Here is a 142,183-nt window from a genome sequence, read left to right as displayed (position 1 = left end):
TCCACAGACATGCTAGTGTTTACATAGCAACTAACAGGAAGTGGAAGAAGGAGCTGGCGTTGTGGCTCAGTGGTAGAGCGCTTGCCTAGCATGCATGGCGCACTGGGTTTGATTCTCAGCACCACTTAGAGTTGCACCTTCCCAAGACTGTAGGGGGAGGAGGGAAGAGGAGGTGGAGGAGGGAGGAGGGTTAGAGGGGGAGGACAGGAGAGGGAGAGCGGTCTACCAACAACTAAAAAAAATATTTTAAAGAAAGGAAGTGGAAGAAATGAGATCATCAACCTTGAGCTTTGTTGGAAAAAGTTACTATATTTTCTCTTTTTTTATTTTTTAGTTGTAGATGGACACAATGCCTATATTTTATTTATTTATTTTTATGTGGTGCTCAGGATATAACCCAGTGCCTCACACATGCTAGGCAAGCACTCTACCACTGAGCTTCAATCCCAGCCCACTACATTTTCTATTATATAAGAAAGCAATAAAGAGCAATGTGTAAAATATTAGATATTGATATTGCATAAAAACTTCTAGAGTCTTTTTTTTTTCAGGGTTAGAAATCTGAGCTCAGGGCCTTGAGCATGCTCAATGAACATTCCTGAGCAAACCCCCAGGACCCCATCTTTTCCATGATTTAAATGAGACCTTGCTTTCTATTAATTTTACTTTTAATTTTGTGGTTTATAGGACTTGATTTTTTAGTATCAGGCTTTATGCTTGAAATACAGTTGATTCTTGTTATTCAAGTTGTTATTTATAAGTCCCTATAAACACTGAATTAGTGAATATTAGCCTATTGCTTACAGAGGAAATACAGAGTAAGGTTCCTACAAGCCTCTGATCACATTTATGTCAACTGAAATGCCACTTGCTACAAAGGTTCATTTGCCAATGTCCTCGTGAAACAAGCCATTTCATTACCATTGAAAACCTGTTCTTCCACACCCTGTATAATTCTAAGCAGGTGTTTTTAAAAATCATTCCAGTTTGCTGATTTGCAGAATCTGCCTGGCCTGCAAGTTCACAGTTTTCATGCCTGACCACCTTCCTGAAACAAGGTGGCTGGCCGCACCAGCCCAGGAGGCTTTAACACGCTTCTGATTCTTTGGTTTTCAGCCTCACAACGATGCCTTTAACTGATGTTTTTTAAATCGGTCATCGTCTCGTGAATCTACACATTTCACTGCTTTCCAGAGCTTCGCCACATGCAGTGATGTTATTTCAGCATTTTCCAGAGCAGCCTCCTAGACAGATGGGTGAATTCCCTCCTCCTTCCCTGTGGCCCCCAGGGTTGCGGGGGCACGGCTCTGACTCCCTCTGTGGCTTACCCACCCTGACCTCCTAGGCCACACTGCAGGCTCCTAGAGTTTCCCAGAGCTGGACAGCACCTCGGCTCTATCTGTGCCTCAGGCCACTGTATCTGCAAAATCACAAACAAAAAAATTTTAGTGAATTCACAACCAAGGAATTCACAGATATTGAGGATCAACTGTAAGCAGTACCTGATCAGGCTGACTAAAAGATGACTTTCTTCAATTTTTTTAGCATTACCACTGATGAGAAAATTTGTTTGCATAAGTAAGTAAAAGCTATTTATCCTTATTTTCCCAACACATTTTTGTTCTTGTCATTAACCAGATTTTAGATAATTCATTCTCTTTTTTCTTTTAAATGTTTACTTTTCAATTGTAGTTGGACACAATACCTTTATTTTATTTTATTACTTTTATATGGTACTGAGGATCAAACCCAGGGCCTTGCATGTACTAGGCAAGTGCTCTACCACTGAGCCACAACCCCAGCCCATAGATAATTAATCTCTTGAGGAACTAATCTCTTTAACTCTAGCAACTTTGCCTTAAACTCACAATATTTTTTTGTGATGCTGTAAATGGATTTTAAATCCAATCAAACTCTTCTACTTCAAATAAACATTATCCAAAAGAGGAGAATTTGAATCACAAATGTAAGCATAATTTCAAATTTTGCATTTTAAAGAAAAACAGGTGAGGGGCTGTGGCTGTGGCTCAGTTGTAGAGTACTTGCCTGGCATGTGTGAGGCACTGGGTTGGATTCTCAGTACCGCATATAAATAAATAAAATGAAGGTTTATCAACAACTAAAAAAAATTTTAAAAAGAAAAACAGGTGAAACTAATTTTAATATATTTTTAACCTGACAACCAAAATATGGTCACTGCAAAACATAATCAAAATGAAAGCTATTGTGAGGTGACTTATAATTTTTTTGTACTAAGTCCTTGAGAACTTATGTGTGTGGCACATCTCATTCAGACTGTTGTAGGGAACAGATGAGGTAGGGCACCGAAGATAACAGGAAATAGTCTTATTTGGCTGTAGCCAGTTTCAGAGGGCACAGCTTTCGCTGAAGCCAGATTTACAGATAGGTAGTTAGTGTAGTTAGGTAAATCGGGTCTAATATTGAGTAAAATCGAAAATGAAGGCCATGTTGTGAATGGAGCCCAGGAAAGCAGAGCAGCACTTGGGGAAATTGAAATGTTAATGTTCCCAAGGCCCAGGGCCCATTCTAAAGAAATGTTAATGAAGCAGCTCCCAGCAAACAGGGAGGTGCTAATCAAAGGCCCCTTCTGCCCAGATTACTTCTCTGGCCCATCTGCCCCTCATCTTTTGGGTCTTCTCACCTATATTCTATCACTGCAAGATAACAGAACAAAGGACAGGAACACGGACAGAAATGTGGGAAAGCTGGATGAAGACCTTAGCTATTAAAAGGGGAAGACATCGCCCTTCCACAGATTCCACCTCTTGGGTCCCCTTCTTCCTCCAGGGAGAAGTCTTTTCTGCTGTCCTTAATAAAGCTTCTACTTTCCACTCTAACCTTGCCTCAGCGTGCTTCTCTGGTGTTATACTACTATATATGCTGGGGAAGCAAGGACTCGTCACTGGTAAACAGCGGTAACAGATTGGAGGTCCCACCGAGATCTACACCGAGGTAAGCGCCTTTCCACGCACCCCATGTCTGTCTGAGGTACATCTTTGTCTTTCTTTCTGGAGGGTGATGTGGGCACCCGACAGCTACTTAAACGCAATACGTGCACCTGCCACTCTTCAAGACTCGGGTGAGAGGTTTCCCGGCCTAGGCAGCTCTCAATCACCTGTTCCATATAGAGCAGGCATGTTGGGTTCTTCCAAAGCTGCTTCCAACTTTTCTGTCTGGGCCCGGAGAGCAATTGGCGTGAGTACACAGTGTCCCTAATCCTGATCTGCCTTGGATGCGTGGAGGTGGAGGAAGGAGTTTGGAATTCCAGTCCGGGCTACACTCAGACGTATTCCTAAGGTTCCTTTCTCTTGAGCCCCCTCGCAACAGCCCTAAGGGGTATCTAGGGTGATCGGTAGATGAATGGCACTGAGGGAAAGCCCCAATCACATTTGCCTCCGTGTGGGCTATGCAACACTCCCAACCCCACATCCATTCCCTCCTGGATGCTCCCCTTCCTTCACAGGTCAGAAATGTTAGCAATTCAAGTTGTAGGACTGAGAGAAAGGCATGGGATAATTAGTAAAAGCTGCCCAGGTTCCCTCATGTGCATAGGTAACTTTCACTAGTCTGTTTTAAAATTTCCCATTATTGCTCCAATGTTTAGAATGTGCTGTGTTCTCTTTAAGCTGCTAGAGGGAGGCATTTTTAGAATTGAATCTTCCAATAGTCTCTCCAATGGAAAGGGCTACCTTACAACCAGTAGATATCCCTTACCCTCAGGAGGTTCCTTTAATCTATGGAGCAAAAGGCAACAAGAAGAGTGCGCGATTGATTCTCTTTTGCTCTGGGTTTTTAGTGGCAGGGAGGAAAGCAGTAAGGCCCTTAAGTCTGAATCCTCCCAGGGTCTCTGGCACAGGGCAAACTGAGACCCTAGCACTTTGCCAAAGGGGACCAGAAACACCCTTGGCAAAGCAAGGTGAGAGACAGGTTTTCTAGACCGTTCAGGAAGCTCAAACTTAGGGAGACGTCCCTAATGAGAACAGTTTTCTCCAGCGCAGGTGCCCGAGTCCTGTTTTTTCCTCTTCTCACTCAGATGGGAGCTTCTCTCTCCAATATGCCAGGTGCACCATTAACCTGCATATTGAAAAATTGGGATAGATTTGACCCACAAATGCTCAAGAAAAAGTGCCTCATTTTCTTCTGCCACCAGGCCTGGCCTCAATACAAACTCCCTGACGGAGAAACCTGGCCACCAGAGGGAAATATCGATTTTAATACAATTTTACAGCTTGATAAATTTTGCAAAAAGGAAGGGAAATGGTGTGAAGTGCCGTATGTCCAGGTTTTCTTTGCCCTAAGGGAAAACCCCAAATTATGCCAACAATGTAAAGTAGACTTAGCTATGATATCTGCCATGAAGAGAGAAAATCTTGGGGACTCACCTACTGAGGAGAAAGAATCAGGAGGACCCACAAAATCTCCATCTGCTGTTGGTGCACAACAGCAGCCCTCCTGTCCTCCATACCCTGGCCTCTCTGCATCTGCCCCAATAGACAGACTAAATATATTACCTCTCCAGGAGATGCCAGGAGGAGAATTTGGACCAATCAAAGTACATACCCCATTCTCCCTTCAATACTTAAGGCAGATAAAAACAGACTTGGAGAGATTTTGGGAGGACCCAGATAAATATACTGAGGTATTTCAAAACATATGCCAGATGTTTGACCTCATCTGGAAAGATATTATGCTATTACTCAACCAGACCTTGACTTTCAATGAGAAGGAAGCAGCCCTAAGAGCAGCTGAAGAATTTAGGGATGACCTACACCTTGCTCTTGCCCCAGCAGAACAGACTAGGATCAACCCCAATTATCCACCCAGAGCACAGGCAGTTCCCAGAAATGATCCTGAGTGGGACCCAAATGATGAGCAAGAGGCTTGGAAAATTAGCCATTTCCAAATGCTGGTCCTTGAGGCCCTCAGGAGAATCAAGCAAAAGCCCTTTCAGAAATTATTCAGGGACCCCAGGAAAGCCCTGCTATTTTCATGGAGAAACTCAGAGAGGCAATGAGAAAACACCACCACTGTGAATCCTGAATCCACAGAGGGCCACCTACTTTTAAAGGATGAATTTATCACTCAGTTAGCCCCAGACATTCGGAGGAAGTTATAAAAATTGGCACATGGCCCTGATCAATCTTTAGATAACATCCTTTGACGTGCTACTTCCGTTTTTTATAATAGAGATCAAGAGGAAAAGAAGGAAAAAAAAAGTTCAGAGACAGAAAAAAAAAAAAAACTGAAGCGCTGGTATTTGCTCTTAGAGGAGTAAGCTCCCAGGGTGAAAAAGGAGGAAGACAAAATGCTCCTCGATCCACAAAAGGGACTTGTTTCCATTGTGGAGAGAAAGGACATTTCAAAGAGGATTGCCCGATAGCCAAGTGACCACTTCAAAAGCCCTGCCCAAAATGTCAAGGCAATCACTGGAGGAATGACTGTCCTCAGGGGCATAGATCCTTGAAGCCAGACTCCTCCACACAGGCCTGATGGGGCCAAGCTCAACTCTGGCTCCTGTAATTCCTATCACCCCACGTGGGCCCCGGGTATGCTTCTCCCTAGGGAGCCGAGAGGTCAACTTCCTCTTAGACACTGGTGCCAGTTGTTCGGTGCTCACCTCTTACCCGGACCTCTCTCCCTTAATATTACAACAGTGCAAGGAGTGTCTGGACGGCCAATCACCAGAGAGTTTACTCCCCCACTGAGTTGTGAGTGGGACGGGGTGATGTTTTCTCATGCATTTCTGATAGTCCCAGAATGTCCTGCCCCTTTATTGGGAAGGGATTTACTTTCAAAACTTCAGAAGTCCATTATAATGAATTTAGGACCGAGAGGGCCATTATGTTTGCCTTTATTAGAATGTAATATAAACCATGAAGTGTGGGCTACTGAAGGCAAAATTGGACGGGCAAAAAGTGCAATTCCAATCAAAATAGTCTTTCCACATCAGAGACAATACCCCTTATGCCCAAAGGCAAAAAAGGGCTTATTAAAGATCATTCAGAACCTCAAAAGATAGAAACTTTTAGTGTCCTGCAACAGCCCATGTAACACACCCATTTTAGGATGCATTCATTTTAATGAAGCAGTTGTTCCTCTCCACCCTATATTTCCAAATCCATACACCCTGTTATCTGAGATTCCAGCAGCCACTGCTTGGTTTACTGTGTTGGATTTGAAGAATGCCTTTTTCTGTATACCCTTAGACTCCCAATCACTTTATCTGTTTGTCTTTGAGGAACCAGAAAACAGATCTCAACTAACTTGGACAGTATTGCCCCAAGGGTTTAGAGTTAACCCTCATTTGTTTGCCTAAACCTAGCTAAAGATTTAACAAAGTTCAGAGATAAAACATCTCTGACTGTCCTACAATATGTAGATGGCATACTTTTGTGTGCCTCTACTCAGAAGAAATGTCAGGAAGCTACCAAAGAACTTTTAAACTTCTTAGCTGATAAGGGTTATAAAGTCTCAAAGAAAAAAGCTCAATTGTGCCAAAAACAAGTTCAATATTTAGCATTACAGCTGTCTCAAGGAACTCACAAGCTAGTACCAGAAAGAATAACCCCTATAGGACAGTATCCTCTACCTCAAACCATAAAACAACTTAGAGGCTTCCTAGGGATAACTGGATACTGTAGGCTTTGGATCCCTGGATATGAGGAAATAGCTAAGCCTCTCTATAGCCTCCTCAAAGAGACACTACACCAAGGAACAACTTCTCTGATATGGGAACCAGAACAGATTAAAGCCTTTAAGGCATCGAAAGGGACCTTACTCCAAGTCTCTGCCCTCAGCTTACCTACTGAGCAAAAATTCAACCTATTTGTCACAGAGAGAAGAGGAATAGCCCTGGAAGTGGTCACACAAAAGAAGGGACCAGCTCAGCAGCCAGTAGCTTATCTCAGTAAGGAGCTTGATCTAGAGTCCAGAGGATGGCCTCATTGTTTGAGGGTAATAGTAGCAGTGGCCTTGCTAGTCCCTGAGGCAATTAAAATCACCCTGGGAAGAGACCTTATTGCCCACACCTCCCATGATCTCTCAGGAATTTTAAATAAAAAAGGAGAACTATGGCTCTCAGACAATCGCCTTCTAAAATATCAAGCCCTACTTTTAGAAGGACCTATAACTCAAGGACTTGCTCTAATTTAAACCCAGCTACTTTCCTCCCAGAGAAATTAGAGGGAAATCCTGAACATGACTGCCAACAAGTCCTAGCCATAAATTACTCAGCCCAGAAAGACCTTCAAAATGTTCCCCCCATGGTCACTGATGGGAGTTCCTTTATGGAACAAGGAGAACGCAAAGCGGGATATGCTGTGGTGACTTTACATGACACCATAGAGGCACAATCTTTGCCCCCAGGCTGGATAGGAAGATGTACTATCAGGGACCCCTGGATGCAGGGGAGATGGACCCCAAATATAAAACATCCAGCAAACCTCCCCAATCTCTAATATAGATGGGGACGATCTGTGTTTCATTGGTATGATCATCTAGCTTCACTGTTTATCCCACAAATTGGCTTAGAAGATGTAATGTGGCATGTAGAAACTTCAAACAATTATACTCAAACTGCCCTCCATGATATCGAGAAAAGTATCTCTCTCCTTAACACTGAAATAACACTTATGAGGAAGGCCATCTTGCAAAACCGGATGGCTTTTGATGTCCTCACTGCAGCTCAAGGTGGTACTTGTGCCATTATTAAAACTGAATGTTGTGTTTACATCCCTGACAATTCTGGCAATGTGACAAATATCCTTAAAGATTTACATGCTCAGATAGAAGTCATGTCCTCACCAATCTTGTCATGAGAACAATATCTTAGCTCCTGGTTCTCTGGTACTTCCTGGTGGAAAACATTGTTAGTCTCTGTCGTTGTCATCATACTCACTGGCATATTCCTATGCTGTGGCATTTATTGCTGCATTAATCTATTTCCAGTACTAATAATTTCCTGTTTCTTTTATAGACCACCCATCACTCAAATGGCCCTCCAGCCTGTTACTTCTTTTTTTTTCTTTTTTTTTTTTTGTTTTAATTAGTTACACATGACAGTACAATGATCTTGACATATCATACATTTGAATCACAGCCTGTTACTTCTCAATCGGACTTCTATCTTGGACCATTCAATAGACCTGATTTTTAAAAAGGGGGACTCCAAAACTGCTTGCTCAACATCGCCCCCTTTCAGCTTGAAGAAGCCAGAATGGTCATCAACCCCTTTCCTTACAGCAGTAAGGAGTTCCCAAAATTAGAGGGGGGAATGAAGCCAGATTTACAGATAGGTAGTTAGTGTAGTTAGGTAAATCGGATCTAATATTGAGTAAAATCGAAAATGAAGGCCATTTTGAGAATGGAGCCCAGGAAAGCAGAGCAGCACTTGGGGAAATTGAAATGTTAATGTTCCCAAGGCCCAGGGCCCATTCTAAAGAAATGTTAATGAAGCAGCTCCCAGCAAACAGGGAGGTGCTAATCAAAAGGCCCTTCCTGCCCAGATTACTCCTCTGGCCCATCTGCCCCTCATCTTTTGGGTCTTCCCACCTACATTCTATCACTGCAAGATAACAGAACAAAGGACAGGAACACGGACAGAAATGTGGGAAAGCTGAAAGAAGACCTTAGCTATTAAAAGGGGAAGACATTGCCCTTCCAAGGATTCCACCTCTTGGGTCCCCTTCTTCCTCCAGAGAGAAGTCTTTTCTGCTGTCCTTAATAAAGCTTCTACTTTCTACTCTAACCTTGCCTCAGCGTGCTTCTCTGGTGTTATACTACCATATATGCTGGGGAAGCAAGGACTCGCCACTGGTAAACAGTGGTAACAGATTGGAGGAGGCCATGATCAATCAATCAACCCCCTGAACCCCGAATTCAGGTAGTTCCAGAACTTTGTACCACCATGTAAGGGAAGGTGCTCAGAAGTTCACAGTCTGCAGAATTTCACACAAAAGCAGCTTTTTCTTTCACTGTTCTGGGCAAGTTAATCCCTCAAGGACAGCTCCTGAGAAGGAGACAGCTTCTTCTTTCTTTCCTCCCCCTGCCAGCTGGTACCCTGGAGTCCAATGGGTAACTTTTCTTATCTTAGAAATATAGACATCTCTGTGAAGCCCAGCTCAAGGCAAGAGGCCCTGTTAAGGGATTTGTCTTTTTTTTTTTTTGAATCACATTTTGCATTTGCAAACATGCTTCTCAAACTACTATACTGCATAAATGTTTGTGAAAAACTAGTAAAGGAGCATTGAGCACCTGGAGTGCCGATTTCTTCCAGGCCTGTGGCCAAGTAAATAGGAAGTTTAACTTCATTGAACTCTTTTGTAGAGACTCTTTTGTTGATAGTTCTAACATCAATTATGGTGAAGATTTCTGGAGAAGTTCAGTTAAGATTCTCTGTGGAGGAGGGGGTGCCACTACAAGACTAGCTATATTTCAATCATTCAACAGGCAGTTGGACAGCACCGTTTTATTTAAAAATAACACTGAAGCTTCTTGGCATGGTGGCACATGCCTGTAATCCTAGCAGCTCAGGAGGCTGAGGCAGGAGGATCAGAGTTCCAAGCCAGCCTCAGCAACTTAGTGAGTCCTTGAGCAACTTAGGAAGACCCCGACTCTAAATAAAATATAAAAAAGCTGGGGATGTGGCTCGGTGGTTAAGTGCCCATGGGTTCACTCTCTGGTACCAAAAATCAGTCAATCAATAAACAACACCAAAGCCTTTCCTTCAAACATGTGTAGATGTTAGTCTACACACTTTTTAATTCTTTAGGACTCAATTTATAATACTGACCAGTAATTGCTGGTGAACGATTCTGAAATTCATCTTTGCAAGGTTGAACTTTTGCTTTAAATGCAAGTCTTTGGCTTTAAATGCAGGGCTTGTCCCCTAGAGGTTCATAGACTGGCAGCTTGAGCCTGGGGTAGTATGTTCTCTGAGGTCTCACAGGGTGGGTTCTCGCTCTCCGGGACAAAGATTCGTCATTGCTAGAGCAGGCTGTCATAAAGCGAGTTTGCCTCCTCAGGTCACTGGTCCCCCTCTCGTCACAAGACTCCTTCTGCCTCTGACGCACTGCTCTCATGCTCCTGCCATCAGATGCCATCTGCCACCTCCAGGCCCAACTACGACATTTGTTATCCCAAAAATACGTCTTACATAAGTCATTGCTTAAGAACACTCTAAACCAAATCAATTTTTAGAATAAGTTTAGATGGGCAAAAAGAATATTGAAATGTTAGTTTTAGTTAACTAAAATTTTGAAAAACTGGCAATATTTATATTCATGCATAATGAGTTCAGATAAAAATTGATTTCTAAAGACATCAAGTCTTTACTGCCTTTTTGGTATCAGCTTTATGTTCAATTAGTATTTTTAAGAACAAATATATCTGTGATGGTTCAGACCTGCAATGTCCCCCAAGGTGCAGGTGCGGGGGTTTGGTCCCCAGCGCAGCAGTGTTCAGGGTGGGGCTTCTGGGCAGTGATTGGGAACCCAAGGCTCTGACCTCATCGTGGACTACTCCATGAATACACTGGTGATCTGGTGGCATCGTGGGAGGTGGTGGGAGATCTAGGAGGTAGAGCCGGTTGGGGTGAGAGGTCACTGGGAGTGGGCCATGGAAGGGAAGGTTTTCCACAGCCCCTTCTTTGCTGGCTCTCTGTTTCCCAGCTGCCCATGAGCTGATGACTGTGCTCCACCGGGTCCCTCTGCCATGATGCTCTTCCTCAGCTCAGGCCAAAGCAATGGAGCCAGCTCACCATGGACTGAAAACCTCTGAAACCATGAGCCGAGATATATCTATATATCTATATATCTTTCCTCCTTTGGTTGTCTTTCTTGGGCATTTGTCCCAGCAATGAAAAATCAACAGAACAATTATCAAATAAAAATTCATTACAAACCCAACCAACAATCAGACTTGCTTACTAACTTCAAAAGCTTGTAAGATGCTCCAACATAATTGAACATTATGCAAAACGTAAGTCATTCACAAAGGACCTCATATAATTCCATGTATATGAAGTGTCTAGGACAGGCAGATGGGTAGAGGTGGAAAGTCTGTCCTGGTGTCTAGAGCTGGGGCACAGAAGTAAATAAACAATCTCTACCAGTCAGTACAGGGTTTCTTTTAAGGATAACAAAAATGTGGTGGTGGTTGGATGGTTCTGCAAACACACTCTACCTTAAATGTACAGTACATCAGTTCCATCTCAATGAAGCTTTTAAGAAGAAAGGTTCAAAGAACCATGGTTACTGCTGTGGTTTCAATGTGAGCAGACTCTTCTATTAATGCAGGAATGTTCAAAGGAATTTTGAGAGCTGTAACCTCATCAGTCCATCCTAGTTTGAATGGACTGACTGGGTGGTAACTGTAGGCAGCGGGGGCAAGACTGGATGAGGTGGTCACCAGGGGTGTGCCCTGGAAGAATGCATCTTCCCTGGCCCCTTCCACCTTCTTCCCCTCTTGCTCTGCTTCCTGGCCACAACTGGTATGGATGGAGGAGCTTTCTTCCACCGTGATGTTCTCCTCACCTTGGGCCCAGAGCAATGAGTCCAGTACCTGTGAGCTGAGACTTGGAACCATGAGCCAAAATAAACTCTTCCTTCTCTAAATTGCTCTTGTTGGGTCTTATGGTCACAGAGACAGAAAGCTGGCTAATACAACTACTAATGACAGAGGATAACTAGTGTTTCTGATAGCTGCACAGAGATTCTTTCCTATAGACTGTAACTGGAAAATGAGAGCTACAGAATCTAAACCCTGATCACTGATAACTGGGTGTGCAGATCTCTGGTTGAAATGAAAGATGAATGGAAAGCAAAAATACAGGTATGAAAGGGAAAAAAAACAGTGTGGCTATGCAGACACTTTAGCATCTGCTGGCAAAGGGGCTCCCTGAGAGTTGGCCCACAGCATGGTGAGCCTCCAGTCACAGTGGAACAAGGCAATCAGAGGCAGCACCAGGCTTCAGCAAGAACTAAGCAGCTCTCAGTTCTTAAAAAGCCACTAAGAAGGGAAGTTATAATTCAGCTATATTTTATTTAGAGACCCCTCAGACATACCCAACAACAAAAACAGTAGAGATGCATATGACTTCTGTATTGATAGAAAAAATTATGAGCCCAGTGGCGCACGCCTGTTATTTCAGGGAGGCTGAGGCAGGAGGATCACGAGTTCAAAGCCAGTGTCAGCCACTTAGCAAGACCCGAAGCAACTCAGCAAAACTCAGTCTCTAAATGAAACATAAAAAGGGCTGGGGATAGTGGCTCAGTGGTTAAATGCCCCTGGGTTCAATCCCTGATCCAAAACAAAACAAAACAAAACTTGATATGTGTTGCTATAGGTTGAATGGATGTGTTCCTGCAAAATTCATATGTTGAAATCTGATCACCCAGGTGATGGTATTAGCAGGTGGGGCTCCCAGGGAGGTGATTCATTCTACCATGCGGCCAGCGCAATGGTTTCATTAATGAGGTTCTTGGCATAAAAGTTAGCTAGTGAGATCGAAAATAAACACACAGACTCAGTTACCTTTTTCTATGACCAGGTCCGAGACGGCTCCCCTCTCTGGTTCCTTCCTCTAACCGCCCGGTAGGGCAGCAAGGGTTACTCAGGGCTAGCAGGAGAGAGAGAGAGAGCGAGCACGCCAGGGAGTAGCCTTTTATTGGGGAGCAAGAAACTCAGGGAAGAATTCCATCCAATGAAGGTTGAAGGGGGGCCGCACTCCAAGGTCAGGGTCAGTGATTGGGCCTCCGGGGTCAGTGGTCAGTTACACCCCCACACGGACAGGTTCTCTCAACAGGAGAGGGCCGGGAAAGCTCCGACACAGCCAGAGCGCCTCAGACCCTAAACGGGAGTCACCCAGTCACATGTGAGAATGGCTCCCGACAATTCATGATCTCATACAGGAGGTATAAGGGACCTGCCTCCCTCCTTTCTGCCTCCTGCCATGTGTGGACACAGAGTTCACCCTGCTGGAGGGCACAGTAATAAGGGGCCATCTGGGAAGCAGAGACGGGGTCTTCAGCAGACACCATCCAGCTCGCACCTTGACCTTAGACTTTCCAGTCTCTAGAACTGAGAGAAATAAACTTCTATTGTTTGTAAATTACCTAGTTGCAGGTGTTTTTTATTATAGCAGCACAAATGGACTGTGACATATATAGATAAGAATTCATCCCTGGAGAATTCACCCTCAGCTTGGAGGCTGAGGCAGGAGGATTGAAAATTCAAAACCAGACTCAGCAACTTAGCAAGGCCCTAAGCAACTCAGCAAGACCCTGTCTCTAAATAAAATACAAAAAAAGGCTGAGGTTGTGGCTCAGTGGTTAAGTGCCCCTGGGTTTAATCCCCAGTACCAAAATAATAATAATAATAATTAATGATTAACAAGGGACTGGGATGAGCTCAGCAGTAGAGCATGTGTGTTTAATATGCGGAAGGCCCTGGGTTCCATTTTCAGCACAACAACAACAAATCATGATAAGCATATCAAAATTAAGTAACTTAATACACTAATTAGAATGAATTTTTAAAATCTTAAAGAAAGATTCTGTGGTGGGTTGAATAGTGCCCCCCTGAAAATAAAAATTCATGCCTACCAGCAACCTCAGGATGACCTCTTGCTAATAGGGTCTTTGCAAACGTGATTACCTAGGTGAGGGCTAGCCATAAAGCCAATGACTAGTATCCTTATAAGAAGAGTCAAGAGGGACAAAGAAACGGTGACATAAATACACAATGGAGTCCTAGTCAGTCATAAAGATGAAGGGAATTCTGCCATTTGTAGGATAATGTAGGGAACTTGGGAGCATTATTATTTTCTCTCAATGTGGAAGCTAGAGAGGAAAAACCAAGTGAGGTGGTGGAAACTTATGAAAATGGAAGACCAGTAGAGGAAGGAGACCAAAGAGAGGAAGGAGGGAGGGAAAGGAGAGATACTGGGGAGAGAGAGAGAGCGACCCAATCACATTGCTCTATCATGGGCATATACAAATAGGTAACAACGAATCCGACTATTATCTACAATAATCATGCACCAATAAAATATGGGAGAAAGAGGACAAGGAAAGGAGATACAGCAGGCACACCGCAGCAAGGGTGGCCATGGGAAGACGGAGGCTGAAGCTGGGGAGATGCTGCTACAGGCCAAGAGCAGCAAGGATTGCTGGCAGCCACCAGCAGCAGCCAGGAGAGGCAAGAAGGATTCTTTGCCAGAATTTTCAGAGAGCCAGGGACAGTTGACACCTTGGTCTGGGCTTCTGGCATAGAACTAGGAGAGAATACATTTCTGTCCTTTTAAGCCACCCATGTGGGGCCCCCTTGTAAGAAATCCATGAAGTTTCGTCACTAGACCACTAGAGGGCAGCAAGTCCCACTTAGACAAATGGGCCCCCAAAGTTACTCTTGTTTACAGAGAAAGCCATCTTTTGAATGTTAAAGTTATTATTTTATCACTTCAATTATTACAACCATTACTATTTTTCTGAATAACTGTTGACTTTTGCAATAACCAGCGGGGAGCTTCTTTTAAAGAACATTCTTGTCCTTTTGTCATTTCACATGTAGGAGGGTCACTATAGGATAAATTCCCCAGTGATTCACCTTCTGGCAAAAGATACACCTTTTAAATTTTCAAAAGATAGGCCCTCATTGCTCTCCAAGGAAGTAGTAGCACATTACACTCACCAGAAATGTATGGAATGACATTTAGATTTAGGTGTGACAGTACTTTTCCAAGCTAAGGGTTAAAAAAGCAGGCTTCGCAAAGATCAGTGGCTTGTGTCCTAGGGACAGATAAAGGAACTTGGACCATGTTTTCTGGCTCAGGGGCTTCCGCAGCCTGATGCCTCCTGGGGTCCCCTCTCCAGGCTGCCATAGACTTGACCGATTTTCCTTTGGGCACGGAGCCCAGGCATGCAGACAGCACACTGAAACTGGTTGTGTCACATTGGCAGAGAGAACATCTTCCTCCAAGACAGCAGTAATTATAACCAGAAGCTCCCTCTTCCCTGAGTCACTCTGAACCTAAAGGCCAGAAACCAACCCAGGACACCAAAGGGATAGTCACCAGAGTGTCCTCAAGAATAGTCACACGTCTGCTTGTCCTGCCTGCTCAGTCCTGCTGAGGCCAGGGGTGGCCTCACTGAAGCACTCAGGCGTACGGGAGACAGCTCAGTGAGGTGGCACCAGGACTCGCTTCTCCCTGTCCCCTCCATGGTACTCAGCACCTTTGTCCTGAATCTAACTCACCTAATGGTCCAGCCCTAAGAAGGACAGGCAGGGAAGGACAGGGGATGGAGAAGGGAAGTGGGGAGTTACCAAGGTGTCTGTCCATCTTTCCTTCTGACTCAGGAACCTGACCTTCATCTTGCTTCCAGAAGAACAGTGGGGCCCATTCCTGCCCAGACCTGCCTGCAGCAACCCGGCTGTCTTATGACAACCCAATAGTGCTTCCTGTAAGGTGAGGCTGGACCAGCTTCTCCTCCCTCCCCTGCCTGTTATCTACCTCTAGCAAATTAAAACTGGCCCACATGACTTCCTAGCACAGCTCCTATAAACTGGGAAGACATCAATAAGTAGCTGTAAACAAACAAACATATTGGTTTTAGGTGGTTGTCTGTCTTCCTTTGCAAAGAATATAAGTGGGTGATTAACTGGGAGTTACCATGAGACAACACTGCTCTAAGCACTTTTATAATATGAACTCACTTAATCCTTGCAGCAGTCATAAGAGTTAGCACTGTAATTATTCCCATTTTACAGATGAGTAACCGGAGGCACCGAGAGACCAGGAAGGTCATACAGTGAGTAAGTGGCAAAGCTGGGAGCAGCAGATGTCAGACAGCTTCTCCCCTTTATTTCATTCTTCTTCATCCCTCAGAAACACCCGGGAGTTTCTCCCTTTCTGAAATATGAGCTAATAATCCCAACCATCTGTCCAGCCTGCACTGGTACAAGGGAATGGTTTCCCCAGCCCTGGGTGTGACACAGGAATCCTCCCTGATAACTGAGCTCATTCCTGATGCTGCCCCAATACATTAACCCCAAATCAGTGGCTTACAGCAAATGCAGTTGTTGATGTTGGAAGTCCCAAAGTGCAGGGTCAAGGCAGCTTCACTCCCTCCGGAGGCTGTGGGAAAGGAACCCTTCCACAGGCCACCTGCATCCTCTAGACCAAAACCCCTCCCTGCAGCATCGAGGCCAGCAGCGCAGGTCTTGCCTCCCTGGTCGCGTCTCTGTCTGACCCTCGTGTCTTCTACTCTTTGAGACTTGTGACTACACTGGACCCACCTGGATAGCCTGGGGCTTCCCCATGTCAGGGATCCTCAGTCACATCTGCAAAGTGAAGCCACTTTCACCACCCTGGGGACAGGTGTTTTGCAGGAGGGCACTCTCCTATCTGCCACAGTAACCTGTGACATTTCCAAACCCTTTCTCTTCTCTTCTTTCAAAGACCCCAGCTCTTTTGAAGAATATGTCATTTTCATCCAGTAACCTGTCCCTTTAACCCAGTGCTCTCAAACTCTGCTGCATGTTGAATTCACCAGTCCTTCTGTCAAACCCCTGACCAACCACATCACAATACCTGGGATGTGTGCCAGGTATCAGCGCTGACTTTTTTTTTGGTACCAGAGATTGAACCTAGGCGCTTAAATACTGAGCCACATCCCCATCCCTTTTTATTTTTTGTTTTGAGACAGGGTCTCACTTAGTTGCTTAGGGCCTCACTAAGTTCCTGAGGCTGGCTTTGAACTCGTGATCCTCCCGCCTCAGCCTCCTGAGCCGCTGGGATTACAGGTGTGAGCCACTGCATCTGGTTCAACACTTAATATTTTTAAAAAAATCTCCAGGGATTGCAATATGCAAAATTTTTGGAACCATTGTTAAGATCAACAGAATTCCCACACTACTCCCCACAACCCTTCAACAATGAATATGAGTAGGGCTGGCCACACCCTACATCATCTCAAACTACCTGCTGTGGCTTGAGTATCCCTGTCCGAACTCATGTTGAAATGTAGTGGTGTTGAGAGGTGGTGGGCCCTTTAAGAGGTGATTAGGTCACGGGGCTCTACCTCTTCAGGGATTAATGTAGCTCTCACAAGAATGAGGCCGGCATCATCAGACCAGGCTGTTTTATGGAAACCAGAATCTCCCCTCACTATCCTGTACACACAAGCTCCTCCCAGTAGCGCCTGCTTCCCCTTTCCAATTCTCTGTCATGATACACAGAACAAGGCCCTCATCAGAAGCTGAATGGATACCAGTACCACAGTCTTGGACTGCCAGAACTGTGAATGAAATCAACCTTTTTTCTTTATACATTTCCCAACTCAGATTTTGTTATAGCAACAGAAAATGGACCAAGATAGTTGGCTTAGCTCTGGTCTCAGTGCTGTCCCCCAGGATCCCTTCCTTTGGAGACCTCCATTCCTTTAGGCTTCCTGCCTCCCTTCCTTACCAAGCTCCAGCGCCATCACATCATTCCTTCTGCCCCCAGTGGCCATGATTCTGCACTCCAGTTCTTTCCTTGCAGACACCTCCCCTGTTATGATTTAACCACTGCACCCCGCTGCACTAGCAGCTGGACATTTGAGAGTGGGAGGATCAGGAGGCTGACCCAGCTTTCTTGATCTTAGGACCACAGATACCATGGGTCCTGGATTCAGAGTCTGGACGCTGCCTAATAAATCACTTTACTACTCTGCAAAATGACTGTTCTGTTCCTAAATCTCCCAAACTAATCTTTCTCAATGATGACTCAACTTTCTCAATCTTCCAAGAACTAACAGATGCCCTCAGGGCACATCTGTAACCACCCCACTCACTCTGCTGCAAGAGGAAAGCTGCCCAGGTGCCCTGCCGCCCCAGCCTCACCCGCGTGGTCCTGGTCCCTCCACTTGATCTTCCCACAAAGTTTATTGTTGCAATTACTCCCTTTCCTTCACCAACATCACCTTTCTCTGAGATTATTGCCTTTACATAAAACATGCTTTAATATGTCTATGAGAAGAAAAAAATATGTCTATCAGTTCTTGAAACTCCTTTCTTTTTTAAGAGATGGGGGTCTCACTGCCCGCACTGGCCCCAAACTTCTAGGCTGACGTGAGTCTCCTGCCTCAGCCTCAGCCTCAGCCTTCCATCCTAAGAGACTGAAGCTCAAATAAAACCCAACTGAGCACATAAAAAGAAAGATCAGAACAGAAATCAAAATAGTCAGAAAAAAAATGGAGAAAAAAAGATCAATAAAACCAAAAGGTGATTCCTTGAAGGTGAGAAAAAGTTAAACTTTAAGCCAGAGAGATCAGAGACAAAAAGAAAGGCCAGGTATGGTCGAGTGCACCTGTCTGCTACTCCGGAGGATCATCTGGGCCTCAGAGTGTGAGGCCAGTGTAGTAGGCAACAGAGCGAGACCCCTTTCACAGCAGCCAACTAGCCAAACAAAAAATCAAACTGGTAGAAAACCTTAAACTTTCTTAATCTTCAAGAGGAAAAAAAAATGATATACTGGGTTGAGGCAGTTAGACCAGCAGGTGCCCACCTTCCTGACCTCGGTATTGGCTTTATAGAGAGGGTGGAGTCAGGGTAACAGCGGCACCAGGCAGTTTGGCTGGCTGGGCTTGGGAAAAGTTGAGTCACGATGAGATCACAGCCATCCCCTCATCTGGAAGTCACCAATCAAACAGGCTGTGATTACACAGAAGATGGGTGGAGCTCTAATTGCACGCACACCTTGACATGCCTTTGATTTTGTTGCTGGATGCACAGATCTGACTGGGAGGGGAAACGCAGATGGATCTAGATCTCTTTGGAGATGACTCTATAGAGATATATCCTCCTTGAACAAAGCTAAAGGCAGACACTTTACACCACAGAGGTACGTTAGGATTAAATAAAACATTCCTATAAAGGATCTGGCACTCAGTAAACATCCTCTCCCACTTGGGGGCGCACAGGGGCTCACAGAGCGGTGTAGCCCGACACACCTGTCTACTTACGGAACTTCTCTTCGCTAATTCTCTCCGGAGCGAGCCAGAGGACCGTTGTGTGCAGAAGAAGTTACTATGTCTAAGTATTTTCTTTGCGCGTTAGGCAAAAGCGAACATTTGCATTTTGCAATGGATAATGGGCTCACGCCCAAGAAAATTACTCAGCACTTGTTTTTCTGTCTTTGGAGTACTCCCGAAATAGTTGCTTCGGTCCAGCTGCTAAGAACCCGTAGCTCGCTACTGACCCATCGCCGACCGGTGTGGCTTAGAGGAGGGCAGTCTCGCAGATCGCCTCTCATTTCAGAGCCTGGATCAAAACCCCAGCGACGGGAGGAGGCGGACCCGCAAGCTGGGGCGTTACGAAACCTTCGGGATCAGACAGCCCCTCCTCAGAGGGGAGGGACCGGCTCCGGGGGCCTTGTTCTCTAGGAGTCGCAGCACTGGACCCCAGGTCTTAGATCTGCGCCTCTGCTCCGACCCTGGCCCGGCTCCGCAGCGCGCACCCGGGGTGTTCCGCTGTCAGGTCCGCTCTCCACACAGGTGTCCCGCGCTGCCCACCCGGCCATGTCGTCCTGCAGCCGCGTGGCCCTGGTCACCGGAGCCAACAAGGGCATAGGCTTCGCCATCGCCCGTGAACTGTGCCGGCAATTCTCGGGGGACGTGGTGCTCACCGCACGCGACGAAGCGCGGGGCCGGGCAGCGGTGCAGCAGCTGCAGGCCGAGGGCCTGAGCCCGCGCTTCCACCAGCTGGACATCGACGACCTACAGAGCATCCGCGCCTTGCGCGACTTCCTGCGCAAGGAGTACGGGGGTCTCAACGTTCTGGTCAACAACGCGGGCATCGCCTTCAAGAGTAGGTGCGGGGCTTGGGGGGAGAACTCCCCGCTGCGCTCCGAGGGTACCGGCGGCAAGCCGCAGGCGCCCCCACTGTCCACTACTGTGATCTGGGAGGGCGGTGCCAGCCCCTGGGGATGCGCTCAGCTCCCGCCTTGTCGGGCGGTTATTCGCGTTCCTGGATTGGGGAGCTGTGACACCGCGCGCCCTGCCTGCCCAGCCGGCTCGCCGGCCTGTGCAAGCCCGTGCGCCGCCCAGGGGCCGCCCAGAACTTTCAGCTATGGCTGTTTGTAGGAAAACCGGCCTCCGGGGAGGGAGCCACGCCTTGCTAAGCTCATCAGCTTTCCGTCCACTCCAAGAACCATTTTCTCTGCTAAGGGTCTCCAAAATCATTTGACTTTCGCTTTCCCCGTGAAACAAGGGCGCATTCATAGATGCCAGGAGACATCTGCCCAGGACAGGAAATGAGTCGCTAAGACACAATTAGCGCGCACTTGCACATTAGTGGATTTCATAGTTTGTTTAATGGAGAGCTTTGATAGGCTCTGGCCAAAGGGAAGCGAGCCTGGTTCCCGCCCCCAGGGAGCTAATGTTTGTTATAAAAAATGCAAATGTGGCTTTTAAGAAGCATCTTCCTTTAGGGGAAGAAATCAAAGAAATTATTTATTCCAGCAATTTGTCAATGAAGAAAGTTACTGAGTTGCCATGATCCAGGAGTATAAAGAAACAGGTCAGCTTCACTTACAACCGAGGGGGGAAGAGAAGCCTGAGACAGGAAGAGGGAAAGAACAGATTGTGCAGAAGTAGCTCTGCCTTTGGCCCTGGGCACGCACTCTTGCTCTGCCACGGACCCAAGTCTTCCTCTCACCAGCACCTCCAACTCAGCCTCTAGGCTTTGGGGAGCTGCGAACCGGGAATTGACAGCCTCGGAAGTAGACTGCCGCGGTTGGCTGAGGGATTGGTGAATAAAAACCTTGCTTCCTAGACAAGAGGTCTAGACATAGCCCTTATGGGCGGTACCCGCAAACCTGGGCGCAAACTGGGTGCCCAGGCTCCACACCTGCTGAATCAAAATCTGCATTTTAACACAAATCCCAGATATCTCCAGTGCCTATCAAGTTTGAGAAGCAGCAGCAAAGCCAGGGGTCTGGAAGTGGGGTGGGAAGCCCAGAAGCTGCAGCATTACCAATGAGAGACTCCCTGGGTGTGGCCCCAAAAGCTGTTTTCACAGGCCCTGCAGGGGATTCCCATGCACACTGAAGTTTGAGAACCAACCACGAGAGATTTAAAAAATTAGCTTCTCTTTTAATTGGTTGTTAGGCAATAGAATCCATGTTCTCAGGAGTGTGTATGGGGGAGGTGACTTTTTCTTTGTTTCTTTGTCTTTTTGAAAGTGGATGATCCAACACCCTTTGACATTCAAGCTGAGATGACCCTGAGGACAAACTTTTTTGCTACTAGAAATGTCTGCATTGAATTACTGCCCATAATGAAGCCTCATGGTAAGTCCAGGGGATGGACTGTCAGGTTGTGTTCCTTAGGAGGGAGTAAGCCATGGGCCCTCTGGACTGGCCCCCCAGCAATTACCCAGGGCTGCTGTTTCTTTTCTTTTCTTTTCTTTCTTTTTTTTTTTTTTTTTTTTTTTTTTTTTTTGGTGGTGCTGGGAATTGAACCAAGAGCTTCCCACATGCTGGCAAGCTCTCTATCACTGAGCTACATTCCCAGACTCTGCTGTTTCTTTGTAAGGGGGTGGGGGAAGGGAGATGGAAGATTGTCCTAATTTCTCAAGTGTCTGGCTCCTTGCTTGAACATTTCCGCTTTCAAAGAATTGTATGACATGGGGCTGGGGATGTGGCTCAAGTGGTAGCGCGCTCGCCTGGCATGCGTGTGGCCCGGGTTCGATTCTCAGCACCACGTACAAAGAAAGATGTTGTGTCCGCCGATAACTAAAAAATAAGTATTAAAAAATTCTCTCTCTCTCTCTCTCTCCCTCCCTCCCTCCCTCCTCTCTCACTCTCTCTTAAAAAAAAAAAAAAAAAAAAAGAATTGTATGACAATTCTTGGGATCCAGATCACATGATCTTCAACCCTCATGGACAAAATGTCACAAGTCCCCAAAGGCTTTTCAGTGAATCTCCTCCTCCCCAAGGATGTGCCCACACCTGGCTTGTCTGGGGGACCTGCAGGATGGTGTCTTCTCTGGCATTGTTACTTTCCCTATGTTCCTTTCCTACTCTCAATTTTGCAAGCTGATTGAGAAAATCTGAAATAATTTTTCTTTATTAGTAAATACAAAGCCAGGTGTGGTGGCACATGCCTGTAATCCCAGCAGCTCAGGAGGTTGAGGCAAGAGAATGGCAAGTTCAAAGACAGCCTCAGCAACAGTGCGATGCTAAGCAACTCAGTGAGAGCCTGTCTCTAAATAAAATACAAAATAGGGCTGGGGATGCAGCTCAGTGGTCCAGTGCCCCTGAGTTCAATTCCTAGTACGCCCACACACACCAAAAAAAAAAAAAAGTTACTTGTGATTCTGAGAAGAATTGTGTGGTTTATTAGAAATGTGATTTTGAATAGGATTATCTCTGAATGCAAGCATTTTTAAGTCTAAATAGGTATACCGTGAGAGGCACACTTCTACTCCCTACCCACTCACTCCCAAGCTCCACAGGGATTGATTTTCTTTATCAGTTTCTTAATGGACTGGGATCATAGAAAGCCTGCAGTCAGTGTTGTAGGTGCTGGTCATAGGAAGCCTTTGGTCCAGTGCATGGAGCTGGTGAGTGCCCAGAGGCCAGGAAATGGAGTTTACAAATATAAACCTAAGCAAATAAAAATGCATATTTTCAAAACTCCTTTTTTAACACAAAAGGTGAAGATTAGCATAGTATTTGCCACCTTAATTTTTTTTTTTTTTTTTTTTTTTTTTTTTTTTTTTAAGATTTAATCTTGCAACATTTCCCAGGTTGGCCCAGTCTTCTGGGCTCAGTGATCCTCCTGCCTCAGCCTCCCAAATACCGGGACTACAGACCCATGCTACCACACTCGATGTGATCTTGCTTTATGTTCGCTTATACCTCTGGGGCTCTTCCCAGATTAGAACAGAACGTTTTCTGTTTTTCCACTGCAGGGCTATCTTTTACCAAGTTATCAGGAAGTCTTCTCCCTGCTGAATTTTACAGTCATAAAATTTAAGAGCTGAAAATTGCTGAAGAAGCCTTGCGTTGCCTCACCTCCACTTTCCTGAGAGGGGAATTGAAGCCAAAAGAACTGAACACATACACGTATTCATGGATTTGGAAAATGTCTCCTAATTTCTTGATTTCATTACTCAATCAAATTAGGATAACCTGTGCTAGTGAAATAGGAATAAGAGTGTCAAATGATTATAAACCAAGCCATTTTGAAAGACAATGGGAGTCTCGGGGGAGAATGGGGTTTAAAAATTAATCCAGAGCAGGTGAATCTCCATCTTCAGTCAGTTTCCAAAGTGGGAATCTCTAGTTTACAAAATGCTAATATTTGTGATTTTTAGTAAATCTGGTGTTTACCAGAAGGTAAATATTGAGCATTGCTGCTTCCTAATGTCTCTTTGTTTAGCTCTAAAATGCATTTAAAAGTTTAAAAAGCCTTTGGTTTGCTTGTTTGATTCTGAGTAAATTGGCTAAGCAACCTTTGAGCCACTAGAGGGAGCTACTTGCCCACTCCTTCTAGAATGAGGCTGTTTCAGGACCAACAAGGTCACCTGGACTTCAGATGAGGGTGGGGTGCAGTTCTCCTCAGAATTAGACCCATCTGTTGACTAGGTTCCTGCATTATCACCCAGCCTCTCTCAAAGGTATTCCCTTAGATCAGAGAGGACCCCTCTTCTGTAGAAGGGTTTGCATTTCCTGGAAGGCTTTGAGTAGCTCCTGTAGTTTGTTTCTTCTCTTTCTTCCTCCCCTGTAAATGTCATTCCTCGAGCAGCTGAGTATAGAGAACAAAGCTGTATAGAAAGCAATGAGGAATTCATCACCAATGTAGTATTCTTGCCAAAAATATTGAAATAAATTTAGTTATAAGAAAATCAGACCAATCCAAATTGGGGGAAATACTACAAAATAATGAACTGGAGTCTTCAAAAGAAAGGTCATTATTGACTAATCTAGACGAAAATGGATTAAAAAGATATGACAACTACAGGGGCTGGGGCTGGGGCTCAGTGGTGGAGCACTTGCCTAGCACGTGTGAGGTCCTGGGTTTGATCCTCAGCACCACATAAAAATAAATAAATAAATAAAGGTATTGTGTTCATCTACAACAAAAAAAAAATACTTAGAGAGAGCGATGACAACTACATGCAGTCCAAAATCCCACATTGTATCTTGGATTAAAACAATCAAAAACTATAAAGCAGCATTATGTGGAATGGCTGGGGACATTTGAACATGCATGCCACTGGAGATAACAGGGTTGTACAACAGTGTGAGTGCAATCATGCTGTGCTTCTGGTGGGGAAGGCCTGTTACCACACAGTCAGGCTCTGTACCTCTGGTTCTATAGGTGGGGATTCAACAACTATGGACTGAGAATATTTGCAATTTGTAAAACATAGTATCTGTATTGAAACTGTTCAGACCTTTTTTCCTTGTCATTATTCCTAAATAATACAATGATTTACATAGCATTTACATAGTATTGGGGATTATGAATAAGCTAGAGACCACTTAAAGCCTATGGTAGAATCTCTTTAAGTTACCTGGAAATACTATGCATTTTATAGATGGGACTTGAGCATATGTATATTTGGTATCTGTCAGGCCCTGGAACCAATCCCATACCAACACAAGAATCACTTAAACACTAAAATATTTGAAAGGGTTTAAATTTCTGCAACATGGAGAAAAGGAGAGAGGGAGAAAGAAAATGGGGCAAAACGTTAATCATCAGTGAACTTAGGTGAAAAATGTATGTATGGGCTTTGCTGAACATTTTGCAACTTCTCATTAGTTTTCAAAATTTAGGAAAGAAGTATGTATCACCATAAAAAATGAGAGAGGGAAAGAATGAAGGACAGACTGAAGAATCACACATACCTGTAGGATGAGTGTGATGTTGGTGTTCAAGGAGAGACTGAGGGTATCTCCATAAACAGGGCCCTCAAAGTGGTCCACCCGCCCCAAATGTGCACCTGGGGTGGATGCCACTGATGTAGAGAATGTGAATTCAGAACAGCATGTAAGAAAATAACTCCCAAGTTGGGCATGGTGACACATACCTGTAACCCCAGCCATTTGGGAGGCTGAAACAGGAAGATCACAAATAGCCTCAGCAATTTAGGGAGACCCTCAGCAACTTAGCAAGACCCTGTCTCAAAACAAAAAATAAAAAGGACTGGGGATGTAGCTCCATGGTAAAACACCCTTGGGTTCAATCCCTGGTACCAAGAAATAAAAATAAAAAATAAAGAAAGAAAAGAACACTCCAAGATAGGTGGATTTGGATGGTGGATAAGATGTGCAAATTCATGTTGGCTGGTTTTCAGGTTTCCAGCAATGCTTCAGATTATTGAATGGGTGCTGGCCTGCATATTGGCTTTCATGGGCACAACTGTCTCTTTAGCAGTTGTGAATTATAATCAACATGAATATTAATTCATATTAGTTTAACGACTCATACCATATTATTATTAACTAGAGACTAACAATTAATCAGAAATCAGGACCAGGATGTTAACCTGCTCCACTTGTGGACATGCCTGGCACTAAGGACAGTGGTATTCCCTGCCATCACTTGATCCTGATTTAGGTACCCAGGATAGAAGTGACTGCCCGTGGCCCTAGAAATATGCCAACCGAGGGCACTGGGAGCTGAGATGCAAAATGAGGGTACGGTCCCTCAGAAAGCAGGCTCTTGCAGCATATGTGTCGAAGGAAGCTGTTTTATAAAATTGTCCAGTGAGTCTGCTACAGATGACAGTTCCACCATTTCATAGAGAATTGCTGCAGAAGGGAAAACCTATTTTTGACGGAGCTGTGTTCTTTCTTCCATTTGGGAGAACAGGAGCCCAAATAAATGTATAACCCCTTCACACACACACTGCCCCGCCCCCACACAGATTTTATGCCTTCTAGAGTTGCTTTTTGATGTTTTTCAGCCATTAAACCTGTACCGTGCCTCGGTTGTTGCTGGCTGTCTTCAGCTGACCAGTGCTGCTTTGTGATGTGCTTCCATTTCTATTCCTCTGTTCCAGGGAGAGTGGTGAATATCAGCAGTTTACAGGGTTCGAAAGCTCTTGAAAACTGCAGTGAGGATCTGCAGGAAAAGTTCCGATGTGACACACTTACCGAGGGGGATCTGGTGGACCTCATGAAAAAGTTTGTGGAGGACACAAGAAATGAGGTACATGAGAGGGAAGGCTGGCCCAATTCGGCTTATGGGGTGTCCAAGTTGGGGGTCATAGTCTTATCGAGAATCCTGGCCCGGCGGCTGGATGAAAAGAGAAAAGCCGACCGGATTCTGCTTAATGCCTGCTGCCCTGGATGGGTGAAAACAGACATGGCCGGGGACCAAGGCTCCAGGATGGTGGAGGAGGGAGCAGAGACCCCTGTCTATTTGGCCCTCCTGCCTCCAGATGCCACTGAGCCACAAGGCCAGCTAGTCCGTGACAAAGTCGTGCAAAACTGGTGAACGTCTTCTTCATGGCTTGATATTTAATAAATGTTGGTGGAAGGAACAAGTGAATTCAGATGTGGTCGGATTCTATTTCTGTGGTTGAGAAGAAATGTCCACTAGAATCTCCCTGGGAGAAAGATGTCTCGTTCCAGAGACTGGAGCAGAGCCATTTTGCCATCTGTAGCCTGAAAGAAAAGGACATATCAGATTTTAGCAGGCATCGTGATTACATAGGGAACTGGTAGGCATTATCACTGTTCCCACCCGATAGTTTCGGATCCAGTAGGCCTAGGGTAGGCCCCAAATTTGCATTTCTAACAAGTTCCTAGTAATGCTGCTGCTGCGGCCCGTCCTGGGTCAGCAGGTTGAGAACCATGGTATAATGGTCTTAAGAGCTGAGGAGTTCATCTTGGCCATTTTCCAAGCCATTCCTTGCTGTTTCTAGTTTGTTGATTCTGAAGGGTCATAATTATCCTGTTTCCCTAGCTTTGCAAACTTCCTTTTGTATTTCATTCTGTCTTGCTGTATTTGAGTCTGTTTTTATTGGTTCTGTCAAAAGGCAAAATTACAACAAATTTGAAGATCTAAATTGACTTTTATTTATAATTCTCGAGTGGGGCAACATCTCATCCCATAAAATAGTGAGTGTTCTGATGAGCCGAGCCCGGATGAGAAAGAACTGAGGAAGGCAAGGACAGATGAGAAACAGATTGGTTGTTTCAAAGCTATTTTCTTGTAAAGGTTAAAAAGGAGAGAAGTATGTATGCAGGCTAAACGTGGGTTGTTTAGAAATTTGGCTATCATCTCTCTCCTGGTTTTCTTAGTTTTGACCTGGTGAAGTGTAACTTTAGCATGAACAACTCCACCTAGGTCTGGTAGACCTAGTGTAGGAGCTCAGTCCAAACCAATGTCCCATTTAAGAAACGGAACTTGAAAGACTCAGGAGAAAGGTCTTGTTTTATTAGGATGTGATTTCTTCCATACTGGGTTTGAACCCAGGGGGGCTAAACCACTGAGCTAGATCACCAATCCTTTTTATTTCTTATTTTGAGACAGGGCCTTGCTAAATTGCTGAGGCTGGATTTGAACTTGCTATCCTCCTGACTCAGCCTCCTGAGCAGCTGGGATTATAGGTGTGTGCCACCGTGCCCAGCCATACTGGGTTTTGTGTCTGCACTACTGCCCAAGGCTGCCCTGCCATGTCCTTCATCATTGTGCTTTCCTAACTGCAGATCATCTCCTTCCCCTGTTGATACCCCTCTCTGAGCTACAGCCCAGGGCGATTTTTTGGATGAATCCCTGAGCCCTTTTTATAGTCTCCATGACAAGAGAGTCCACTTGTGAGTCACAGTGACTCATTGCTTTCAAGTGGGCTTGGTTTTGAGCCTCCTGAGTGCTGGCTATGCCTTATAGAAAAAAAAAAAAAAAAAAAACCTGGAGACCAAATGATCTTATCAAAGAGGAGAAATTACTGGCAAAGGGTTTGTAAGGGAGTTAAGACTTGAGAAGGAGCTGCTAACCAAAGGAGACCCCAACAATTCAACAGTTATGTGATGGAGCGGATACAAAGGGGGAGAAACTGCAAATTCATTCGCATCACCAAGTATATGACAGCTGTTCAGTGTGAACCAGTGACGGTATACTTGATCATCATATTCACAAAGGTCACAGCCTATGTCCTAACATTTCCTTTCAGACATAAGGAATCAATAAAGCATAGAAATTTTCAAGGTTGTGTTTATTTGGGGGACCAAGGCTAAACAAGGAAACCCTGTTATTTCTGGCATATCCCATGGTGTAGGCAGGTATCTATTTTTCTTGACTCTCCATCACCTCAAAGTATCAGCTTAACTGTCACCTTACTCTTTCATCCCCTGGGCATGCAGAGAAGTCTGAGTCCCACCCAGACTGCATTCCACTTCCTTTTAACCCATTTTTATATCACTCAGTAAGTCCACTTCCTTTTAACCCATTTTTATATCACTCAGTAATATCTATTTACCTTAGGCCATAGCTCCTCCTTTGATGGTTTTTCAACAAGTTTCCTGAATATCTTCCATACTCTGGTCTCTCCCTCCAGCCAACTTCCAGATTCCTGCTGATGATGAGCAATAGTTGGGGAACCACAGAACTCAGACTCTGGCTAAGTCACAGACAAAAAGTACACAAGTAAACCACTCCTTGTTTTATTTCTACTTCCTGTTTGTCTCTAGCCAGTTCCAGCTTGACAATTGGATTAGCATGTAGCTCACTTGGAAGACACATAATTGTCAGCTGTTGGCCAGAATGACGTTTTCCATGAGAAGTGCTGCAGGGGCCCTCGCTGGATGGTCTCCCCAGCACCCTCTGTCCAGGTATCTCCTGCCTCCCCTCTGCTTCCTCAAGAGCTGAGCTTCAGCAACTGGAAGGTGACTTTGCCCTGCAAGCCTCTGTTGACTGTTCCAGGTGTGGGTCCTTCTAAAAAGTAGGACCAGCTGGATAGGATCAGGGCTGGTAATGCGGCAACATCCCATCCATTATGGTCCCAGGAGCAGAGGGAGCCAGGCCATAACTAGAGAAGAAGGTCAAACCTCAAAAGGAACATTTAACTTCTCTGGAGAAGGCCACTCCCCTCAGAGGCATCCCTTCCCTGACTTCAGATCATTCCTGAAAATCTGGGTTGTACGAGATGCTACAAGACACCCTTTATTGTGATTCAGATCTTAAGTGTGTCCCCGAATCTCCTGTGTTGAAAGCTTGGTCCTCAGCCAATGGTGCAACTGAGATGGAAATTTTAGGAGATGGGCTCTAGCTGGGGGAAATAGGTCACTGGAGACATGCACTTGAAGGAACCCCAGTCCCTTCCTCTCTGCCTCTTGGCCACTCTAATGTGGGAACAGCTTGGCTCTGCCACATGTTCCCCACCAATTGTTCTTTATCTCCACAGGTCCCAAGTGACCATGGACTGAAACCTCTGAAACCATGAGCCAAAATAAATCTTTCCTCCTTTTAAGTTTATTTTTCTCAGACATTTTATCACAGTGATGGAAATCTGACTAATATAGCTTTGTCTCCTTAAAATTTCCCTTTTCCTTAACTAGGTCAAATTGGATAGTGGCTACTTGTGATCCAAAGGAACATTGTAAATAGAAGTACACTAAAATATTTCATGGTATGCTGCAGAGAAAAGAGTAATTAGGCTTGGGATCAAAAGGAAAACAAAATCATGAAGTGAGAACCATGGCATGCAAAGCTTTGTCATACTAGTACTTTTCCAACATGATTTTACATAATTCCACCACAGTCCCTTAAGGTCATTTTTCCCTCAAATGAAGACATAAAGGATGAGAGAGGCTAATTAATATACTTAGGATCATAGAGCTATGAGTCAAGCCTGGACCATATCCAGGACTATCTTACTGCAAAACTCCTTGGTGCTTGGCTTCTGTAGCTTCTGCTGTGACTCTAGAGACCACGGATAACTCTCTTGGTGTAAAAATTAAGGGAGATTGGCTGGGATTGTGACTTGTTGGCAGAGTGCTCGCCTAGCATGCATGAGGCACTGGGTTCAATCCTCAGCACCACATAAGAAAAATGAAATAAAGATATTATGTGTCCACCTACAACTAAAAAATAAATATTTTTTTTAAATAAGGGAGATGATATAGCTAATCTAAATGATTTGTAAGCTATCTGGCCATTAGATCCCTAAATTATCCTGGATATATTTTTTCCATGGAGAAATGAAGTACGGTTTAAATGCAGCATATTTTAAATTGGTCCTCCTGTACTGATGGAGCCAATGGACACTTCAACAACAGCTTTTCTGTAGTGTGCTTTTCTAGGTTCATGCTTGTGTGGTAAACCCACGAATAACACCAGCTTTAGACCTGGCCCTTTGCCTTTCCCTTCCTTTACCAAACTGCAAAAGGAATTGTGACAGACCAAAGCTCTGAACAGCAATGTCATGTGGAGATGAAATAGGTGATAATGATGAGCAGGACAAAGGTTTCCTTGTTACTGCAAGTTGACCACAAATTGGGCGCAGCATCAAATAGAGACACGCACAAGATTTCTCCTCCACTAAGAGAGCAGTGGGGATGAACACTAGGATGAATGCTGCTGGGTGGAGCAGAATTACTTTATAGAATAGGTCTGAAGGGTCACCAATATTTGCATATCAAAACTGAGAATGCATTTAACTGGACAGTGTCTCCAATGGGGGTCAGCCCTAGTCTGAGAATATAATGGGCTCTGGCATACAAAGTCTTCTTTACTATCAAGAGAATACTACAGTTCAGATGTAAATTAAAGTTGAAATGCTAATTAGTTTGAATACTGTTACACAAGGAACCAGCTCTACTTACACATCTTAAAGAGATGAAATAGACTTTTAAGTGTGACAAGACAAGTTGAGAAAGAAAACAAATTTGCTTTAAGAATAGTCAGTTCTTTTTCAATGGTGCTGGGGGTTGAACCCAGGATATCGCACATGCTAGCTAAGCATTCCACCACTGAGCTATACTCTCAGCGCGTTATTTTTTTTTTCCTAGTTGTAGTTGGACACAATACCTTTATTTATTTATTTTTATGTGGTGCTGAGGTTGGAACTCAGTGCCTCACATGTGCTAAGCAAGCGCTCTGGCACTGAGCCACAACCCCAGGCCCCTGTTTGGTTCTTAATGTTGTAATGCTTCCTGTCAATCTTGATTATACATTGAGTTTTTTTTTTTTTTTTAAGGGTTTGCAATACTTGAGTGTGTCAAACTTATTTTAAATGAATCCCTCTCACACCTGGAGTTCTTTACAGACAGGTGGCATATCTCCAAGGCATAAATTTATATAAGTGTATTAGGGCAAATTGGTAGATGTTGGCTTGGACACAAATGGAGGCTGTTTCTCTTTAATGTTCAGTATAAAGAGGTTCTTTCATCTCTGCTAGTTCAGAACTGCAGTGAGTGTGGCTAGGACTTGAACAACCTAAAAAAAACACTCATTTGCCAATTGTTTTTTTTTGCCACTTTGTCTGCCATTTTGTAAAAACAGAGTTTATCATATCATCTTTATTAGGAAATAAATTTTCATAAAATTCACCTTTTTCCCCCTGCTAAATGTGGCTTAACCGTTTAATTTTTCTCTGCTTCTATTTAAGATGACTCCTAAAAGTGATAATTAAAGGATTTACATCTGGGATACTTGGGGTGTGGCAAATGGAGATAGAATCAAATCAGGAGTGTGGCTAGGCCAGAGATCCAGCATCCTGGTGCATTGGGAGAGGTGATAGATCCATTTAGGAATCTGGTATAAACTATACACCCCCTACTCCAGAAACATACATATAATACAAAGTGTTCTATAAAATTTCCAAATGTCGGTGGACTTTCTTCACTCTCCAAGCCCATTCGTGGACTGCTTAGCCTTAGTGAAGCCCAGACCAGATCCAAAAATTCCTAAGGGCTTCTCAGGGGTTAAAAGGGGAGCGGCCACAACAGAAATTATAACCTGAATCAACAGGTGTCAGTATTTTGATTGGCGGGGAGTCCCAGCTGGGGCAACCAGAATAGGGGCCATGCCCTATTCCAGGATAGGGCAAGCTAGGGTGACTCCCTAGGCCTCACTTGTGGCTTCTAGCTCTGCAGCTGTCAGGCCAGGTGGCGTGGGTCTAGATGATAGGAAGGGGTGCGGGTTAGTCCGGGAATATTAATGCTAGAGTTGACATGAAGTCTTCTTTCCTGGGGCGGAGAACCCATGAAGGGATCATTCCAAGAAGTGACCTCACTTCCCCTGACCTCTAGGGATAGAACAGGCCTGGGGCGGGGCCGAGGGTAGGGGATGCCTTAAGGAGGGACTTCCAGCCTTCTGCGCCTTGAGCACGTAAGGGTCCATCCTGCCTCCTCCCTGAGGGTAGAAGGTTAGGGGCTAGCCTGAAGGAAAGGATGGAATAAGCCAGGACCGTACACCTTGCTCGGGCCCCGCGGTTATCCTGGTCTGTAACTCCGACGCTTTTCCGAGGGTCGAAGCGCAGGTAGACGACTCTGGGCAAGTACTGACCGGTGCCCCTTCCCTTCGGTTGGGTCGGGAAAACCCTCCGTGAGGGGCGGACATCACCCTGCCCACCCGGACAAGGCCTTCTCAGTAGTAGCTCGATCGCGAGGCGACGCCCGCGACGGGGAAGGCTCGGAAGCCTCGGAAGCCTCGGCCTCCTAGACTCGGCGCTGGTGACGCCAGAGCCGCGGCCCGCCCCCGGCCAAGGGCCCGCCCCCGGCCAAGGGCCCGCCCCCGGCCAAGGGCCCGCCCCCGGCCAAGGGCCCGCCCCCGGCCAAGGGCCCGCCCCCGGCCAAGGGCCCGCCCCCGGCCAAGGGCCCGCCCCCGGCCAAGGGCCCGCCCCCGGCCAAGGGCCCGCCCCCCGCCGCATCCCCACGCGCCGACGATCCACCTCCCGCCCCGCCCTGCGGCCCCGCCCCGCCCCCAAGCAGCCAGGCCCCGCCCCGATCGGCCCCGGCCCCGCCCCCGGAGCCGCGGCCGCTGGGCTCGGCCACCGAGCTTGCTCCGCGGTCCGGGTCCCCGCCGCGCCGCAGCCCGACAGGCTTCGCCACGCCGCACGTGGGCGCGCCCGCCGACCAGGGCCGCCGCCACAGGTAAGTCGTGCCCGCGCCTTGCCCGGCGTTCGCGCCCTCGGCCGCCCGGCGTCGCCTCCCTGCCGGCCGGCGGGCGGCTAGGCGGCGCGGGCGACCTTCCCTGGGTGCGGAGGATTCGGGCGGCGCCGAGGGGCGGTCCCGAGTGCAGGTGGCTCCGGGAGGCGCGCTGCTGCAGTGCGGGGACGGCCCGCCGAGGCCTCGCGTGGGCGTGGGGCGCCGGCCTGACACCCCGCGGGCAGCCTGGGAGGGTCCCCTGCGGGTGCCCCGGGCCACGGCGGTGGAGGATGCGCGGGCACGCCCTCGCCGGGCTGGGCGCGGGTGGAGGTCAGGTGGGTCACCACCCGCCCATCCTCTTGGCTGGCGGAGGGCGGAGGAGCTCTGCCTTTGTTTGCGGGTGCGGTCCCCGTTGGGGAGGAGGCTGGGGACGCCGGCCTTTCCTGTTAAGGAAACACCCCCCACCACCACCGCGTTCCCCCGACTGTGCCCAGGAGAAGGGATCCAGCCGCAGTGCGCGCGCTTGGCCGGCCCGGCCCTGCGTCCTGCAGGATTCTTGGCTGCGGGCAGCCTGGGCATGCCCTTAGCTCCTCCAAGAGCGGCTGGTGACAACCCGCAGGTATTTCCCTCACCTGGAGTCGGCAGCCCGACAGGCTCCGCAACGGAGGGGAAACCTTTGTAGGTATTTTTTTGGGAGGTGGGTGGGTAAAGTGTTGGACAGCCTCACCCCAAAGCCTACTCCTACTAGGTGTCTTTGATTTTTTCAGTACAATTACAACTTAGAAAGACCAAATTCTAAATAATGTGTCTTCCAGTTGATTAGGCCATGTGTGAGTGTGTGTGCCATAGATCAAGGGTTGTTCCTATCTGTGAGTAAATCTCGCTCATGGATTAGTGGCTATTTACAATTTTCACTCTGTTTTGTTTTTAGCCAACTTGTTCCTCCTTGTACCCGTATTTACAATGAACTTCTTTGGGATCTAGCAGATGGTTTTTCACTTGAACTTGTTTTTCTAAGAAGTTAAGAATGGGTAAGGTAGAGATATCCTACCGACATTTTTAGTCTTAAGGTGAACATATCTGGTCAGACACATTTGTATGATTACTCGTTTGTGTGCATAATTGTTTGTAGGCTATAACTCTTACCAGTTTAGCAAACTATCAAATCTCTCACAAAGATGTATCCAGGATGGATTGCAAGATCTAACCAAAAAAAAGCTATTTAAGGACTGAACTAGTCCTTCTTGCCGTAGCATAACATAGCATCTCACTGACCTGAGCTGGAATCCTGGTACAGCCAGCCGCTAGCTAAGTGGCCTTCCGAATTTTCTGAGTGACCTGATTCCCAATGTCCTCATCTTGGAACTGATAATACTCATGGGACTCCTGTGTATTGCATGAGATAAATGCATGCATGAATGATGGGATACCAAGCTCACACAGAAGACTGGTATAGGATCATCATATCAAATGCCCTATATTTATAAATAAAGGAGCTTGCTTGAATGACTATTTCCAAACTTCTCATTTTGCTCTTACACCAAATAATACTTTCTTCATATGGGTAGCCATAGCATTGAACTGCTTCAGTTACCTATTCTTGCCTGGCTGGCGCTCTCTTTGCCAAGAGCAGTGGCTCACCTTTGCCACCTCACCTCCTAAACACACACCTTTATCACTGGTGCAGCTCTTCCTGGTACTGTGAGCCACCCACACCTGTGGACCTTGAGGACTTCTGTCCTGTTGTAAGGCTTCCTCTTTTTTCTTACCTGTTTCTGATACTTCAGCCTACTCTCTGTCACTGTGTATGCACATTAAGTTGAAATTATGCATTTAGATTTTTCCTTTTTTATTAGGCTGTATACAGTGAGACTAGGAACCCTGTAATCTTCAGGTTTCTTTCCCCAGTGCTTAGATGTTTAGTTGAGTAAACAGGTTGTACATGGAGTAGTGTGGTGCTGTAGTTAGCCTGGATTTCAGGCCAGGAAATTTCTTAGGGGAGGGGAAAAAAAAAAAAAAAAAGCTATGGACTGTTTGGATATGCCAACTTCTCAGTCTTTTCTTGGCAAAATAAACAAATTACCACCTCTCATTGCCATCCTTTCCTTAATATTTTCAAACAGTGTGAAGAATTATATTTCAGAAAAAGGGACAATCTTCCCATGAATGATTTTGTTTGGGGGGTGCATATGTGTAGCACAGTATATTTTTGCACAGGGGACACAGCACATGCAAAGGCCTTGTGGTAAACAAGTCTGTCTTGGGTCTTGCAGAGTGTGGTGAGGAGAGAAGTAGGTGGATCCTTGTAGGCAGGGGAGGGAGAAGTTTGAATTTATTATAAACAATGTAGGAAGAGTTTTAAACATAGCCATGATGTTTTCTTAATGTGTGTTTTAAGAAAATTCCTGACCTATGAAATATGCTGGAGAGGGACAAAGATGTGAGAGAGAGCTGTTAGGAACCCTGTGCAAACCTGCATGGGGCAGGAGGCTTGCTGTGCATTGAAATGGGATGGAGAACCATTGAGTCAACAGCATTTTCTAAAGAAACCAACAGGACTTGGGTTGGGTGTAGTGAAGGAAGAGTCAGGATGACAGAATGTCCCAGGGACACAGGTGCCACTTTCTGAGAAGAGGAAGATAGGAAGAAGCATGCCCTGTGACCCAGCTATTGCCCTTCTTGGACTATTCCTTGAAGACCTTAAAAGAGCGTACTACAGGGATACTGCCATATCGATGTTCATAGCAGCACAATTCACAATAGCTAGACTGTGGAACCAACCCAGATGCCCTTCAATAGATGAATGGATAAAAAAATGTGGCATTTATACACAATGGAGTATTACGCAGCACTAAAAAATGACAAAATCATGGAATTTGCAGGGAAATGGATGGTACTAGAGCAGATTATGCTAAGTGAAGTTAGCCAATCCCTAAAAAACAAATGCCAGATGTCTTCTTTGATATAATGAGAGCAACTAAGAACAGAGCAGGGGGCTGGGGATGTGACTCAAGCAGTAGCGCGCTCGCCTGGCATGCCTGCGGCCCGGGTTCGATCCTCAGCACCACATACAAACAAAGATGTTGTGTCCGCCGAGAACTAAAAAATAAATTAAAAAAAAAAAAACAGAGCAGGGGGGAAGAGCCGGAGGAAAAGATTAACATTAAACAGAGACATGAGGTGGGAGGGAAAGAGAGAGAAAAGGGAAATTGCATGGAAATGGAAGTAGACCCTCATTGTTATACAAAATTACATGTAAGAGGTTGTGAGGGGAATGGGAAAAAAAACAAGGAGAGAAATGAATTACAGTAGATGGGGTAGAGAGAGAAGATGGGAGGGGAGGGGAGATAGTAGAGGATAGGAAAGGTAGCAGAATACAACAGTTACTCATATGGCATTAAGTAAAAATGTGGATGTGTAACCGATGTGATTCTGCAATCTGTATTTGGGATAAAAATAGGAGTTTATAACCCACTTAAATCTAATGTATGAAATATGATATGTCAAGAGCTTTGTAATGTCTTGAACAACCAATAAAAAAAATTTAAAAAAAAAAGAAGCATGCTCTGTGAGTGGAATTCAGAGTTTAGTTTTTATAGTAGTGTTATTGAGATATAATTTAAAGACCACAAAGTCCATTCATTCAAGGATATAGTCCAGTGGGTTTTAGTAAGTTCACGGAGTTGTGTAGCCATCGTCATATTCTATATTTCCACCATCTCCGAGAGATGTGTGCCCACATGGGGGTCCCTCTGCTTCCACCCACCCTCGGCAACTGCCAGCCTTGCCATCAGTGAAGATTCACCCGCTGTGGGCATTTCACATGACGGAGTCGTGTGGCATATGGTCTTTCTCGGCTTCTTCCCCCCTCACCCCCTGCCTCTTCTTCCCCCCTCCCCACCCCCTGCCACCCCCTCCCGCACCCCCCTCAGCTGGGTTTTCAGGAGGCACTGCGCTGTAGCCCGTGTCAGCACTTAGTTCCTCCTCGTTGCCGTCCGCTGTGAGGAACAGTGCTGCTCTCAGGTGCTTCATATCCCATCCTTATTTTCTTTGCTTTTGCAGGGCTGGGGATCAAGCCTTGGGCCTCACAAATGCTAGGCAAGGACTCTACCACTGAGCTACCTCCCCAGCGCCCATACATCCTATTATATATATACATTTTTTTCTCACCAGATCTTCTTGTAGAATATTTCCAGTCTTCTGGTGTCATGGTAGAGGATTCAGGTGCTCAATACACCACTTGGGTTAAGAGCATGTCCTTAGGTATTACAGATACCCTGTGATGGGGGAAGGGCTGACTGCACTGAGGATCAGCACCTGGCAACAATATATAGTTTAGTAGTCTTGCACATTTCACTCCTAGAATTAATGCTGTCAGTTAGGTGGAAGCTGGCCGCCTCCTTTCTGCTGGGCGTGTTTTTCTCCCTCAGAATCCTGGAGGCTGGAATCACTGATCTTTTATTTACCATAGTGCCCAGCCCAGAAAACCTGCTAAATATTTGAACTGTATTGCTAAGTGCATCTACACGGCAGTGTTTGTGGACACGTGTCGCCCATGGCTCTGCGCTGGGAAGTACTTGTGTCCCTGAACAGATCCTTCATTTGTCTGTTCTTTGATTTGCTTTAGATACTCTCCGCACTGTGAGAATGTAAGATGGATCCAGAGGAGCAGGAGCTGTTAAATGACTACAGATACAGAAACTATTCCTCAGGGATTGAAAAGGCTTTAAGAAATTTTGAGTCTTCAAGTGAATGGGCAGATCTCATATCTTCACTTGGCAAGCTCAACAAGGTACGTGGGACAGGTACTGTTTGGAGGTGGGGACACAGTTGTCTTTTTAGTATTTATTGCAAGGAATTTGAGGTGACTATAACAATTAAACAATAGAGAAAAGAAAAACCACCCCAGTGCTGTACCTCAGTTACCCTCTGCTAGTCATCTGTATGTATGTCTCCTAGCCTTGCTGAGCCTAACATTATAGTGTGCACACATTTAAATCATCTTCTTTTCAATAAGTATGTCTGCACAAGATAAAGTTTAAAATCGTCAGCTCTGTTAGTCAAAGATTGCTCTTTATACATGGCCCAGGATTTTTACTATGGTTTTTTTTTTTCATTTACTTTTTTGATCCTTTTTCTCCTGACTGGTAACTCCCAGAAGATTAATGAAATGAACATTGAAATCCACCCCACACTAGTGTATGTGTGTGTGTGTGTGTGTGTATGTGTGTGTGTGAGATAAGAGCAAGGGGCGAGATCTGGGGGGACCCATACTGGTCAGATGTGGGCTTGACCTTGAGCTCTTAAATGGCCTACAGCCAAGACCATTATATATATTTTCCTATTCTGCCCAGAGGGTGATGACAGAGACACCCTTAAGCCCTCAGATGACTAGTGGGGCATATAAGTAAAGAATATTTGCGCTCAAAGAGGTTGTGCCCAGCTCTGAGGCCAGCACTTGAGTATGGAACCTGTGTGCCAGGTGGGAACTGGGAGACTCCCAGCTGTACCCTGCAGGCCTGGACTCCTCAGGGAACACACCAGGGAACTCTTAACAGGCCTCCCTGGAGAGGAAGGAGGTCTCCGTTCCCCTCCAGCAACAGGTGTGAGCAAAGAACGTGAGCAGGTTGAGCCCAGGCACTGCCTGGGCAGTAGTCCAGCCCTGATGCTGAAATGTGCTCTCAGTCCCTGAGAGGTGGCTGTCAGGCTCAGTGGAGATAGGTGGTTATTACAGCTGGTCTCTTGCAAGGCACATTTACAACAGGTAAATGTCAGGGTTGGGTGCTGGCTGGGGTGGACAAGCATCTGCTCCTAAGGTCTTCTTACAAGATAGGAGCCTGAGCTTCCTGCAGTCATCCAGCTGCAAATAAGGAATTCTCACTTGAAGACAGTGATCGCCTGCTCACCTGGAGGAGGTCACTATTTTAGGGCAAAATGGAAGACTGGGGTGGAGGTGTGTTCAGCTTCTTTGTATTTTACTAGTTTAGCACTTGGTATTTCACTATTTTGGCTCACCTGGAGTCTAAGAGGTTTTTTGTGTGTATATGTGTGGGGTGTTCATTATTTCTGTCTTCCTTTTTCTTAATTGAGATAAAATTAATGTAAAATTCACCATTTATCCATTTTAAAACATAACAGTTGCTTGGCATTTAGTACATTTACATAGTTGTGCAATCAGCATACCTATTCAGTTCTGAAACATTTTCATCACCTTAAAGGAAACCCATGCACATGACACAGTCTTCCCCCAACCCCCCCTTTCCCCTGCCCAGCCACAAGCAACCACTAGCCTACTTCTGTCTTTATGGAGAGTTCCTGCAAATGGAATCACACACTGTGTAGCCCTTTGAGTCTGCCTTATTTCACTTAGCGTAAGATTCTCAAGGTTCAGCCATCTTGCAGCATCTACAAGAATTTGCTGTTTTAGGGCTGTTATTCCACTGTCTAGAAAGACCGTCCATCAGTTGATGGGTTTTCACCTTGTGGCTGTTGTTAATATGCTGTAACTCTATTTGTGCTTATAGTTTGTTTGAATACCAGTCTTCAGTTCTTTAGCGTATACATGTAGGAATGAGGTTTCTGGTCCTGTGGAGCCTGTGTTTAACTCTCCGAGGAAACACCAGCTTGTTTTTCTCAGCAGCTGCACGATTTTACTCACCTACCAGCAACACAGAAGGGTTCTGATTTCTCCTCATCTTCACCACCACTTGTTTTGAGTTTTTATTTGATAATAGCCTTCCTGAAGTGTGTGAAACGATATCTCGTGGTTTCGATTTTCATTTTCCTAGTGACTAATAATTTGGGGCACTTTTTCATGTGTTTATGGGCTATTTGTATACCCTTTTCAAAAAAATTTCTATTCAATATCTGGCCCATTTTTGTTGTTGATTTATAGTTCTTTATGTATTTTGGATGCTGGGCCCTTTTTGGGTGTATGATTTGCAAAATGTTTTTTTTTCCCCCCATCTGTGGGTGGTTGTTAGAATTTGTAAACAAGTCTGGATGGCGCTTGGCATTTTGCCAGAGGGAGTGGTTAATATTAAGGTCTGTAAACAAGTCTGGATGGCGCCTGGCAAAATGCCAGAGGGAGTGAAGTAACGCCATCGAGCCATTAAGTGTGGAGATTCCTTATTGGTTGACTGCTGTATCTAGTTTATGCTAATTAAGATAAGCTGTATGTAATGTATATATACCCCTCCTGTCCTGCAATAAACGGCTTCCACTCCTGCTGTATCAATCTACACAAGTTGTTCGTCACCCCCCCCCCCCCCCAGTTATTTTGCTGCAGCCGGACTGCAGCAGGTTGTCATTTTAAATTTTCTGATAATGTCCTTGATGTGCAAAAGTTTTTAATTTTGATGTCCAATTAACTGTTTTTTTGCTTGAGCTTTTGGTGTTCTGTATGAGAAATGGCTGCCAAATCCAGCATCATGAACACTTGCCCTGTGTTTTCTTCTAAGAGCTCTTTTAGTTTTAGCTCTTGTGTTGTGATCTTTGATTCCTTTTGAGTAAATTTCTGTGCACGATGCGGGGCAAGGGTCCAGCTTCACTCCTCTGCTTGTGGAGATCCAGTTGCCCCAGCACTAGTTGGTCTTTTCCCATTGAAAGGTGTGGGAGCGCTGTTGGTAACCAACTGACCGCAGAGATACGGGTGTGTTTGAACTCCAGTTCTTTCCCATTGCTCTGTACATGTATACTTACTGCTAGTACCACATTGTGGGTGGCGGGGGGTTGTTTTTGTTTTTATTTATTTATTTTTGCGTTGGGATGGAACCTGAGGCTTCAAGCAGGCTAAACATGTGCTCCATTCCTGAGCTATGCTCACAGGCCCTGGATGGGTGACTGAGTCTCTCCGGGTTCTCTGTCCCCTAATATAAAATGTGACCAAAAGGTCATCTTAATCCATTCAGTCCACAAATGTCAGATTAGCTAACACAGAGTGGCCCAGTCCAGGCATGCTGTGTGTATAACTGACTCCATCCTCCATCAACCCAGGAGAGCAGGAACACACAGAGCCTGTCTGTTACCACATGGCGCAGCCAGTGTACGCAAAAAAAGGGCAGACTCTGATTCGCTCTTCTTGCCACATTCCTGGAGCCCAGGACCTTCATGGGTGCTGCATACTTATGTGCTGTGGCAGGGACAGTGTCTCCATCTGCCCCACGTGGCATTTTGAAGAGCTTGATCCTTTAGTACGGCCTGTTGTGGGCATGATTTTCCTTGCTTATCCCAGCCCACAGGTGCACTGCAGGATTGGGGTTGGCCTGCCTTCCATCGACACCCACTTCTACTCTCTAGGAACAAGTGGTGCACAAGGAATCTTGTACTGGTTAGAAGTTTTAAAAGACAACTTGTCATTGTGGTTGTGACTCGAGGACTCTCACTGTCTCATCTTGGCGGTGCTGCTTGTTCTGTCATTGTAATTAATCAACAAGTTACACCAGCCACCCTGAAAGATTTTCAAGGTGTCAGAGGGACACGGGTGACAATCAGGCCTGTCTCAATCTGCCCATGATGGCTAACATTCATGGTGCTCGCTGTGTGCTAAGGACTTGGTGTCCTCAGCGTTGTTGTGTGACCTCTGCAGCATATCTTGAGATCAGGCCTAACCTAAGCAGCTTGTGCAGGGCCGCAGCCAGCCACCAGCCACAGGGGGAGGACTCAGACCTAGCACAGCCTGGCCCTGGGCACATGGTCTTTTTTTTTTTTTTTTTTTCTTTTTTGGTACCAGGGATTGAACCCAAGGGTGCTTAACCACTGAGCCACATCCCCAGCCCTTTTTATGTTTTGAGACAGGGTCTTACTAAGTTGCTTAGGGCCTCACTAAATTGCTGAGGCTGGCTTTGAACTTGAAATCTTCCTGCCTCAGCCTTCCAAGCTGCTGGGATTACAGGCGTGTGCTGCTGCACCCGGCTGAATCTGTGGTCTTGAGCAGGGTTTCCCGGGCTTTTCCATGTCAGTGTCTGTGAAGCTCATGTTTACCACTGCATTCGTGTGCTAGGGCTGCTGGACAGTATCACACTGAGTGTCTTCAACCACAGAAATGTATTGTCTCACACTCCTAGAGGCCAGAAGTCAGAAATCAGAGTGGCATCAGAGCCAGTCCTTCTGAGGGCTGTCAGAGTCTGTACCAGGCCTCCCTGCGCCTGCTGGCTGCTGACAGTCTCTGGAGTTTCTTAGTGGGCGCATCATCCTGATCTCTGCCTGGGTTCTCCCTCTGTGCTTATCTGTCCAAGTTTTCATTCTTTCCGAGGACTGTGCCTCTTTACCACCAAGGACCCTGACTCCTTCGCCCATAGGAGGTGGGTATAGCCATTAGCCCCGTTTTACCAGTGACTGTTGACCAACTTGCCCAATGTTACATAGCTTCTAGTGGTAACAGTGTTGAATTGTGTCTTCCAAAAAGAACATGTTGCAGTTCTGACCCCTCGAAGTAACTGAATTTGCAAATACCATCTTTATAGAGACAGTCAAGCTAAATGGGTCATTAGGGTGTGGCGGTGATCCAGTCTGACTGGTCCTCAAAAGAAAGGGACATTGGACAGACTTGCACAGAGGGAGAGCACCTGGAGAGGACGAGGCATCCACCAGCCAGGGAACACCAGAGGCTGATGGCAACCGGCAGACACCAGGGAGGCCTGGATCAGATTTTGACAGCATTCAGAAGGACTGGCTCTTTTGGTACTTTGATGTCTGACTTCTGACCCCCAGGAATGCGAGACAATGCATTTCAGTGGTTGAGCCACTTGGCATGGGCATGTGGTACTGTGTTCCTGCAGCCCTAGCACACAAAGACAGTGGCAAAACCAAGACACATGTACGCCTGGGTGCTGCGATGTGCCCCCAACACAGAGCTCCTGCTCCCATGGAGTGGGAGGCTTCATTGGCAGGACACAGACAACAGGCAACCAATATGTGCTGGGTGCTGAACACCAAGAAGGAGATACTCCTGGGGTGTGGGGTGGTGAGGAGGAGGCCAGGTGCTGTTTTAGAGACAACTCTGATCACAGGACATGGAGCAGAGGCCTGAATGCAGTGGGCAACCTGGCGGGAAGGCCTTCTGGGGCATAGGCCTGAGGGTGCATCGTGGAGGGTGCATTGTGGGGTGCCTACTTCTGAGGGCTTGCAGGTGCCCCTACATCTCAGTGGCTGCTGCTGCCACAGTTAACTCCCCACTCTGGATCTGAGTCGGGGTCTGAGGTGACATCTTTGCCTACAGGATGCCTGTTTTCATCTTGTCCTCTCGTAGGCCCATCTGTTACAGTGTGGCACCTCAGTAGGGGACTACTATTTTAGCCATTCACCAGCAACCTTCTGGTGTCCCCATGACCTTGAGGTTGTCAAATAGTGCAATACTGGGGTCGAAGTGGGAGGATATGGCCTGGATGGCAGTGGGACCAGGTCTCAGGTCGGGTTTTATTCTAGAGTGGGCAGGGGGAGGGGAAGCCACTGAGAGCCCTTCCTGGGAGGACTTGAGCAAGGAGACCTGTCCTTACCTGTTAAGAGGATCCCTCTGGCTGCCAGAGAACATGGGAGGCCTGGTGGAGGTGGGCACCTATAGCCCGAGAGCAGTGACTGGTTTGGAGGCGCGGGAGGGAGCAAGTTGGGTCAGGGTAACTCTAGTTGTTACTGCTTCTCTGAGGCTTGTAGCTTCTGTGTTCTGTGGGACCTGGCGGGTGCCAATGTGCATGGAGATTTTTCCTAAGGTTTAATGTGGTGGGATTTCTTAGATTAATGTATATGCACAGAAACTCAGTTACTGTAGCATTGAATTAATAAAAACTGTTATGACGCAGATGCAAACCATACTGTGGGTTTGGTCAAGATGCTCTCTAGGTGGGTAGCTGCAGACTGTAAGCACAAACCATAGATTCAGAAGAGCAGATGCTTCTTGATCAACCTTTTTTACTAACAGAAAACTGAGCCCTGAGAGGTCTTGCTTTATCCAACTCTAGACAGATTCTAATTGTATCATTTACCAACTTGTTAAATTTTCAATACAATTTCTAGAATTTTTCTATAATAAGGTATCATTGACTTTTTTTTTTTTAGGGTATTGTGTAGCTTTCATAGTTTTAGGTGTGTCAGCATAATCAGGGTAGCTTTGGCTACTTGTTCATCTGAGACTTCAAGCCATCATCTAATTATTTTTAGATAAATTTTAATCAATAAAATATATAAAACAAAATACCATTCAGCTTTCAAAAAAGGAATGCATCCTGTCATTTGTGACAGATGGATGAAACTGAGGAAGGTTATGTTAAGTGCACTAAGCCTACCACAGAAAGATGGATACTGCAGTCTGAACTCTGGTGGAGGGAAGAATGCTGAGCTTTAGAGGTAGAGAGTCGAGGAGGGGACCAGGGACTGGGAGCTCTTGGTTAAAGGATACCAGATTTCAGTTAGAAAGAAAGAAGCTCAGCGGCGCATGGTGGCTCCCAGCCCCAAAATGAAGGATAGAGTGAATGCCTCTGTGGATTTAAAAGCTTATGACCAATCTTCTTTTTTAAAAATTGTCCTTGGTAGTACCAGTGCCCCAAGTGAGCCATCTCTTTTTGCTGCTTTTGAGGACAGACACCATAAATCTCGCAGATGGCCAGAGGCACGTTTCCTGAACCACATGGACAGCTAGGGACCTTGGGCATCCCCGGACAGCTCCTGAAGTCTTCAGTTTATTTTGGTCTCCTTGTAGAGCAGAGCCTCCTCATCATTGGTCTTAGAATGAGCACCACAGTTCTGGAGGAGCAGGAGGCGCATGGACTCAGGGCTCAGGCCAGGTGAGCTGTTCTGGACCTTTGCAGAGTCCAGACAGAATCTTAATTTTCACCCCTGCCCAAATTACCCCTCTCCTCTGTTGACTGGTATCTGTTCACATAGAGCCACTCTAGTTCTGAGCCTGCCTTGTTCACTAGGACCACCACCACAAACACCCCAGGCTGGGGGGCTGCACACACTTGGCTTGTTTTTCACCATCCTGGAGGCCAGAAGTCCAGGGTGAAGGTGGCTCCAGATGGTTTCTCCTGAGGCCTCTTTCCTTGGATTGCAGATGGTCTCTTCTCCCTGTGTTTGTCCCTCTGTGTCTGTATTCTGATCTGTTCTTATAGGGATACCGGCCCACCCTGAGGGCCTTGTTCTACTTAATTACCTCTTTTGAGGCCCTGTCTCCACATATGGTCACACCCTGATGTTGGAGTTGGGACTTCAGCTTGGGCATTTGCAGGCAATGTGATTCAGCCCGTAACCAGGTCTGAGGAGGTACACATCGTCTCTGCACACACTAGCTTTTTTAAGAAAGCTCATTTCTGGTGGAAGCCCAGGTGGTCTTTCGTCACACCCCTGATAGAAGTTAAAAGGTTATTTCTTTAATCTCCTTCGTACCCATGAGTGCCCTAGAGACCTTCAGTTCTTGCGTGTGCAGTGATGCGGTGATGCTCTGCATACTTAGCAGCCTGTGTAGACTGATACAGAAGAATTGACTCTGGACATCCGCGTCAGGGATCCTTCCTGATGATCTATGCCCACAGCCGCGCTCCAGAGCTCTGCGCTGACTGCTTCGTGGAGAGTGCATTGTGGGGTACCTACTTCTGAGTGTCTTGCAGGTGCCCCTACATCTCAGTGGCTGCTGCTGCTGCCACAGTTAACTCCCCACTCTGGATCTGAGTGGGAGGGTCTGAGGTGACATCTTTGCCTACAGGATGCCTGTTTTCATCTTGTCCTCTCTCATAGCCCCATCTGTTACAGTGTGGCACCTTAGTAGGGACTACTGTTTTAGCCATTGACCAGTAACCTTCTGGTGTCTCCGTGCCTGTGACCCTGAGGTTGTCAAATAGTGCAATACTAGGGTCGCGGGAGGACATGGCCTGGATGGCCTTCTGAGAAGAGGCCAAGTGGAGAGGATGCTGTTGACAATTACCGACTCCCTTCTCTCTTAAGTAAAGTAGCCTTGTGCTGAAAGTACACATAGGATCCATGTATTTCTGGCAGCATCCTGATGTTCTTGCAGCAGAATTGAGAAGATGTTGCTAAAAGTATGGCACATCTAACCCTGCTTCTAATGGGTGGCAGAGGTTGTGCAGTCCTGGTTTGCCACAGTGACTGTAGGGCTCAGATGACATGACGTTCTGGCTCCATTCCCTACCCCAGGCCATCTGGAAGGAGCTGAGATTGTGCAAGGGCCTTGCCGACTCGGACTTCATCAGCAGCCTGTGTGCAAGCCACTTGGACACTGTAGGATTGAGAGCGCTTCTCTTTGCCGAGCAGAATTGACTCTGCATTTCAATTCCTGGTAGCTAGAATAAGGTCTTACTGGTTTTGTGTTTGAGTAAAAGAACCTTTTGCCTTTCTTCCTTTCAAGCCTGCTAGAGAGAAACAGTCCAGGTTTGGACAGATGAATTAGCCCTCCACATTCCTAGCGACAAAAGCTCCTCTAGCAGAATTGAGTTTATGGATAAAGGAAAGGGCTTGTGATCCACTTATATGGTATAAATTCTTCTGAGAAAGTTATACAGCTAGAAATGTCTTGCAGGCCTTGGTGTGGAAGGCACTATGTACTGAATTGCCACACCCACCACTGCCAAATTCATATGTTGCCACCATAACCCTCAGTGTGACTCCCTATGGAGCAAGGTCTTCAGGACTTCATTTAGGTTAAATGAAGTCATTATGGTGGGGCCCTGAGCTGATATCACTGTGGTCTTATAAGAAGAAAGAGACACCCCCTCCTTCCTCCATTCCTCGCCTTACTCCATGTGAGGACACAGCCAGAGGCAGCTCTCTTCAAGCCAGGTGGGAAGAGAGCTGAATCACCTGTCACCTTATCATGGACCTCCACCTCCAGTACTGGGAGAAGTGGATTTTCTGTTGTTTAAGCCACATGGTATGTGGTATTTTGTTGTAGCAGCCTGTGTAGACTGACACAGAAGGAACTAAGTTAAACTTGGCTCTTTTTCACTCAAGGCAGCTGTTTGAACATGAATACCTGTTGTGATTTAAGCAGGTATTTAAGCCTAATGTGGGCATTCCCATTTGTTTACTTTTTAAAATGGTCTTTAACTTCCCTTTTTTTTTCCCTTCCCATTTTCTTGACATAATAAAGTAGACTGCACACATTTGAAGTATATAATTTGGTAACTGTTGAGATTTGTGTATATCTGGGTGAAACTGTTGCCACAATCAAGATAATGAATGTGTATCTGTCACCCCCAGAAGTTTCCCCATGCACTTTCGTAACCACTTACTCCCTCTTGGTCCCTAGATGAGTGCCAATCTGCTTGCTATCACTATAGATTCGTTTGCATTTTCTAAAACTCTAATAAAGTCATCTGTTTCTCTGATCTGGCTTCTTTTCCTCAGCAAAGCTATTTTGAGAGTTGTTGTGGATGTTGATCATTCCCTTTTGCTGAGTAAGGCCCATGGATATATACGGGTGGTTTATCCACTTCCCCGTTAATGGACGTTTGGGTTACATCCAAGGATACAGGTTTAATTTTTTTAAGAAACTGCCCGACCTTTTCCCTAGTGGTTGTATCATTTTGCATTCCCAGCCACAGTGGCTGAGGCCACAGCTCCTCTGTGTCCTCGCCCCACTTGGTAGGGTCAGGTTAACTTCAGCCACTTCAGTGGAGTGAGCACCTCACTGTGGCTCTGCATTTCCCCCATGACAGAGGACTAGGAGGGGAGCACAGGTTGCTGTGAATGTGTTCTAGTCCCATGGACAGACATCCCCCAAAGATAGCCGCGAGGGTCTCCATAGTTTCATCGTGTATAGTAAAAAGTGGGAGGTAGCCACCAGCTGTAGGGGTGTGGTCATGAGGCAGTCTGTGCTAGAACAGTGCCCTGGCAGTCGCAGCCTTCCTGTGGGACAGACCTTTAGTCCACTGACGTGAGCACACAAGAAATGCTCGTGAGGAAATGAGGGAGCAGAAAAGGCAGGTTGACACTTCTCTGTAGCCTCTTAGCCGCACACATGCGTGAACAAAATCTAGAAGCCCTTTATTGTTGTGCTAACGTATTTCCAGTTTTTCATGATTCTAAAGAAAGCTGTCGTGAGCCTCTCTGTGCACAGGGCTGTTTACATCAATTTGAGCTCGCCGGGGAGGCGTTGCTGTGCTAGAGGGCCTGTGGCTAATGCTGTGGCCACAGGATCTTTTGGTGGCCTTATTTTGTCCACTAATCTGTCTGCATGGATGCTGGGGACTCCACCTGTTAACTGCTGTCCTTATCATGCGTTGATCTGGAAGGACGGTTCTCTTCCCCCCCTCCTCACCTCCTCTCTTTCCGAATTCCTCTGGCATTTTCGGGCTGGGAACTTTAGCATCACTTGTAATGTTTAAAAACCGTTAAGTGGGAAGGTTTGTGGACATTAGCTAACAATTATAGGTTACTCTGTGTGAAGAAGCGACATGTTTACACAGATGGGCCGTCCACGTGGGAATGTAGTGAGTCTCTTCAGTCATTAAGAAGTATTCACTTGTGACCCTAAGGATTTTGTCATTCTTCTCACATAAGTCCTTCCTGTTCCTCAGGTTATTAGGGATATGTTATGCATGCGTTTTGCTATCGTGACTGGGTTCCTTTTCTGGGCGCACGTGCATGTGTTGTGTGTGGGGGGGTGCTGGAAGTGGCACCAGGCCTCACACAGGCTTGGGGAGCACTGTGCCGCTGAGCTGCACCCCAGCCCTCCTCTGTTTTAACTAGTTGGAGGAGAGGAAACCATCAACCGGTGGAACTGAGAACTGATTATCTTAGTGAATGTATTTGTTTTCTTAGGTTCTTGTCTTTGAGTTCTTCAGGTAGATAGGTGCACCATCCACCAATACTAAATTTGTGTATTTTTTCCTAATATTTTGTTAGCATTTTCTGGAACAGTGTTAAATAATGATGCTACAGTAACGTTAGCTGCTAAAACAAGACTAGAAACTCAGTGCTGTGTGAAAGCATGCACAGGGAAATGTTTGTGTGTTTTGTTTGTGGTGCTGCAGATAAAACCCAGGACCTACTGCATGCTGGGCAGGGCTCCCCCCTGAACTGCATCCAGCCCCATAGTGATGTCCTGACAGGCCTTAGTGGCACATGTCACTTCCTCTCACATGCTCAAGGCACACCAGGAAAATATCTAGTGTGAGCACATCTCACTGAACAGATGGCCGAACTGTACCCCTTACTGCGGGACAAGGGGCACATGGTGTGAAGGCATATCCCTGGCACTGTCCGGCACCTGGCACATGCTAATAACTAGGAGAGGAAGGGCCTCTAGTGGCTCACCATTTACCTTAACCCTCAGCTGCCCTCTGTCGCGTGTCTCCTTAAGGATCCGTCTCTTCCTTACTGAATTTATTTACTGCTTATCTTCATAGAGCAGACATGCATTTCACCTCATTACTGCTCAGTGTGCAGAGTGTCGACCTTTTTCCCAGCAGCACAGTCTCATCCTGTGCTTGTGGTGAAGGTGATACTCAGGCTAAGTTCTCCTCATGCTGTGGAAGTAAAGGGGCTGGAATAGCATCTAATTCCCAGGTTCTGCTGGGGATGAAGGAAGGAGCAGGACTGAACCCCGAGGTTCACAATCAGACTTGTCCTGCCTTCCCAGGTTAGGGCAGACTCCTGGTTGCCCCCCAGCAGCCGGTCACCCCTCTTCTGTCTTGCCAGTGGAACTCTAGTTATGTGTAGGGGTCCAGTAGCAGCATGCTCTCCCATGGTGCCCAAGTGGTAGATGATATGGTTCTAGGATGGAACCCTAATCTGTGTTCCTTAGCACAGATGAATTCAGACATGCCACACGACCTTCTGTGACCCGTGAGAGGTGCAGGGAAGGCTGCAGCTGGCGTCTGGGAAGGATTTCCTCTAATACAAAGAATAGTGAAGAATAGGCACTTGTGTTTTGGGTTGTTTTGTTGGCTCTTCTGTGTACTTGTCGGAGAATCTAATGCCTGAACCCATAGCCATTGACAGGAAGAGACAGGCTGCAAGTCCACTCGCCTTTGGCAGCACATAGGTACGTACATAAAACCCTGGATCCTCTTAGGAGCTCTTTGCATAAGCCAAAGACAGCCATGTGCTGCCCTGGACCAGGTCTCAGCTCAGCCCAGTGGACATCCAGGCTACAGGGGTTTATTAACATTCTAGGTTCTCTCTGCTGCCTGCTGGTGTCACCCGTCCCTCACCCCCATTGCAGCAGCCAGAAATGTCTCCAGACATTGCCACCCCAGCTGAGGACCTGCCCTAGGTCTCTGGTCTCGTGAGGTAGTGGGTTTTCTTCATTTAAACCTGTGCAGTTAGGGAGTCTGGTCTAAAGCCCAGCGTGTCCTCACTGAGCCCAGGACCCTGGACCACCCTTAGCGCATTGGAGCTGGAGCCTGTTTTCTGTGGGCTCAGGCAGGCATGTTGTCTGCTGATACCCTTAAAAGCCAGAGTGTCCCACATCAACCCCTACCCTTGCCATCTGCTTTGGAGGGCTGCCGCCTGGGATCAAGGCTTTTACCACATGATTGCAGAGGTTTCTAAGGCAGAACCTCGTATTTTCACGGGGGCGTATTCTTGCAGTGCCGCCTCTGTGGCAGCCATGGTACTCTACCTCTTTGTCCCGAGTGTCCCTGGACAGTTTTAGAGCTGCTGATGTTTTGGAGAGGAGTCAGCTCTGGCCTTGCATTGGTCTGGAGGAAGCCAGGACTATTCTTTGTCACATTTCCTGGGCATTGTTAACCACCACTTCCCATCCAGCCACAAAGAGCTCTGCTCCCGTGCACATGGCTTGTTTGAGGGACAGGGAAGCAAAGGGAAAGCACCAAGGAGGAAAACTGTGATCAGGTGGATGAGGCTGAGCAGGCCTCATAGTCTTAGGGAGCTGTGTTTTCATGTTCCACTGAGACTCTGCACTACACTCTGGTGCCTTGCTGCCTGGCCTGTCACCTGCTGCAGAGCCAGCTCACTGGGGAGCCTCCATGCATTCCAGAGAGGAGGATCTTGTGCCGGTGGGAACCAGAGCTCTGGAGGCCATGTTCCCAGTTCTGGGAAGCCATTCTGAAGCCATCCCACCTCTGTGCTCTCGAGGAACCAGTCCTACTCTGGTCTCCAGGCATGACTTTTGAAGAATATTGACTTAGCTGGGGATACAGCTCGGTGGTAGAGTGCGTGCCTCACATGTACAAGGGCCTGGTTCAGTCCCCAGCAGCACAAAAAATAAATAAATAAATAAATATGCATATATATATGTATATATAAATATGTATATGTTGACTCCTACCTGTAGAATTTTGGGGACTGAAACCTGTTTGGGATTTGTGATGAGACGGTTCCTAAGATGTTCTTTCTTCTCTCAGCTTGAACTTTAACAGGTTATTGTTAACTATATTATCTGCATGTGGATCACAATACAATACATTTAAATAGAAGGAAGGTGACGTTTCCAGGTGCCACATCTAATTCCATTCTTCTGTTAGATCTCTGACACACAGGTATAAATATTGAAGTATTTTGCTTGTCAGGGTGACACATGCCTGTTTTCCCAGCTGCTTGGTAGGCCGAGGCAGAAGGATCTTAAGTCCAAGGCCAATCTCGGCAATTCAGCAAGACCTTTTCTCAAAGCCCCCAGTTCAATCCCCAGTGTCTCTGTGTGTGTACGTCTCTCCTCTCTCTCTTACACACACACACACACACACACACACACACACACACATAAAGTAAGAATTCCGGTGTTCTCTGTGGCGTGTGTTCTGAGGTTTAGTCTGGTTTCTGAGGGTACGTTTTTCCCTGTCTTCACTCTCTTTTCCTTGCCTTCCTACAAAACTCGGTTGCCTCAACCTCCTCCCACCACTTCTGAGCCTGCTGGCCGTTAACAGCCCCCCACCCCAGCAAAATAGTGTGATTTCCTTGTAAGCCCCTGTAACGTGCTTTTCCAGCCTCTGAAGTCGGCCCCATTCACCCATTTACTGATGAAGAAACAGAAGCTCAGCAGCTTGCTTGGCTGTGGGCTGTGTGGATGGCATTTCTGTCCTTCAACTGGGTCATCATCTGCGAGGGGGTCCCCCCTCGGGGTGGAGCGTGGCGGGATCAGGGAGGATATGATGCTGTCGAAGAATAAAAGGGGAGTCTGAAGTAGGGAGAGCGCCGCCCAGTGTCACAGCTGACCTGTATCTTTGTGGGAAGGCAGGACAGTAGGGGTTAGAGGTGGTGCTGAGTGGCTTTAGGAACCTAAATGGAATAATCGCAGAAGGGGGCACGCAAGTGGTGTGCTGTGGCCTGTGTGATGAGGTAGCAATGTGTTTGTCACGTTGTGTTGTAACAAGTCGTTTTTTGATCTAGAATGTTGATACCGAGGTCATCTTAACTAAGAGATTGGGAGCATCCTGTGTGGTTGGAGGGCCTCTTGCTCATGACCCCCTGGTGCACATATGTGCATGGGGGGATAGGTGGCATGTGTGTGCATGTGGGTATACATGTGTGGTGTGTATGTGGGTGTGTGCTTATGAGTTTGATATGTGTATGCATCAGTGTGTATACATATGTGTATGCATGTGTGGGGGTGTATGGACTGTACCTGTGTGGGGTGTGTGTTTACATGTGTGCGCACATGTGTAAGTCTGTGCTTACACATATGGGGAGCACATGTGTGAGTGTGTCTGACTGTGTAGAGCATGTGCATGTGTGGGTGTGAGTGTATGTCGTGTGTTGGGTGTGAAGGTAGCTGTTGCTCACATGTGTAGGCGTGTGCTACTTATGTGTCCATGTTGCATGTGATGTGGGCGTGTGTGTGCTTGTGGGGGCAGACACCTACATGTGTGGAACGTGTGGGTAGGCATGCATGTGTGTGTGTGTGTGACAAGTGTATGCCTGGGCGGTCTGTGTGTGTAGGTGTCTGTGCATTTGGTGTTGCCCCTGCAAGGCCAGGAGGTGGACATGGATGCGTGCCTGTGTGCTCCCGTCCTCTCTGAGGCCAGCCTGTGAGTGGTGGCAGCACATATTCTGTGTGAGGAAGCCTCTGTGGAGTGTTCAGGTGACCCTCAGGGGGGCAGATGGAGCTGCTGGTGTCTGGTTTCGAGCTGTGCTGTGTGAACAGGCTCCACAGTTCCAAGACCAGCACTCCCTCCCTGCAGAGCCAGGTCAGGCAGCTGCGCAGAGGAGCTTCTAGAGCCATCAGGCCAGGCCTGCCGGACTCCCTGGCTACCTCCATCTTCCCACCTGTGCCTTTGAAAGTCTTGGTCGCTTGTCCATGTGGTAGCCTTCCGTGCCCTCTGCCAGGAACGAGGCCTGCTCAGAAAGCTTGAGTCAATATTAGCTAGAGCAAGCCTAAGCAAGGAGGTAAATGGATTCAAAAGAAGTAAAACACTCTTAAGAAGAATTTTAAAGAAAAAAAACAAGTGTTCGAGTGCATCTCTCACTGGCGTGGAAGGCAGAGGGAACCCAGGAGTTCCATCCCTCACCAGTGGCTGTCTGGCAGCTGGGGTGAGCTGCAGATGGTAGCTGCCCAGAGCTGGTAACTAGGACTGGCTGGCCAAATGCAGCATGGCTATGTTCCAGCTGGTGACCTTTTTGAGAAGGAAGCTCCTTGTTTTAGTAGTTCTGACAATGTCCCTCCCCCAGTTAAAAGTGACCTCACAGGTGCCGGTGGGACCCAGCTGCCTGCAGTGGCTCCCAGTGCCCTTGCTGACGGACCTATTTCTCAGCTTCTCTCTCTCAGCCCCCACCTCCAGCCCCCAAGGCACCGCCATTCAAGGAAAGCATGACGCTCCGCTCGGGCTGTGGGGCCTTGGCTTGCTGTAATGTGGCAAGTCCTGGCCAATCTGTTATCACTCAGGTCTGTTCTTTCCTTTGTAAAGGGCACTGTTGGTGTCCCTTGGCGAGTACACAGCCAGTGTTGAAACTAGTGCCACCTGTCAGGTCTGACTCACTGTGCTGTCTCACAGCTGCGTTTCATGGCATGAAAAGAACATCCTTATAAAGATGACTGACTTCCAGAGGGAGCAGGCCCGTATCTCATGCAGTGAACACAGCTCCTCCTTTGCTTCAGGAGACAGGCTTCCAAATGACTCACGTTTTTTTGTGGATAAATATTTGGCTGCTGGAGCCATGTCATTGCCCTGTGCAGGGGCAGGTTGGGACTCTCTGCTGAGAACTTTTTTTGTTTTTTTAAATATTTTTTAGTTGATGGACTTTTATTTATTTTTATGTGGTGCTGAGAATCAAACCCAGTGCCTCACATATGCTAGGCAAGCACTGTACCACTGAGCCACAGCCCTACCCTCTGGGAATTTTTTTTTTAATATTTATCTTTTTTTTTTTTTTTTTTTTTTTAGTTGGAGTTGGACACAATGCCTTTGTTTTATTTATTTTTATGTGGTGGTGAGGATTGAACCCAGGGCCTTGCACGGGCAAGGTGAGCACTCTACCACTGAGCCACAATCCCAGCTCCCTGCTGGGAACTTTTAAAGGAAACATTTTTTAAAACTGATTTTACAGGCTAAATAAAGCATTTTTAAAATCAAATGTAATTCTTCCTCCTTCCAACCCATATTATTAATTTATGTTCATTTTAAAACATTTGTAATTGTAGTAAAATACACATAATATAAAATTTACCATCTTAACCATTTTGAAGTCTGTTGAATTACCTTTTGAGTTCATGCTCTAGTCTTTTGAAAATTTTCATTGTAGTTCCTACATGGAACCCTTCTAAATCAGCTGGAGAGTCCTGGAGAATATCACACTGTCAGATTGTATAATGCCAAAGGAAAACATAGGTATTTTCTTGGGTTAAACAAAGTGAGATAACTTTCGTAGCTTTTGGGAATGATATTGGGATGTAGTTCAAGGCTCCCCCCACCCCCTTATTTTTGTTTTTAAATATTCTTTTAATTGTAGATGGACACAGTGTCTTTATTTATTTTTATGTGGTGCTGAGGATCGAATCCAGCTCTTCATACATGCAAGGCAGGTACTCTACCGCTGAGCTACAGTCCCAGCCCCCCACCTTTTAAAATAAACTTAGATTTAATTTTTTGTATTTTTTTCTTTTACCTCAAAAAGTGACATTTATTCAAAGAAAAGAAAAAAAAATGACAAGATGTCCATCCCTTGGCTCCCTTCCTTCCCCCTTCCAGCTGACCTTAGCCCCCAGAATTGAACCCTGGCTGGAGTTAGGTAGCAGGACAGCCTCTCAGATAAGGTCAGCAACATTAAGGGGCATCTCTTCAGTGGAGGTGTTGTAGAAGGTCTCAATGTCTCAGAGTCCTCTGTTGTCTTCTGCTACCATGTTAATAGCCACACCCTTACAGTCAAAACGCCCACCTCGGCCAATTTTGTGGATGTAGTTTTCCCTGTTGGTAGGAAGGTCATAGTTGATGATTAAAGAAACCTGCTGCACATCAGCGCCTCTGGCCTATGTTAAGAAAGATGGTCAATTCAGCCTGTGGATTGAAGATATGATCCATCCAGAGGAACTTAAGTATGCATGTTTGCAGCCAAAGGGAAGCAAAAGAAATTAAGTATCCTCTGTCTCCCAAAGACCTTAGGTAAGCCAGGTTTTCTTCTGAGTTGCTACTTTCCTGAGAGAGGCACCTTTCTTGTGTTTTGTAAATATTTGTTTACGTACTTATTGGTGCTGGGGATCCAGCCCAGGACCTGTGTATGCTAAGTGTGTACTCTGCCACTGAGCTCCAACCCCAGCCCTTGTTATTTTGTTCTAAGATCAATCTACTAAGCCTACAAATATAATGAGGTAAAAAATATTGTAATTATATCTTAATTATAGTTCTAGAAATGCTTTTGGAATGGTACAGTTCCTGGGTGAAATAAGGAAGTCTAATTTCCTGTTTAATTGTAGCTTTTCCTTCCCATATAGCACTTTCAAAGTGTGATTTTGAAAACATGGCCATTTTTCCTTCCAGGTTCATCTATTTCTCTGATGTATTTATTCCCTAGTTGTAGGACATTTCTCCAAGCTACCTATATTAGGCTGACTAGCCAGCCAACCTGAAAACCCCACCCAAAGCATGCAACAGCCCTGCAAGTATTTGCTGAGCTTTCTTGGTGGAGAGGATTCTTGCCAGAACAAAATGCCCGGATAGAGGCTGGAAAGAGAGAGACAGAGGATAGCCTTTCCGTCTGTGCCAGGATGCCAGTCCTGGCAGCTCTTGGAGAGCTGGGGGTGGATGAGAATGAGGCAAAGTCTGGGAAGAGAGGCTGACTTCACGTGTGGCCCAGTTTTAGCCCAAGGGAGAAAAAAATCACGAAGATTGCACAGGAGGGCATGTGCTCTTGCTTTGAATCAGGAGGATAGCTTGAGAGTTGCCCGTGAGCTATGGCTTCCTTTTTAACATCCCAGTGCTTCATGTCTTCACTTTTTCTGAGCCAGGTTTCGTGGGTCATAATGTCATTTACCCATGCAGGTGCGAGCTGGCTTTGGTGTAGGGCAAAGGGTGAAGAGGCTTCCAGAGAATAAGAACACTCACCAGAACTTTAATAGAATTTACTAGTTCATTAAGGAGGGGACACACACACACACACACACAGGAATCAGTTTACAAGCCCTTAGAGCCTAATTAGAAACTGAAGCTCACTCTCAGTTTCAGATGCTGGACTGTAGCCATGGGTCTCTTGAGGGTTTGCTGAAATATGTCCCCTGGTTATCTGGTCAAGAAGGAGTCTTCAGTTTGGTGTGGGAAAGGTCTGTTGTGGAAGTGACACACAAGTTTATGGTTTATGTAGCCTTAGCCAATGTGAGCAATTGCCATGAAACTGAATCTTTTATATTTTTAATTGTAGTAAAATATACAGTAATATAAAAGTTAGCATTTTGACCTCCCCCCCCCCCCCCGACAGGATCTTGCTGTGTTGCCCAGGATGGCTTTGAATTCCTGGGCTCAAGTGATCCTCCTGCCTCATCTGTCCAAGCAGCAGGGATTGCAGGTGCACATCATTGAGCCCATCTTAACCAGTTTTAAGTGTACATTCATGGGTTGGGAATAGCTCAGTTGGTAGAGTGCTTGATTCGAATGCACAAAGCCCTGGATTCAATCCTCAGTAACACACACACACACACACACACACACAAGTCTTCGTTTGGTAGCATAGTATTAAAGTGCATTTGTGTTTTGTGGATGTCACCACCATCCATCTCCAGTGTTTTCATCTTCCCAAACTGAAACTTTATACCCATTAAATAATAACTTCTGTTCCTCCCTCCTCCCAGACCCTGGCAGCCTCCTTTCTACTTCCTGTCTCTCTGAATTGAGCTATACCAGGGACCTCAGCTAAGTGGAATCACATGATATTTGTTGTTTTATGACAGCTCCCTTCACTTAGCACCATGTCCTTGGGGTTCATCCAGGTTGTAGCCTGTGTTAGAACTTCCTTCCCCTCTAAGCCTCAGAATGTCCCACTGTGTATTCACATTTTGTTGATCCCTTCATCATCAGTGGACACCTGGCTGTTTGTCGTTGGCAGTGCTGTGTATACTGCTGCTGTGGACAAGGGGTTGCAAGTATCTGCTAACGCCCCTGCTTTTGCACCTTTTGGATATATATCTAGACGTGGGATTGATTGATCTGATGACACTTTGATAAGCAAATGAAATGCTCAATCTCTGGGGGAGTCACCTCACTGTTCTCCACAGTGGCCACGCGGTATGCATCCCAGCAGCAGTGCACAGTGTTCAGTATTGATCCTCCCAGGCAAGGGCTGTTCCTTCTAGAATACCTTGTTTTACAAAAGTAGCAGCAGCTACAGATAGTACGCTCCATCTCCCCTAATAGAGAGGAGGCATGGAACACCCAGGTCCTGCAGAGAAGTGTCCTTAGAAGAGAATGTGGCTGGCCATGTAGGCTCCTTTCCAAGGGCGTGGGCAGAGGAACTTCTGAATCAGGGGGTCTAACCAAAGAAATTGGGGCAGTGGAGGACCCCATCAAGCTCTGAGCTTTTAGCATCCAGAAGGAGGGAATAAATAATGGATAGCTCTTTCTTTCATAAGGGAACTCTTACTACTGCATCCATAAGATAAGCTTCTGCTCTTGCCATCCCACTGGGCCATGCATCCTCCCTCTGTCCAGCGTGTCCACAGAGCTTGGTACATGCCCTCCCTGTTCATCACCTAGAAGCTGTCCTGAACGTCGTGTTGCTGCTGGGGTCTGACAGCAGCCCCGATGCTATATCACTTGCCTGTCCTGCACCTCGCTTCATCTTGTCAGGTGGACTGTCGTCTCACATCTGCACAAGGAGAGCCAGTGCAGTACAGTGAGGTACTTAGAGAGACCACATTTGCATAATTTCTGGTACATGATACTGCTTTCACTGTTCTGTTTTGTTATTGTTTTCAGTGCCTAACTTATAAGTAAAACTTTATTATAGATTGTATGTATAAGCAAAAATGCAGTATGAGAGGCTCATTATCTGTGGTATTGAACATCCACAGGGAGTCTTGGGACACATCACCATACAGATAGGAGGGACTCTTATTAATTTGGCTGAGAAGGAGGTGATCTTGATGTGATGGTTATGCTGTGGCAACAGACAAGCCTCGAATCTCAGAGACCTTTTTTTGCTGTGCTGGGGATGGAGGCCAGGGCCCTGTGCACACTAGGCAAGTGCTTTGCCACTGAGCCATTTGACTTTCACACCTGGTGTTCTTCTGGCTCACTGGGTCAGCAACTGGTTTCTGTCTCTCCAGTTTCTCAGGACCCAGGCTGGGGTCCTTTTTTTTTCCCCTTCAATCTTTTTTTTTTTTGTATTAGAGTTCCAACCCGGGGTGCTTTTCCACTGAACCACATTCCCAGCCCTTTTTTTTTTTTTTTTTTTTTTTTTTTTTTGAGACAGGATCTCACTAAGTTGTTCAGAGCCTCACTAGATTGTTGGAGCAGGCCTTGAACTTGTGATCCTCCTGCCTCAGCCTCCCAAGCCCCTGGGGTCAGCCTCTGTTTCTTTTTCTTTTTTTTTTTTTTTAAGTTGTAGATGGACACGATACCTTTATTTTGTTTATTTGTTTATGTGGTGCTGGGGATAGAACCCAGTGCCTCATACATTCAAGGCAAGTGCTCTACCATTGAGCCACAGCCCCAGCCCAGCCTCTGTTTCTTGATCTTAGAGTGGTCAGAAGGCTGACAAGCTCTGAGTTGGCTTTCAAAGCCCAAGCCAGAGTCAGCTCACAGTGCCACTCACCTCACTGGCTGGAGTAAGTCCTGTTGCCATCCTGGGATCAAAGGGCAGAACAGTGGGATCCTGCTTTGCACAGACTGAGGGGAGCAAAATACCCACAAGTCCTAAATGCCATCTGAGGGACTGGACATCTGTGGCACCAGAAATAGCAGAAGTCCTTAAACTACACTGAGCAAAACTGAGATTAGAGAAAACCATCTTATCAAAAATAACTTCCAGTGAAGACAGCCTTGAGCCCCCTGCCCACACCACACCCGCAAGCCACCAGTGGTAGAAAGGACTCTCTGGGAGCGTGTCCTCTGGGCTATCCAGGAGCCACACTTGCTGCAGCTGGGTGACAGCTCCTGGCCCTCCTGCCTTTCTCACGTTTGAAAATGTCCCTCGTGAAAGTGCCTTTCCCTTCCAGTGCCTGTGCGGCCTTCCTATCTGCAGCATCTCTGTTTGTTCTCATCCTCTGTTACAGTGTGTGACTTAAGTGGCCTCCTTGATTTTTTTTTAACATAAGCACATTATTCAAATTATTTTGTTGGTTTTCCCTTTGTTTAAAATACTAGGTTTTTTATAATGTCTTAAAATATTTCTTGATGATTGAACCCTGGCATGCTCTACCAATGAGCTATATCCCCTACCCTTTTTAAAACTATTATTTTGAGGCAGGGTCTCACTAAGTTACCCAGGCTGACCCTGAACTTGTGATCCTCCTGCCTCAGCCTCCTGAGTGGCTGGGACTATAGGCGTGCATCTGTAATTTTATTGACTTTGAGAGTTCATGTAGGCCTCAGGCCTCTGATGACACATGTTGTTTTCCTCTCCCTCCTCTACCTCCCACATAACCTGAGTGCGTGTTAGAGGAGGGACCATTTTCTTTGTAAAAAGACAGCTGTCATGGCCTGTGGGGCACATGGCCCAGGGCGGCTATCCTGGCTGAGTGGAAACGCAGTTGGCATGGCAAATGTTCCAGCCGCCTGCTCTGGTTTAGGCACTGCAGGAAGTGCTGAAGACAGCAGAGATGGGTGACAGTCCCTCCCCCAGGCGGTGGAGAGGAGGTTCCCTGCTCAGGGTGAGAGGACAGGCGAGGAGCAGCAGCAGGCCAGTGGGACCTGTGGCCTGCTCTGTGTGTGGCGAAGGCTAAAACTGGAGTGTTAGGGAGCAGTGAGCAGCACAGGCAGGAGCCAGGCCTGGAGGCCCCTGGGCGGCCCTCAGGCAGCTTGGAGTTCACCCAGGGGTTTTCGGGGACTCACTTGTGGGAGGATGTGCTGTGATGTGGGTGCGCAGCAGAGCATCAGACCCTGTGCTGCACCACGGAGACATCAGCTACTCCCAGCCGCGGGGCTCTGCGGTAGTCACTTGAAGCTAGGAGAGCAGCTCTGACCTGCTCATGCTCTGGACCCTGTGTCTTAGCAATGCACATCACATCCTGCAGACCCTTCTTGCCACAGCCCTGGGTCCCACCCCTGGACACCTCGCCTGAGACGCCATTGCTCATCCCAACGGGGTGGTGGCAGTTTTCTCCAATGGACACTGGATCCCTCCCAGGACCACCCCAGCTGGTGTAGATGCCAGGAAGTGTGCCCCCCACCCCCACTCAGTGTAGGTGAGCCCCCACTCAGAGCCACCTGGCTGGGCAGCTCAGCAGAGAGAGTGAAGGAAGACACAGCCATCTTCCTGTCCCCGAACAAAGCACAGGGCTTCCTTGGCTGGCACAGCAGGGCTTTGCTAGGGACAGGGGGTGTCTGCCCCACGCAGCCTGTATTCTGCTTGTCTTGAGTGAAGACTGGTTTCTTCTGGAGCTGGAGGTTCAACCAAGCCGTCATCTGCATGTGGTGTCCAAGGTGTGGCTAAGAAACCTGCTTGATGGTGACACGGTCATGCTACTGCCTTCCTCCTCCCCAGCATTGGCTAGGGACTTTCCAGCCACCTGTGGTCCCAGAGCCTAGCTCATGGCCCTTCCTGGGCCCTCTGGGTTCCACTACATCCCCACCCGTCACGTTCCACTACATCACCCCGATCCTGCATGCCGTCTTGAGGCCACACCGTGGCCTTCCTCACCTCAACAGATTCACTCTGTGTTGCAGATATCACCTCCACCTTGCTCATGTGCTTTTCCTCATTGCGCAGGCTCTTCAGAGCAACCTGAAATATTCCTTGTTGCCCAAACGCCTGGTTATCAGCAAGAGGTTAGCTCAGTGTTTGCACCCCGCCCTGCCCAGTGGAGTCCACTTGAAAGCTCTGGAAACCTACGAGATTATCTTTAAAATTGTGGGGACCAAATGGCTGGCCAAGGACTTGTTCTTGTACAGGTACGATTGCTTCTCTGCCATAAGACTTTCTGTTACATGAGCAATCCATCTTTCAGTTCACAGGATTAAAGCAGAATGCATGTGGGGGAGGGGTGCATGCACCACACAGGTCCTAAGCCACCAATGGGAGGTGACTGAGGGTCACCTTCCAGAGCCTCTGTGGCCACACTGTTCATGTGTTTGAAGGAGAACCAGAGTATGCACACAGCTTGGTTGCGTGCTCTTTGCTTAACAATATCTTATGACCATCTCATGGCCAGCATGCATCTGTATCAGCAGTTCAAATGGCAGTCTGTTTGTTCTTGAAAACTCCTTTTGCTGTGCGCTGTGGCACATGCCTATCATCCCAGCAGTTTGGGAGGCTGAGGCAGGAGGATTGGGAGTTTAAAGCCAGCTTCAGCAACTCAGCGAGACCCTAATGAGACCCTGTCTCTAAATAAAATTTTTAAGAAGAGCTGGATGTGGTTAAATAGTTAAGTGCTTCTGGGTTCAGTTCCCAGAATGAATGAATGAGTGAATGAATGATCCCCTTCTGCGCCTGGGCCTGTGGCTCAGTGGTGGTGCTTGCCTAGCACGTGCATGGCCTTGGGTTCCATCCCCAGCACTGCAGAGAGAGAGACACTGCCTCCTGTAGGCTGATGTCCTCCTGACTGGTACCTGATTCTCCCCAACCCTCCCTTTTCTCCTTCCCAAAGCTGCGGTCTGTTCCCGCTCCTGGCGAATGCCGCCATGGCGGTGCGGCCTGTGCTGCTCAGCCTGTATGAGAAGTACTTCCTCCCGCTGCAGAAGCTGCTCCTGCCCAGTCTCCAGGCCTTCCTTGTGGGCCTGCTGCCCGGCCTAGAGGAGGGCTCCGAGATCTACGACAGGTGGGTAGGCCTCTTGCCCAGTGTGACGCTTGGCCTGTCCAGGCCGGGGTTGTTCTGCTGCTTTACAGGAGACGGGGAGAGAAGCACCAAGACTCGAGCAGTGGGGGAGGTGCTGCGGGAGGTGGATGGTTGCGTCTCTGTGTGGTCTCTGGCTTCCTGGCACTGCACTGTGTCTCTCAACGAATGGGGCCATCCCAAGCAGAGCGATTAGACCCTATACCTGGAGAAGTGTAGTGGTTAATAAGGGAGGCCATGTACAGGGTTCCACTACATCCCCACCTGTCACAGAGGCACCAGGTCATCACAGTTGGAGCTGGAGAAGGCTTGATGCAGCTGCCCCTGAGGGGGACGCAGACTGCAGGGCGCCTGTAGCACGCACTCTGCCCACACCCTGCCCACACTCTGCCCCTCGTCCCCCGGCCTCCTGTGCTCTGAGAACTGCCTCCACCATTGTGAGGGTGAGAAGGTGGGGAGGAGGCCCAGGCGCATGGCCACAAGTGGCAGAGCCAGGATTCTAAGCCATAGGTGTCACGTTCTAAAGTCCTTCTTTGAGCTATTGAAGAAGAAAGCGAAGCCAGGTTCACAGAACTTGGAAAAGCGACTCCCTTGGCCAGTTTCAGCAGCACCTTAGAGACTTGTAAAGTCAGGAGTAGTTCACGAGGTTTTCTTGTTGCTGCCTAGGAGTCGGGGAGGGCGTGTGTCCACTCAGACTTTTGCAGTAGAAGCAGGGTCCTTTTTTTTTTTTTTTTTTTGAGAATCATGAAGAACTTGTTTCCGGCCTGCCAACATTTGACAGTGGCTGCAGCGATCAGCTCCTGTTATGGGACCCATTCTAAGGGCCCCGCTGCAGGGGCTGGTGGTGACTGGGCCTGGAGTTTCCCCTTGGTGACAGGGTGCAGCACTTGCTTTTCCCTGTGCTGAGGCATGAGCCACCTGACCCTGGCCTGTGGCATTGGCCATGACTGAGAGCTGCAGGGGCTGGGGCGGAATGCAGGAGTCAACCCAGGCCCCGCTTGGAGTGCTCCTTCCCCTAGACTTGAGGAAACCCAGGAATCAGATGGCTTGGGCTGCTGTGGCAGGACTTGAGCCATCTAACCAGAGGTTTGCACTTCAACCATCCAAGCTTTCATGCAGACCAGGTAGTGACTTTCCACTTCTCAGTGGAGAACCCACCTTTACAGTCACTTCATTAAGAGGAGAATCGGTCTTGTTGCCGTTTTAATCCTGGCACTCTGAGCTGCAGCTTGGGTTCTGGGTCGAGTTATGAATGGTCAAGGTCACATTGGAGGTAGTTGGAGTCATGCTTCTTGACTTCTAGTCTCAGGCTCTTTCCAGAAGTTCTGCTGCATTCATGTTCTCATAACAGATGTGTGTGTATACGTGTGTGTGAGTGTGTGTGAGTGTGAGTGTGTGTGAGTGTGTGCGAGTGCGCATGTATATTTTCTTTTATCATCTGAGGGTGGAACACATTAACTCCCCAAATGTATTGCTGTCTTTTAAATCTGTAATTGTGAATCACACTAGAAGTATGTGTTAGCTTTTTGTTGCTGTGACAGAATACCTGACAGAAATAAACTTAAAGGAAGAAAGATGAATGGCTCCATTACCATGGGCTTATGATGAGGCAGAGCTTCCTGGCAGAGAGGGTACATATGGTAGAGTAGAGCTTCTCTCTTGAGACTGCCAGGAAGCGGAGGGAAAGAGAGGGAGGGAGAGAGAAAGGAAGAGGCCAGGGACTAGGTGTGCCCTTTACCTTCTGCAGTTTCCATCACCTCCAGATAATGCCCAAGTTGTGAACCCATTGGTGAATTAGTCCACAGGTGAGGTCAGCGCCCTCATGATCCAGTCACCGCCCAAAGCCCCACACATTGCTACCTTGGGGTCCAAACTTTGAACACATGAGCCTTTGGGGACATTCTGGATCCAAACTGTAACTATATGTAAATAGAGTGTTTTTCCTTGTTCTCTTAATTAATAAATGAGGTGCACTTGAACAGTGGTTAAAGTTGCTTTGCAGTGATATTTCCTGATATTGAACCAAGAGGAGAGTAGCTGCATGAATCATTGAATAGACTTAGCTGTCATAGAACACCAAGCCCCAGGGTCTGTTGCACCCAGGAATTATTAGTTATCAGCTTTCCAAGGCAGACGCTGGTCAAAGGTTCTGTTGCGTGGGAGTGCACAGGCACTGTGAACAGGGCGGGCACTGCACAGTCTCCTTTTAGCCCGAGGCAGTTTGCCCACATTTCCTAAAGTGCTTAGGAACTGAGTGGAACACCCAGCAGCTGTTGTGTGTAGCCTAGGAAAGGGTGGGTGGGTGCGAGGGGTCAAAAGTGCATGCTGGTAGACAAAGGACAAGTTAGGCGGGGCTGGGAGGGCCAGGCCACCCATAAGTGTCCTGCAGGTGGAGACTGTTCCTGGTTTGCACTTTTTAGAGAACCTCGGGGATGGAAACCTTGGCTGTTGTTAGGAAGCCTGATTCTCCCTGCTTTCTCACCTTTAGAAGCCTGCAAACTGCCTACACCTGGCCAGAAACCCCTTTTTAAAGTGCCCGTAGAGTAGCTGTGAGCTGTTTTGCTGTCCTGACAGGCGGAGGGGAAGCCGAGAGGAGTTTCCCTCTCCCCTGGAGCCAGGAGAGGTGAGAGTCTTCCCTGGTCTGTAAGGGAGCAGGAACTGCCTTGGTGGACATTTCCATTTAAACGAGCAGTTCTCCAGCCAGGCATGGTGCCCCTCCCCCAGGGTCTTTTGGCAGTATCTGGAGATGTTTCTGTCACCCGAGGGTGGAGGCCCAGGGTGGAGGCCAGGGGCCTGAACACCGCTGTGCACACAGCTGCCCCACAGCAACTGGGTGTTCAGAGAAGCCCTGACTTGTTTATTCCCTTTTTTGAGATAGGATCTCACTGTGTTGCCCAGGATGGTCTCAGACTCCTGGATCAGCCATCCTCCTGGGTCGCTGTGCCAGCTGAGAAACCTAGTTTAAATGATTGAGCATTTCTTCTGGTCGGGTCCCAGCGCTGTGACGGTGAGCGTGGCTGGCTCTGGGCTTCATTCTCACCCTCTCTCAGCCCTGTGTCCCACCTGTGGTTCACGACGTAGGACACTGTTGTCACTAAGCTGCCCGTTCAGTGGCAGATGACCACATGGAAGCTGTGCAGTCTGTGACAGCTCAGCTTCCCGTGGCTGTCAGATGGACGAGCGGCTGCAGAGCCAAAGGTGCAAAATGCCGTTCCTAGGCCACTCACCCACTTCACGTTGAGCAGAGGTCGTCGTCACTTGAGTGGGCTGTGTCTGCAGGAGGCACAGGACCGCAGCAGCCAGAGTAAATGGGAAGGTGGAATCGTAGGGCTGGGTGTTTGGGGTTGTTAGAGTTAGTGGTTGGTTTTGAATTAAAACACTTATGTTGGTTTCTAGGCTATGTGCTCATTTTTGATTTAGCAGTCAGGATGAGCAGGGGGACTCGTTCAGCAGAGAGTTGCTTGGTCTTTAACCTCATTGTTTTGTTCTTCCATAGTGAAAACATGCTGTAATTGCTTTTTCCTCCATTGTGATTAAATTGTTAGTACCTTTTAACTTTTTTAAAAATAAAGTAAAACTTAAGGAATAAAGTTACATTTCTTTAATGCAGAAATCTAGCCAGTGTACCCTGAATATTGGAAAAGGAATGACACACACAGCATTTCCCAGGCTTTTTTAAATTTTATTTTTATTTATTTATTTATTTTAGTTGTTTACAGACCTTTATTTATTTTACGTGATGCTGAGAACCAAACCCAGTGCCTCACACATGCCAGGCTGAGCCCCAGCCCCAGCCTTTCCCAGGCTTTTTGATCGTGGAAACCCTTCTCTGTAGAGGGCCTCTAGTGGCTAGTGTTGTGTGGAACGTACTTTGGGCATGCTCTGTTCTAGGCCAAGGGGCTGTGCATGTGGCAATACACAGTGGGGATATGAAGGGATCCCGGAGACACGAGCTCCAGGGGCTTCCTGATTAATCTGCTGCTGTGGAGTCTCCAAATAAGCAGACAGGACCATCCTGTCTGCTCCACACAGAGGCTGCCCAGCAGGCCTGTCCAGGGCACTGTTGACCCATCTCGCCACCTTGACATAATTACAGCCGCCAAGTGGGACTTCTGCCCAGCATTAGAGCTTTTGCTGTGATTTTTTTCTGACCTTGGCAAAGCTAACCTTTATTTGTTTGTTCAGCCTTTCATAGATGACCAGTCAATGACTTCAGCCGTGAAACTGTTCTGTGTACTTTTCCTAAACCTTTGGCTGTCCACTTACACCTCACTTTTGTTTTTCTAAGATGATATTGTGGATCATTTCCTACAAATAATTTATGAGACAAAAAGATGCAGACTCATTTTGAGGAGAACAAGATCCATTTTTAATATATAAAGGGTGTAGTCTTTGTATGAAATATTTTTATATACTCTGAACTGATGGTTGAAAAGTGAGCTGCAGGTCGTTGGTGTCATCATGAGTCAGGAGTGGCATTCATCTGACGGTTTCCCCTGCGTCTGTTGTGTGTCACCCCTCAGCAGACAGCAGAGCTGGTGGTCACAGCAGGTGGTACAGCCTCAGCTGGCGCTGTTCTCCTGCACTGAGTTTTCACACGGGGACCCTCGCATCTCCATGAGGCAGCGGCTTCTGCTCTGTCTCATCACTTAGTATGGACATGCACAGGAGGCGAACTTGTCCTCGGTCCCATAGCCAGGAAGCCTCACGGCAGAAGGGCTGACTCTGGAAAGGGAACTTCTCCATCATACTGGGCCAGTATTGCCATGTCTTCCCGTCTCCCTTGTAAGTAGGAAGCATGTGACAAGTGTAATCCTTGCAGATCATGAGTCAGATCATCATGTGAAACCTTTGCATGGGAATTTGCCTTTGCTGGGTCACTGACAGATGCTGTCACCAGCCTCCAGGTTGTTTTTGGTGCTGACAGGGAGGTTACCTTGCCATCCAGCGGAATGAGGTTGGCTGTGGTCGATGGAAAATAGGCCCTGATCTGCTGATGAACTTCTCAGGAGGAGGTGCTGACTTTGTGTCACGGAGGCCTAGGTAAAGATAGGAGTCCAGTACCTGTCAGGCCCCAGCACAGGAGCTCTAAGAGCGCAGTCAGCGTGAGGAGGCACTGTGGGCAGGGTGAAAGAAGCACCACCCCAGGCACAAGGGCGTTTGCAGGCTAGCAGAAAGCTGGCCAGTTTTGTCCCAGTGTTCTAAGCACGTTTCTGGCAGTGCCCAGGTTGGGGCCGTCTGTATGTTGCCGAGTCTTCTGTCGGTCCCAGCAGCTTTAGTTTGCTGACACACAAATGACTCCTGTGCTTTTTATCAAGTGGCTGATCTGCTGGTGCCCTTTCTGCTGATGGAGCCACCTTTCTTTCTCTGTATCCATGGCAAGGCGTGTTGGAGACAGTCTCTGTGCCACCTTGACACGACCCAGCCAGATGTTTCCTGTTGGCCAGGAAGCTGCTCCTCTCGGTGATGTGTTTGTTTTAGCAAGTTTAGATTCACCATGGCTGCGGTGGGTGGACAAACACGGAAGGGCAAGAGATGGCCACAGCTCAGGACAATAAGAACAGTGGCGATTCCCCAGCCAGGGTGAGTCTGCTCATGGAGCTGTGCACCGTGCGATGGGGACAGTGGGACAGACCTCACAGCTTTCATCTCTCACCCCCAGGACAGATGCCCTGCTCCTGAGACTGTCCCTGGTGGTGGGCAGGGAGGTGTTCTATGCTGCCCTGTGGGGGAGTGTTCTGGCGAGCCCCTCCATCCGTCTTCCCGCCTCGCTCTTCGTGGTGAGCCACATCAACAGGGACTTGCCCGGCAAGGAGCAGAAGTACATGCTGGGGACCGACTACCAGCTCACGGTGGGTGCTTTGCTTCTCCAGGGGGATGTGTGGGCATGGCTCTTGTGTGCAGCTTGACCTGAGGCTACGAAAGGACATCAGACAGCGGTGAGAGAAGTAGAGCATCCCAAGGTTCAGGGGTGTGAGATGAGCTGATCCGCAAGACAAGGGGCGGCACTGTGGCACTGTGGGTCAAGGACGGTGGTGGATTCCCTTTTTTAAACTCATGCATTAAGATTTATGCATTCGCATAGGTGACGTTAACACCCTAGGAGTTTCCCGTGGCCTCTCGGCAACAGTGGGTTGCTGTGCTCAGAGGCACAGAAAACCTCTGCAGGGAGGCTGCTCTGGCTTCCATCTTGATTCCTCCCTGTCCCTTACTGTGTCACACCAGCCACCTCTTGGGCTGACACACCCCCTCCTCCTGCTGCTATCCCTGCAGCTCTTGGCACTGTTCCTTCGTTTGGCTGCGCTCCAGCCTAAACCACTGTGGTTCTCCAGGTGTCCACCTCCTGGCCCTCCAAGGAAGCTCTCTTCCATGGAGACAGCGGCATCTCTTCTCAGTAACCTAGGGAATCGCTCTTCCCCACACCACCTCCTGTTCATGGCTTGCTGTCTGTCGCCACCTGGTGGTGGACCCGCACTTTGAACTTACCAGGCAAATAGAATTCATAGGTTTGAAAGAATGACTTAGTCTCTGAGCACATTCCTCTCTTTTTTCTTTTTTCCTCTTTTCACATTTTTTATTGATGCATTAATATTTGTACATAATGAGGGGGCTTTTGTTACTTATTTGTACATGCACACAGTTAACAGTATAATTTGACCATATCACTCCCCAGCACTTTCCCTTCTCCTTCCTGGCCTCCACCCCCAGTCCCTCTCCTCCACTGATCTCTCTTTGATTTTCATGAGATCCCTGCCTCCGCCACTGTTTTTTCTTTTTCTCTCTAGCTTTCACATCAGAGAAAACACGACCCTTGACTTTTGAGTTTGGCTCATTTCACTTCACATAATGGTCTCTAGTTCCATCCATTTTCCTGCAAATGACAATTTTATTTTTCGACGTGGCTGAATAAAACTCCATTGTGTATATACCACGTTTTCTTTATCCATTCATCCAAGGATGGACACCTGACTGGTCCCACAGTCTGGCTGTTGTGCTGCCCTTGGCGTGGGTACTCCTGCGTTGCTGTGGTGTGCTGACGGTAATTCTCTAGGATAAGTTCTGAGGAGTGTTATAGCTGGGTCCTATGGGCATGGGTTCCCTGCCAAGTCTTTTGAGGAACCTCCATGCCGATTTCCATGGTGGTTGTACTAATTTACAATCCTACCAAGGTATAAAAGTTCCTTTTTCTCCACATCCTCTCCAGCATTTATTATTATTTGCATTCTGGATGACTGCCATTCTGACTTGTGTGAGGTGAAATCATGGTGTAGTTTTGATGTGCATTTCACTAACTTCTGATGTGTTGAACATTTTTTCATGTATTTCTCGGCCATTTGTATTTCTCCTCTGAGAAGGGTCTGTTTGGTTCATTTCCCTTTTATTCCTGTGAACTTGTTCCTCTGTGGATGGTAGCTCTCCCTCACAGGGTCTTTCTGTTGACGAAGTGGATGAAAATCACCTTGCCTGTGGCTGGACTGTGGGAGACACATCCTAAGCCCCTTCCTTCCTGCCCGGTCAGTGTCTCTTTCTCTCCATTTTCATGGCTCTGCTTTGGCTGCTCAGGTTTTGCTCTACCATCAAAATGTAATTTTCTGACTGATTTCTACTCATCCTGTCCTCGTCAGTTGCCAAGAGTTTTGCTTTACTAAAACATGGTTTTGTTAATATCTGTCCTATGCCGTTAAGATGTCTGACTTCCTCTTGCTTACAGAGAAGGTCCAACTCGAGTTTTCTGAGTCTGCTCCCAGTTGCCACTCACCTGCTCCCCTCAGGCCCTCTGCGCTCCACAGGGCTGCCCACGGGGCCTGGTCGTGAGGCTGTTTGCCCGGCCAGCTCCCGCCTCGTGACTCACAACTTCCTCTCACCCTTCCTCCGCACAGAACTCAGTGTGGCTGCTTCCTGTCCTTGGAGCCTAGCTTCCAGTTCTCCCCAGTGGAAAGGGCTTTCCTCCTCCTCTTCTGGACCCTCATGGCTTTTCACGATACATTGTCTTTGGCTTTTAGCTCTGATGCAGGTGTATTATCGCTGTCTGTATTCAGAAATGACACTTGGAGTAGGTATTGATTATCTGGAATCCACTGGATCATGTCTTCTGAGTTTTCATTTAGTGCAGGGTTCCTGTCGGATCCTCTCTGGGATCACAGAGTTTGAGATCTCAGAGCTGACCATCTGGTTGATGTCCCTGCAGCCCTCGTGGGGCAGGCACGGTCCGAGCTGGGCATCTTTCCCATGTCACTTAACCCCTACCCCCTAGATATCTAGCCCCTACCGTCCTGACCTACAGCTTGTTCTATTCTGCATGCTCTAAGGTGGTGTTGTCAAAGGGTTACTTCATTTTTATGACTATAAAGGACAGCCTGCAAAGGATGTCACATGTCGTTGGAACAAACTGTGTCATTTATCATTTATAGGTGAAATCACTATGTGCATCCTTGTTGGACTCGAATGTTCTTGTACAGAGAAATAATCTGGAGATTGTTCTCTTCTTCTTCCCATTTTATTCCTGTCTGGTAAGTCGTGTGAGTCCTTCTGGACAAGTCCCTGCCACTTCGCAGGCACAGGAGTTGGGCATAAGGCTCAAGCATTGTCTCGTGAGAGCAGAGCTCGGGGCCGGGCATCGTCACTGTTTGCTTTCTGCCAATTAAAAGCCTTTGTTTGTTTTCGTAGGATGGTGTTTCCATAGCAATTATCAATTAGCTTCTTTTCAAGGGTGACGTGGAAAAATCCACCTCTTTTGAGAACTGCCCTTGGGGTGGGTGGTGAAGGAAGGGCTGCGTGTCAGAGCCAGCAGTTGTTGTGTCAGTCCCTTGCAGTAAGGTCTTCTCTGTCCTTCTAACAGGATTCCAAGGAGAGAGCCATTCCCCTGCTCAGATGGGACATCGTGCATATTCTCTCGGCCGCCACCCAGACCCTGCTGAGAAGGGACATGTCTCTCAACAGAAGACTCTATGCCTGGCTGCTGGGTACGCAGTCATTCAGAGTCAGGGGGCACAGAACCTCCTAGCACTGACCTGGGGATGAGTTTCAGTCTTGGTGATGTTTCTGAGTCAGATTGTGGAAAGATGCCAAGATGCCACACTAAGTATAGCACTGGTCAGTTGAGGGCTGCTTCTCACACACAGCTTGGGTTCTTTGCAGCTTTTTTTTTTTAAAAGGGAAATTAGTGGAATTTTCAAAATGCCAACTGAATTCCATTTTCCATTTCAAGAGCTTGAAATACCACACACACAAAAATTGTAGCTGAATCTTACTGAATTAGCAGCCTATCTAAAGAAAAGTTTCACAGGATGAGGGTGTATTTGGAGAAAGCCCACAAATACTGGAATATGTGTAAATAACAGAGAAGGTCTCGTGTAAATGGGACGCCTGGGGAGGCGTTGGTAACTTTGGAGCGCACAAAGCCGCTGGGCTGAGTTTCTGTGCAGGAGCATGTGTGTCCCTAGGCGGTCTGTGGACTCATAGGCAAAGTGCCAGGGACTATTGGTCAGAAAGCTTCCCAGACACGGAGCCCAGGAGATCAGAGGACTGAAGGTAGCCCTTCTATGAACTTCATAGAGTCCCTTCTTCATGTCCCTAAGGAAAGGTAATGTGAGAAGCCATTGTGACTGAGCACTATCGCTTTTGTTCACCATTAGTGCATGACCTTAGCACACGTAAGTCAGGAGGTCCTCGGGGTGGCTCTCCCCTTACCTCCCTAGGTACATAGCCTCCAACAGATGTTGCAAGAAGCTCACTAAGCACTCATGATGGCCAGGGCTCTTTCAGGATGTGTAGCGGAAGGCTCCTCTGTTAAATGCATATTCCATGGATAGTGAGGACTCCAGACCATCCCCAGCTGTGTCCCAGGAGCCCCAGATTCTTGATCATCTTGTGAGGACAGTGCTTGTCCTTGGCCTGAGGACCTCGTGGACTGCCGTGCCTCAGAATGAGGGTGTGTAGTGCATCCACGGAAATGCCAGCACCTCACGTGGTGCTGGACAAGTGGAGGCAGGTTTAGAAAGCAGTCCTCATCCTGCCACATACTTGCAGTTACACTTGTCCCAGGCAGGGTGGATCCCTGGGACAAACGGAGATGGAATCTGCCTGCCTGATGCTCAGTCACCCCACTGTCAGGAGGTGTGGGGCCAGGTGTCGCTCAGAGTGGAGCTCACGTCTTACATGCAGGAGGCCCTGGGTTCCGTCCCCAGCACTGGGGGAAAATGATGTGGCTTGATCTGATTTGGGAGTTCTATTGGAGGAGTTGTGTTTTTAAAGATATCAGTGTCTGAGACTTTTGTCCACTGAAGTTCTGTAAAAGCATAGATCTCTTTACTGTTTGTGATGTGTGTTCTTTTATAGGTTCAGACATTAAGGGAAACACCATTGTGCCGGAATCTAAAATCTCTTCTTACGAAGACCAGTCTTCTTATTTTTTTGAAAAATATTCCAAGGATCTCTTAGTTGAGGTAAAGGACATTTCTGGAAAGCTGACCCCTTTTGGGACATTCCTCATCAGGACTCTGTCGCGGGTTTCTCTGTGAGACTTCACGGTGGCCCTTGCCACGGGGCTGGGAGGACCATGGTGTGTCTGTGTGGCGGGGAAGGGTTCTCTCTCCCAGTGTTTAGCAGTTAGGACAACCGAATGTCGTGCTTAACCATACGCAATGTCCTAGTGTGTGGCTTTTAAACAGAGTCTGGCTGAGATACTGCATCAGAAGTTTTTAGATGCTGACACGGAGGACCGTCACCATGCCTACCTGAAGCCCTTCCGCATCCTCGTCAGTCTGCTTGACAAGCCAGAAATAGGTAACGTTGGTAACTTGTGGACCACCTGTTTTCAGAGAATTAAAATACAGTGAGGACCATCACTGTGTGGTTTTGACGATACTCTGGTCTTTGGAATCTGGAAGCTGGGAAGTTTGGTTCTCTCCCCCGGGCTGCCTGGAGGTCTTGCCAGCGGTTGGACTGTTTTTCTTAGGAAAGTGCCTGTCGGCTCCTGCGTGTGCAGGCGCCTGTGCCACTGGAGCCTATAGAGATTTGCTCCTGAGGAACATTTTGTCTCAGGGTCCTGCTCTGGAGCACTTGGGCTTTATTTTCAGCTAAGTAGGGGAGCACCTGCCTTGTATTTCTGCTTTGTGACCACGAACACATCACTGAGTGAAATGAAAGCATTTTACCCTGAAATGATGGCGGTCGAACCAGGCTGGGCTCCCTGAGGACCTCCTCCTACTCTCCGCAGCCCTGTGAGCTTCGGCGGGGATGCCCTCTCTCTGGCCTTTTCAAAACATTCTCTGCAGTATCCATTCACTGTCTGATCTGACTGGTCACTTGAGCCTGGGACAGGGAAGCTCTTCCTCTTCTCGTCGCACTGCCAGCCCCACAGTGTCCTGCAGGTGCCTGCCCCTGCCCCCTGCTTGCAGAGAACAGGAGCCAGGACATTCTGGTGGTGCTTATCTCTCTGCTCTCAGGAGGGAGGCCCTTCCTTTATTCGTTGAGTCTGTTACAAAGCCTCTGCTGTGTGGCAAGGGCCATGTCAGGCTCTGTGGGTGCACAAGAGAGGTTGGAGGCTCCTCACCCAGATCGATGGAGGGCACCCTGAGGTCCTGGAGTGTCTGTTCTGTTTTTGATGAATTGCCCACACTGGCCTCAAACTTTCGATCCTCCCCCCTCAGCCTTCCCAGTAACTGGGATTACAGGCATGAGCCAGCACCCCTGCCTTGTATTGTTTATTTTAAATAATGACAGTAGCTGACAATTTTTGAGCAATTATTTTGTGCCAGGTGATTTGCACACATTGTTTTTTTCTGCCATACTGGGGATTGAATCCAGGGGCACTCTACCACTAAGCTACATCCCCAGTCCTTTTTAATTTTTTATTTTGAGATGGAGTATTGATAAGTTGCCTAGGTGGCTTCCAACTTTCAATTCTTCTGCCTCAGTCTCCCAAATAGTTGGGATCACAGTTGGGTGCCACTCTGCCCCGTTGCATATATCGTTTAATCCATTGTGTCCTGTAATCCATCTTGTATATGGGACACCTATAAACACTTAAATTGAGCAGTTTTTATAGGATTTTATAGTGTCCTCTATGAGTGTCATGGTGGGACATGGTGGGTTTTAACATGTCTCCGTACCTCCTAAGAAGTGGGGTTCTCTGGTGATACCCATTTTGCATAAGGAGAGCCTGAGGTTGAGCCAGGTGAGCTGCTTGTCCAAGGCTTCCCAGAGGCCCAAGCTCTCCTGATCAGACCCTGCTGCTGGCCTGGGTACACTGAGACCAGCCATCCCTGAGATGCTTCCTGTGCCACAAAAGGAACCTTGCCTCCACTGTGGCTCCAGCCACTGTCAACCAAACCCAAGCGTCAGGTGGTCTGTTCTTCCCAGCCCTACCTTTTACGCACTACCTCTGCTGTCTGTGCGCTGCTCAGACTCCTGTTACTCTCCTTCTCCTGCCAACCTTCCTCTGTGACTGTGGAATAACTGCACTCTCCAAAGCCACAAGTTTAGACTAAAACTGAAGCCGGTTGTGTTGATGTGCTGGGGGCTTGAGCAAGTACTCAAGTAGCTCCAGCGTTTTGGAGCTGTGTGTTTTATGACCAAGCCATGCACCTTGTGAGCCAAGTAACTGTTGCTGCTACTCTCTGGATCTCCAGGTCGTATTTTCTGGAAGGGGACCGATGTCCAGCTTCTGTCCAGTCATAACAGCCACTAATTTGCTGGCCTGATGACTTGGTTGTCTGAGGGACAGCGTTCACAGGGGGTGAGGAAGGAGATGATGTGGAGCTGTAAGGCATAGCACAGCCTCCAGTCTCTCTGGCCTCTCAGCACCTGGGCTTTTAGCCATATCTGACCTCCTCCTCCAAGAGCAAGAATGACAAAATCGCCTTTGTTTTGTAAGAGACATTTGGCATTCTTAGGCCAAAGATAAGATATATACAAGGTTTATCTTTAGTTTTCTCAGAGGCACATCTTTTGACTTTGTTACAGCTCAGTGGTAGGGTGTGCTTAGTGTCTACAACCCCCAGTGCCTCAAAACCAGGGTGGGGGAGATTAGATCAATATACTAATTGCTTTTTGTACAGTGGTGTTGACAGACTTTCGTATTCTATGAATTGACATGTGTCCATCCCTCTGAATATGTAGCGAGGTGTTAATCCCCCAGCTGCCTACCCGACGGCTGCTGTTCGTGTAGCAGAATGTCCTGTCCAGTGTACTGCCTGATTGGCAGAAAGCTGTTTGACGTGCAGCTACTGCTAGGCCACTGAGCTATGTTCCCAGCCCTGGTTATTTTTTGTTTTGAGACAGTATCACTAAGTTTCCAAGGCTAACCTTGAACTTGGGATCCTCCTGCCTCTGCCTCCTGAGTCACTGGGATCACAGGTGTGCACTATCATGCCCAGCTAGTGCAGTTCTTTTGTGGATCTTTATAGGCTTTTCAGGACTGGGGTTATTTCTTTTGCATTATTTTGGCTCATGATAGGAGATAGGGAAGAACTGAGGATAGGGAAGTGGCCCTCCTTGGCGGTTATTTCTGTTGAGTAACATGTCTGGCCATGCGGTTTGTGCATGTCACGGGCAGCTGGCCTGCACCTAGCAGAAGCTGGCTTGGGCAACTTGCCTAGGCTCTCTGTGCCCCAGTCACCTTAGGTGTCCTTGGGAACAACAGTAGAGCGCTGTGTGTGTGGCAGTGGTGAGGATTCAGGAAGGTCTTCATGTGAAATGCCAACAGCAGAGTCCCCACAAAGCAAGCTCGACAGAGGTGCTGGCTTTTTTCATCAATGTCATCCCCTAGTCAAAGTTGTCATTCTCACCCCTTAAGTTGTTGTATGATCTGGAGTAAAAGGCCTATATGTGGAGTTACTCTATGTTTTATGTGTGTTGCATATGATTTTTTTAATATTTTTTTTTTAGTCGTCATTGGACACAATACCTTCATTATATTTATTTATTTTTATGTGGTGCTGAGGATCAAACCCAGTGCCTTGAACGTGCTAGGCGAGCGCTCTACCACTGAGCCACAACCCCAGCCCCTTGCATGTGATTTTTATAGGATTTTTAGTCCTTCTCTGACCATTTTCTTTTGATTACAGGGCCTCAAGTGGTTGAGAGTTTGTTTCTCGAAGTCATCAGAGCCTTTTATTCTTACTGTAGAGATGCCCTTGGCTCTGACCTTAAGCTCAGCTACACTCAGAGTGGAAATCTACTGATAAGGTATGGATATGGCCTCTAACCTCACATCTTCCTCCCTCCCAGAGCCCAAATTTTCTTTTTCTCTGCAGTTCACTGTAAGTCGTAACATGCTAGAGACAGTGGACATGGAGCAGGCTGGGTCACCTGTGACAACAATCCATGCTCTTAAGTCAGTCAACACGAATTGATCGTTCCCCACTGAGTCCAGTGAAGAATGAGAAGGAGTTTGGTCCCTTCCCTGGCCTGGGTGTGCAGATGGTATTCACTGATGAAATGTGCAAATGGTGCAACAAAGGCAGCTTGATCCAGGGTGGCACATGGCAAGTCCCGCACAGGGAGAAGAGCAGAGGGAGGATCATGGGGAGGAAGTCCAGGCGTGGGCCGGTGGACTGAGGCAGGACACCAAGGGCAGAGTCCGCATGCTGAGGCAGAGGGGTGGAGTTTCGGGACAGCAGGCACCTTGGCTTCGAGTGTGTGGTTACCTGTGACCCCTGTGTCTTGTTCTTGTGCCACCACACCCAGCTAGAGCTCATCTTTTCCCCCTGCAGTCTCACACTGCTGGGCAAGCACCCTACCACTGAGCCCCTGAACAACAATATTTTTAATCTTAATTAGAATTTGTCAGTCTCTGTGGAAATACCTCATAAATGGAGAAATCTATTACAACTTTGCAGATTCAGTGTTCCTGCAACTTGGGGCTTTTCATAGGTGTGTCCCCTTTCTCCCCTCCTTTTACAGCACAATCAAAGAGAACAGAAATGCCTCTGAGATCGTGAAGACAGTGAACTTGCTGGTCTCCTCCCTCAGCACGGACTTCCTGTGGGATTACATGATGAGGTGTTTTGAGAAATGCTTCAGGTAAGCAGGGTGGCACAGGTAGGAAGCTGGGCAGGTGTCACGGCTCTGGGCTGCTCAGTGTGGCGGAGTGTTCGTAAGAGCTGAAGTCGGGTGGTCTCTCCTGAGCTTCAGCATTCAGCCAAAACAGGATTGGGAAGAATTCACTTAAGATTCTCACAGGATTAAAAATGTCCCCAAGAAGATGATTCGCATAACCTTTGCCATAAATAAAGCTGCTTTATTTATTAAATCTCACTTTAGAAAACTCACGGTGCATTTTCTGGTTATATTCATCAAATCGGCTTTCTGTGCACTGTTCTCTTGCTGGCCCAGTCTTCTTAGCGCAGCTTAGTTCTATGTCTTGGGGACTGGATGGAGTGCTTTTGATCTCTTCACTCTTTTTAAATTCTTATTGAAGTGAGTGTGTATCGGGTCAGATAAAAGCAGTAATGTTTTAAGCTACTGTAATCAGCTTTGCTGTTACTTTTAATCTGTGGGTGAATTGCATGACCTCAGAATTGTGCTTGGGACAAGCAGGGACAGCAGGCTCCCCAGAGAGCTCTCCCAGGTCATTGCCTTTCAGGAGGAGGAATGCAGTCTTTTCAACTCTGTTTTGTCCCTTGAGGTCTGTGGTAGAACTTTCTTTCTTTCTTTCTTTCTTTCTTTTAATCTCTGCTGTGATGCTTGGACATGCCCAGCTGTAACAGAAGCTTTCCACATAAACAGTGTGCTGGGCATGTCTGGTGGCTAGATAGCCTTACTTCAGTGCTTTGGAGCATCCTCAAGAGAAACAGGCACTTTATCATCATGATTTTGACATGAGAAAGCTAGAGCCCAGTGACATGAAGAATCCACTCCTCAGTGGCAGCCATGATTAGAACCCAGCAGTGCCTGCCTTGGGCATCTGACTTCCCAACTGCTGCAGTGAGGCTCTTCTGCCTCCCCAAGCACCAGGCCAGATAGGCTTATCCTGTCCTGAGTCATTTGTCACTGGACCCACAGGCAACAGCAAGGCCAGGTGGTACTGAACTTGAAGCTTGCTTTGGTCACCTGGGGCTATTTATTAACTTTAACTTCATCCCAAAGGATAGAACCCAGGGTCTTGCTCATGCCAGGCGAGTACTGTACCCCTGATCCATATCCCAGTCTATATTTTTGGTTGAGGGTACCGGGGATTGAACTCAGGGGCACTCGACCACTGTGCCACATCCTCAGCCCTATTTTGTATTTTATTTAGAGACAGGATCTCACTGAGTTGCGTAGCACCTCACTTTTGCTGCGACTGGCTTTGAACTTGTGATCCTCCTGCCTCGAGTCCCAAGCCACTGGGATTACAGGTGTGCTTCACCAAACCCGGCTATTTTTTGTTCAGTTTTTAAAAACTTGTTTGTGGTACTGTGATACTAGGACCTTATGCCAGGCAGGCATTCTACCACACTACCAGCCCCTGGGCTGTTTGTTTTGTTTTATTTGTGGTACTGGCGATTAAACCCAGGCTCCTGCCTGGCTGGGGAGGCCTTACCACTGAACTCCACCCCAAGATGTTTGTTTAAACGTTGCTCCCCAGATAGAGCTAATGCCCACTGCCCGCGCTTCCTCCTTTCATCTCAGGTTGGTCCCCGTCCTGCACTTGGTGTCTTTCCCATGATGCTGGTGTGTACTGTTACAGCAAGTGTGTGTCCGTGAGTGGCAGTCTGTGTCATCTGCTGCACGCTGCCTGAGTGACGCCAGGTGGTACGCACCCTCCCCTAAGGTGCAGCTTGGGGGTTAGCACTCTACAGCTGTATCTTAACGCATTCATCCAGTTTGTGTGTCTGAGGCACCGTAGCAGCTCATGCTGGTGGCCCAGTTTCACTCTCATGTGAGTAGTACCGTGGGGAACGTTCACCCTGTCTGTGTAGGTGCACACTTTCTTTCCAGTAGACCCCTTGAAGCAGAATCCCCGAGGTGCAGCATAGGCTACAGCTCTCTGCAGGAATTCTTCTAGGGTGAGCTCCAAGATAACTAGCGTTGCTTTACAAGAAAACAAACTAACTCAGGTCGAGTAGTACTGTGACAGCTAGATGCATCCCATACGTTTTGAGAACCAACATATGCAGTCGTCCCTTGGTGTCCTCGGGGAATTGCTCCCAGGATCCCCTGCAGATGCCCAGGTCTGGATGCTCTGGTCCCTGAGATGCAATACGGTAGTTGCTTATGGCCTATGCACATCTTCCGGTATATGCTAAATCATCTCTAGATGACCTGACAATGCTCCATATGATGTCAGTGCTGTGAATAGTTGTCATTGTGAATGGTTACATTGTTTAGAGAATAATGAACAGGAAAAAAATTGTACCTGTTCAGTACAAATGCATATTTGTTTGGGTTTTTTGCCATCTGTGGTTGGTTATATCCACATTTGTGGAATTCAGGGATTCACCAGGTTGATGGTACTTTTTAACCATTTACCATTTACCCAGTTACCTGCTGAGTAAAAAGTGTTGAGTTTGGATCAGCTAAGCAGCTGACTGTGGGTTGGTTCCCACCCGTGGCACCATGACAGCAGTACTTGGAGAGCTTCAGGTTTAGGAGTTGCACTTCTCTGTGACATGGAAGAATTCTAAGCAGCTCTTGCTGATGAGCTTCTGACTGTTCGCTAGGGAGGAGGTGTCTCAGGGCCTGCACGGTCTCTGGCCCAGGCCTGTTTCCTCAGAACCTGCCTTTGGTTTGGGCTCGGGGGCCTTGGATGTGCACGCTGAAAGCTCTGAGGTCTGCTGGGTGTGGGAATCCCACGCAGTCATGGAACCACCCACATTTGCACCAGTGGAGTTCAAACCAAAGAAACCGAGTTGGGAGACAGATTCAGGGCACTTGCTGACCCTTCTCTGAGTTGGTCACCATAGCTTTGGTGTTAGAACTATCAAAGCTGTCTTTCATTAGGTTTTAAATGGATGCATTACTATAAATCATAAGATGCTTGAAATTACTGTAGGACGAAAGATGAATCTGATTTTCTTTCTTTTAAATAATGTAGACCGGTGAAGCAGAGTAACGCTATTGGAAAAGGCGTCAGCCCTGCCCCCACGGTCTCGGAGCTCTGCACCCTCCTCGTGTTCCTTCTGGATGTCATTCCCTTGGTAGGTGCTTGCTGTGGACAGACAGCTCATGCTCTTATTAGTGCTGGGAGCCTACTTTATAAACCTACATGTGCTGAAAAGCAGCTTTACCTAAATACACACACACACAGATCTTTGTGTTTGTTTGGCTATGAAGTGTGTGTCTGGATGTAATCTCTTTTTTTTTTCCCCTTTCTTCCTTTTTTGGGGGGCACTGCAGATCAAACCCAGCACCTCATGCATGCTAAGCACACGCTGTACTACTGAGCTATGTCCTTTTATATTTTGAATATCTCATTTGAAAGATATTATAACATTTGGCCAATTGTAAGTGGGCAAAACTTAAGTCATATAGACCAGATGATGGGATGAACTGATATCACAGTTATTTAGGTGTGAAAGCAATTATACTTCCTAGTTAAAATTGTGCACTTGAGCCAAGCTTGGTGGCACATGCCTGTAATTCCAGCAACTCAGGAGGCTGAGGCAAAAGGCTCATAAGTTCAAGGCCATCTCAGTAACTTAACAAGACTTTTTTCTCAAAATAAAAAATGAAAAGGTCTGGGGATGTGGCTTAGTGGTTAAGCACCCCTGGGTTCAATCCAGGACCAAAAAAAAAAAAAAAAAAAAAAAAAAATTGTGCAATTGGCCAATCTTTTTGAAGAACATTAACTTTCTTAATATTGAAATATAGAAATTCACATGGCAATTTTATTTTTTCCTTAGGTCTTGTAAAAAGCCACTTGACAGGAGAGAAAGACATTCTTGACTTGTCTAGAGCAAAAGGAAGCATTATTTTGTCTTCTGGTTTGAGAATTAATGTGAATCCAGAATTGTCTAAAGTGCCATTTTGAGGTGCATTATTTTTCTGGGTGGGAAACTGGGAACATGTATATGAATGGTGCTTTTATTCCACAGGAGCTGTATTCAGAGGTTCAGACCCAGTACCTTCCTCAGGTGCTCGGCTGCCTGGTGCAGCCTCTTGCTGAGGAGGTGGAAGCCTTAAGCTTACCTGAGCTCACACACGCCTTGAAGACATGTTTCAAGGTGCTCAGCAAAGTCCAGATGCCGCCCTCCTACCTAGATACGGAGCCCACAAGTGGAAACTCAGTAGGTGCCTGGGGAGTGAGCTGGCTCTCGTGTCTGGGAAGTGGGAGGTAATGAGGGTTGGTCTGGGCAGGATTATGGATGAGAAGGTGTACAAGTAACACATCAAGTAAGCTTGTGGTTAATGGCAAGATATAGCTAATACTACGCAGCTACACTCAGTGCCTGCATGTAGCCGGGCTTCAAATCTTTGGATGTGTAAGTGTGGATGCATGTGATTTGGGTTACTTCAAAGGCAAGCTTTTGGGCTGGGGTTGTGGCTCAGTGGCAGAGCACTTGCCTCACATGTGAGGCACTGGGTTCGATCCTCAGCACCACATAAAAATAAACAAACAAAATGAAGATATTGTGTCCATGTATAACTAAAAAAAAAATTTAGAAAATAAATAAATAAAAGGCAAGCAACCGTATGGATTGATTTGTAGGGCTGCTGTAACAAAGTTCCTAAGACTGGGTGGCTTAAACAACAGAAATTTTTTCACAGTTCTGGAGGCTGGAGAGCAGTATTAAGGTGTCCACAGGGTTGGCTTTTCCTGAGTGCACCACAGAAGAAGACTGTGCAGGCCTTTCCCAGTTTCTGCTGGAGTGCTGGAAGTCCTGGGTGTTCTTGGTTCATTGAAACATCAGTCTTCATGTTCATGGGACTCTCTCCCTGAATGCATCTATCTCTGTGTCCAGATTTCTCCATTTTATGAGGACCGAAGTCCTGTTGGAGTAGCACCCATCCTAATTCTCACTCTATTCTCACTTGATCACCTGCAAAGACCCTGTTTTCAAATAAGGTCACATTCCAGGGCACTTGGGGCTAGGATTGAGGTTCACGTTCCAATTCACAGCATACACTTTTGTGACTTTCTTTGGTTTTAACTCAGACAATATTTGGGGGACATGAGTACTAAAAAAAACTGTCTTTCTCCTGATAGATCATTTGGGTTCTTCCTAGTTTTTCTCTGTTCAAAGCAGTTTCACAGGCAGCCTCCTTCTACAACTGTGCACAGGCGCCAGTGTCTCTGAAGGATGAATTTTTGACAACAGGTTGTGATTGAAAAGCACGTACAGCCTCTTAATCTGTGAGAGATGTTGACACGTCTTCCAAAAAGACAAACAGTGATAATCTCAAATGTTTGATACCCATGTTCTTTGAATTATTTTTATTTCCTTCTTTATTTGGAGATTTGAAACCAGTTCAGGGCAACAGCAGATGGGTGCAAACAGACTAAAAATTGAGGTGTTCAGAGAGAGTGTCGCAGGTATTGATTAGGGTTTGGTGGCAAATGAGTGATCGATAGACATTCAGTCTCAGATTATAGACTAATTACAGACTTAGAATTTAGTGTTCTTTTTTCCTCTGACTGTTCTAGCTGTTAGAAAAAACGTCCTGAAATAAGATCCAAGGTACAAAGCTTAAGTGTCTGTCAGCTTGACAAACCACTGAGCGAAGCAGCTTAGAGAAGGAAAGACTCATGGGGCTCATAGTCCTCGGTCTTCAGCCCACAGTCACTTAGCTGCATTGTGTCTGAGCCTGTGGTGAGACAGAGCATCCTGGTGGGAGCAAGGGCAGCAGCTGCTCACCCCATGGAAACCAGGAAGCAGAGAAGGAGAAACGGACAGGCAGACTGGAGACAGGCTAGACCCTTGCAGTGGCCGGCCCCAGTGACCTGCTTTTTCCCATCTCCTGAAGATTCTACTGCCACCTGGGGATCAGGCCTTCGTTGTTCAACACAGAAGCCTTTGGGAGGACATTCCAGACCAAACTAGAACATTAATCATTTCTAGTTTACAGATATGAATAACAACACACTTCTAAAACCACATTTCCCGTCTCATTCTTCCCTGAAAGCACAGTGGGGTAAATGCTAAGGAATTTCGCATTGAATATAATGTCTAAATAACAGTATAGGAAAAGAGAAAAGTGTTTAATGTTTGAAGTGTCGTCACTGTATGTGTGTGGTCATGTGTGACATAGACAGGTTGAGTATCCCTTATCCAAAATGCTTGGAACCAGATGTGTTTTAAATTTCGTAATATTTGCATATACATAGAGATATCATGGGGATGGGACCCAAGTCAGAACATAGAATTCTTTTATATTGTATATACACCTCGGACAGTATTTTTAGTGCCCCTTCATTTTGATTGTGACCGTCATGTGAGATCAGGTTTGAAGTTTTGCATTTCCAGCATTGTGTCAGTGCTTATAGAGTTTGGATTTTGGAGCATTTCAGATTAGTGATTGTCAACCTGCGTGTGTGTTTTGGAGGAGCTGCTCTGTGCCAGCTTCCTCTTTGCTTTATTTCTTCGTGCCTTTATTTTGCCATCAATTCATTTTCCTATTTGTATTTTTAAGTTTGTCAAAATAATTTTTTTCTTTTTTGGTGGTGCTGGGGATTGAACCCAGTGGCAAACACTTTACCAACTGAGCTATATCCCCAGCCCAGTTAGAAACAATTTTTAAACAACTGTTTTGAACACTGAAGAGTCTCAATAAATAAGACAAAGTAGACTCCAAGGCTGGCCGGCCTGCTGAGCGTGCTGGTGCCTCCCCTGGGGCTGTCATCTCCTCCCCTGCCCTCTTATTACACACTTTTACAGGGGACTCTCTTGTTGCAGGAGCTATGTTTTGGAAAAAGAGGTTTGAAACACATTCACCGTTTGTCTGATTCGTCTGACACTTGATTCACTGACCACCACAGGTGGTCTTAAGTGATGCTCACAATACAACATGTTTTTCATCTTTTGCAGAGTCCAGTAAAAGGCGAAATCACTGTGGAAACAAAGGCAGTGGTTCCGGTGGATGAAGACGCTTCCTTTCCCCCACTGAAATCTGAGGACAGCGGAATCGGGCTCAGTGCCTCATCCCCAGAGCTTTCTGAGCACCTGAGGGTCCCTCGAGTTTCTCCTGAAAGAGATGACATTTGGAAGAAGGGTGGGAGCATGCAGAGGACGTTCCTTTGCATCCAGGAGCTGATTGCCAACTTTGCCAGCAGGAACATCTTTACAGTACCACTGACCACGTCTGGGGAAGAAAGCAAGTCTGAAGAGCCTGCAGGGCAGAGGGCAAAGGGCGGGCCCCAGAGTACGGTGGGTGATGATGGGGGCAGGAAGAACTCGTGGGAGGCCAAGCCCCTCACTGTGCCCCAGTTTAAGCAGATGCTTTCAGACCTATTCACCGTACGTGGGTCTCCATTCAAGACAAAAGGTTCAGAATCGCCGTCATCCTTGCCCAGTAGCCCTGGCAGAAAAACAGGAGGAGAATGGGATGTTGACCAGGTGGTCATCCACCTGCAGGGCTCCAAGGAGGACTGCAGGGAGGCCTTTGCCGCCGCCTGCCACCTGCTGCTGGACTGCGCCACCTTCCCTGTCTACCTGTCTGAGGAGGAGACGGAGCAGCTCTGTGAAACTCTCTTCCAGCTTCCAGGTGAGAGGGAGGCAGGGAGCCTGATGTTGGGGACGCTGTAACTGAGGTGGATGATGCTTACAGACCAGCTAAAAGTGTGTCAGCCAAGAAGGGGCTGTGCAGGGGCATCCCAACCCAAGATCCAAATTTTTTTGAGACTGACACATGATTTTGAAGCATTTTGGATTAGTGATGCTCGATCAGTTAAGGGTAGGCAAATATTCTAGAAATCCTAAAAATCTAAAACCTAAAGCACTTCTGGTCCCAGACCTTTTGGATAAGTGATGCTTAGCCTATATCGGCCACAGTTGTTTCCCTTCTTATTTTGTAATCAGGTGTATATAGTTTTATGTTTGTCTGATGCTAGGGATTGAAGTTGTATACATTTTTAGTTTAGGTGTCATTATATAGCAAGGTCTATTTTTTTAAAATTTGAGTGTCTGGAGCAGCCCATCAAAAGATCCATCACATTAACCGTGCCCAGTCATAGTAAGCAGACCGTTCCATGATACCCGTTGTTAGAGATTTATGTATGGCTTGCATGGGCACTATAACAAAGGGCCACAGCTGGGTGACATCAATAATAGAAACTTACTGTTTCATAGTCCCCAAGAGGCCAGAGGTCCAAAGTCAAGGTATTCCCTGGGCCATGCTCCCTGAGATTCTGGGTTGAACCTGCCTTGCATCTTCCCAGAGCAACCTTGGCCTTCCTGAGCTAGTGGCTGCCTCTCTCCAGTCTCTGCCACTACCCTCACCTGGCAATCTCCTCGTGTCTCCTCACGTGGCCTCTTCCTCTATAAAGGACACCTTGATGACCTCGTCTTAACTTGGTTACATCTGTACAGGCCCTATTTCCAAGTAAGCGTCACACCCCCTAGTTTGGCACACTGCTGTCCAGGTGACTCTCCGGTTACTGCCGGACCCAGGATGCCGTAGAATTTGTGGATTAGAAGCCAATCTCACCTGGATCTGCTTGTTTCTGTCCTCTCTGGCTGCCTTCCTTTCAGGAGCCAGCGATTCCAGCTTCCCATCGTGGTTGAAATCCCTCATGACCATCTGCTGCTGTGTGAGTGATTGCTACCTCCAGAACGTGGCCATCTCCACCTTGCTAGAAGTGATAAACCATTCCCAGTCCCTCGCGCTTGTCATTGAAGACAAGATGAAACGCTACAAAAGCTCTGGGCACAACCCATTCTTTGGCAAGCTACAGATGGTGACATTGCCTCCCATTGCCCCAGGGATATTGAAAATCATCGCAGAGAAAACAGACTTTTATCAGGTATTTCCCACTAGGAAGAGGGTGGTGAGGGGTGAGCAGACGTCTCTCTGAATCATTCACCTAAGGTCCTCCCTAAGAACGCAGTGACTGCCCAGGGTAAGGAGCGTGCAACTCCAGGGGCACCCAGAGGTTTGCTGAGACCCGAGGCTGCCTTGTCTATCTGTATCCCGAGCTCCTGGCATGGTTTCTGGCTCTGTATTGGGCAAGCTACAGTGAGAGCAGCTTGGCCTGCAGTGCCTGGGAGGAGCCTCTGTCAATGAATTGGGGCTAGATGGAGGCAGGGTGCTGGGACCCCTCCTCTGCCCACATTTGGAGTGGCCCTCTGCTAAGCAAAGGAGTGGGAAGACGACATGGTGGCGACCTGCCTGTCCCTGGGAGATGCAGAAGCTCTCGCTAGGGAGCCAAAGCAAGAGGGCACCCCTTTGTCTTGGTCACACCCACCAGGAGTGGATAGTCAAGTTTCCATCAGGCCGAGCTGGGTAGGAGGTAGAGAAGGAACCCATCCGCTCAAGTGCCATAGGCTCTTGTTGCTTCTACCAAGATAGAGATTTTCTTGAATGACTGTTCCTCCATTTCTTGAATGCCCTTAGCATAATCCCATAGTCCCAGTGTTGTTCTTCACCAGTTAGTGGTGGTGTCTTTAGGGAGACAATCCCTAGGGCTCTGTGAACTGCTTTTCTGGCTCATCTTTGGTTCAGAGGCCGGGCTGTGTCCATAGTGTCAGACCTTTGGGGAGCCAGTGTGCACTTGTTCTTTGACTTGGACACCACATCCTCCTTTCCCTTTTACCAAAGTAGAGTCACAGTGTCTATCTTGAATCTATCGAACTTGGAGCGAGGACCAGCACTACTGTAAGCAGCTGTTATTGGGCAAGTGTTTCCTTGTTCCTGCCTGCCTGAATCAGAAAGTTCGATATGATTACCCTGCAAGCACAGGGAAGAAAAAAGGAGGATCGTGAGTTCAAAGCCAGCCTCAGCAACTTAGTGAGAACCTGAAACTAATAAAATATAAAAAAGGGATGGGGATGTGGCTTGGTGGTTAAGTGCCCCTGGCTTCAATTCCTGGTACACACACAAAAAAAAAGACCCTAGTCAATCCCCAGCACTGCAAAAAAAGAGAAGAAGAAAAAGAGATAAGACAGACAGACAAAAAGAAGCTCCTCCCAGACTTCTAATCTTCCATATCTGCGAATTGGGGCCTCTCCTCCCAACCCACAGCTGGTCTCTGGCTACTAGGGCCTGGCCCCTCTCCCATGCCTATTTGCTCTTTTCTTGACTGCTCCTGTCCATGCTTCACCATCAGGGACTTCAAACTGGTGCCAGGCACTGTAGCCACACAGCACTAGGGCATGACCCAGGCACCCACAAGAATGGTGGGTTTGTTATGTCCTCAAGTGGACATTGTGGGATGCTACTGTGTACGGCTGGGCACCCACACCAGTGCACCCCCACTTAGGAGAAGACACCACTCTGGAGGAAGAGGGAAGCTCCTTACCTGGGACAGCAGGGAGGACAGGGACAGTCTGCCTCACTGACTCTTGGCCGTTCAGCTCACCACCACCATCCAGGGCTCCTGGGGTGAAAGACCACACCTTTCCTAGCCCCTTTATGAGCACCTGCCCCACTCCCACTGGATCATCTCCTTGGAAGAAATGAGGATCCTGGGCCTGTGTTGCCTCTTCTTTAGATGCTAATCAGTAAGAGAGACTCAAACAAGATGGTTGTTACATTGTTTTCTACACTTTTCTATTTCAAGGTGATACTTCCCCTTTGCGAGGCATGGTAGAGCTTAGGAGGCTGAGGCAGGAGGATTGCAAGTTCAAGACTAGCCTCAGCAATTTAGCAAGACCCTGTCCCAAAATTTAATGAAACAAAAAAGGGGCTGAAGCTGTAGCTCAGGGGTAAAGCGCTTGCCTCGCATGCATGAGGCACTGAGTTTGATCCTCAGCACCACATAAAAATAAATAAAGATACTGTGTGTTCATCTAGAACTGAAAAAATATACATTAAAAAAATGCTTAAAAAAAAAAAAAAAGGAACAAAAAGGGCTGGGGATGTAGCTCAGTGGTAGAGTACCCCTGAGCTTAATTCCCCAGAACTAGGAGAATTTTAAAAATTTCCTCTCAAAATTTTCAGAAACTAGTATAGTGAGATTTCTATTTTATACATATTTGGGTTAGATTGTTACACAAAAGTTTAATTTCCTTGAAGTTTATTTTTAAACATGTATGTTAATTATTAAGTATTTGTTTTCATCTTTGTTCAAAAATAAATATTTTCAAATCTTCCAGAAGAAATCTTTTTTTTTTTTAAAGAAAGAGGGAGTGGGGGAGAGAGAGAGAGAATTTTTTAATATTTATTTTTCAGTTTTTTCGGCGGATACAACATCTTTGTTTGTATGTGGTGCGGAGGATGGAACCCGGGCCGCACGCATGCCAGGCGAGTGCACCACCGCCTGAGCCACATCCCCAGCTCCAAAGAAATCTTTTATAAGTGCATTTGCCATAAGGGCTAGAAGGAGGGGATGGGATTCCTTTGCTTTGTTAGAAAGTCTTCAAAATTTAATTGTAATTTGATCATTGGAAATCACTTTCCCCTAGAGAAAAAAATAAGAAAGTAATGGTTAGGGACTCAAATTAGTCAGTAGTTAATTTATTGATTCGTGCCAGGAAGAGCTTTGTCAAATAGAAATAAATGAACCAAAAAAAGTGATGTGATCTAAAGTGTGCCTGGGCTAGAGCAGTCTGAAATCTAAACTGTTTTCATGACCTGAGAGAACTCCCTCCTGTGAGTGGGGACCCACCTCGCTGGGTCAGGCAACTCCACTTGTTGTCCTTAGGACTTGGGAAGGGGCTGCACCTGCTTGCAGACCCCTGGGTTTAAAAAGCTAAGATCAGGACTAGGGAGATGAACAGCTGGATTAGGGATGCGATTTAGGTACTGACACTGAAGCAGGCTCCTGGGCAGAGAAGGGATGGACATGTTCGTCAGTTAGCACTGGCAAGCTGGGACTCTTCACCAGTGCTGCATGGGACCGGTTGGAGCCTGCCCACCAGGGTGGTGTACTCTGTGTTCAGCTGCAAACTGGGCCATCCTAATAGCCTCTTCAAAGCCACTGGGCTCCCTAGAGGGCATGTTTTTGGCTTGCCACGTGCTGGCACAAGCTGAGTCTTGGTGTGTGTTTACTGAGAAGCTCCAATACTTCAGATCCGCCTCTGGTCAGTTCCCTTTCTGAACATGACATTTATGTCTAGATAAGAGCTGCAGTGCTTTTAGCCAGTCAGAAACCTCCAAATTTAACCAATAATGCTCCCTGTTGCTGCAGGACTCCTGGTGGGTGCTGGCTTTGTTTTGTGTTGGTAATGTGCATCTGGGTGTTAAGGATTATAGAACACTTAGCAAACATAGGTGAAAGCCAGCATGTCGGGCTGGGCATGGGCTGGTGGAAAGGGGCCGGTGTTGCCTGTGTTCACGCAGTCTCTGCCACCTTTTCTTTGTCCCAGAGGGTGGCTCGTGTGCTTTGGAATCAGCTCAACAAAGAGACCCGGGAGCATCACATCACCTGTGTGGAGCTATTCTACCGGCTGCACTGCCTGGCCCCAACAGCCAACATCTGCGAGGATATCATCTGCCACGCCCTCCTTGACCCCGATAAGGTGAGCCTTCAACCCAACCTGCCACCACCCCCATGCTGGGCCGCCCTGCTCTACTTGCCCGAGGCAGACTCATATACCCCCAGCAAAGGCTTTCCAGCCCCGTTGGACTCCTGACTCAAGAACAGAGCTCGGGGCCTGGAGGATCTCTGGGATCTCGAGCCACCGACTTTAGAGTTCTGACAATGTGATTTATGTCCTCCTATGTGAAGGCCACTAGGAGATCCGCACCAGCTGCCTAGTAGGGCTTGAGGGCTTCTGGGCTGTTGGCAAAAAGAGGCAGCTGTGGAATGTGTTGTCCTTTCAGAACTTGTTAAGTGTTGATGTGCAGCCTTGTTCCTTAAGGCCCTGGGCCTGGCACTTCCTCAGGGCATGAGGAAGCAGCACTCTGCTTAGTCCTTGGACCACTGTTCTCGGGAGTGACCCGGACCCCGCTCAGGGGGAGTCTAGAATGTGCGCTCAGTATACAGCAGGAAAGGAGGGAGGAGGCCAGTTTCTCTTCTCCCACTGGTCAAGTTCCGCATGAAAACACAGTCCCTGGGAGGAGACAGGGCACTCACTTGTTATTGAGACAAGATTCACCCTGGCTGAGAAAAGCATCCATTTGTACCACCAAGCTCTTCACCCTTTCTTTTCTAACCAAGGGAACAAGGTTGGAAGCTCTGTTCAGGTTTTCTGTGATCTGGCACCTGACGAGAGAGATCCAAGGCAGCCGAGTGACGTCCCACAACCGCTCCTTCGATAGGTGAGGTGGTGGGTGCCACGGAGACTCGGAGGCTCCTGGTCTGCATGCAGGGCTGGGGATGGAGGGCGGGTGAAGCTGAAAACTGAACCCCTGCATGTGAGCCAGCCCTGCCATGGTGCCCACGCTACTCTGAGGGAATTTAGCTGGAAATGTGAGCACAGTGAAGAATTCTCTTGATTTGGGGAGGAATGGGGAAGCTCAGTGTGCCTCAGTCACCAGTGGAGCTTTTCCAACTGACCCCCATGGGAGGACTTTCTGGGGCGGTGCAGAGAGTCCAGACTTCACCTGGGACGCTCTCCACACTGTGCATACAGTGGTGCTGCCGACCGACTTCAGGTGTGAGTTTTATTGCAGGCACATTCTGCTACACTTTGCTTTCTTCACGTGCCCCACTGTCTCTGAGGTGGTGGCTGTGAGGCCGGCACACAGCACTGGGGTGAGGCTTGGGCTTCAGAGCATTAGGAGCTCCCCCCATCATTCTAAAGGAAATGTAGGTTGCACTACCTTGTCCTTCTCTGCCTGGTCTGTGACCAGCTTGCTGAAGCTTCCTGGGGTGGGTGTCCCTGTTGCTGACAGTGAGTGCCCAGTGTGCACACCAGGACTGGCAGGCAGGGCAGCAGGGTGTGGACTTGGTGTTGTCACCTCTGTGTGCAGGTCCTTGTTCGTCGTGCTGGACAGCCTGGCCTGCACAGATGGTGCCATTAGTGCAGCAGCCCAGGGCTGGCTGGTGCGTGCACTGTCCCTGGGGGACGTAGCACGGATCCTTGAGCCTGTGCTCCTGCTGCTGCTCCAGCCTAAAACCCAGAGGACCTCCATCCACTGCCTCAAGCAGGAGAACTCAGCTGGTGAGTGGGCTGTGCAGGGTCCTGGGCACCGGAGGGAGGGGCTTGGCTGCCTGTTGTCACAGTTTAGGGACTTAGACCCACTTGACGGTTTTGCTAGACTCAGGTAGTGTGAAAATACCTTATAAACTTATGGGGACTTTGACAGTTTAAGACCATGGGACTAGAACTTAAAACTACTTACTAGTTAGTGGGTGTTTTAGTTGGCTTTTTTATTGCTGTGACCAAAAGACCTGACAAGAACAATTCTGGAGGAGGAAAAGGTTACTTGGAGCTCACAGTTTCAAAAGTCTCAGTCCATAGATTGCTGGCTCCATTGCTCTGGGCCTGAGGTAAGGCAGAGCATCATGGTGGAAAGGTGTGCAGATGGAAAGCAGCTTAAGACATGGCAATTAGGAAGCAGAGAGAGAGTCAGAGCTCCCTGTACCACAGACAAAATATACACCCCAAAGGCATGCCCACCTCCATGATCCATCTTCTTCAGCCACACCCTATCTACCTACAGTTACCACCCAGCTGATCCCTATCAGGTGCCTCCAGAGCTACACTTGCACTGTTTGGCCAACTCACAGCTGTGCATCCGGGCACCAAGTGAGGTGTACACATACTAGGTAGCACTTCGGGGCCAGATCTGCCACCAGCTTCTGGGGGCAGGATAGTTCAGTGGCTGAAAGTGTCCAAGTATAACCTGGTCAGGTATACTTTATCCATGAAAGTGTCTTATTGTGAACCTTTAACTACAAGGTAAATGGGTTTTTTCCTGACTGTTCTCTTAAGGTGCTTGCAGCTGTTGCGTTCTGTTGATCAGATGCCAGAAAGGCAGACCTAATATACCTTGTTGTACCCAGAATTTACGGAGTCTTCTTTTTCTTCTTTGTTTTTGTAGTAGTGAGGATTGAACCTAGGGCCTCATGCATGCTAGGTAAGCACGGTACTACTGAGCTACATCCCACGCCCTTTTTTATTTTTACTTTTTATTTTGAGGCAGGGTTTCAATGCGTTGCCAGGGCTGGCTTCAAACTTGAAATCGTCCTGCCTCAGACTGCCAGGTCACAGGGATCACAGGCATATGCCACTGAGCCTGGCTCAGAAACATTATTTTTTTCCCCAGAAACATTTTTAACACAAATTTAAAAGAATATAAGTAGGAATAAGGAAAGAAAAGGAAATCTTTAGAACCCTAGCCAATTCGTTAAACTACAGTGGTTGATGCTTCATGCAGTGTAACTAATATTACCTGCTCATTTGTTGTGATTCAGACTTCGCAATGTTCTAAGGATGGCTTGGAGCCCTGAGTCAGTTTGTGGAGCTCACTGGTTGTGGGGTCCGTTGGTCCAGGGGTGCTTCTCAGGGAGGACAAGCCCCTCCCCTGAGTGAGCGACATGGAGGTGGCCTCCTGTCCCTGCAGGGTCTTTGCCTGAACCTGTAAGCTCTGGTTTTCCTTTTGAAAGGAAAGCTGGCTGCCTTCTCAAACAGGAGACATTTATGATCGTTCCACAGTCTAAGAAAGGAAAACTGAAAGTATGAACTAAGCATCTTCTTAAAAGTTTGGCTACAATTCATGTCCACTCCATTTTTTAGTGTTTGTCTTTTTAAGAGAAAAGTTCTGGCTCGACACTTGTTTGGGTTTCACAAGTCTCCCAGCACGGCCTCCTGTTTCCTTGCTCTGTCTTCTGCCAACCAGCTGCAGGGGCCTGAATGGTCTGCTGCCTCCTGATCCAACTGGACATCTTTGCTCTGTCTTTTCTTTCACTGGAAGAAAGAAGAAGTACAGATCGTCCCAGGTCAAACCGGACAAGGAGAAAGGGGTAGACGAAATCAAGGATGAGGACGAAGACGATGAGGTTGTTGTCAAGGAAGTGAATACAGAATTTGAAGCTTATTCCCTCGCAGATAATGATTATGATGGAATTCAGAATTACTGCAGCAGCTTTTCCTAAAGGCTCCTGTGAACACTGCAGAGCTAACAGGTCTTTTCATTGAGCAAAGCCATATTGGGAGAGTGATTAGCAAACAAATGTTTCAGAAAACAGCGATGATGATGTGGATAGTGATGAAATTTTTGGTTTCATAGCCTTTTTAAATTTAACTGAAAGAAAGGGTTCTCAGTGTACTGAACAAATTAAAGGGTTAGTTCTAAGCTTCTGTGAGAAGAACTGTGATAAGAGCCTGGTTGAACAGCTGGACAAGCTTTTAAAGGACACCACCAAGCCTGCAGGCTTTCTCCTAAGCAGAAGATTCATTAATGTCCCTCCTCAGATGACTCTGCTCATGCACCAGCAGTTTCAGAAAGAACGAGCAGAGTCACACAAAACTAAGAAGCCATGTGGGAAGTGCTCCTCATACTTCTGATTAGTAAGACATTTATGGAAGCAGGAAAAAACAATTCCAAAGAGAGATGGAGCAACCAGAAGGACAAATTTAAATGTTTGCAAATGCAGAGGAAGAGTTTTTCTATGGGAAGGCCGTCGTGAAGTTCGACTACTGAGCGCCAGAGGAGAGCGACTCGCACCTGGGAGGCAGGTGGTCTTCAATGATAAACCCATAGAGCCCTTGCCAACTGCGGTGTTAATTCCAGATAGCGAGACGAGTGCAGTCATGGGTAAACTGAAAGAAAGTCTGTCTGTCCAGCCAGCAGGTTTTTCATGGACACTGATGGGGTTATTTTTATAAAATTACCAGTAAACCCAGTGGAGATTTATTGAAAAACATATGATTTTATTCAGATTCAAATCCTTTACAAAAAGCAGGATTATTTTCCCAGTGCCTGTGATGTATTACAAAATATCTTTTTTTGGTCAATTATGAATGGTTGATTAAAAACTCCTACCAATGAGTGGGTTGTGGCTCAGTGGCAGAGCGCTTACCTAGCATGTGTGAGGCACTGGGTTCAAACCTCAGCACCAAATAAATACAAACAAAATAAAGATACTGTGTCCATCTACAACTTAAAAAAAAAAAAAAAAAAGTTGAGTAGTAATTTGAAGAATTCAGTAAAAATGTTTGCAGGGCTGGGGTTGTGGCTCAGTGGTAGAATACTTGCCTGGCATGTGTGAGGCCCTGGGTTCAATCATCAGCACCACATATAAATAAATAAAAATAAAAGATCCATTTACAACTAAAAAATATTAAAAAAAAAAAATGTTTGGCACCAGGCTGGGTGTGGTGTGTGGTGGCACACAGCTGTAATCCAAGTGACTTGGGAGGCTGCGGCAGGATTGCAGGTTCCAGGCCAGCCTCGGCAATTTAGTGAGAACTTGACTCAAAAAATAGAAAGGACTGGGGATGTGGCTCAGTGGTAAAACATTCCTGGGTTCAGTCCTCTGTACTTAAAAAAAAAAAAAAAAAAAAGTACTGAGGCTGTAGCTTAGTGGTAGAGCACTTGCCTAGCATGGGCAAAGCCCTGGGTTCCATCCCCAGGACCACATACCCACACACGAATCTTCAGCAATATCAAATAATTTTGGCTTTCCATATCTTTTTCAAAGAGAATTAATTATTTAGAAGTACTGTGTATTTTCTGATTACAGAAGTGCCATTGTGCTTATTTTTTAAGTTAGAATTAATGAGGAAGTAAAAGCATGAATGGAAATCCCTGGTAGTACCAGTCCCTAGAGCTGGTTCTGATGAAGGTGAGGCAGATCCTCTTCAGTCTCTCTCACTCTTACAGATGCTCTCCCCAAAGGCTCTTGCACAGAGTATTCTGCATCTTGATTCTCCCTCTATGTGTCCTACACATTGCTCCTCTGAGCACATGTAAATGAATATTTTAGGGACTGGGGATGAAGCTCAGTGTTAGAGTGCTTGCCTACCATGTGCAAGGGCCTGTGTCAATTCCTAGCCCTGCAAAATATTTTAATTAAAAAGGGGAATGTGTTGTTTTTCTTTTTTCTTTTAGTACTGGGGAGTGAATCCAAGGATGCTCAACCACTGAGCCACATCCCCGTCCCTTTTTATCTTTTATTTATTTAAAAAAAATTTTTTTAGATGTTGAAAGAACTTTATTTTATTCATTTATTTATATGCGGTGCTGAGAATCAAACCCAGTGCCTCACACAGGCCAGGCAAGTGCTCTACCACTGAGCCACAACCATAGCTCCCCCTTTTATTTTTTGGGACAGGGTCTTGCTCAGTTGCTGAGGGCCTTGCTAGGTTGCTGAGGCTGGCCTCGAGCTACTGGAATTACAGGTGTGTGCCACTGTACCTGACTGGGAACAGTGGTCTGTTGCGTGCATGTACCCGATCTGTTCAGTGAGCCCTTCTCTGTGGGTCTTCAGCTTGCAGTCCAGCATATCTTCACACAAGACAATTCACGGAACACCCTTATCCTCATAGCTTTGTATCTGTAGGATACATTTCTGGAAAGGGATTTCCTGGGACAAAATCATAGTATTTTTTTCAGATTGCCTTCCCCCCAAAGTTGTGATAACTGAAATTTATTATGATGTCCCATCTTTGAACCTAAAAACAAACAACAACAAAAAAAAACTGCCTGCTTTCCTTTGTCTGAGGGTTGTCCATAATGCAGTCTAGACTTTGGTGGTATATTTGATGGGGGGACTTTATTAATGTTGATCTTTCTGCTGGGTGTCGCACACCTATAATCCCAGTGGCTGGGAGGCTGAGGCAGGAGGGCCACGAGTTCAAGGCCAGCCTCAGCAACTTAATAAGGCCCTCAGCAACTTAGCAAGACCCTGTCTCCAAATAAAATATAAAAAAGGACTGGGGATGTGGCCCAGTGGTTAAGGGCCTCTGGCTAGGTTCAACCCTTGGTCCAAAAAAAAAAAAAATTTTTTTTTACCTTTCTGATTTTAAGACAAAAACTGCCCCAGGGCAAGTTTATCATTGCTGACTCTTATGTTCTAAAGTCATTTGTCACTTTGTGATTCCCAGATGACTTGCATCGCTGGTTTATCAGAAAGAAACCCTCCTTCAAAGAGACATGTGGGGCACCTGAGCTTCAGGAAGCCTCTGAAGAACAGCTGCCCCTGAGCCAGCTCACCACCGTAGACCGAGAAGCCATGTGGGCTGAAGTGGAGAAAGAACCAGAGAAGTGCCCTCCCAGAGGTGAGCTGAGTGATGAAGACCTGCCCTACTACGTGGACCTTCCCGACAGGATGGGCCCTGGTGCTCCAGACAGCAGTGAGCACACAGAATCGGCAGATACAAGCTCTGGCCACACGGACAGCGAGAACACATCCACCTTCTCGTCCCCCTCCCACGACCCGCAGGAGCTGAGCCATGAGGAGAACTGCTGTGCCCCCATCCCCATGGGGGGCAGGATGTACCCCAAGCGCTCAGCCTTGCTGGCAGCCTTCCAGCCAGAGAGCTTCAAGTCCAGTGCCAAATTGAGCCTGGTGCGGGCAGACTCGGACAAGACCCAGGCCTCAGAGTCCTTCTCCAGTGACGAGGAGGCCGACTTGGAGCTGCAGGCCCTCACCACGTCTCGGCTGCTGAAGCAGCAGAGGGAGAGGCAGGAGACACTGCAGGCCTTGTTTAAGCACATCCTGCTCTACCTGCAGCCCTATGACTCCCGGCGGGTTCTGTACGCCTTCTCTGTGTTGGAGGCCGTGCTCAAAACCAACCCAAAGGAGTTTATCGAGGCCGTGTCCAAGACCAGCATGGACACCAGCTCCACAGCGCACCTCAACCTCATCTCCAACCTACTTGCGCGCCACCAGGAGGCCCTCATTGGCCAGAGTTTCTACGGAAAACTCCAGACCCAGGCCCCCAACGTGTGCCCCCACTCTCTGCTGATCGAGCTCCTCACCTACCTCTGCCTGAGCTTCCTGCGCTCCTACTACCCCTGCTACCTGAAGGTCTCCCACCGAGACATCCTCGGCAACCGGGACGTGCAGGTCAAAAGCGTTGAGGTTCTGATTAGAATAATGACACAGCTGGTCTCAGTGGCCAAGTCCTCAGAAGGGAAGAACGTGGACTTCATCCACAGCCTCCTGCAGAGGTGCAAGGTCCAGGAGTTTGTCCTGCTCTCACTGTCAGCGTCCATGTACACCAGCCAGAAGCGCTATGGCCTGGCCACTGACCGGGGCAGGGCCCTGCTGGAGGACAGTGTCTTTGAGGAGAGTCTCATCAACCTGGGGCAGGACCAGATCTGGAGCGAACACCCGCTGCAGATCGAGCTGCTTAAGCTCCTGCAAGCACTCATCGTCCTGGAGCACCATCTGGGCCAGGGCCAGGAGGAGGCCGAAAGTCAGCCAACCCTATCCAGGGAGTGGCAGAGGGCCCTGAACTTCCAGCAGGCCATCGGCGCCATGCAGTATGTGCAGCCGCACCCCCTCACCTCCCAGGGCCTGCTGGTCTCAGCCGTGGTGAGAGGACTGCAGCCCGCCTATGGCTACGGCATGCACCCTGCCTGGGTGAGCCTGGTCACACATTCCTTGCCTTACTTTGGAAAGTCCCTGGGATGGACCGTGACACCCTTTGTTGTCCAGATTTGCAAAAATTTGGACGAGCTGGTCAAGCAATATGAAAGCGAGTCTGTGAAGCTCTCAATAAGGTACGTTTAATTCTGAGGCCTCTTACTGCTCTGATGACGGTTCTGTAATAGACGATTTGCTGTGGATGCCAGTTGGAGCATAAGACAACCTAATCCAAACCCCTTTAGTGTTATCAAGAGGGATAGCAAGGAACTGAATGTTCAGATCCTTTAATTCCCCGCAGCTTCCCAGGCTAGCTCAGTGCTGCCAGCAAGTCATTTACTGTCATTTTTGCAAAACAGAAATAAAAACATGAATCGTCTTCACAGAAACCCTAAGACACCTTAAACCATTTCCCCAATAATTGAATATACAATAGCACCAAAACGCATATCATCCCTATGATGGTCTTTCATTGTGAGAGCTCTCTGGCTGCTATGTATGTTGTGGGGCAGGTCGCTCAGAAAATACACCAAGTACCGATTTTTTTGTTTTTTTTGGTTTTTTGTTTTTTTGTTTTTTTTTTATAATTTTTTATTTGTAGACGGACACAATATCTTTATTTATTTACTTTTTTGTGGTGCTGAAGATTGAACCCAATGCCTCATGCATTCGAGGCAATTGCTCTACCACTGAGCCACAAGCCACCCAGCCCCCAAGTCCCAGTTGTATCCAAATTGAAGAGTCTTTACTTAGCCAGCTGGTGACTGCCCCCTGCAGGACCCATGACTGCCTCTGCAAGGAATAGCCCCGAGCCTGAGCAATTTAGGATATTTAAAGGCAAAAACTACATCTGGGTTGACATAGCTACAAGCAATAGGTACAGAAGCTGAATTGGGTAGTTAGCGAGACAATGCAGTGGGTACATTGGTATTTCCCACACCCACGGGACTTTCCAGGTTGGCCTAGCAGCAAGCAAACAGAGGGAAGGGGGTCAAAATGCCCATAGTTCAGTATACATTAGAGAATGGTTACTAAGATCTAGACAATGATCTCTGACAAGATACATTGCCCAAGAAAAGTGGAAACCAAGGAGAACAATTTTACATTGTATAAGAATTGCTGTTTTTTGTTGCCAAGTGTGTTATGCTAGGTAATTATTAATGGGTACAGAGGCGGGGCTTTCCCAGGGAGAAGCATTCTTACATGATGTGGAGTCCCAAGGTAAAATGGAGTCTGTGTGGTCACTGCCCATAGAGCCTGGCCCATAGCATTTGTATGTAGGGTTACAAACCTTTATGGCCTTATTCTCAAAAATTCTCAAAACCAGTTCTTGTTTCTTCACCAAAGCACAACCTCCAAGAAGGAAAACATTTCTCCGGATTATCCACTCACGCTTTTGGAAGGTCTGACAACCATTAGTCATTTTTGTCTTTTGGAACAACCCAACCAGAGCAAAAAGGTACATTTTTCCCCCTAAATTCAAGGCAGTTTTCACATGTTGCTTTGTCTTCATCATGTTATGATTATTTAGAGTAAGTTAAATGTACGTACACATGAAGTCATGCATCTGTATGCAAATTTTGTGTGTGACGCAAACATGTATGCAAATGCTTGCATGTGGTACAAATGTGTGGGCAAATGCATGCATGTACATCATGCAAACATGTAGTGTGTTGCTATGTAGAGGATGTGGCTAGGGACCCCCATGCACGGGCTCCTTCAGCCCTTTCCCGTTGTCCCATCAGTTACCATATGGGATAAAGCGTAAAGCTTTAAAGATTGATTTTAAATTTACAAATGTGTTGTTTTTTTTTTTAAACGCATCTTTTACTTGCTGTCATGGTGTTCTTGAAATCTGAGGGTAAGACGTTGTAGCTGTTTTGGCCCTCACTGGGATTAAATCCTAGACAACATCCATTGTTTTGGTTGAATGATTTGAAGTGTGTCGTTTGTAGGGTTGGCCTCCCAGCTGTCTCTCTTTGAAAGAAGCCAAGTGTTGTCTGGTTGCGGGAAGCACACTGCCTGGAGGGGGCCAGGGGCCCACCAACCCCAAGGCACCACTGCCCCAGGAAAAGGGAAACGTCACTGCTGGGCTGAGTCTCATCTCAATTTCCCTTCTGACTCTCAGACCTCGGCCGCCAGCGATCCTGCCAGCTTGAGAAATGCCAGGAATGCCATTTTGGAAGAGCTGCCTCGCATCGTGAACACCATGGCCCTTCTCTGGAATGTTCTCAGAAAGGAGGAGACTCAGAAGAGACCTGTGGATCTCCTGGGAGCCACAAAAGGATCCTCTTCTGTTTACTTTAAAACCACCAAAGTGAGAAAGGCCTTTCTCTGCCATCACTTACTTTGTCTTGTATTGGCCCACAAAAGAATTCTTATGTATAGGAAGGTGAACACAGATAACACCAGTAGATCCCAGGTGGAAGTCGGAAGTAGGCAGCTCCACTTTGTTCATTTGTGAATATGCATGAAACAAGGCAGCATAAATGGCTTCAAGGGTATTCAAGTACTCAGTGAGCCTCTAGGGAATTTCTGCTAAAACACTGCTTCCTTCTGTGCTCAGCTCTTAGCAGTACCTTTGAAACATGGCACATCAGGTCACCTTGGAGTCATTTTAAATTAAATTGGCAACATACAACCCAGAACATCTCCCTGGGTTTTCCCATCTCCTTCCAGGCACACGTCCTGGCCCCTGACGACCTCTGGTACTGTGTGGAGTGGCTCCGAATTGCCTGCTGCAGCTGCTGTCAGTCCAGTGCCCCAGGAGCCACACGTGGCCTCTCCTTACACACAGCACTTTGGTTCTTCTATCCTGCATTCCTTCATTTAGGTGCAGTGAAGCACAGGATCCAGAATGTTCTGTTGGTTACAAGGCTGCCTTGCAGGGGAATTCTGGTGTAGTTCAAGCTACCAAGGAACCTGCCCTAAAAAGTTTCAAAAAACCCTTTGCACTGGGCCTGTCTGAGCCTATTTCTTTGTCTGTGAGACAAGGTTATGGTTAGTGTTCTGTCCCATGGGTAGAAAGATTGATGATAGTAATGGGGAGTGCTTATTGAACACTCGCTCTCACCCTTCCCGAAGCCCCCAGGGCAGTGGAGTGGGACTCCCAGTTATCTCTCTAGAGAAGAAACCTGCTAGAATGGAGAGGACACCTCTGTCCAGGCTCAGTTGTGTCTGATGTGAAATAAATATGGGGAATAAGTTCACAGCACCCAGCAGTCATTCCTGTGCCTGCTGACGGGTGCCAGGCCCTATTATGCACGTGGAGGAGACACGAGGCCCCTGCCCTTGTGGCAGAGACGAGGACCAATGATGAGGGGAAGCCCTTCAAGGAGAGACAGGCTGCTGTGACAGCATGTAACAGGAACTGGATTTGGTTTGAAGTTACCAGGCAGAGGCTGAGCAGAGACTCCGGGTAGGAGGAGTAAGCGAGAGTGGAGCATTTCAGGCCTGGGAACTCTTGAGTCTGCGAAGCAAGAAACAGACAGCTGAGGAGCAGAAAATCCACAAGGACCAAAGGGAGGGAGCTGGGTGACATCCAGAGCCAGGGACTTATGCAAGACTCATCCAGGGATGGGGTATGGCTCAATGGTGAAACCCTTGCCTAACATGTGCAGGGCCCTGGATTCTATCCCTAGCAACATAAAAAACAAAAATAAGAAGGCACTCTGCTCAGAGCTGGGGGCCATAGACATCATCTCCTGAGACTCTGATCACCTCAGCTTAACACAGCTGACTGTGCCCTCCACCCTGGCCATGCATTGAGCCTGCGTGGGAGGCACACCCCCATCACACACCCAACTTCTTGGAGGAGGACTCCTGACCTTCCTCTTCCTGGGATCCACCCAGCCATGAAGTGTCTCAGGATGGTATTGGGGCACTAATGTGACAGGTCCTGCTCTCTGTGCTTACAGTAGGTGGTGGCCAAATGTATCTTACAAGAGAGCCCTGATATTTTTCTGCAATCATTCTTTTTTTCTATCTTCTAGACCATAAGACAGAAGATTTTGGACTTCTTAAACCCCTTGACTGCACCGCTTGGGGTTCAGCTGATAGCAGCAGTTGCAGCTGTGTGGAGCAGAAAGAAGGCTCAGCGGCACAGTAAGACAAAGGTAGGGTGAGTGGTGGGAGGGGTACACTTACTCCACAAAGAAGCACCTGAGGCTGGGCATGGTGTACACACCTGTATTCCCAGCCACTCAAGTTCAAGGCCAGTGTGGGCAATTTAGGGAGACCCTGTCTTAAAATAAAGAGGGCTGGGGAGATAGCTTAGTGATAGAGTGCCCCAGAGTTTGATCCCCAATACCAAAAAAAAAAAAAAAAAAAATAAGAAAGAAACGCTGGAGGGTTGGAATCACAGGTGATGTTGCATGTCAAATGGGAAAACCATTGAGTTAACTTCACCCTTTTAAATGCCTCAGTTAATACAGCCACATCTCAATATGGGTTTGGGGCGGGGGGAGCCCACCTCTGCCTTCTGCCTTCTGATATACCTACAATGGTGTGGACAACATGTCCTTTTTTATCAGTGCATATTAATTATATGAAATAACAAGGTTCACTGCAGCAGGATCCTACATGCACATACTTTGATCATGTCCTAGCCTTGCCCTCCACCCTCATCTCCCTACCCTCCTGGTCCCCTGGCCTATTCTCTAATAGTCCCCTTCAGCTTTCCATAACAGGTACATTTTATGGAATTTTAAAACCACCCATGAACCTGCCACCTGGCTTAAGAAATGGCTCATTGCCCTCCTATGAAGGCTGCTGTGGGTTATTTATTCCCTGGTGCTAGTTACAGGTCACCACTTTTTTTTTTTTTTTTGGTACCAGGGATTGAACCCAGGAGTGTTTAACCACTGAACCACGTCCTCAGCCCTTTTTTTTTTTTTTTAATAGAGACAGGGTCTTGCTGAGTTGCTAAGTGCCTATCTGCTGAGGTTGGCTTTGAACTAGTGATCCTCCTGCCTCAGCTTCCTGAATTGCTGGGATTATAGGCATGTGCCACTGCACCTGGCATCACCACTTTTTTAATGTGTAAAAATATCTCTTGTCCACAACAGTAAAGAAAAACGACACTGTCATGTCCCTATGCACTTTGTCCGTGAACTCATGGGTCATGTAGTCCTCCAGGACTCAGTTTACCTCCTTCTAAAAGGTCTGCATATTCCTTGTTCTACCTGGGACCTCCCTCAGAGAGGAAGGCCTACACCTGGAAACCCCACAGTGTTCCTGGCTCCATGGTCAGGGCAGGCTCCTGCTCTGAGGAAGAGCCAGGGCGTTGGGTCCCCAGGCCACCCTCCGTAGCACCTGTGGGATGCTTCACAGGTTCTTTAGCATATCAGAAGAACCAGGACTTCCTGGGGGTTGGCACCTATATTGCCCTTTTATTTTATTTATTTAGTACCAGAGATTGAACACAGGGGTGCTTAGCCACTGAGCCACATCCCCAGCCCTTTTTAAATTTTTTTTATTTTGAGACAGGATCTCAACAAGTTGCTTAGGGCCTTGCTAAATTGCTGAAGCTGGCTTTGAACATGCAGTCCTCCTGCCTCAGCCTCCCGAGCCCCTGGAATTACAGGCCTCTGCTTATGTCACCCTTTTAGATAAACACGTTATCTTTTTAACTGAGTAGAAGAGAAAGTATTACCAAGGGGTTCCTTTTTTTTTTTTTTTAGTTTTTAAAAATATTTTTATTATTTTTTATGTGGTGCTGAGGATTGAACCCAGGGCCTCACACGCGCTAGGCAAGGACTCTACCGCTGAGCCACAACCCCAGCCCCACCAGGGGTTCTTTAGAACTTACAATACCAAAAGAGAGGCTGTAAGAGATGGAGGGTTAGATTGGAAAAAGAGTTGGGAGAGGGTCATAGCCTCCATTCCTCTTCCCAGCATGAGGAAGCCATTCTCAATTTTCAGGTTGTGGGGGGAAAATTCAGTGCATTTCCCCACACCCTCAGCCCCTAAAATACTTTCTCATTTCAGACATAACAGTATTACTCCAGCATCCACTGCAGCTTTTATCGCTGATTTGTGTTTCTGTGGCTAATGCTTAACTCTAGTCCCACAAATGAAGTCCTTTACCCAAAATAGGAAACAAATAGGAAATATTTGTTCAAATGATTAAAGCAAATTTCTCTCTCTGGGAACATACATTTTGTGTGTCATTTATTTTTGTTTTCTCTCAAACTTTCAAGAAATTCTTTTTTTCTTTTTTTCTCTGCAGATAGTCCCAGTGGCAAGTGCATCCCAGCTCACCCTTGTGGACTTGATCTGTGCACTCAGCACCCTGCAGACGGACACAGTGCTGCACCTGGTGAAGGAGGTGGTGAAGAGGCCACTGCAAATCAAAGGGGACGAGGTGAGAAGCCCAGGAATACTGCTCCTGTAGGGGAAGGGTTTGGGCTTCATTAGGATTTGTGCAGCAAGGACTAAAGGGAGAGCAGCAGGTAGGGTGAGCGACAAGCAGGGGCTCCAGCAGAGTCGGGGAAGGTGGGAAGGTACAGAACACCACGTAGAACTGGGCAGCTAGCGGATGAGGGTTGCTGGGTTTGCTGACAGCTGCTCAGGGTGGGTAGGCTCCTACCTACCAGAGACTGGGAGACAAGACCTTGACTTTTTTGTCATTATACTTCAAAGGAATGGCTCTGAGGTCCTTGAGAAAGAACTCCTGCATTGTAGGAGTTACATGGGCACCTCAAAGGGACAGAAGGAATATTCATAATTACGAGCTATTTTTATAAATAAATGTTCTAAGAAAAGGATGTAAGGAGCCTACAGTGAGGTGTGGATAGGAGCAGGTGAATTCCTCTGGTGGCCTTGAGCTTTCCAGTCAGGGACTTGGAGCAGGGTGGTAACTAGGGCTGTCATTCCAGGGTACCGTAGAAACTATGCTGTGTGCATTTGCCCAAGCCTCCTAGTGTGGGGATTGGAGGAAATTCCCTATGCTGAAGTTCTTTTGTTGTGTGGCAGTATTTGGGATAGGGCCCAGGGCCCAGGCCCCACCATTGAGCTACATACCCTGTCCTTTTTGTTGTTTTATTTTGAGACAGGCCTGGGCGAGAGCCGACTTGGGAGCTTCAGCTCAAGGCTTTAGATTAAAGTTATATTTTCTTGTCCTTCTTTAGTCTCCTTCCACCTGTGTTTTTCTTTCATCTCTCCTACCTCAGAAGCTGGTGAGCAAAACCTAAATCATTTGAGAATCATAAAATTATTCTCAGTTGCCATCATCTTTACCCCATAGTGAGAGATGGCTGCAGATGATCTTATCTTCAGCAGTATTTATAGACAGGCTGCCGGGGGCTGGAGATCTTGTCGTGGTTGTCCTGCCCTCCTCTTCTCTGGAAGGGCCTCTCACATGTAGCACAGGACACTCCTCCATAGAAATACCTGTGCCGAGGGCCTGGCTTCTGTGGGCTGTGAGCCCGTCCTATGCTCAGGGACCTCATCCTTTCCAACATCTGTGGAAAGTCAACTCTGTGCATTGCCTGGTGGGGATCCTAAGCTGTGCAAAAGGGTTCCTGCCCTTGGTCCACATTCTAAGCTCTGATGTTCTAGATTGGAAAATAAGTGAGAAAAGAAGAGAAGCCACCCTAAAATTTAACACTGAGAGGCCTGGTTATGGCACCAGCCAAGTGATAAGGATGTACAAGAACCTAAGATAACTTCCACAGTGTTTGCCGGAGCTCTGGCCCAGCATCTCCGAGAACATGTGGTCCCCCAGTTGCCAGTCACTTTTTTTTGTTGTTGTGCTGGGGATTGAACCCAGGGCCTTGCGCATGCTAGGCAAGCACTCTACCAGCTGAGCTATATCCCCAGCCCTGCCGTTCACTCCTGTACATGAATATTAAAGCAGCAATGTAGATCAGAGAGGAGCAGGGATGGAGAGGCAAGCACATCCTCGGCCTGCTGGGATTTAGGACTGAGCAAGTGGTGGGTGTCAGGAAATGACGCTCCCCGAGGGTGGCCCATGCCTGCCCTGCCTCTATGGTGGCAGAAGCATAGGAAGTATATAGGAGAGGGCCCTGTGGTGGCTTGCCCAGACAGAGTGGGCACTTGTGGGTTTTGTTCCCTCGCATTACTTGAATGTCTACAGATATTGGCAACTTCCTGTTTTGTCCAGGCCTTAGTAGGAAGTCGATGGCAGACTGGTTTTTAGCATTCCAAACCCAAACTACATTTTGTTTAGTTTCTTAGCTCAGTTTCTACAAATAACCTTTTATGAAGAAGCCGGTGGGGGGTGGGGGGTGGGGGGCAGCTGGGAATGTTTCAAAGCCACAAAGGAGTTCAGCCACTTGGGGAGGCAGTGTGCTGGTTTTGTGGGAATCTGTGTAGCTAAGAGTTGGAATTGCTCTTGTCCCCTGTCTGTAGGTAAGCAAGTGGATTTATGAGGGTCAACACTGGCCCAACTTTCTGTTTGGGGAGATTCAAGTAAAATGCCAAATTTTACTATGGTGTGTCTTGTTTTATCTGAAAGATTTTTCAGCTAAAATCTGTATTTTGTTCGGATGCAGAGCTATTTCTCTTTGATTTGGATTCTTTGATAATCAGTCTTCTTTCCTCCCAACTTGGAGTAATTGGTTTTGCTTTAACTTTCAGAAGTCGCCCCTTGTGGATATTCCTGTGCTGCAGTTTTGCTATGCTTTTATCCAAAGGTAATGTAGTCCCCTCAGATACCTTGCTGAATTGCAGATGCTTCTGCAATGACCATGGACGTAGACAACTCTGGTTTTCTTTTTTCTTTTTTTTCATTTTTGTAGAAATGGATATTGAACCCAGAAGGGCTCCACCACTGAGCTACATCCCTGGACTCACTCCCCATCCCCACTTTATTTATTCATTCATTTTTTGCAGTACTGGGCATTGAACCACAGGTGCATCACCACTGAGCTATATCCCTAGCTCTGTTTTGATGTTTTATTTTGAAACAATTCTCATTCAGTTGCCCAGGCTGGTCTCAAATTTATAATCCCTCCTGCCTTGGCCTCCCTAATCACTGGGATTATAGGCATGTGTCTCCATGCCCAGCTTGGTTTTATTTCTTGACTACTGGAGAGCCTTAGATCAGATAATATCTTAAAGGTGTCTTCATTTCTTCCTGGGGCAAGGGAATGGACAAGTAGCTTTATTTTTCCTTCTCCAGAGATCTAATCTGACATTTAAAAATCCATATTGAATACATTATGTCAGCAAAACTTTATGTGAGGCCTGTTAAACTTTAAAAGATTCAGATTTGCATTAAATTGGTACCAGCCCCTAACACACACACACACCACACACACACACACACACACAAATACAAAGTGTCAAAGGCCTCTCTCAGCAAAAGGAGAAATGATGGTTTGGGTGATTGTGCTCATGGCTCTACTGACCTATGCTGGGTGGCTTCTGCATTGTTTGACTCCTTGGTAGCTGTGGAAGTCCCGCACAGGAAGTTTCGCTGACCTCTTTGAGCTCTTAAAAGGCAGCTCCCCCGGGTACTGCTTTAGGGACTATTCTGTGCAGTAAATGCAGATGGAGGGGTACCAATGACTTCTCAGGGAAGCCTCAGTATCTTCACCTTTCTGCCCCGAGTGTCACATCCAGCTACAGTCTCCCTGGTTCACATTTAACATTTCAGTTATTCGAACTTGCCAAGTTATGAAGTTGCAGGAGGGTAAATCGAGGACCCTGACCCCAGAGACCCTGGGTCTAGGGGTTACATTCAGAGCGGGTCTCTCCTAGAGCAGTTAAAGATGAGCTGGTTAATTCCCTCTTATGAGAGCAAACATGGCACAGACAATATTGTATAGTGTCTGAACCTTCCCAGCAGCTGCAAGGTAGGTTTCTGCCATCCTTCGGGGTGGCCAGGGACCAGAACTAGGTCCTGGGACCTCTGTCTGCACCTGAGCTTTAGAAGACTGCACTGCTGCCTGGCTTTGTGGCCATCCTGTTAGGGTCTGCCTCGCTTTGTGGCCATCCTGTTAGGGTCTGCCTCATCCCTCAGGAGCCTGCCCGAGAGCTGCTGGGGGTTGATGTGTGTCACCAGCAGCGTCAGGGAAGTAGGGTACTAGGCCAGAGAGAGATTGAGACCAGTCATCTCGGGCTTTTATTCTGTTGACGAGGAAGCCAGATCTCTCCTGTCCACAGCAGGGTTTGGTCCCCTAACTCCAGCTGCTTGCCAGAGCACGAAGGAGAAAAAAAAAAACAAACAGGCCAGTCAGATGTGCTGCTTACCAACTCCTAGTCTAAAATGTTTTTAATAAGTAAATGTATTTGCAGTTGTTCATGGATGGTGTTTTTGTCATTGGAGGTTGACTGTGGGTTGTTATGATCTGGCCCTTGGTATCATTGGTCTAAGATTAGACAGTTACCCCAGTGCAACACACAAAGACAAATGAGGCGAAGACAGAGGGTTAAGGTGGTCCTGGGGCCAGAAGCTTCTGCTCCTGCAGGAGGGCATTTAAGAAAAGACCATCCAAGGCAGGCTTATTGTAAGGCTGGGGAGGCAAGGGAGAGGGAGATACTCCCTAGAGAAGGGGTGGCAGAAGGGTTCAATATAACCGGGGCCAGGGCCCCTGACATGATTCAGCTTTCTGCTTTTGTTAGGATAGGAGGTGGGGCTTTCAGTGAAGAAACCCTGAAGTGACAGGTGCTTCCCCTCCTTGGCCTGGTGTTGGCATAGGGTCCCCCATGTGGGGGGAGTCACACACCTGTGCTGTTAACGTGTTGAGGGCATGCAACTGTGTACTTTGGGTCATTTTACCTTTTCTGGCCTAAGACCACAAGTGGAAGGTCATGTGATGGTCAGCTGACTCTGGGGACAACTTATGGGCACGTGCATAACTCTGGAACATGATATGTGCCCATGAGTATAAATGGAAGGAGGGGGAATGTGGAAGGAGACTGGCACCTCAGTGTCAGTTCCCAGCAAGGGGCTTTTTTTATAGTCCTTCCTATCCTTCCCTGATCCATTTCCTGCTCATCCCTAGCTGCCTTCCCATGCTAACATTGTTTCCTTTGTTTGTTTAAATAGGCTTCCAATACTAGCCTTGCAGGAGAACTTTGCTTCGCTGTTGGGAGTACTGAAGGAATCTGTGCAATTGAATCTGGCTCCACCTGGATATTTTCTGCTTCTCAGGTATCACATCACCACATTCATATGGAGGTAGTGTTTTCTGTCGGAACATATTTTATTTCTGCAGCATTTTTGATCAGAACCTAATTGTCCCCCAACAGCATGCTGAATGACTTTGTAACAAGAACTCCCAACCTGGAAAGCAAGAAGGACCAAAAGGACCTGCAGGTCTGTATGTGCAGTATTTAGTGAATGTTGTCATTCCTGCGATGCCATCTTTAGGGTAGGTCACCACCAATGACCAGCACTGGCAGAGTCCCATCTTGGCTTTGCCTTTGTGATCAAGTTCATCATCTGCCAGTGGAGGTGCAGGCAGGCTTGGGGCCTATATTTGCTGTGAAGATTCCTGGTTACTGTTTGAGCAGCCTACCCTAGAATTTACAGGGCCCCCCCAACCCTGCAGGGTATGCAGATGTCTGTGGAGCCCTCTCTAAAACATCCATCTGCCATTACGCATAGATTTCTTTCCTTAAAAGAAGAAAGATTTCTTCCCTTTATTTTTCTGTTATAGAAGCATTGCATGCTTATAGAAAATTTTGTAAATACTGAAAAGCAAAAGTACAACTTGCTCAGATGGAAAACTTCTCAGAGCAGAAAGCTGACTAATATGTAGACTTCAAGATGGAGTTAGAGGGGCTGGGGTTATGGCTCAGTGGTAGAGTGCTCGCCTAGTATGCATAAGGCACTAGGTTCAATCTTCAGCGCCACATAAATATAAAATATTTTGTCAACCTAAAACTAAAAAATATTTTTTAAAAAAGATGGAGTTAGAAAATCACTATTTTGCCACTGTTATAAAACATTGATTGATTGAGATGGTGACTTGTGGTCAAAGGCTTCAATTTAACCTGGGGTGTATAGTATTTGTCAATTGTTTTCTTTCTTTCTTTTTTTTTTTTCCCAAAGAGAGAGTGAGAGAGGAGAGAGAGAGAGAGAGAATTTTTTTTAATATTTATTTTTTAGTTATCAGCAGACACAACATCTTTGTTTGTACGTGGTGCTGAGAATCGAACCCGGGCCGCACGCATGCCAGGCAAGCGCGCTACCACTTGAGCCACATCCCCAGCCCTCTTTCTTTCTTTTTAAATATATATTTAGTTGTAGATGGACACCATACCTTTATTTTATTTATTTATATGTAGTGCTGAGGATTGAACCCAGTGCCTCACATGTGCTAGCCAAGCGCTGTACCACTTAGCTATAACCCCAGCCCAGTATCTGTCAATTCCAAGACCCCACACACAAAATACAAAAGTCCAAAGATGCTGAAGTCCCTTGTATAAAATGGCATACTATTTGTATAAACCTGTACATATCTTTTTTTAATATTTATTTTATAGGTGTAGACGGACACAACACAATGCCTTTTTTTTTTTAATGTGGTGCTGAGGATCGAACCCGGTTCTCGCCTGTGCTAGGCGAGTGCTCTACACTGAGTCACAATCCCAGCCCACCTGTACATATCTTCCTGGATGCTTTTAATCATCTCTAGGTTACTTATTTTGCCTAGCCTTTGCACCTCTTTACCTGTAATATATTTGATAATAAACTGGTAAATATGTTTCCCTAAGTACTGAATTGCTAAGTAAAGAGGTGTTATCCTGTACTGTTTAGGGAATAATGCCGAAGAAAAAAGTCTGTAGGTGTTCAGTGCAAATATAGTTTTCTTTCTGATACTTCCATTCCTGTAATTGAATGTGTAGATCCCAAGGCTTGTCTAACAGTTTTATGTCTTTAGTGATGTTATTGAAAATTGTTATGATCCCCAGCATTTGTATAAGGTATATCCTGCAACAGTATCAGGACGTACCATAATAGGAACTGTGTAAAGCATAATGAGAAGTTTTGAGTGGCTCCTTTGGACTCAACTTGTGGAGAAGAAAGCATCATTACCATGCAGATGCTGCCCTGGGATGTTGATATTTATAGAGGACAGCAGCTAGGGGCTGGACTGGAGGTGGAGGGAGTGTGGAGTTTGATTTCCTGACAGTTCTTCTAGTGCATGTACATTGCCTTCCTGAGTAAAAGAAAGAAGGCCAAGGACATGGGCTGGGTTGCCGCAGTCTGGCTGGGCACAATTCAGGAGCCACTTGTCAAAAGAAACTAACTTTATTTTTAGAACCACACGCCAAATAAAACAGCTCCTCAGGAAAAAACCCTCAAAGCCCAACTGCCACCACCGGCTTCCCACAAGCCACTCTCTCAACCCTACGCCTCTCCACCTCCCACAATCCTCCTGCTCTTGAGGCCGATTGGCTGGGTCGTGTGGGCGGAGCCAAAAAGTTCCCCAATGAGCAGCTCTGTGGCCTGAAAGGGCAGGGAAACAGCCCAATGAGCATCACCGCAGAGGAGCCAATCAGCTAGATGTTGCTGGGGCCGCTGTGAGCCAATCATCAGCTGGCAGTCTGAAAGTTTGCTGGGGCCCTTTCGGCTGTGGCTCTCAACACTGGGTTGCTCACAGTTGCTCACTGCATTTCAAAAGTTCATGGGTGTTTCCTATGTTCCAACAGTTCATGGGTGCTTCTCCTTTGAGACTCAGTGTATTTTTCCTATATCCCCAAATTTCTATCTCAAAATGTGTGATAGCAACCATGCAATGCGTTCTCCAGTGCATACCAGCCTGTGGCCTCTAAATCAGGTGAGTTCGGAGGCTGATCTACCTGGAGTCAGCTGCCTGCACAAGGGGAAAGCTCTAACCCACTGGCTGTTCCTCATCTCAAATGCACAACCCAGGTTATTTTGCCTGTGCTGCTTATTGTCCTCTAAATCGGGGTTCATTTAATTTGCTGGGGCAATTTAGTACTTAGGGAAACATATTTGCCAGTTTATTATCAAATATATTACAGGTAAAGAAGTACAAAGGCCAGGTGTGGGTAGGGACATGAGCTTCCATGATCCCTAGATGGCCTCCTCCAGGAACTGCTGTGTGTTCAGCTCATTGGAAGATCTCTCAGCCTAGTCCTGTGGGGGTTTTATGGAGACTTCATTATAAAGGAATGATTGATTGAGTCACTGACCATTGGGGATCAGCTCAACCTTTAGTCCTTTTTCAGCACAGGTGGTTGAAATATGGGGCTGAAAATCCCAACCCTCACCAGGCGTGGTGGTATACACCTATAATCCTAGGAAGTTAGAAGGCTAAGGCAGGAGGATGTCAAGTTTTTAAGACCAGCCTCAAGGGGCTGGGGATATATCTCAGTTGGTAGAGTGCCTGCCTCACATGCAAAAGGCCCTAAGTTCAATCCCCAGCACCAGGGAAAAAAAAAAAAATAGACCAGCTTCAGCAATTTAGTAAGACCTTGTCTTAAAAAGGACTGGAGATGTAGCTCAGTGGTAGAGCATTCCTGCATTCGATCCCCAGCATCACCATATCACAAAAAAAATGGAATATCTACAAAATTACATATATATGTATATGGTGTATTTTATATATGAATTTAAGATGGCTATATATCTCAGTCATCTTGAAAGATATATACCTTGCCATCATTTTGAGGTGGAAAAATCTATATCTAGATTTATACCTATATCTAGATATATAATTATCTAGATATATATCTGTCTCAAAAATGATAGGTAGATAGTTTGGGAGATTTCCAAGGATTTTAGAAGAGAGATGCCAGGAAAGTGGGAGGAAGACCAAGTAAGTATTTCACAGGACATATTTGTGCAATGATCCTCGTGGGAATTCTCTTAGCACAAACCCCATTTCCTGATCTTTCACTCTGCCCATTACTTGGCCCCCATCACACACACACATACGGGTTTGCCAGCCAGCTGATTTGCTCAGGTGCACCCCCTTCCCACTCAGGAGGCAGATTTGTTTGTTTTGTGCCTAAACATAGCTCCAAAGCTGATGGACCTTGTGTAATAATTGAGGTCAGGGGTTATAGTTGCTCTTAGCTGGTGGTTGGTCAGCCGTTATACTGGCCATGAACCCTGCTCAGGGTTCCTGTATGTTCGCCTGCTGACCAAGTTCTTCCCTGATGGTGCTCCTGAGAGTGGGTAACCTGAAAGTTTGCCCCTATCTAGCCAATTTATTTAATTTTATTTTTTATATTATTGAAAGGTACAATCCCAGTGTCAAAGGACAAAACTACAACAATTTAGCATAACGATATCTCGATTTTCCATTCTAGTCTCAGGCATGCTTATTCCCAAAGCTCAGCCACAGAAAACTCATGTTCCATGGGATAGTACTGGGGAGAAAGAAGGGCTTTATTCAGTGGCCAAAGAGTGGAAAAGAGGAAGCTGTTTCCCAGCCAGCTTCTCTACTGCAGGGGGTTGGGAGGAAGAATGAGGGAGAGGGAGACTAATGAAGGGGAGGAACATCCATGTCTTTTCTGGAAATAGGCAGAGATCTTTCCGGAATTCAGGTGCTAGCTGTTTTTGCTCTCTTCTTAGTCTGGTCTTTCTGGTTATGGCATCTGATAGATGTCTTTAGCCTTGAAGGAGGAGGACAGAGGCTAAGAAAGCCTGGGTCAAATTATCCTTGTGTTATAGTTTGGGAGAGACATTTCTTAAATGGTCAACACGTCTTCATGCAGACTGAGTAGAGTCAAGGCAGGGTCAAGGCAGCAGAGGACCCCAGCCAAATCTGAAGGTAGAGGTGCAGGCCTTCTCGTTCCATTCCGGTCATCCAGCAGACACCTGCAGGCCCAAGAAGAGAGCCAGTGTTTTCAGCAGAAGTGGCCTTCTGCTCCCTAAGAGTAGCCTAGCTGCCCTTACTGTCATAACCACATGTCAGAGATGTCACCCGCACCAAGCTAGTGGGAGGCTGGTAATGTATTGCCCAGCTGTGTGACCTCCTCCAAAATTAATGATTTTTAAGTCAATTAAGAGCAAGTGAAGCTGGAAGATTTATTTACATCTCCCAGTAATGATTTCATGTCATAATACAGTGTGCTCTGATGAGCTGAGCAGAGGAGCTTTGTGTGATTAAAAAAGGACTAAAAAAAGCAAGAATAACTTGGAAATGACCAGTCATTTACGTTCTTTGTTTTTGCGGTGGCACAAGTTTGTAATCCCAGCCGTTCATGAGGCTTAATCAGAAGGATACAGGTTCAAGATCAGCCTCAGCAACTTGGGCAGACCCTGTCTCAAAAGTAAAAATAGGGCTGGAGATATAACTCAGTGATAAAGTGTCCCTGGGTTCAGTCCCCAGTACCAAAAAGAAAAGCTATTCTTGGGCTGGGGTTGTGGCTCATCAGTAGAGCACTCACCTATCATGTGCGAGGCTCTGGATTCAATTCTCAGCACCACATAAAAATAAATATGTAAAATAAAGGTATTGTATGCAACTACAACTAAAAAACAATTTTTTTTTTTTTAAAAAAAGCTACTTTTCTTGTAATGAAGGTACAGGGAGACGTGGAAAATTTTTTTTTTAATTAACTAGTTAACAATAGGTTAGTTCAGGTTACTTTTTAATCCAAAGATTAAGGCAGAGAGTGAACTTCAGTATTAAGCCAATTGTTTGGGGAACCTGTCTGTTACCTGGCTAGTCCTGATTTCTCAGAGGGTTAGATAAACAGCTTAGTTGCAGCTTGGTGATGTGGACATCAGCATGAATGACTCCATTTTCATTTTAGGCTATTCCTGTCAGGGCTAGTAGTGGAGCTCAGTTCAAAAAAGTGGTCTCCTGTAATTTTATTTAACACTAGTAAGAACCCCTGGTCCTAGAGAAACCAGAAGACTAACCTGTTAACAATGTGCTCCTTTGTTATCAGAATATGTCTATTGCTGATGTCTGTGTACCTGGCCAGTACAGTAACCACTGGGCACTTGTCATTACCAGAAATGCCATTGCCTTTGTGTTCTGAGCAAAACCCCAACCATACAAATATAGCAAAGTTTATTAAGAAAGAAAACACCCAGAGAGGAGGATGGGTCATCTCAAAGAGAACAGCAATTTGTTTTGTGAGTGTGGTTTAATTGGGGTAGGAGGCAAAGTTGTTAGAAGGTCCTTTGTGCTCTGGATTGACAAACTCCACTAGATTCCCAAAGTTGCCCTACAACACTTTTACCTGTAGGTGTTCCATGAACCCCATGAGAGGGGAAGTAAGGCTTCATTAGGATATGGGGAGGTTATGCTAATAACGTAAGGGCAACTCTCTGTCATCCTGACCAGCTGACAAGTTCCAATTGGAACTTATTTTATAGATGGGCTGATGGGCTCTGGACCTCGTCACCCTGCTTTCCCGGGGACTCGGGGTCCCATGACCTCGTGAGCTTTATGGTTGCATTGTGTTTATCTTAGGCCATAGTCTAGTCAGCATTGTTTGTGCAGGGCCTTGCTTAAGATGTTGTAAAGTTAGACCCTCTGGAGCAATCGTACCTTTGCCCTTTGTGCTTAACCCCTGAGTTTATCTTCTCCGGTTGTAAGAGGAATAGTTTATAGGACTGAGATCAGGTGGGGCCCTGAAGTAGCTATCTTCTCAGACCTTGTGGTGCCACAGAGGCAGAGCTGTTGATTGACTGATTTGTTTGGCACTGAGGATTTTCTCACACCCCTGACCTAACTGCTCCAACCCCTGTGTCTGACTGCTGCCTAACCAAGTGAACACTGCGCACCTGGAAGTGTGGCTGAATTGAATGTGCTAGAAATGTAAAATGCATGTTGGTTCCAGACGTGATACAAAATAAAGTGCAAAACCTCATTAGTAATTTTGTATTGATTGTGTGTTGAATACATTGGGTTAAATAGGACATATTAAAATTAGCTGCCTCTAGGACTGGGGTTGGGGCTCAGAGGTAGAAGCGCTTGCCTAGCATGCGTGAAGCACTGGGTTCTATCCTCAGCACTACATAAGAATAAATAAAGCTATCGTGTGCACCTACAACTAAAAAAATAAATGTTTAAAAAAAATTAACTGCCCTCTTTCTTTTTACCTTGAATGTGACCATAGAATACTTGATGTTATATAAATGGCTCACAGTTATGACCTGAGTTATATGTATTTATATATATATTTATATATATTTTTAAGTTGATGATAGAACTTTATTTATTTATTTTATTTATTATATGCGGTGCTGAGAATGAAGCCGGTGCCTCACGCATGCCAGGCAAGTGCACTATCGCTGAGCCATAGCCCCAGCCCCTGAGTTATATTTTTATTGGATGGTGCTGCCTCTTCGCACCTAAACTTCTTAACTGACTTCCATTCCTCTTCCTCTAATGGCTCTCAGGAAATCACTCAGAAAATCCTGGAAGCCATAGGGAACATTGCTGGCTCTTCCCTGGAACAAACCAGCTGGCTCAGCAGAAACTTGGAAGTGAAGGCTCAGCCACAGGTGGCCCTGGAAGAGTCTGACCCTGAGGAAGACTTGTACGGTAGGTGTGGGGGCATCAGAGGGTAATGCTTGCTTCCCCTTTGGAAGGAGCTTAAGTGTTCTCACCACCAAAAACAGACAGACACACCTGGGGAGAAAGAGAGGAGAAGCTATGAGGTTGGGAAGTGAAGGTGGTACTGTTTGTTTTTGGTTTTTGTTTTTTAATATTTATTTTTAGTTGTAGTTGTACACAAAGGCATTGTACCTTTATTTTTTTTATGTATTCTTACGTGGTGCTGAGGATCGAACCCAGGGCCTCACACGTGCTGGGTGAAGGCTCCACCACTGAGCCACAACCCCAGCCCTGAACTGGTTTTCAATCCCAAAGGCTGGGTGCTTGCTTCCTCCTGGAATTGTGGAAACATTAACAAGACCAAGCACTGAAGGAGACTTTTATTCTTGGCCAAAAATAAAAGTGGGAGATGAACTTGCAAATCAAGTTCCCACCCCTTGGGGGTTGGAGGGGTCATAGATGAAGAATAAGAGAAATGGGGGAGTAGGCTAATAAAGGGAAGGAATATGCAGGTATTTTCTGGGAATGGGTGGATATTATCCTGTTGTTTGGGCACCACCTTGTTCCTTATATGGTTCTTTCTGATTATTGTCATGATGGTCAACTATCTGGCACCAGAGAGAACTGCTTCAGCATGCAGATGGGATTGTGATGAAGCTGAAGTTGTCTTGTCTACAGCTGGCAGTTTGTCCTAGATCCAGCCAGCTTCAGCCAGCCCATCCAAAGAGGAACTTCGGGCCTTCCAGCCTCTTGTCCTCAGAATAAGCAAGATTAGGGCCAGGCATGGTGGCCCAAGCCTATTTCTTTGCTCAAGGCTGAAGCAGAATGATCCAAAGTTCAAGGCTAGCCTGGGTAAATTAGGGAGGCCTGTCTCAAAATTAAACAGTAAGCTGGGGGTATAGCTCAGTGGTAGAGTACTTGCCGAGGAAATGGGAGGCCCTGGGTTCAGTCCCCAGGACCAAAGGGGGAGAAGTTTAAGCTAAGGAAAAAGCATGTCCTGCTTGCTTAGGCCTGCGTCCATTCACCCAAGTGCCCTTTGTGCTCAGCAGCTAAGTGAATGAACAGTCTTCACTTCTTAACAACTTAAGTTGTGTGTGTAACAAGACAGTAGGGTCCCTCTGATGGCATCCCAGGGACAGATGCCATGTTAACCTTCGCTGGGCCCAGGGAGAGTCCCAAAGGTGACCTCCCTAGATAATGCACATGCACAGGGTGCCTGAAGGCTAGAAGTCCCTCTTCAGGTGGGCTGGCCAAAACCAATTGGATCTAAGGTGGCATCCAGGGTGACCACCAGACAATCTCTAGCTTCATTATAATAAAAGAAATGACTGTTCCTCCCCTTTATTAGCCTATTTGTCTTCCTCATTTCTTTTGCCCAATATGGGTAATCTCCCAGCCCCAAAGGGGTAGGAAGTTGATTCATAAATTTGTCTCCCACTTCTATTCTTGGCCAAGAATAAAAATCTCTTATGCTATTCAATTAGTGCTTGGTCTTATTACTGGTTCCACAGTTCCAAGGGGGAAAAAGGATTCAGCCATTGGAGTCAAAAATTGATTAATAGCCCCAACAAGTCAGGTCTGACTCTTTGCCCCAAAGACGGCAAACAAAGGTAACGGTGAAAGCAGGAAAGGAGTGTAATCAATAGGAAGACAAGGGGATCAGGCGTCCTGGCCCTGTCTTTGAGGCTACCGACATGGGCTCTAGGTTTAAATAGAGGAAGAATTGGGGCGGGGGTTAGAGTGACATGTGTTAGATGGGTTTCTATTGGTGAACAGAATACCTGGGAAAAAAACGTAACCAGAAAGAAAGGTTTTTCTTGGCTCATGGTTTCAAAGGTCTCAGTTCGTGGTCGGCTGGCTCCACTGCTTTGGGCCTGAGTGAGGCAGAGCGTCACAGCAGAGGGCCTGGCAGAGGAAAGCTGTGTAGCTCAGCTCATGGGAGGTGGGGGAGGCGGGGGAGTGGCAGCAAAAAGGAGAGAAGCAGGAACAGTCCCCAAGGACATGCTTCCAAAGACCCACTCCCATAGTTTCCACCGCCTCCCAATAATGTCCTCAAATTTGGCTCCACTGGTGAGGTCAAACCCCACCTCTGGACACCGCAGCACAAGCCTTTGACACTTGAGTCTTTGGGAGACATTTTAGATCCAAATCACCACAGTACTGGTGGAGAGCAGAGCAGTCTTGATCAGACTGGTCTGGTTGATCATTATCTCCTTCAGTTTTGCAAGGTGACTCTGGAGAAGTCCTTGTTGCTTAAAAGGGCAGTTCAGTTCCCATGAGATGATTACTCCTAATTGGGGGGCAGCCACAGTTCCTGTCATGGGGTAATTGTTCCTGCTTAGGACGGTGATCTCATCCATTGTGGGGTGATGTGTCTGCAAAGCTGTGCTATTCCAGGGTGACTGCAGCTTTGGGCAATGACTAGAGACTTCTAGGCACCACTCCAGGAGGCTTGAAAACGCCCTGGTTACCCTTATCTTGGTGTCCTCAGTCTTAAAGGAAGACAAAATAAATTAGGTAGATTTAGGACTAATCATCTTTGTAGTACCTGTTTTTACACAGACACTCCCTAAGTGATTAACATGCCTGGAGAGCCAAATAGGATTCTGACCCAAAGTTTAAGGTGGTAAAGGAGATGGAGACACAGGCAGAGATGCTGCTTCCCATTGGGCATCTGCAGGCCAAAGTGAACAGTCTGTGCTTTTTAGTAAAACAGCCTCTACATCATCCTTATAAACTCAGTGTGGTGGTTTAGGCTGTCAATTGCCAGGCCCTAAAGACCCGCAGGCACACCTGCCAATCAGGCAGATCTCAGAGCATGGCACTCAGTGAGGGAGACCCTGGAATGTGTCAAAGGAGTATCTCAAACATAGTCGGCAAGGATATTTAGAGTTTCAGGACCTTGGCTGAGCTGAATTGTGACAGATCTTTTAAGGTGGGTGTATTAATCCATTTTCTCTTACCAAAAACACAGTACTATAGACTGGGTAACTTATAAAGAAGGTTTATTTCAGCTCATGGTTCTGGAGGTGCAAGGTCTAGGGGTCTTTCCTATGTTGGAAGAGTCTCCAGGCAGCACAAAGCATCACATGGCAAAGGTTAAGGAGTGTGCGTGTGTGTATGTGTGTGTACACACGCACGTGTGCTTCTTCTAGTCCCTTTCTTCTCACAGAGTTAGTGGTTTGGATTGGTGGGTGCAGCATGAGGTGAGGACCCAGAAGTGACTCTTAGTAAGTGCACTGCCAGTTTTGATGAGCTAGCTGCTTTAGTTGGTGTACAGTTTTCTCTTGGGAGTCAGCGTGTCTTGGGGCAATTGATTTTCTGTGCTAGTTCTGCATTTGATTTAACATGGGGACAGGAGAGCCTGTGCACTGTTGCTTAATGCATGATGAGAGGTAAGTTTAGTTCCAGTTTTATTAAACACAGTGATGAGAAATTACATTTTTGTTTTCAGTATGAACTATATGGCACAGTACCTGCCACAGAGTAAATGTTAAAAACTTCTTAGCTTATATTACTCTTCTTTCCGAATTGTTAGTGATGGCTATATCCACAAAAACAATGCTAAATGGGTCTTTTTTCTTTTGGTACCAGGGATTGAACCCAGGAGTGCTTAACCACTGAGCCACATCCCCAGCCTTTTTTTTTTTATTATTATTTTTTATTTTGAGACAGGGGCTCAGTAATTTGCTTAGGGCCTCACTACGTTGCTAAATGACTTTGAACTTGCAATCCTCCTGCCTTAATCTCCCAAGCTTCTGAGATTACAGGCATGTGCCACCTCATCTGGTTAAGTTGGTCATTTTTTATATACAAGGGAAGACGCGTCCATGAGTCAGGGCTCTTTTCCCTTAGAGATAACAGAAATCTATTGCAGATGAACAAAAACAAAAATACCAAATGAAGAACTCTGGGCTCCTGCACATGAAAAGCCCAGGGCTAATAATATCTGCTTTAAGCAGTGGAGTGACCAGATGCTCAAATGACTCTGGTAGCTCTTCTGGGTGACATACCTAACCCAGAGGAAGGGCAGGAGCCACGTGATGTGGGCTCTCACCCAAAAGTTGGTTCTCTTCCCAAAAGGAGGAAAGGCAGGGTGCTGGGCAGATTTTGATACCACACCATTACTTGTGCCATACTTGCTAGATAGCTGGCCCTGTGGTCTGCCTGAGAAGTAGTTGCACCTAATCCTGTAATGAAGATACTCTGAGTACTGCCCTTGGCGAGCGATAACCAGCAATTGTGCTTTCTGGGCTGTGGCTGGGGGTGGTAGGGGAGGAGTGCACCCTCCTCCCTGGCTGCCTAGGCGTGAGGAAGCTTCCACCCACCCCTGGGGCTCTGGCAACTTGGTTGCATCAAGTGTTGCTGGGCCTGGCTTTTGTGCAACAATTAAATATAACCTTGAGACAGTGTTGTGTAATATGATTACCTGGCTTTAAAAGATTCTTAGAAATACGGGGTACAGTGGCGTACAGTGGCGCACGCCTGTAATCCCAGCGGCTTGGGAGGCTGAGGCAAGAGAACTGTTGAGTTCAAAGCCAGCCTCAGCAACTTAGCGAGGCCCTAAACAATTCAGTGAGACCCTGTCTCTAAAAAAAAAAAGTGGGGGGGGGGCGCTGGGGATGTGGCTCAGTGGTTAAGTGCACCCTGAGTTCAATCCTCAGTACCAAAAAAAGAAAGAAAATATCTCCTAGGCTGTCCGAGTGATACAGAGTGTCCTGAGCCAGTGGAAGCCAGAAGTCCAGCCTAAAGGATTTCACAGTCATTTGGGAAAGAGATACTGTTGGCTGGGAGGCAGGGCGAGCAGTGGTTTAAATTCAGGCCAGCAGGAGGATTGGGGATTGAGTGCAATCAAGGATGACTTAGGTTTGGGGCTTAAGTAGTTTATTGAGGTAGAGAAGACTGAAGGAGGAGATCATTGTGTAAAGGGACGTAGAGCTTGGTCTTCCATGGGTTAAAGCTAAGATATCTGAAAAAGAGAAGCATCCAGCAAAAGGTGAAGAGGCAGTCCTGGGGTGGAAGGGAAGCTGAGAGAGCACAGAATCATGGGCCCAGGAGAGTTTCCATGAGCAGAAGTGGTTAAGGGGATACGTTCGTTAGCTTACTCCGTTCTGCCCGTGGACGCCGCCGAGAAAGCATCATTAAAGTCTGTCTTCCTGCTGCCGTCATGTCAGAGTCCCCTAAAGAGCCCGAACAGCTGCGGAAGCTATTCATCGGAGGGCTGAGCTTTGAAACAACTGATGAGAGTCTGAGAAGCCATTTTGAGCAATGGGGAACACTCACGGATTGTGTGGTAATGAGAGATCCAAACACCAAGCGCTCCAGAGGCTTTGGGTTTGTCACTTATGCCACTGTGGAGGAAGTGGATGCAGCCATGAATGCAAGACCACACAAAGTGGATGGTAGAGTTGTGGAACCAAAGAGAGCTGTCTCACGAGAAGATTCTCAAAGACCAGGGGCCCACTTAACTGTGAAAAAGATCTTTGTTGGTGGCATTAAAGAAGACACTGAAGAACATCACCTACGAGATTATTTTGAACAGTATGGGAAAATTGAAGTTATTGAAATCATGACTGACCGAGGCAGTGGAAAGAAAAGGGGCTTTGCTTTTGTAACTTTTGATGACCATGACTCTGTGGATAAGATTGTCATTCAGAAATACCATACTGTGAATGGCCACAACTGTGAAGTGAGGAAAGCCCTGTCAAAGCAAGAGATGGCTAGTGCCTCATCTAGCCAAAGAGGTCGAAGTGGTTCTGGAAACTTCGGTGGTGGTCGTGGAGGTGGTTTTGGTGGAAACGACAATTTCGGTCGTGGAGGGAACTTCAGTGGTCGTGGTGGCTTTGGTGGCAGTCGTGGTGGTGGTGGATATGGTGGCAGCGGGGATGGCTACAATGGATTTGGTAATGATGGAAGCAATTTTGGAGGTGGTGGAAGCTACAGTGATTTTGGCAGTTACAACAATCAGTCATCAAATTTTGGACCCATGAAGGGTGGAAACTTTGGAGGCAGAAGCTCTGGACCTTATGGTGGTGGAGGCCAATATTTTGCCAAACCACGAAACCAAGGTGGCTATGGCGGTTCCAGCAGCAGCAGTAGCTATGGCAGTGGCAGAAGGTTTTAATACTGCCAGGAAACAAAGCTTAGCAGGAGAGGAGAGCCAGAGAAGTGACAGGGAAGCTACAGGTTACAACAGATTTGTGAACTCAGCCAAGCACAGTGGTGGCAGGGCCTAGCTGCTACAAAGAAGACATGGTTTAGACAATACTCACGTGTATGGGCAAAAAAACTCGAGGACTGTATTTGTGACTAATTGTATAACAGGTTATTTTAGTTTTCTGTTCTATGGAAAGTGTAAAGCATTCCAACAAAGGGTTTTAATGTAGACTTTTTTTTTTTTTTTTTTTGCACCCATGCTGTTGATTGCTAAATGTAATAGTCTGATCATGACGCTGAATAAATGTGTCTTTTTTAAAAAAAAAAAAAAAAAAAAAAAAGAAGTGGTTAAGGGAGGACAGGACCTGCTGGACTGGACAGTACAAAGCCGTGGGGATGTGGTTGGGATGACAAGGGGGAACACTCAATGGAGTAGGTGAAGCGGGGGTTGGGGGAGGAGTAGAGACAGTGGATGGAGAGAATCCTTGAAGCTTAACTAGTAGGGCAATAACCAGTTAGAACTAAGGACCAAAGATGCTTATTCTTGTGCTTTGCTTTTACGCTGGAGTGTTTCAGGGCCTGCGTGCATGGCAATGGAATGATGTGGTAGTTCCTCTTAATGCAAGAGAGGGAGAGGAGAATTGAGAGCAGAGTTCTTCACCGCTGTTGGGACAGAACTGAGATCATAAATGGGCTTATTGTTCTTTGATAAGAACCAGAAAACTGTCTATTAAAACAGGAGATGAGAAGAGAACATAAATGTAAACACTGGGGTTAATAATTTCTTAGTGGTAAAATGAAGGGGTGACCTTTGATTGCCTTAATTTTTTCAATGAAATATGGGGTGAAAGAGGCTGGGGTTGGCTCAGCAGTAAAGCACTCGCCTATCACGGGCAAGGCCCTGGGTTCAATCCCCAACACCACATAATATCTTTATTTAGATATTTTTTTAAAAAATAAAAGAAATTTAAAAAAAGAAAAGAATATGGGGTGAGAGGTTATCAGTGGGAGTGAGTGTTGAGGGAGGATGTAAAAGAATTATATTGGAGAGAGAAAAGCCAGCACACCACCCAGGAACATGTGACAAGACTGCTTGCATCAGGTCCCTTTTGAAATTCATGATCAGAATGGTATAGTTTTCTACAAAACATTTAGCTCACAAAACTGCATGGACAGATGTCTTGTCTGTTTTCCATTGCTACAGCAAAATGCCTGAGACAGGTTTATTTACATAAAGAGGTTTATTTTGACCGGGGCGATGGCGCATGCCTGTAATCCCAGCAGCTCAGGAGGCTGAGACAGGAGGATTGCAAGTCAAAGGTTTGTTTTGGCTTGTGGTTCTGAAGGCTGGAATGTCCCAAAATCTTGGTGCTGCCATCTGCTTGACTTCTAGTGAGGCCTTTGTGTTCTGTCATAACAGGAGAAAGGCCAAGGGCTAGCAGGCATGTGCCGAAGAATCAACGACAGTAGTTGCGGCCTCACTGTTTAGCAACCCACTCTCTGATGACTGATCCAGACCCATAAGAACTAACGCCATCCTGCAAAAAAGGCATTTTTCCCTCTTAACCTAATCATTTCTGAAAGGCCCCACAGGCCAAACCACATTCTAGTCATAGCTGTAGATGGTTGGGGTTAGTCAGCGTTGAGTTTTTTAGGTGATTTCTTCAGAGGAGAGAGAATCAAGAGAGGTACAGGTGTTTGCCAGGCAGGGAAGAGACAAGGGCCTAGTGCAGAGTAGAGGAGTGAAGGCCACACAGGGACTTAGGAAAGTCCTCTGTGGGTGTTCACAGCTGGAAATGGAGATTTTGGAAATATGTGAGTTCAGGGATGTGACACATTTAGTGACTGGGCTGGAGCACAGTCACAGATTTTTGGAAGAGGTCAAGGCACATAGGGACCAGAATGTTAGATGGATCACCCAAGGGGATATTGAAGTTTCAAAAATAATGACAAGAATAGAAATGAGGGGCTGGGGATGTGGCTCAAGCGGTAGCGCGCTCGCCTGGCGTGCGTGCGGCCCGGGTTCGATCCTCAGCACCACGTACAAAGATGTTGTGTCCGCCGAGAACTAAAAAATAAATATTAAAAAATTCTCTCTCTCTCTCTCTCTTTAAAAAAAAAAAAAAAAAAGAAATGAGGAGGGAAAGGGTGAGTTGGTGCTAATTTATTTTGTCCAAATATCTCCATTCTTAGTTGATGAAATTCAGTGTTAACCGAGAAGAATGTCTTTGTTAAACCCAGTCAATAAGAAAGACAGAAGCTCATGACTCAGGTTCATGTGATGCTTTAGGGGCAGTAAATGGTGACCCGACCCTCATAGTTAAACACAAATGCCTTTCTGTCAGCAGATGCTGCTGCGGCTTCAGCAATGGTGTCTGCGTCTGCCCCCTCGGTTTACAGTGTGCAAGCCCTCTCTCTCCTGGCAGAGGTAAATACACACCTGAGTGTGGTCCCTTGTGGAAATGCTTGCCATCCTGAATTATCGCAAAGGCATGTGTTTATTCTCAGGTGCCAGCGAGTGTGGGCTCACCCTCCCAGGTGAGCTCCAAAGTCAGTGAGGACCTTGTTTGTCAGCTTCCTTTTGCTATGACAAAGTACCTGAGAAAATCAAGTCAAAATAAAGAAAGGTCTCTTTGGGCTCACAATTTCAGAAGCTTTAGGGCGTGTAGTGAGGCAGAATACCATGGTAGAGAGGGTGTGGTGGAGCAAAACTGCCCTCCTCTGGTGGCCAGGAAGTACAAAGAGGAGGCGCCATGACCCCAATATCCCTTTCAAGGACCTGTCCTCAGTGACCTAGCTTCCTCCACTAAGGTCCTACCACCTCCCAACAGTGCCCCAGGCTGGTGATCCGCCTTTACCCACAGAGCGTTGAGAGGAACTGCCTCATCCAGACCACAGCAGGCCTCCAGCTACAGCCTGGGCTTTTCTCCTGAGGATATTTGTTTCTGTTTTCTTACCATCTGGTCCTTCTAGGTTCTGGCTTCTCTGCTGGACATGGTTTACCGAAGTGACGAGAAAGAGAAGGCCGTGCCCTTAATCTCCCGCTTGCTCTATTACGTCTTTCCCTACTTACGCAACCACAGGTGAGGCTTTCTCCTCCCTTTTATCCCTCCAGATGCAGAATGTGTTTTGAGGAAGAATCTAGGGGTTTTCTTGACCTTCACTTCTGCTCTTCCCATCCCCATTTAGCGCCTACAACGCTCCAAGCTTCCGGGCCAGCGCCCAGCTGCTCAGCTCCCTGAGTGGCTACGCCTACACGAAACGCGCCTGGAAGAAGGACGTGCTGGAGCTGTTTCTGGACCCTGCTTTCTTTCAGATGGATACTTCTTGTGTTCAGTAAGAAACGCTGCCCTGGACAGCGCACTCTGGACCTCGGGGTTGTGGTTCAGTAATTCTCACTGTGGAGATGGAAGCAGACCCTTAGCATCGACTCCGATCATAGGACACATGTCACAGGCTCATAGTTAGCCAGGCCTTCACCAGAAAGGCACTCAGAATCTCTTAGGATACAAAGGTGCCTTTTTCATCAAAAGAATAATCTTGCTAAATGAAGAGCGCATAGGCTGGGGTGTGGCTCAGAGGCAGAGTGCCTACCTAGAATGCACGAACCCTGAATTTGATCCCTGGCATAGGGAAAAAAAAAGAGAGAGAGAGAGGGAGTTAGCGCATTATTCCTGAAGAGCATAATGTAGGGTTGTAGGTGTTCTAGGGACACTCGGTCCAGTGTTACTTTGAATTTTTTGTTTGTGGGTTTAAGATAGGATCTTGATGTGCTGCCCAGGCTGATCTCAAACTCCTGACCCTCCTGCCTCAGCCTCCCAAGTAGCTGGGACCACAGGCTTGTACTACTGTGCCCAGATATGCTGCTTTATCATCATCATCATGAAATCATCATCATGAAATATTTGGCCAGCATTGAGGTGGCAGAGCCCACTGTGATGCAGGTGGTATCTTGACCTCATTTCTCAGCTCATACACCCCAAGTTCATACTGAGATCTTGCAGTGGGCTAAGCCCTGCATTGCCATTAGTGATCACCTGAGACACAGATGCAAGATGTGCTTCCTGTGCCTTTTCCCTGGAAATCAAGGAACCCACTCAGTGGCTCCCCTGGCTTGCTGAATGGGCCTTTTTTAAAGACAAGGGAGGTGTGGGGAGAGACAGTGCAGATGGGGGCGGAATTTTTTGTTTGTTTGGCAGTGTTAGGAATTGCACCCAGGGATGTAGCTCTACCACTCAGCCACATCCCCAGCCCTTTTTTTTTTTTTATTTTGAGGCAGGGTCTCACTAAGCTGCTTAGGATCTCCATAAATTGCTGAGGATAGCCTCAAACTTGTGATCCTCCTGCCTTGGCCTCTCAAGTTGCTGAGATAACTGGGTTACTTCACCATACCACACCCTTTTTCTTTTCTTTTTTAATTTGTGTGTGTGTGTGTGTGTATTTATTTATTTTAGTTGTAGTTGGATACAATACCTTTATTTGTTTATTTTTATGTGATGCTGAAGATCTAACCCAGTGCCTCACACATGCTATGGAGCGCTCTACCACTGAGCCACAACCCCAGCCCCCACCCCCCACCCCTTTTTTTTTTTTTTTTTTTTTTTTTGGAGACACAGTTTTGTTAGATTGCCCAGGCTGGTCACAAATATGCAATCCTCCTGCCTTGGCCTCTCAAGTAGCTGGGTGTACAAGTGTGCCCACCACACATGCCTGGGACAGCCTTTTTGTGTGCCCTAAATGTTTGTTCTGCCACCAGAAGGCTGCTTGGAGCCTCTGTCCCTGTGGGTCCCCAGATCCACGGATGCTCAGGTATCTTATATAAAATGCACTAGATTTGCATAGAACCTACACACATTCTTCTTGTACTGTAAATCATCCCCAAGTGACTTTTAACACTTAACAGAATGTCAATGCTATGTATATACTTGTTTTACTGTATTGTTTAGGAAATAATAACAAAGTCTGCACATGTCCAATACAAACACAATCTTTTTCCTGAGTATTTTCAATCCATGATTGGCTGAGTCTGCAGATAGGATGTATGGAAAGGGCTGGCCATAAGCTTTTTGCTCTCCTGGGTAGCCCAAATTAGCCCTTTGGAAGTAAACGCCAAGGGTAGTATTTGTCTTCACCACCCACCACCTTCCCTCCACAAAACTCGGAGCATCGCCTGGTATAGGCATGTTGAAGAGCAACCTTGGGAAGCCAGAGTACCCTGGCAGTGTGAGTGGGCTTCGTGGCCAGCTGGGCAGAGCATCCTTCTTCCTGATGCTAGGGTCATAAAGAAAGGTTTTTAAATAAAGACAAGAAATGCTAAGGTTTATCCTTTCCTCATACAACAGCTTATGTATTTGTGTAACAGCCTCTTTTCAGAGAACAGGTTTTTTTTTAACAGATCTTATTTTAAAAGTAGGCTATTTTCTTGATGCTTTTAATTTTATTATCAAACATTGCAAATTTAACTAATATTGGTTTTTTTAATATCCAGTTGGAAGTCCATTATTGACCATCTTCTGACTCATGAGAAAACCATGTTTAAGGACCTAATGAGTAAGTTCTGTGTTTCTTACCATGCATTTCAGAACCCCTCCCAAACCTTTTCTGTGCTGAGCCTTAAACTGTGATGAGATGTGCCAACTGTCAGGACTACATGACTGTGTCCCCCTCCCTCTGTTTACTAGGAGGCCTGGACAACCCTTTCTTTTTTTTTCTTCAGTGCTCAGGATTGAACTCGAGGTGCTCAGTCACAGAGCTATACCCCCCTCAGCCCTTTTTATTTTTATTTTGAGACAGGGTCTCACTAAGTTGCTGAGACTGACCTTGAACTGGGATTCCAGGTGTGCGCCACTGTGCCCAGCCTGTGTCCGGCCTGATGCCGCCTTTTTTACAACTTTATTGTGGAGATATACTGCTGAAAGCAGCCAGGTTCACACTTGACCTTTGTGTCAAAAGTAATTTGTTTTCCATAACAGGAGTACTTTTCTATACCTCAGATCCTCTTCTACTGCCCTGTCATTATATATCATTAATAAAATGAGTATTTTTAATAATACATGAAAATAATTATCACACACTCTCAATCATGGTCATGATTTTTCAACGGGGAAAATGGGAATTACACTGGACTCAATTTCACTTAACCTCTGTCCGTGGTTTTCTTACCAAGTGTAATCAGTCTATCTGCTATATATTTGTTCCAGACATGCAGAGCAGTTCTTTAAAACTGTTCTCAAGTTTTGAGCAGAAAGCCATGCTGTTAAAGCGCCAGGCTTTTGCTGTCTTCAGTGGAGAACTTGATCAGTACCACCTTTACCTTCCGTTGATACAAGGTAAGATGGCTGTTAGTCTGTCTTTTGTTACTAGAACAGATTATCTGAGACTAGGTAATTTATAATGAACAGAAATGTACTGGCTCACAGCTCTGGAAGCTGGGAAATTAATGGGCTCATCAATTTCTCTGATGATGGTCTTCTTCCTGCTTCATCTCATGATGGAAGGCAGAAGGACAGGAGAGCAAGAGGGAGGTCAAACTTCTTATTTTATAATGGCACCGATTATCCTACCTGTGAGGGCTCCACCCTCGTGGCCTAATTACCTCTTAATAGCATTACATTGGCAATTGAATTTCAGTGTGTTGGATAGGACATACCTTCAGACCACGGCAACCAGGCAGCTGTTCCCCACCCCATTCCCACGCAGAAAGACCCATAAGTGACTGAGTTGGCAGTTTCTTTTAAAGGGTTTTGCAGTACATTTTGGCACAGTGGTCAAGTGTCTATAGGGGGTCTTGCTGAACTTCAGAAACATGGCTGTGACCGGGAATGTAGCTCGGGGGTTAAGTTTTGGCTTAGCTTGCACAAGACCCTGGGTTCAATCCCCAGCATTGCCGATAAAACAGAACAAAACAGAAATATGTCCATAAATCTGAACTTTATTTTAAAAAACAATCACAATATTATATTCTTTATAATGTTATTAATTTTAATTAGGTAGACTTTTAGAAGTCTGACCGTTTACTGTCTTCACACCAGCCTCCTGCTAGCGTCTTCCTACAGCCACTGTACTTCATGTTGATAGAACTCCCTCAATCAGCACTTTGAACAGGGCCTGGTAAAGGCCCTTTTTTCCTTCATATAAATTTTTTGTCTGCATAAAAAAAAATTAACTGTCACAGATATCGTCCATGATTTTGAGGGCTCTTTTCCGTCTGTAAAACATTAAAGGGGTATGTTAGTCACCTTTCCATTGCGGTGACAGATACCTGAGGAAAGCAGTTCCAGGGAGGAGAGGTCTACTTTCACTCATGGTTCCAGCCCATGCTTGGCCGCCCCCATTGCTTTGGCCCCAAGGTGAGGCAGAGCATCATGGCAGAGGCGTGTGGTAGAGGAAAGCTGCTCACCCCATAATAGCTAGGAAGCAGAGAGGGAGAGAGACAAGGTAGGCCCTTCCAGTGACTTCCACCGCCTACAGCTTCCTTCACTCCCAGTTGTCCCTTCAGCTCTCCGGAAATTAATCCCCTGATGGGGTCCAAGCCTCATGATTCAGTCACTTCCCAAAATCCCCGCTTCTGAACCTTGCTGCACTGGGGACCAGGCCCTTGGGTGACTTTCCAGATCCAAACCAAACCAGATGGCAAAGTGGATATTCTGCTTTTAATTCACCCTCCTCCAAGATATGAAAAAATTCTCAAACAGGAATTTATTTTTCTTAAGAATCATGGCCTAAATAGAATCAAATAAAATTAATACAAGGATTTTGTTGTTGTTTCATGTTATAAAGGCTAACATAATGAACAATCCTACAAATAAAATCATAGAATGAATCTTTTTTTCTTTTGATCAGGTTCATGAAGGTGTAATTTACATGTAGTTCATGTCACCCCTGTGTTAGTCTGTCTTTTGTTATACAGTTCTGTGGATTTTGATAAGCCCATGCATATAGACATCACCACAGTCAAGGTATAGAACGTTCCACCTCATTGTTCCCTCATGCCTCTCCTCTTTTTTTTTTTTTTTTTTTTTGCAGTACTGGGGATTGAACCAGGGCTTCATAAAAGAGTCTCCACCACTAAGCTACACCCCCCAACCGATTTTACTTTATTTTGGGTCTCCATAAGTTGCTTTGGCTGCCCTTGAACCTGCAGTCCTCCTGCCTCCGCCTCCCAGTTAGTTGGGATCCTAGGCATGTGCCACAGCACCCAGCTTTTGTGCCCTTGAGAGTGAGCTCCTCCCCATAGCTCCTGGGACCACCAGTCTGCTTCCTGATGTCATGCACATGTGATCACATGGCGTATAGCCTTGGAGTCTGGCTTCTTTCTCTTTGCATAATATATCTGAGAGTAATCCACATCATTGCATTTATTAGTGGCTAATGTTTTTTTCTAGGAGATTTTATTCGGTAGTTTATTTACTCCCTCACCAATGGAAGGGCATTTGGATTGTTTTTAGGTAGAAACACGATGTGTCTTTTGCTCTGATCTTTAAAAATTTTTTTGCTTATAAACATGTGTCAGCTCAATGTGTGTGCTCTTCAACATCTGTCGTCTCATTTGTGCTTTTTCCTGAAGTTATTGGGATTGACTCCTTTGTTTCTGGAACTAAGAACCAAGGGAGCTTAACCACTTGAGCCACATCCCCAGTCCTTCGTATTTTTTATTTTGAGCCAGTCTTGGCAAGTTGCTTAGGGCCTTTCCTGAGATGCTGAGGCTTGCCTCGAATTTGGGATCCTCCTGTCTCTGTCTCCCAAGTTGCTGAGATTATAGGCGAACACCACTGTGCTCAGCAATATGTTTCTTAATATCAGTATTAATCATCAGTCTACTTCAAGCTTCTAACTGTTGGAAGGTCTTAATTGTTTTAATATAAAATATTAACTTTTATGACTATTAATTATAATAATTTATATTTGCAATAATAAAGTATCTTTATGCTTCAGATGATGTAACTTCAACATGTAATGCACATTAAGATCTTTACCTCATAATATCTTGAACACTTAAGATACATGAAAGCAGATATTTGAATATTGACAGATGCAAATGGCATGCCTTACCTGAATTACCAAGAGGTTGATCCGATCAGACGGAGACCAGGAATGCCAGTGAGGTCGAGGGCAGCCCTCCTTTGATTTTGGCTGGAAGCAGGTCAGAGCTGAACTTGGTTGCATGCCTACAGAATATGCAGGGGTGAAAACCATGGGCATCAGGTTTCCCACAGTTGACATGCAGCTTCTGGATGTGCTTTACAAACCTGGCCAGGGGACGGTAGTCTCAATGGGAGCGCTGAGTCTCCTTTATCGATAGAGGAGCGAGTAGGAAATGAAGAATGTGTTGGGCATGTACCTTGTTTTCCTTTTGGTCTGAGAGCAAACACCAGCTCCTTCCCTCCCCCGCGTCGTGGGTAAGACATGGGTGAGGCCCAGAGAGCTACAGAGATGCTTCCAGCTGCATAGAGGCTAGAATGAAAAAAAGAGTAGCCAGCAAGCAGCCTTTCTCAAGCTGTGGTGTGCAGAATGTGTCCATCCAAACAATTCTGAGAAATCATTCCACTGAGGGACAGAATTGGGGGCTGTGTACTAGCATGTACATTTTATATCGCTATTACAATGATGATCCCTAATAATACTAAAAATATGATGTTGACATAGTAGTAATGTTAAAATATGACTATAATATAACGATATTTATTTACTGCTTCTGAGGTTTGAACATGGGGCCTCACACACATTAGGCAGGTGCTCTACCACTGAGCCCCAGCCCCAAATCCACAAAAGTACTGATTTATTTTTTCATATGTAATAAAGTCAGCATATTGCTGACTTAAATAGAAGGTGGTTTGGGAGCTCTTGGGGGGAAGAAAAGAATTTGTAAACAAGTACATTTCTTTCTCTCTCTTTTGTTGCCAATGCTAGGAATGGAACCCAGAGCCTTTCACTACTAGGCAAGCACTCTCCCAATAAACTACACCCACTCAAGTGCTACATTTCTAAAAAAAAGTACTGGCTTAAAATAATATACTTTTACCCTATTCTCGCTTTTGATTAGCTGTTTACAAAGCTCTTTCCTACTTATTGCCCTTGTCCCCAGCGCTGTGCCTGGGTAGGCCCAGCAGTGTGAGGGGCTGGAGTACATTCACAGCAGTCTCTGACCGAGTCTTGGGACACTTTGCTGGCCTCAAGATGCTCCATGGAACAGTGACCACGTCTGCCTCTAAGGAGGGATAGCACTTCCTGGTGGATAGCTTAGCCCAACCAAAAAGGGCAGGGATGGCAGACTTCTAACATTTCTCGTTAGGTTCTTTCACCCTGATTTATAGCACCATCAGATATCAGTGAAAGAGATCGATGTGCTTCGAGTGGAGAGCTGAGCATCCATCTTGGCTCAGAGTGACATAAATCTTACACTGATGGGGAGAAATGGGGAGACATAAATTCCACTGTACAAAGCCACTGAATGCACAGCATGAGGACTGTAGTTAAAAATAGCACGTTACATCCTGACAGTTAACCAGGAGCACATCCATGAGGTAAAGGTATTAGGTAGCCTTGCAACAAAAAAAGAAAAGTGATGCTCCAAGATGGTGCTGCTGTCGGTTTGCTGGACTGTGTTGATCACCCTGTGTCTCACTGGGAGCCTGGGAACATCACGTACACCTCACATATATAGATTTTTAAATTTTACATTGATCATAAGAGAAACTATAATAAGCCCAAAACAGTTTTCAAAAGGGGTCATGGTGCTGTTTTTTCCAGGAGCTGGGGATGTAGCCCAGTGGCAAAGTGCTCTCCTAGCATGTGTCAGGCACAAAATAAGGCATGCTGCCCATCTACAGCTACCAAAAAACAAACTTTTTTTTTTTTTTTTTTTTTTTTTTTTTTAATAAATAAGGTGCTGTTTCCACAGTGAGGTGAGGGCTGGCATAGCACCTCCAGAGGGTGCATCTGGAGGAAGGGCTCTTTGCCCCGGCAGCATGAGCATGGCTCATTGTCATGCACTGTTGTAGCTGTTCCCTTTCTCATCTCCCTCGCCCCGTGCCTTCCAGGTTCCATATTTTGTTCAAGGCTTTCTGCTGCAGTTGGAGTAAGAACAGGGTGTAGAATACTTCCTTCCTTTTGTCTGGAACCAGAAGTGAGAACTTATTTTTAAAAATAACCAGCTTGCCAGCTTCAATGGTACTCCCAGCTGTCCAGGAGGCTGAGGCAGGAAGATCCCAAGATTGAGGCCGGCCTGGGCCACTTTGACAAACCCCTGTCTCAAAATGTTTAAAGTGGGGAGTGCTGAGGGGTGCAGCTCATGAGTGTGCTCCTGGTTAACTGCCAGATATAATGCGCTATTATTAACTACAGTCCTTATGCTGTGCATCCATTTGGCCAGCGTGTGTGAGGCCCTGGGATTGATCCCCAGTTCTGCCAAATAAATAAATAAAACCAGCTTTTCAAGTATCTGAGCTGTGCATTTATTTTATTTGGTCAGACTACTTTTAAAGACAAAGAATAAAAACCCCCCTAAATTAGCTCAAATAAAGAGAAGTCTGGGGCTGGGGATGTGGCTCAAGTGGTAGTGTGCTCACCTGGCATGCGTGCAGCCCACATACAAACAAAGATGTTGTGTCCGCCGAAAACTGAAAAAAAAATAAATACTAAAATTCTCTCTTTTTCTCTCTCTCTCTTTAAAAAAAAAAAAGTCTGTTGCTGATGTTCTGCAGCAGATCTTAGCTAGCATGACCATCACTGAGCTTTTCGCTCTAGCAGTGTTACACTCCTAAGAAACCCTTAAAAATCTCATTCTACAAACAGTTATTTCAGTGGGGAAGAATTAAAGGTTGGAGAATTTAGCTTGGAGTGTTTTTCTCCCTTAAGGAATTAGTTTGTGCATGGTCACCAAATCCAAACTTTATTGGATAAATCTATTTTATTCGCTTGCTTCACTTTCCATCCACCACCCCCAAGTTGTGCTGTCTGCCAGGCAATCCGTAAGGTCATCTACGTCACTCAGCCAAGGCTGCCTTTGGTTCCCATGTCTCCTAATTCTCATCCTTAGAAGAAGATGTAGCTGGGCATTGTGGCACATGCTGAGGCAGGAGGATCACAGGTTCGAGGACAACCTCAGCAGCTTAGCAAGGCCCTAAGCAACATAGTGAGACCCTGTCTCAAAATGAAAAATAAGAGGGCTGGGGATGTGGCTCGAGAGATTAAGCTCCCTGGGTTCAATTCCTGGTACCAAAAAAAAAAAAAGAGGAGGAGGAGGAGGAGATGTAAGTGTCGCAGGTTGTCAGTGGACTTCTGGAGGCAGAGGCCATGCCTTCCTCTGAACTGTGGCTGGGGGTTGACAGCCATCTGGCTCCCCTCCTTCAGGGCCATGGCCTGCTCACTCCCCAGAATGGGCTGCAGGCAGCGGGTTGCACAGAACCCTCCCCCCCCCCCCCCCCCCCCCCCCCGGCACTGTCATGAAAATGTCAAAGGAGTTAGCAGTTTTGTTTTTCTTCTTTGGCTAATGAGAAACCCCAAGCTGCATCTTTGTGTGACATCTTTAAAATCTTCTTTCCGTAGAGCGCCTGACAGACAATCTCAGAGTCGGACAGACATCCACAGTTGCTGCTCAGATGTTTCTTTTTTTCAGAGTTTTGCTGCTAAGGATATCTCCTCAACACCTCACCTCACTGTGGCCAATAATGGTCTCTGAACTGGTGAGTCCGCCTGTCTGTCCTACTGTCTGTCCTGAGAGCAGGCTGGAGCTTTCTGAGATGCTTTTCATTGTTGCGCAGTATGACACTCCATGTGTAATCTTATTTTATCTGAAACTTGTTAATCAGGTTGGTAGTACTAGTCGGCTCCTTGTTAAATAGAGAATATTTTATCCTGGTTTAGTCTCTCCTGTCAGTTAAGCCAATCGATTTGTACCATTTCATATTATTTGCTAGATCCCCCCTCTGTGGCGCTGGGGCTGGAACCCAGGGCCTCGCCACACGCTCGGCCAGCACTCTACCACTGAGTTGTGTCCCCAGCCCTGCTAGTTCTTCTAGACACGTTAATTTCCATAGATTTGATCTCCTTCCGATATTAACTCGAATCCACATTTTCTCTTTAAGATTCAGACACTCATCCAGCTTGAAGACGATCTGAGAGAGGAAGACGAGTCACTGAGGTGAGTGGAACCAGGTGCATGTGTGTGTGTCAGGGCTAAGGGACGTTCCTGTGTGACGGAGGGTTGTCTAATGCCAAGTACTGTCTTCTCAGAGGACTAGTGAAGGGACCAGCTAGTGTGAAAACTCTTAAGAAAACTTCACCTTATTATAAACTCTTCATAGGCAAATGAACTCTCATAGATGTGAAGGGATGTATAACAAAAATGTCTCTGCTAATTTATAGAAACAGCAAAATAAACAGAACAAAAGTTTCAGTGGCTGATGGAAACGGGCCCTCAGTGGGGGAGATGGCCCCGAGTGAGCTCCTCTTGTACTTATCTGCGTGCAAGTTCTTGGACACGGCGCTGTCTTTCCCACCCGACAAGATGCCGCTGTTTCAGATGTAAGTCAGACCAGCCGCCCTTCCCAGTGGGGCCTTCCTCTCCTTCAGCTTCGCTTGCTCTCACCCCTGCAGTAGCGAGAAGCCCCACTATGAGCTTCCAGTGGCCCAGAGCCGGCTGGGAACCCATGCCACGCCACGTACAGCCCCAACGTTCCACGAGTTTGGCTGCAGTGGTGTTCATGAGTGTGTCTCTGTGCAGTGTGTGCCCGCACGTGTTGTGAGTTTGGGCGGTTTTAGCTTGAACACACATTTTTTTTTTTTTTTGCTATTGGATGCTTCTGGAACAGGGGTCACCCCCTGGTGGTCCTCGCTGCCTTCACATAGATTTTATTGTCCATCTGTAGTTAAATCTGAATGCCTTTATTCAGAATGTGCCGTGTCCAGGTCACTTTGCCCACTGGCGCACATTTCCCTCAGGCTCGACACAGCTGATCGGGGATTAATTTCATGCCTGGCTCCAGAGGCCACTGCTCTCTGTCCTGCCCCACCAAAGGAGTAGTCCTGCAGAAATGCTTGTGGTTAAAACATTTGTGGGTTCTCTTAAGTGCGTATTACTAAGTGAAAGAGCCAAACCAAAAGGCCACACGCTGTATCATTCCAAATTGTATGACATTCTGGAAAAGACAGGGCTACACAGACAGTATGAAGAGCAGTGGTGCTGAGTGCGGTGGCACACACCTGTCGTCCCAGCGGCTGGGGAGGTTGAGCAAGAAGATCGAAAGTTCAAAGCCAGCCTCAGCAATTTAGCAAAGCCCTAAGCAACTCAGTTGAGGCCTTGTCTCTAAATAAAATATAAAAATGGTCTGGGGATGTGGTTCAGTGGTTGGGCACCCCTGGGTTCAATCTCTGGTACAAAAAAAAAAAAAAAAATGCAATGGCTACTAGGGATTGATTGAAGGAGGGGAGTGGACTCAGGTCTTTAGGGCATTATTATAGACTACTGTGATGGTGGGTATATGTCATTACATGTTTGTCAAAACCTATAAAGTGTACACCACCAAGAGTGAACGAGCTTTAATGTAAACTATGGATGCTGTGTGGTAAGGGTGTATCAATGTGGATTCACAAATTTCACAGATTGTACCAAATTTCCACAGTGGCTTGGGATGTCAGTTGTAGGGGAGGCTCAGTATGAGGGGAGATAAGGGATATACGGAAATCTGTAATTTCTCGATTTAACTGTGAACCTAAATCACCAAAAAAGATCTATTTAAAAAAAAAGAAAAGAAAAAAAAAAAACCTGGGTTCAGATACACACAGACAGTTCTCAGTGATGTTATTTATCATAGCCAAAAAGTGGAGACTAACTCTTGCCCAGATGGTACGTGAATGAAAAACACGTGGTTTCAACATATAGTGAAATCTCACCCAACAGCATAAAGAAATGAGGAACTGAGACATGCTACACGTGAATGAACCTTATTCTAAGTGAGAGGAGCCCGTGTAAGGAACACATAAAGTGATTCCATTCCTGTGGAATCTCCAGAATAAGGAAAGCCCTGGGGCAGCAGGCAGTGGGCGGCCTGGACCAAGGGGTGAGGAGATCCAGGTGTGAGAGCCGAGGGGAGCAGGGGTTTTTTGGGGGGTAATAAATACTCTAAAATTCATCGTGTTGATAAATGTATAATTCTTTCAAACATCATAAGAGCCATTGAGTGGTATATATTAAATGGGTGAGGCAAACATTATATCTTAATAAAAATTAACAGATTTTTACCTGGGCTCTGATCCAGCATGTCTGACCTTTGGTTTTTCTCTCCAGTTATAGATGGGCATTTGTTCCAGAGGTGGACACAGAGAGCCCTGCCTTCCTACCAGATCTAGAGGAGAATCACCAAGAATGCAAACCCCACACTGTTAGGATTCTAGAGCTTCTGAGGTTGAAATATGGGGTAAATGTTTTCTTTTTTAAATTACATTTATGCCAGGCACAGTGATGCACACCTGTAATCCTGGTGGCTCAGGAGACTTGAGGAAAGAGCATCACAAGTTCAAAGCCAGCCTCAGCAACTCAGTGAAGCCCTAAGCAACTTAGAGAGACCCTGTCTCAAAATAAAAAGTAGAAAGGGCTAGAGATTTGGCTCAGTGGTAAAGTGTCTCTAACAAAATTCCTTGTACAAAAAATAATATTTTTCTTGTTAAATGGGAAAAGGGCTAAGTAGTGAGAAAGTAACTTCTATGTGACTTGATTTTAATGACTTGTAAATTTTTCAAAATACAAGTTTTAAAACTTGAAAGGACTATAAATTCCACCTGTTTTCTTACCTGTCATCCAGTGGCACAGTCCCATGGAAGTCATCTTCCCCAGGTTGCTCTAGCATCCAGGAGGAGGGAGAGCCCACTGGGAGGAATGGAAGGCCTCAGCTTGGGTGGGAGGTCAAAGGCAGCCTCTGCAGTGAGATCCTAAATAAAATACAAAATGGCGTTGAGGATGTGGCTCAGGGGTCCAGTGCCCCTGAGTTCAATCCCCTATAACCAAATAAATAAATAAATAGAAGACCTACAGTTCGAGTCCCTGCCCCTGTCACTGAGCTGCGCATGAATTTTCTTGAAGAACTCATCTCTTAGGTGTGGCTGCATCAGGTGCTTCGTGGGCATCTCCCCTAGTAAAGCCACATCATTTTTGTGGTCTTGGTTTTGCAGGAAATCAGCGGCTCGGATGAGCTCACCATGAGGAGCGAGTTTCCTCTTCTGCGCCAGCACTCCATTCCCAGCGTTCGGCAGTTGGTGCCGTTCTTCAGGACTCTCAACTGTGCTTTTAAAACCCAGAGTCAGCTGCCTGCAGATGCCCCCACAGCTCCACTCGCAGAGCTTCCCGTCACCGAGAGCCCACGGGTCTTGAGACAACTGGAGGAATGTGTGGAATATGATTTTTTGGAACACCCGGAATGTTAACTTCATAAGAAAGAATTTGTTCCGCTCATTCATTGATGCTTTAATGAAAACCCGGAAACCATCTATACAAAAAAGGAGCCAGGATAGTACTTTTAAGCAACTCTTGTTTCAATTCCAGAAGTTAATTTCAGATAACTCTCTGTTCGGCAACAAAACACACCTCCCTAAATGCCTTGTAATATATTTGGATCTCATTCTGTGTTTCTTCCTGGATTTATGTAATGGAAATAAAATTAATATATCATCTAATGGCAGTGCACAATTTATAATATGAAGTAAAGAATAAAGAGAATGAAGAAGTCATTTTGTTGAAGCAGATGAATGGGTCTTTCTCAGTATATTCCTCTGAAAGTTTAAACTTATTTAAAGAATGTTATCTTTAATGTTTCACACAAATGTCCTTTAAACATTTATTTGATATTGAATTTTAGAACTAAAATATATTGCTTTCTGAAAATAATAATTGCCCTGTTACCGATTCAGCAGAGGTAAGCACTTGAATATATCTCAATAGTAGCCAGGTGTGGCAGTGCACTCCTGTTATCCCAGAGACTTTGGAGGCTGAGGCAGGAGGATCACAAGTTTGAGGCCAGCCTTAGCTACTTAGACACTGTCTCAAAAAGAAAAGGACTGGGGATGTGAATCAGTGGTAAAGCATCCCTGGGTTCAATCCCCAGTACCAAAATTGTGTGAGAGTGTGTGTGTGTGTGTGTAATATATACCAACATATTTGGCCCTTGCCCACAAAAATCACTGCATAAGAATTATGTAGTTTTAAAATTCTGACAACTGTAACCTTAGTTACATATCTGTGTACCTTCCAAGTGCACGCTATGTAATACAAGTCAGTGGGCGCTCGCTCTTGGCCTTTTCTCTTTACTGTCTCCCCAGGGATTTCTGTACCACTTGGCAGACACTGCTGTACATTCAGATAACCCTGGCTTGGCAGCCTTTGATCCCATGCTCTGCCGAGCCTCTGTCTTCTGCCAGCTCCCCTGCTTCAGATCCTGGCTTGGAGCTCCTTCTCCATGGTGAGCACAGTGTGTCCTCCAGCCCCTCCTCACATCCACATTGCAGAGCGAGCTTAGTCCTCTCTCCTGTGAATGCTCACACACCCACCCACTCCTAGTGCACATGAGGGTACTCTGGGAATTTGATTAGTAGTATTAGTATTTTTTTTAACATCTGACTACTGATTTGGTGCAGTGCAAAAGCAGTTATGTCATTAGCCTCACCAAACCTTCCTGCCTGAGAGCTAAAAATTACCCCTGGATGTGAAGGCAATCACGCAAATACTGGTTGAAAATTACATGGAGGGTATGTCATTTTTGTGTGCAAGGAGATAATCTTAAAAACATTTAATGTTTGGTCACTAAAATTATTGAAGTGTGAAATAGTAAGTTCTGTGTCACAATTGCTTACACACTGAGTTATCTGTAACTCAGGCTGTGCGAAGCTGACACTACCTTGATTAATAGCTAACGTCAAGGTAGATGTGTATGTACATTTATCAACAAAATCAATAGCTGATTTATATCACCAGCAGCTATTAGGCCATGAAAGTTGGTTCTTGAGTCTTTATGTAGACTTACAAGTTTAACTTTTTGGCTTTTCTCGCTCCAGTATTTAAAATACTTTATTGTTTTCTTCTGATTCCACATATGATTTAATCTTTATTAACTAGAAATCCTAAAAGATGGGGATTCAACACTTGCATATTTATGTTTAGCTGGGAGTACTCAAAGTCTTTCTTTTTTGTGTGCCAGGGCTTGAACCCAGGGTGCTTAACCACAGAGACACATCCCCAGCCCTTTTTATTTTGTATTTTGAGACAGGGTCTTGCTAAGTTGCTTAGAGCCTTGCTAAATTAGTGAGGTTGTCTATGATCCTCCTGTCTCAGCCTCCCCAGTCTCTGAGATTACAGGCCATGTACCACCACTCCTGACAAGAAAGAATTCCTAAAGTGATAAACGCCCAAATCTCTTTTTCCTCAAAGCTGTTTGCTGTAGCTGAGAGTGCTGGCGCTCTTGTCTACATGGCTGAGCTTGACTCTCAGCTTCCTTTCCTACTTGCCTGGGCAGATGCTTTGTGCCTCCATTTTCTCATCCATAAAATGGGACCTCAGTTCTGATCCAAAAGATGCTACCACCCCAAGAGGTAGCAGCTAGGCTACTCCATGCCATCTCTGTGGCCTCTATAAACAATTGTCAAAGTGTGAGGGAAAACAAAATGAGCATTTCTGATACTTCTTTCCACTCAACAGGAGAGCTACCTGCTCTACGTTCCATGCTTATGGGGCCCAAGGAGAAAAGGATCACCACACTGAAGGCAGGCAGTGTGTTGGAGGAGAGGTGCTTGCCAGGGCTTGTGGGAGCACATGCTGTGTCCTACTTTTAGATGTATGGAGCTCTGGGGGCGTTGGTGGGGTATGACTCCTGTGTGGGCATGAAGGATTCCTGCTGCAGGGGCCAGGCAGGGCACAGTGCCTTGCATGCAGGGCTTCATTTCTCACCACTCTGGGAGGTGAGGGCTGTTACCCATTCTGCAAACCAGCAGAACAGAACTGAGGGGGTTGGGGTGGTGGCTTAGCGGGAGGGAGAGCACTTGCCTAACACGTGTGAGGCACTGGGTTCAGTTGGTTCTCAGCACCACATGTAAATAAATAAAGTAAAGGTCCATTGAAAACTAAGAAATATTAAAAAAAACAAAAAAAACAAAAAAAAAAAACAGAACTGAGTTTCAGAGATTCAGGGCCAGGAATCGAAACCTAGGGCCCTTTCACTCGAGAGTTCTGCCTATCAGCCCAGTACCGGGGAAAGTGAAACTGGAATTAGGCAGCTGCCACCGACCATCACCAAGGAAGAGACTGTTTCAACACCGCCTTGCTCTGTTATGACCAGATGCCCAAGCTTACAAGATGAGAAAGAAAATTGCTCTGCGTTCACTAACTCTGTGGAATCAAAAATAGAGTAGTCCCTTAAACATTGTTGGTAGAAATATAAATTGATTGATGGAGGAAATGGCAGTTTCTATCAAAATTACAAATGGACATATTTTTGAGCTTACAAGTTCACTTCCAAGAATTTATGTGATATTCATGCATATGTGCAAAATTATTTATGTACACATTATGCATTATAGTATTAATAGTAATAGCAAAAATTTGGAGACAATTGTCCTCCAGGGGGAGATTGGCTAAATAA

General features: G+C 46.5%; 3 protein-coding genes, 1 non-coding gene and 1 pseudogene across 7 annotated transcripts; 4 read left to right on the top strand and 1 right to left on the bottom strand.

The window, feature by feature from the left end:
- The first annotated feature begins 19,220 nt into the window (after window positions 1-19,220).
- On the top strand, window positions 19,221-26,571 carry LOC143408356 (carbonyl reductase [NADPH] 3-like). The gene is made up of 3 exons (XM_076868007.2): window positions 19,221-19,866; window positions 21,242-21,349; window positions 26,077-26,571. Exons 1-3 carry the CDS (start codon window positions 19,578-19,580, stop codon window positions 26,511-26,513), a joined length of 834 nt encoding a protein of 277 aa, XP_076724122.2. The 5' UTR covers window positions 19,221-19,577; the 3' UTR covers window positions 26,514-26,571.
- A 6,429-nt stretch (window positions 26,572-33,000) lies between these two features.
- On the top strand, window positions 33,001-139,298 carry Dop1b (DOP1 leucine zipper like protein B). Of its 4 annotated transcripts, none has more exons than XM_076867618.2 (37): window positions 33,001-33,115; window positions 37,737-37,901; window positions 61,370-61,551; window positions 62,247-62,417; window positions 68,095-68,284; window positions 70,844-70,942; window positions 71,272-71,395; window positions 72,771-72,877; window positions 73,103-73,217; window positions 76,502-76,622; window positions 77,340-77,459; window positions 80,455-80,557; window positions 81,455-81,646; window positions 84,386-85,061; window positions 86,048-86,319; window positions 89,822-89,974; window positions 90,616-90,716; window positions 91,371-91,561; window positions 96,452-98,075; window positions 99,286-99,397; window positions 100,067-100,255; window positions 101,931-102,053; window positions 104,168-104,302; window positions 106,540-106,595; window positions 108,956-109,060; window positions 109,159-109,225; window positions 116,249-116,393; window positions 124,910-124,989; window positions 125,535-125,644; window positions 125,751-125,897; window positions 128,050-128,111; window positions 128,762-128,890; window positions 135,108-135,244; window positions 135,647-135,702; window positions 135,927-136,085; window positions 137,848-137,977; window positions 138,729-139,298. In XM_076867618.2, exons 2-37 carry the CDS (start codon window positions 37,764-37,766, stop codon window positions 138,978-138,980), a joined length of 6,873 nt encoding a protein of 2,290 aa, XP_076723733.1. In that variant the 5' UTR covers window positions 33,001-33,115; window positions 37,737-37,763; the 3' UTR covers window positions 138,981-139,298. The 4 variants fall into 4 exon arrangements, 3 of the variants coding, with proteins under 3 accessions (XP_076723733.1, XP_076723732.1, XP_076723734.1); XM_076867617.2 differs by having other exon boundaries at window positions 124,907-124,989; XM_076867619.2 differs by lacking the exons at window positions 33,001-33,115; window positions 61,370-61,551 and having other exon boundaries at window positions 37,826-37,901; window positions 124,907-124,989.
- Window positions 55,552-55,722, bottom strand: LOC143409045 (small nucleolar RNA SNORA67). The gene has a single exon (XR_013092559.2). It is a non-coding gene; the product is annotated as a small nucleolar RNA SNORA67 (small nucleolar RNA).
- On the top strand, window positions 91,906-96,091 carry LOC143408678 (BRCA2 and CDKN1A-interacting protein pseudogene; annotated as a pseudogene).
- On the top strand, window positions 121,573-122,661 carry LOC143408677 (heterogeneous nuclear ribonucleoprotein A1). The gene has a single exon (XM_076868560.2). The coding sequence runs from the start codon at window positions 121,573-121,575 to the stop codon at window positions 122,527-122,529; it is 957 nt and encodes a 318-aa protein (XP_076724675.1). The 3' UTR covers window positions 122,530-122,661.
- Window positions 139,299-142,183: the final 2,885 nt, after the last annotated feature.

This window comes from Callospermophilus lateralis, chromosome 10, assembly GCF_048772815.1.
Source record: "Callospermophilus lateralis isolate mCalLat2 chromosome 10, mCalLat2.hap1, whole genome shotgun sequence".
Taxonomy (NCBI): Eukaryota; Metazoa; Chordata; class Mammalia; order Rodentia; family Sciuridae; genus Callospermophilus; species Callospermophilus lateralis.
Note: the sequence above shows the minus strand (reverse complement) of the source record. Positions and strands in the feature narration are given on the sequence as shown.

Bases quoted from the DNA above. Each gene is read 5' to 3' on its own strand.
- Dop1b (XM_076867617.2), top strand. From the start codon at position 37,764: ATGGATCCAGAGGAGCAGGAGCTGTTAAATGACTACAGATACAGAAAC. The intron at 116,394-124,906 runs GTAGGTGTGGGG...CCTTTCTGTCAG, and splicing joins CCCTGAGGAAGACTTGTACG to CAGATGCTGCTGCGGCTTCA. The intron at 135,703-135,926 runs GTGAGTGGAACC...GCTAATTTATAG, and splicing joins GAGGAAGACGAGTCACTGAG to AAACAGCAAAATAAACAGAA.
- LOC143408356 (XM_076868007.2), top strand. From the start codon at position 19,578: ATGTCGTCCTGCAGCCGCGTGGCCCTGGTCACCGGAGCCAACAAGGGC. The intron at 19,867-21,241 runs GTAGGTGCGGGG...TCTTTTTGAAAG, and splicing joins CGCGGGCATCGCCTTCAAGA to TGGATGATCCAACACCCTTT. The intron at 21,350-26,076 runs GTAAGTCCAGGG...CCTCTGTTCCAG, and splicing joins GCCCATAATGAAGCCTCATG to GGAGAGTGGTGAATATCAGC.
- LOC143408677 (XM_076868560.2), top strand. From the start codon at position 121,573: ATGTCAGAGTCCCCTAAAGAGCCCGAACAGCTGCGGAAGCTATTCATC.